The sequence below is a fragment of the Xenopus laevis genome, chromosome 5S (genome assembly GCF_017654675.1).
Source record: "Xenopus laevis strain J_2021 chromosome 5S, Xenopus_laevis_v10.1, whole genome shotgun sequence".
NCBI lineage: Eukaryota > Metazoa > Chordata > Amphibia > Anura > Pipidae > Xenopus > Xenopus laevis.
This window is the reverse complement of record NC_054380.1, coordinates 12,365,546-12,509,724: the sequence shown is the minus strand read 5'-3', so window position 1 is coordinate 12,509,724 and position 144,179 is coordinate 12,365,546. Positions and strand designations below refer to the sequence as shown.

The following is a 144,179-nucleotide window of genomic DNA, read 5'->3' as shown; positions in this document are numbered from 1 at the left end:
TTCATCTTTAAGTTAACTTTTAGTATGTTATAGAAAGGCCAATCCTAAGCAACTTTTCAATTGATCTTCATCATTTGTTTTCTATAGTTTTTTACTTATTTGCTTTCTTCTTCTGACTCTCTCCAGCTTTCAAATAGGGGTCACTAACCCCTTCTAAAAACAAATGCTCTGTAAGGCTACAGATTTATTGCTAATTTGTATTACTCATCTTTCTGTTCAGGCCCCTCCTATTCATATTCCAGTCTCTTGTATGAATCAATGCATGGTTGCTAGGGTAATTAGGACCCTAGCCACCAGATAGCTGAAACTGCAAACAGGAGAGCTGCTGAATAAAAAGCTAAACAACTCAAAAACCACAAATAATAAAAAGTGAAAACCAATTGCAAATTGTTTCAGACTATCACTCTCTACTTCATACTTAAAGGTGAACAACCCCTTTAAACGTGGACCACCCCTTTAATATGCAAATGAGGGTTTGGGTTTGAATCCTATTTCAGATTTTGTGGCTAGATAAACTATTAAAAATTATAAAATGATCAAAACCATTTCCCAGTTTTCTCATTTGCTTTGTAAAAAATTTTTCTCCAATTTTTTTTTTAAAACAGAAAAGGATCAAACAACAAAATTACCAACACCTAAAACTATTGCTTGTATTTAAACCTTTACTGTACCTTTCCAAGTGGAAGCAGGTACAAGATCACTTGTAGCAACGTCCACAAAACAAAGAACCCAAAAACTTGAATGTCTAAAAGTTCCACAAATGGATAGCCTGATGTGTATTGCTGCCCACATACCACCAGGAGGTAGTAGAGAAGAGCAGGAACGCAGACCATAAATAGGAAGCAACCTGGAAGACACAAATAAAAGAAGTTAGCAATATGTCATTAAACAACTTAAGAAAACACTGTACCAGGCACCTGTTGCTGATTGCGGCACAAAACGTTAGTCTCTACAATCAAACACCTTGAAGTTTCAACTAAAGTCCTGAGCAGTTAGTAGTTTCCTAACATTTTTTTGTAAGATGATGTAAGTCGTATGATTTGTAATTATGGAATATTTCTGTTGGGATTCATGTTGGATATTTTATTAATAATCTATTGGGAAGAGATAAAACATCATGTACCGATTGCTCCTCCAAATGCCAGTTTTGGATTCTCAGCATTCTTCTCAGTCATTTCTGGCAAGGTTTCTGTCGGTACACTGTCTGCCAGCACAATCCCTGTTGGTATGCTGCTCTCCTGTCTCGGGCTGAGACTGTAATGCAAAACCTTTTCATTCCTTTCCAACTCTTCCTCCATCAGCTCTATTGCTTTAACCTATTAGAGAGTGGATTAAGAAAGATTAGGCCATGCAACACCCATAGTTTAGTTAAATGAAAAAACTTGTATTTTAAAGTTGTGAATTCGGCCCCTGGGTGAGGAAACCTATGGTGGAAAGATCTGACAGTTGCTTATGTTTTTGAGTGGGAGAGTCTTTTAAAGGGGTGGTTCACCTTTAAAGGAAAACTAAACCCTAAAAATTAATAGGGCTAAAAACGCCATGTTTTATATACTGAACTTATTGCACCAGCCTAAAGTTTCAGCTTGTCAATAGCAGCAATGATCCAGGGCTTCAAACTTGTCACAGGGGGTCACCATCTTGGAAAGTGTCTGTGACACTCACATGCTCAGTGGGCTCTGATTGGCTGTTGAGAAGCTAAGCTTAGGGCTCGTCACTAATTATCCAGCAGAAAATGAGCTTCCCCTGTAATATAAGCTGATGCTACAGGGCTGATTATTAAATTATGATGTTAATTGCACTGGTTTCTGTGCTGCCATGTTGTAATTATCTGTGTTAATTACTAATCAGCCTTATATTGTGACATTTCTATTCTATGTGTACTATATATTGTGAGTGGGTCCCTAAGCTCAGTAAGTGACAGCAGCACAGAGCATGTGCAGTGAATCAGCAGAAAAGAAGACGGGGAGGTACTGGGGCATCTTTGGAGACACAGATCTTTCCTGCTAAAGGGCTGTGGTTGCCTTGGGCTGGTACAGAAGCTCAAAACATCATCATGTACAACATTTCTAGCTTACTTCTTTAGTTTAACTTTCCTTGTCCTTTAAAGGACCAATAACAACTTTTTTATGAAACAAATTAATTCCACGCCCCTCAAATAACACATCTATCTTCGACAAAGTTCTTTTTTTTTTATTGTTTTATGCATAAATATGCATAAATGCATAGATAAAATCCCTCTTCCGGTTTTGTGCTGCATCGAAAAGGCGATGGGGTGACAAAGTCTCTTATGGGTGCGCTCTTTCTTTAAAACCAGAAATAAGTGCTTCATATTCTCAGCCTCCTTTGTATCAAACAGTTTGTATGGGAAGAGAGTGTGTGGGAGCACTATGCTTAGCAATCTGCGCTGCTGCTGCGTTTCTGGTCTTCCTTGAAAGATTTAGGGCTGACCTGGCAGGCAAGAGTGATAAGAAGAATTCAAAAAAAAATAATGAAGACCAATGGAAAAATTGCTTGGAATTGGCCATTCTAAAAACATACTAAAAGTTAACTTGAAGGTGAACCACCCCTTTAAACCCAGGCTCCATTCTCATATGGACTGCTTTCCATCCTGCTAATGTTGGCATTTCACACACAAGCAGGGCAAGATATTCCCAGTGCAGGCTGCCCAAGGGAATCTTTTTTTAAAAAAAGATCATTTCTACATAACGGGAAAAAAAAAACCACCAAGACACTTAACTTTAAATTTGCAAAGTCTTTATTAAGAAATAACTGACCGATTCTTCGCTTGCTCTCCTCTTCAGAAACGGCGACAATCCATCGTGCAGCACTCGATTTCTCCTCCTGGCAATCTCCTATAGAAGGCAAGGAGGAAAAATCGAGCGCCGCACTATGGATCGTCGCCCTGCCGCTGTTTCTGAAGAGGAGTGCAAGCGGAGAATCAGCAAGTTATTTCTTAATGAAGACTTTGCGAATTTAAAGTTAAACGTGTCTTGTTGGTTTTTTTTCGTTATGTAGAAACAAATTTTTTTTTTTACATTTTTTTTATGTTATTTGTATTTTAAGCTTTTGTATAGCTGTACATAAAGCACAGGGCACACGTACAAAAGAATGAATTGCTTGGGGCTTCTAGCTGTGCCCTCAATTGTCTAGGTTGTTAGAATAAAGTGTGGAAACAATTAAGAAGGAAACAAAAGGCACAATCATATTACTGAGTAAGTGCTTTGTCATCACATCATGCATCCACAGAGTTCTACTGTTGCAAAATAAAACAGAATTCTAGTGTAATCAGTCAACAATACCAAAGGGGTTGTTCACCTTCAAACTAATGTTTAGTATGATGTAGACAGAGTGCTATCCTAAGACAATCTGTCATTCGTTTTAATTTTCCATTATTTGTGTTTTTTAATGAGTTATTTAGCTTTTTATTCAGCAGCTCTCCAATTTGCTGTTTCAGCAGTTTGGTTGCTAGGGTCCAAATCACCCTAGCAACCATGCACTGATATGAATAAGAGACTGGAATAGGAATAGGAGAGGCCTGAATAGAAAAAGGAGTAATTAAAATATCAATAACAATAAATGTATAGCCTTACAGAGCATTTGTTTTTAGATGGGGCCAGTGACCCCATTGGAAATCTGAAAAGAGTCAGAATAAAAAGGTACAAATTCAAAAGCTATAAAAATTAGGGATGCACCGAATCCAGGATTCGGTTTGTGATTCTGCCAGGATTCGGCCTTTTTCAGCAGGAAGGGAAACCGCGTGACCTTTTGTCACAAAACAAGGAAGTAAAATATGTTTTCCCCTTCCCACATCTAATTTGCATATGCAAATTCAGACAAATCTTTCACAAAAGATTTGGGGTGGCTGAATCCAAAATAGTGCATTCGGTGCATCCCTAATAAACATATATAATGAAGACCAGTTGGAAGATTTTTTAGAATTGGCCATTCGATAATGTACTAAAAGTAAACTTTTTTGAACCACCCCATTAAATTTGCAATTAATCTTTTTGTTGTGTTATATAACACCGAGATCTGCATTCTCAGAATCTCCCATACTCTAGCAACCAGGCCTTGTTTTGACTGACAGACTGAATTGTAAGAGAAGTACAGGTATTGGACCTTTTATCCAGAATGTTCGGGACTGGGGTTTTCCGGATAACAGATCTTTGATTAATTTGGATCTTCATACCTACTAGAAAACCATGTAAATATTAAATAAACCCACTAGGCTGGTTTTGATTCCAATAAGGATTAATTATGTCTTCGTTTGGATCAAGTACAAGCTACTGTTTTATTATTACAGAGAAAAAGGAAATCATTTTTAAAAATTTGGATTATTTGGATAAAATGGAGTCTATGAGAGACAGCCATTCCGTAATTCGGAGCATTCTGGATAAGGGGTTTCCAGATAACGGATCCCATACCTGTACTATAAAACTCTAGCCTGAGAGTTTATTAGGTGTTGGTGACCACAGAAATTACATCTTAAACTTCAGGTTGAAGAAAGAGAAATAATAAAACAAAAAAATAAAAAAAATAAAAAATAAAAAAAACAGAAAAAAGGAGATTTTTTGTGAAACAGAGGGAACAAGGAAATGTTACAAGTCTTTATAGGTAACTAGACCATATTTGGCTATTCAAAGACTTACTGGTGTTGCTCTGTGGCGTGTAGTTATTTTCTCAAAGCCTTCGGGTTCACCATTATGTTTGCCGGTACTGTAGTCCTGCAATTTCTGGGCGGAAAAAATAAAAAGTGTCACTCAAATTTTTTTTAAACTTGCACAACCTGCTTGTGTGGCTGCAGTCCCATTTTCGAGTATAACAATCACTTTATTATAATGCAAACCTCAACCATGTATAATGTTAGGCAGCACTGAGCTGCAGTTCCAGTCCAACAAAGCAGAAAAAAAACCCAAACAAACAAAAAAAAGATTTTAACTAAACTCCTTCCAGTCTCATGCTTAAACCACAAGTGGTACGGCGTCAGTATAACATTAGGAAGCAAAAAGTAGACAAGCAACATAAATGACAATAAAATTACCACGGGGGTTAGGTGCACTTGAAGTGTATCCCCTTTTTTGATATCTCGGATTAGAGATGACTGATGTCCATTCTTTGCAGGTCGTCCTGGAGAACTTGGACGCAGAGGGGAACGGCGACGTGCAGGAGAGCGAGAGCGCCCTGGAGATCGGGACCTGGATCGACTCCTGCGTCTTGAGGGAGAGGAGGATCTTTTCCGGTTGAAGATATTCTGTCTCTGTAACAACAAACATATATGTAAATGACATGGTCATACCACTCATTCTATAACCTCAGTATGGACTCTTGCCTGCATGGACTCTTGCCTGCATGGACTCTTGCCTGCATGGACTCTTGCCTGCATGGACTCTTGCCTGCATGGACTCTTGCCTGCATGGACTCTTGCCTTTACTTCTTTTCCCCCAAAAAGGCATAGGCCTCTCCTTTTTTATTAGAAAGTAGGACAGACTCACTGACACACCTGTAGTAGAGCTAATACATATAGGAACTGGTTTTCATCCTAAGTCATGTTACAATATCTAGTCCACAGTACCAACTGAATCAATTAGCAGAGGGCTTTATATTTGATCCTTCAGATGATGTGACCTACAACACCAAGCTTTTCTATGTATTTGTTTATATTGCACTACAAATGTACACAGTGCTTTACAGCAGGAAAACACTTATAGGAGTATAGCGATTATAGGTTACAGTTAAAATAGATAATCTATGCTTAAATGCTTGGGTGTTGCAATACACGGTTGGGATGGGTTCCTGCACCAAAGTGCTTACAATCTAATTATTCACCAGTTAGAAGTGGTAGTAGAATGATAGAAATTGTAAAGGACATAAACTGCAATTTAATACTTCTGAATGGGACTACTCAAAAATTTCCACTATCAAGAAACGGTTTATCTTTCTCCATGGCCCAGCAGCTTTTATTGGCCCGTGTAAGGGGGCCTTTACTCTTTCACCTTCAGCCTCAGTACATGTCCCCAGTGGTGTAACTAAAGTGCACCGGGCCCCCCCTGCAATAAAAACTTCAGAGGGGCACAGCGCACTCCGATCATTATCCTCCCGCCCACTTCCGGCCCCACTTCTTGCCCTGAATACACCCTGCCCATGTCCAATCCCGAGGAGAAGGGGGTTTTCTTAATAACTATAGAGGAGGCAGACCCAACTGGGGGGCCCGGGGCCCACTGGGACTTCTGTCTAGGGCCCCCCTTCCGAACTCCCTGGTGCGCCACTGAGCGCGTGGACCCCTCCCCCTGCTGAGCGTGTGTGCTTGTTCGCATATCATTTTTTCTGCAGTCGCGGCAGGAAGCCGCCTGATGATTGAAGATCTGGGTCGGCTGGGCCAACGAGTTTTATTCCCGGTATCCCAGTCCGACCCTGTACCCCACAGTCCGCCACCCCCCTGTTCCCAAGGCCCCCATGCAACTGCAGGGTCTGCTTCCTCTTTAGTAACACCACTGCATGCCCCTAATTTCATTCCAGAGTTGTCTCGTATTTGAGGATATTCCAAGTGGCAACCATGACAAGTAAGTCCTGGCAAGTAACCTATGAGTGTTGTTATGAGAGACTGTCATATGAATGGGGAGGGTGTGAACAGACAGATAAAGAATATAAAATAGCAATTAAATTGTAGCCTCAAAGGGCAGCATATATTTGGCTGTTGGGGTCAGTAAAAAATGTTGAATTGTTCAAAAACAATAAAACACAAAACCAGAAGCCAACTGAAAGCTGCTAAGAATAGGACAGTAGTTAAGATAATGGTGAACTAACGCTTTAACAGATTCACTACTTGAATGATAAGCCAATGTCCAACGTAGCAAAAATCTTGATTGGTGGATGTTTAGAATAAAAATTGGGGAACGTACCATTAACATGACTTAAAAGTTCTGAACCTATAAATAGATTTCTTACGCACATAAACCTATATGCAACGTGAGAAAATATATTCACATACCGTATATACTCGTGTATAAGCCGACCCGTGTATAAGCCGAGGTACCTAATTTACCTAAGAAAACTGGAAAAATGTATTGACTCGTGTATAAGCCTAGGGGCCCCATGTCAGATTTCAAAATGTGAATGTGACCCAGCCGCAACAATTGGGGGACACTGGGCAGGTACCTGTTACTGTCTGTGACTGACTGTGTCGCCGACCGGATTTCATGTTTGCTTCCCTCTGCCACCCCTATTTCATGTTTGCTTCCCTCTGCCACTTCCCCCCCCATCTGTCGCTCTCCCCACCCTGGCTGCTCTTCCCTCTGTCCTTCCCTCTGTCACCTCTGCGCTTCCCTCTGTCCTTCCCTCTGTCACCTCTGCTCTTCCCTCTGTCCTTCCCTCTGTCACCTCTGCCCCAGCCGGACTGCCTGTGACTGCCTGTGTCGCCGCCCGGAGCAGGTCCAGGAGCTCCGGGCGGCGCGTCCTTCCCTGCCGGCGTTCGCTTTCAAAATGGCGGCGCCCATGGCCGCCACGTGGGTAGCGGCCGGCGCCGCTACCCACGTGGCGGCCATGGGCGCCGCCATTTTGAAAGCGAACGCCGGCAGGGAAGGACGCGCCGCCCGGAGCTCCTGGACCTGCTCCGGGCGGCGACACAGGCAGTCACAGGCAGTCCGGCTGGGGCAGAGGTGACAGAGGGAAGGACAGAGGGAAGAGCAGAGGTATGACCCGCGTATAAGCCGAGTTTGAGTTTTTCAGCACATTTTGGGTGCTGAAAAACTCGGCTTATACGCGAGTATATACGGTATGTGAAACAAACAAATCACTTCTCACCTTAATGTCACCCTCCTTAAGATCCAGATCAGTTCCATCTTTATAAAGGACTTTATATTCCTGAGACTTGCTATTGAATCCCACCACTTGCACTTCATAGTAAAGGCTGCTTCCTGGCCACCGACCCATCACAGTCTCACCAATCTCATATTTTTGGCCTGGCATTTTCTTAATCATCTGTTTGAGGAGAAAATGAAGATAATTAGGCTAATTGCTTAACCATCCATACACACAAACTAGGATTTGATTTGGGATTCGGACAAATCCTTGTGGCTGGCAGAACCGAATTCTAATTTGCATATGTAAATTAGTGATGGGAAAGGAAATCACGTGACTTTTCGTCACAAAACAAGGAAGTACATTTTTTCCCTTTCCCTCCTCTAATTTACATATGCAAATTAGGATTCGGTTCGGTATTCAGCCAAATCTTTCACAAAGGATTCAGGGATTCGGTTGAATCTCAAATAGTGGATTTGGTGCATCCCTAAGGTTAATGACGGCAGATTGGTGAGATGAGTCGCCCAGGCGACAAATCGCCTCTTCTTCGGGGCGACAATCTCCCCAAACCTGCTATAATGAAAAATCTACAGTTGTATGGCACTCGCGGCGCTTCGAAGCGCCGCGAGTGCCATACTGCTGGCGATTTTTCATTATAGCCGGCGGGAAGGCAGTTCAGGGAGACTGTCGACCCGAAGAAGATGCGATTTGTCGCCAGGGCTACTAATCTCCCCGAATCTGCCCATGTGTCATTACCCGAACACAAACCAGTAAAATACATTTTACAGATAGTACATATTGAATTTTTCATGGGCCGGTGTCGTTACCCCCCACCCACACAGACAGCTTTATTATTCATATTATACATTTTGCATATCTTGGCATTTTAACCCTTTTCTTTGTTGTCAGAATGACCATGCTGTCCCAATACAGCAAAAGTCACTGGCATGTGACGAGTCCTCGTTACTACTGGATTTTGCTGTACCCTTGGTTATTCATTCAGCTCTGAAACCTCTATTTGCATTTTCTCCTGCAGAAGTCAGAATATGGCACCAAACAAACAAGATGGTACTGATTAATGGTAAAGAGATATTCTGGGGGGCTTTGCAAAGAGTTTCTGTGACAATTCTTCATTTACAGTCTGTTGAAGAATTCATTAAAGGGATGTGCTGTGGCTAATTATGGCCATAGAAAACAATGCATGCCTTGTCTTGCCCAGTAATACACTCTCTCCCATGTCTGAGGGCTGCTTTGTTTAAGTCACTGCCTGGTAACATCAGGCAATCATTCCAATATGATTATGATAATTCCCCATATAGGGGCGCACTCTTGCCAGAATGTTTATAATACATGTACAGTTACATAAGCAGAGTTAGCAAAATAGCAGCTCCCACATATTCTGCACAAACATAGTGATTGCAGCCCTCACGGGAACCTATAAGCGAGACTTTGTTTTAAAGGGATACTGTCATCGGAAAAAAACATGTGATGGGGGGATATCACTCCAACTTGCAGCACAAGTTAAACTTGCAGTTTATCAGAGCACAAGTCACATGACTTGGGGCAGCTGGGAAATTGACAATATGTCTAGCCCCATGTCAGATTTCAAAATTGAATATAAAAAAAAATCTGTTTGTTCTTTTGAGAAATGGATTTCAGTGCAGAATTCTGCTGGGAGCAGCGCTATTAACTGATTCATTTTGGAAAAATCTTTTTTCCCATGACAGTATCCTTTTAAGTATAATTAAGTAGGGATGCACTGAATCCGCTATTTGGGATTCAGCCGAATCCTTGAATCCTTTGTCTAAGATTTGGCCAAATACCAAACCTTAATTTGCATATGCAAACTAGGGGAGGGAAAGGAAAAACATTTTTTACTTTCTTGTTTTATGTCAAAAAGCCACGTGATTTCCCTTCCCATCCTAATTTACATATACAAATTAGGATTTGGTTCAGACAGGCATAAGCATACGGCGAATCCTGCTGAAAAAAGACAAATCCTGGCCAATCCCACACCGAATCCTAGATTTGGTGAATCCCTATTATTATTCATAATAACAACAACAGCATGGGATGGTTGTTACCAAGGAATCAATTATAAGGTGGTAAATTAACAGATACAAAATTAAAATGTAAAGAAAAGATCAGTTTATAGCAAAGTAAAATGCTCGGGTAGACTTTGAAGTAAAATTGATGTAATGATGCTGCATGCCAGACACAGCACGGCACCAGAGGTAGAAGAGAGAATGACTGTGGAATTCATTAATAGCTCTTTATTCCGGATTCTCATCTTCTGCTTTGCCCCCTGAGAGCTGCCATTTACATTACTGCCACTAATTATCTCTAAATACTACACAACCTCCCTCGGTACTCAGTTTAGCCATTAGACATTCTAGCCTAGGGATTCCACATTGGTGGGAACAATACAAACTTTAGTCATAAAGGAGAACTAAAGTTTAACTAAAGAATTATCTAGAAATGTTGTACATGATGTTTTATGCTTCTGTACCAGCCCAAGGCAACCACAGCCCTTTAGCAGTAAAGATCTGTGTCTCCAGATGCCCCAGTAGCTCCCCATCTTCTTTTCTGCTGATTCACTGCACATGCTCTGTGTTGCTGTCACTTACTGAGCTTAGGGAGCCACTCACAATATACAGTACACATAGAATAGAAATGTCACAATATAAGGCTGATTAGTAATTAATACAGATAATTACTACATGGCAGCACAGAAACCAGTGCAATTAGCATCAGAATTTAATAATCAGCAAACCTGTAGCATCAGCTTATATTACAGCCAGGGAAGCTCATTTTCTGCTGGATAATTAGTGACGAGCCCTAAGCTTAGCTTCTCAACAGCTGCTCAGAGCCCACTGAGCATGTGATTGTCACAGACACTTTCCAAGATGGTGACCCCCTGTGACAAGTTTGCACAGTCCTGGATCATTGCTGCTATTGACAAGCTAAAACTTCAGGCTGGTGCAATAAGTTCAGTATATAAAATATGGCATTTTTAGCCATTCATTTTTAGAGAGTTTAGTTCTCCTTTAAACATCTGGGATACATTGCAAGCAGCCATTCTAGCAGAAACTAAGAGCTTGTAAATGGTTAAACAATTTATTTAATCGACAAAGCAGCTGTTGCTATATTCACTAGAAGGGACATATGCTGAATGATTTATAGGCACTTGTGAAGGAAGCGACGACTATCACGTTAATCTCCTAACGCAGTCACATAGCTGAATAAGCACAGATGTAAGACCCCCCCCCAGTACTTAATTCAGTGTCTCACAGATCTTAGACCCCCCCGTACTAAATTCAGTGTCTCACAGATCTAAGACCCCCCCCCCAGTACTTAATTCAGCGTCTCACAGAACTGCAGCAGAACTAGATGATACTCTCCCTGCCACAGGAAAAGACATTTGCAAATAAATTAGCTTTAAGCAAATAAATTAGTTTTAAGACACTAGTGATCATTGCAGTCCTATGGGCACATACAGAGTGCGGCAAAGGTATAAATGTGTCACTAGCCACAGAGGATGAGTAAGCCCAGCACCAGCGAGTAACCAGGAAATACAAAGAAGCGGAGATAATAAACATAGCCAGGGGGTCCGCAGTCGACTGATATATCGCATCAGTGTGTGAACATTTTAAGAATTGCCAGATATAGGGACAGATGCACTAAACGGACATAAATCTGTTCATACATTCCATCCTGTTTATGCTCTGTGTTCCATTCCTCTAGGAGCTGGGGTAGGTGGGTGCATAGCTGAGGGGCCCTGGTGCATGAATGCAGAGCTGACAGCAAGTGAGCTAAATTCCAGTGGCCAGTTGTTGCTGGGCAGACATAACTAACCTAATGCAGCCTTAAGCTCCCCATAGACGCGACGTTTCTTCTTGCTGAACGACCGATTTTAGCGAAGTCCCACCAATCCTTCGAAATTATCGTGCGGTTAGTGCCAAGCAGGCAGCTCCCCTTTGTTTTCCTGGCAAATTGGTCTTTTTTAGTTGATGGTCAATTCGTACGATCGCACGATGGTTCCCAGAAAATCGTGATCTTGCGATGAGGATCGGATCTTTTAAAAATCTGTACATCTATGGCCAGCTTTACTCTTATACAGGGATCTCCACACCCATTTACCTGTGAGCCACATTCAAATGTAAAAAAGCTACAGAGCAACACAAGCATGAAAAAAATTCTTGGGGTGCAAAATATGGACTGTAATTGACTATTTTGTCATTTTATGTGGACTGCCAGCCTACAAGAGGCTCTCTTTGGCATCTGTTTTTTTTTTTTTATATAACAAAATCTTGCCTTCAAGCCAGGAATTCAAAAATACTCACCCACTTTAAGGCCACTGGGAGCAACATCCAAAGGGTCTAAGAGCAACAAGTTACTGCGTTGGGAATCACTGCTCAAATAACTACAGAGAACGTAGCCTGGTTAGGGTGAGACGGGCTAAAAGGAGCCAAAAAATCCTTCATGTGCAAGACATACACCTACCTTCCAACATTTTGGAAATAAAAAGAGGGACAAAAATGTTGGTGCACTGTAATTTTTTTGTGGCCACACCCCCTAATTACCATGTTCATTTTACAAAATTTGGCAGGTTATGAAAGTTTGAACATATTTCTGTGTTTTTTTTCTCAATTACAGTTTTACTAATGAAGTTGAATTACCCTTTAAGCTGTGAGTCTACTAACATTTCCCAAGGGACCTGTTATCTTATATTGTTACAATTACTTATTTACTTATCTCAAAATTGTTACAAAAGTATCTTATCTGAAGCTGTGGCTGTTCTGGGCTCTCTGCCAATTAAGTTAGAAACATTGTTTGTTTTTCTGGCTGTTCAGTGCAGAGAAAAACGGGACTTTCCAGTACAAATGAGGGACTGGTTGGGCTGTCAAAAGAAGGACTGTCCCTCTAAAAACAGGACAGTTGGGAGGTATGCATACAGTGTACATACATACCGTACATACATACAGCCTTAGGAAAACAGAAGGTATTTACTTGCCTTGAGCCATATACATAGCATTGTCTTCATACCAAAAATGAGATTTTAACTCTTACATGAGGCATTATGGGCGGAGTTCCTCTGGCCTTCCAGTACTGCTGGTTTTATAGTTCAGAGCCATATTTCCAAACTTGCAGACTGTTTTCATCTTGTTAGATCTCATTAGTCCAAGATATTGGAAGCCCAGGGAAGCGGCTAAACCAAGAATGTGTCCAACACAAGACAGCGACACCTCAACTTCTACTTTGTTTATTATGACAGGGAAGAGGTTGGGCAGGATTCCCATGACCCGGCCTCCTGTTCCCTTGGGCTAATGCCACACGTAGCTGGTGGGGATGATGCAGCTGTTTATATAAACTATAGTAGTACTTATCTGTTATCTACTGTGTATCCTGTGCTTGAATGGCTGTCCCCATGGCTACACAGCAGCTTGTTTATATAAACTATAGTAGTACTTATCTGTTATCTACTGTGTATCCTGTGCTTGAATGGCTGCCCCATGGCTACACAGCAGCTTGTTTATATAAACTATAGTAGTACTTATCTGTTATCTACTGTGTATCCTGTGCTTGAATGGCTGCCCCCATGGCTACACAGCAGCTTGTTTATATAAACTATAGTAGTACTTATCTGTTATCTACTGTGTAGCCTGTACTTGAATGGCTGCCCCCATGGCTACACAGCAGCTTGTTTATATAAACTATAGTAGTACTTATCTGTTATCTACTGTGTATCCTGTGCTTGAATGGCTGCCCCCATGGCTACACAGCAGCTTGTTTATATAAACTATAGTAGAGTTTCTGAAGCAAATACATCAGTTGTACCAGTGCAGGGCAACAATACATTATATTACTTTTCATTACTTTTGAGGATTTCCATTTTTGGCGTTACGGTTCCTTTAAGCTCCTCCCATCTGGTGATTAGCAGTGAGAGCCTGTCTGTGGGGGAGGAGCGTCTTTAATTGTACCCCCTTTCTCCTGTTTACAGTTTATGAGATTCTGAGGGACAGCAGGAATAGAGTATCAGCTGATTCACACCCCAACACTAGACAGCAGCAATAAAAGTGCCTGAACACTATGAACGATACAATACTAGGTTTATTGTTGATGTTTAGGGTTAGTGCCCTTTCCCCTTAGTGATTAGATTATGCAGAGGCAGAGATCAGCACCTTCTGGCAGCTCCCCCACTATAATCCCTGGCAGGTTGCTATGGGTTACTGCACTAATCCATATTTGCGCCTCCAGCTGTGCGTAAACAATGTTGGGTGTTATTGCCCCTCCTCCTTTCGCTCCCGGCCATCCCCTAACAACACGAGATAGCCCCGCCTCTCTGGAAAATAGCCCCACCCTCAGTACCAACATAGCCCCGCCTCCCCGGCTCAGTGAAAGCCCCTCCCTGCACCTGACGTCCGCCTCTCCGGGCTCCCAGCCAGTCCTCAACTCTACAAATAAGAACATTTGCACCTGCTTAGCGGACACAGTCCCAGATTATAAATTGCCCAACACAGGCCCCGCCCACAAGGGACGGCGCGTAAAGCTGGCGGAACTTGGGTATCTCTTTCTCCGAAACCCTGTCTCTCACTGATAAGCCCCAGCGGCTGCAGTTAAACACAACACTCTCTAGTCACCCTTACCCGATACTTTTCCGTCACACCGAGATATTACCGGCGCCACTGCGCTCCAGTCTCCGGAAACTTCCAACTACACGGCAGCCCTTAACCACTTGCTCTCCGGTCTCCAAGCTCTCCGAAACAGCGTTGTGAGCGCGAACCCTTGTGACTGGCGGAGAAAGAATGTTTCAAACGTGCCCCCAGTCGGTGATTGGCTGGTGGGTGTGAGGAGGGCGGGCGAGAGGAGTAGACACGCCCACTGTGGCGCTGATAGTGAGAGCTGAGGTAAAATGGAGGCGGGAGGACTGGCAATGAAGGGGCTTGGGTTATAGAGAAGCTACTACTCCCTGTCTGTGTCTGTCCTGATAAAAGTTGCTTCGTCATAGACTTTATCGCACTGGTTTGTAGCCTGCAAGTGCCCTGGCTGCTGAGGGAATCCTCTTGTTTACCTCACGGCTCCCAATATGTGTGACACAGTGTGTGGTTTATATTGGGGATGTTCAACCTACAGCTTCTCTTCAGCTGTCACATAAGTATCAAAGTCACACACAGTAGAGTCTCAGGGAGCCTAAAGGTGAGCGATAAGTTCCCTGTCTGGTTTATTCTCCCACAAAACTTGACTTCTATAATTGACACTCCCCTTGCCGGATCTAATTTTCAAAACCAGCCCAAAAATAAGTCTTTTTAAACGTTTTTCCATGAAGCAAAATGGGATTGATTTGCCGTCAAAGTTAACTACAGAGGGAGGTCTAGGGGCCCATAAAGCCCAAATACATCTACAATTTAAAAAATATTGGTTAAAACAGGTCAGTTTCTAGTCATTTTGGTGGCCAGCAGATTTTTGCCCCATAATTGTCTGAAATCGAGGAAAGTCACTGGAAAATGTGAGAATGCTTAAAGGAGAAGGAAAGGTTAAAACGAAGTAAGACTTATCAGAAAGGTCCAGCTCACTCAGGGGAGCCCAATCTGTTTGCAACGAGGGCCAGATTTGGTGAGGGGAAAATGTGTGGGGGCCGACCATTCAGCCCGACATTCTTTGAACCATTAACATTAAATTACAGGAATGGAGTAATCGTAGCAGTAATATTTGGGCACATTAGTGAAATGATCTGCCACTTGATCTATACTGCTGCCTGTGTGCTGAAGGTGTTAGCAATCAGGGCAGCCATCCGGGGGGAGAGTTGTAGGGGGCCCCCCCTGCTGACTTCTGGAAGGCATGGACGTTTAAGGGGCCCTGGCAGGCCCAGACTGGCAATCTGTGGGTTCTGGCAAATGCCATAAGGTGCCATAGAAAGTCAGTATTTAGTGGGCTGGTTGGTGCTGTTTGGGCCTCTTTGTGGGCTGATTGGGCTTCTATGTACCTGAAATGCCAGAGCCCAGGGTCGGACTGGGGGCCCGGGGCCCACCGGGACTAATGTCCAGGGCCCCCTCCGACCCCCCCTGCCTCCCTACTATGACGCGCCGAGCACGATTGCACGAAGGCGCTGCTCGGCGCGCCTGCGTGTAGGCGCCGTTCCTCAGTAAAAGGTGCCGCGCGCATGCGCAAATGGCGCTGCGCGGCACGTAAAAAAAACTTTTTTTCTTTTAAGGACGATCGGAACGGGGGACTGGCCCGGCGGGGGCCCATTAGGGGTCGGGGCCCACCGGGTTTTTTTCCCGGTATCCCGCCGGGCCAGTCCGACACTGCCAGAGCCTATTTTAATTCTCAGTCTGGACCTGGGCCGTGGCAACCAATTTTCCCATAATGTGGGGGGGGGGCCCTGGCCACCAATTTTGACCACCAATTTTTTTTCTCATGTGGGGTCCTAGCCATCAATATTTTTTAATGGGGGGGCCCTGGCCACAAATGTTTTTTTAATGGGAGCCCTGACCACCCATATATTTTTATTAACATGTGGGAACCCTAGCCACCAATATTTTTTTTAGTTTTTTTACTGTGTGGTGGGGGGGTGGACCTGTAGGTGGGGCTTGCGGTGGGTGCAGCCCAGGGGGCCCAGGAAATTGTCGTATGGGGCCCTGTGATTTCTGATGGCAGTCCTGTTAGCAATAGACACATATTGGCACATAGTGACGCGTCGCTCTCGCATACTTCTTTAGTTTACTGTACTGGCACCAGGTCCGGACTGGGAGTCAAACTATTGCAGCTAATCTATTGGCAATAAAATGCCTCCCTCTCCTTTAAGAGAACATGCATTTGAAGACACAGGCTTGGCCACATTAGGGCAAGAAAAAACTTTGGCTGGTTTCTAAATTACAAACCAGCCAAAGGCCCAAAAAGTAGCCCAAATCCGTTCCTTGGCTACTTTGTACCTTCAAAACCCCCCTGGGCTTTAAATTAATAGCCAAATATGGCCAGAAAACTGGCAAACTGGCAACCCTGCACCCCCTCCATTCCACCCTAAACAAAAAAAAGATAATTCCTATTCCAGAATATTGTAGCAGAAGTGCAGTTCTCCAGGGGCGCTGTGTTGTTAGGCAACAGAACCAGGAGTGAAAAAAATTAAACAACCAGACTTTTTTTTAAAGGTAACATTATTTTATTGATAAAAAGCAAAGCACACAGCATATTCCAAGACAGAACATTGTATAACCTATTTCACAGGGGCAATACACCGTACATAGCAAATGCACAGAATTCGTAGAGTAGCAAAGGAACATATTGAACCATTGTTACAATCCTTATTCCTTAGTCCAGACATGGGGTCCATATGCACTTGGATTTTTTACGTACCCCTGACCTCTAAGGTTAACTTAATGAGTTGTATTGCTTTGTTACCTAGTTGCTGCCAGGAGGGCATATTTGATAGAGTTACTCCCATCCAGTGCATATCAGTCTCTTTACTGGCATAGAATAGCAGGAACTAATACCTATTTTGAGTGTGGTTGGTGGGAATTACATTATCCAGAAAACCCAGAAGGCAAATTTTGGGGGACATAATGTGCGGGAAATACAGTGGCGTAACTAGTTGTTACTGGGCCCCATAGCAAATTCAATTTAGGGCCCCAGAATATTTATAAATTGGCCTATTTTACCAAGATATATTAAAATTGCTAATTAATTAGGGTCTCACTGGGCCCCCTACACTCCTGGGCCCCCCTGCAACCGCAGGGTCTGCTTCCTCTATAGTTACGCCCCTGGGGAAATACATTTAGATTGTTCACTGTAATGTTTATAATATGCTACCAAAGTTTTGCTATTAGTTGGCAGGACCAACGCATATAAGAAAAAGTTTGCGTTTGGTAGCCAACAACCAGGACACAAAGCAGCTGATTTTTTTTCCCACCTATTTTGAAAAGTTCCGACATTTTTCATTAGTGATTCAATTTCCCAAATAACATTAAAATATGTTGTTCACGTTCAAACACTTTTTTTCAGTGCAGTTTGTTTCAGATAGTTCACCAGAAATAAATACTTTTTCCAGTTACTTTCTATTTGTGATTGTTTTTATAATTTTGAAGTGTAAAGTTTAATTTTTCACCTTCTAAAGCAGCTGGGGGGGCGGTCACCTGAACTTTTAAAACTGAAACATTTAGTTGATACATTTGTTATATTTGACCCTGCTGAGCAGAATCTGTGAGTTTCATTAAAGACAGCTGTTAGAATTGATACAATTGTTGCTAATATTCCAGCGATGCTGCTGAGAAATGTATCAACTAATGTAGCAAATTTTAACGGTTCAGAATCAGCACCTGAATTACTGAGCTGCCAGACTCAGACACTTAAGACAGGAACTTTAAACTTCAGTTTTGGGAAGACTTTAAAGGGATCCTGTCATCGGAAAACATGTTTTTTTCAAAACGCATCAGTTTATAGTGCTACTCCAGCAGAATTCTGCACTGAAATCCATTTCTCAAAAGAGCAAACAGATTTTTTTATATTCAGTTTTGAAATCTGACATGGGGCTAGACATATTGTCAATTTCCCAGCTGCCCCCAGTCATGTGACTTGTGCCTGCACTTTAGGAGAGAAATGCTTTCTGGCAGGCTGCTGTTTTTCCTTCTCAATGTAACTGAACGTGTCTCAGTGAGACATGGGTTTTTACTATTGAGTGCTGTTCTTAGATCTACCAGGCAGCTGTTATCTTGTGTTAGGGAGCTGCTATCTGGTTACCTTCCCATTGTTCTTTTGTTTGGCTGCTGGGGGGGGAAGGGAGGGGGGTGATATCACTCCAACTTGCAGTACAGCAGTAAAGAGTGATTGAAGTTTATCAGAGCACAAGTCACATGACTTGGGGCAGCTGGGAAATTGACAATATGTCTAGCCCCATGTCAGATTTCAAAATTGAATATAAAAAAATCTGTTTGCTCTTTTGAGAAATGGATTTCAGTGCAGAATTCTGCTGGAGCAGCACTATTAAGTGATTCATTTTGAGAAAAAAAAAATTTCCGATGACAGTGTCCCTTTAAACTTCAGTTCTGGGAGAACGATAAAAACTAAAAGATGGAAAGTGATTGAAAAAACTTTTTGTTCCTGGTGAACAACCTCAAAACAACTGAAATAAAAAAAAAAGTGTTTGGAAGGTGAACAACCCCTTTAACAGAAAACCAGCCAACATTTTCAGTGACTGCATTTTGGAAAGTTGCTTAGAATTACATTTTCAGCATTGAAAATCCAGTTTGTGGGAGGAAATTCCCTTGGGTAGTATTACTAGCATCACATTCAGATTTTGCTTGAGACCTGAAAATGTTTCTCTATTGATGTTTGAGTCCGCATGGTAGCTCTAGAAAATATTAACGGGATCTTGAATGCACAAACATAAAGAAACCATGTGGCTGCTTCCTAAACTCTCCTCCCCATCCTATTCAGATCCTTGAAACTGTCAGACAGCCTTAGCAGGATCCAGGGTAAAGGTCCCATAAGGGCAGCAACAGTTAAGGAAGCAAAACAATACCCTTCTACTCAGAAGAGTATTCATTCACTCCATTTTTAAAGGGTAACTAACTTAAAATATGTTAAAGGTCGTAGCAGCTGATATCATATATCTTACAGTTATTTACTGTATGAGCTGCATCTGTGTTAGAGCCATAACCACATTGAACCCTGACAAATGCAGATGCATCAGAAGCCTACAGCCATATTTACATTGAGTGGACAATTATTAACTCTATGGGGGGAATTCACTAACGAGCAAAATTTTGCCACACTTTGCGCCACTTCGCCAGGTGTAAATTAGTTACCACTACGCTAATTCACTGAAATGTAAAGTTGTGTCTCTGGCGAAGTTTCGCTAGCGTTAATTCTTCAGTGCAAGCATTTCATAGCAATCATTCCCTAGCATTTATTTCTGCCTAATAAAACGTCGTTAGTACTCTTATGCTTAGATCAATTTGAATAGGGTGGGTACATATAAATCGTATAGACGTCTTTACTAGTGATGTTGGTGCAAATGCTTGAAGTGGCCACTTATTATTACACATGTACAAAGAAGCAAAATAAACACAAAAGAGATCCTCTAATGTTCTAGCCCATTCATGTAGTAACCAAAAGCACCCAGGAATAGTTAAACACAAAATGATTGACATGTTGGTAGTAGGCAGCCATGATACCAGATCTAAATCCCTTTAGGGCTCTTACTCACGAGCGTTTTTACCTGCGCTCCCCTGCGTTCGGTTTTTCGGCGTTCAGCCGCAGGGGAGCGCAGGAATAGACGCATTTCATTTTTTCAAATGGGGCTGTAATCACACAGGCGCATGTAGGCTCCGAACACAGGAAAAATGCAGCATGTTGCGTCTCAACCTGCGTTCGGCACCTACATGCGCCTGTGTGAGTACAGCCCCATTTGAAAAAATGAAATGCATCTATTCCTGTGCTCCGTTGAACGCCGAAAAACGCTGAACGCCGAAAAACGGAACGCAGGGGAGCGCAGGTAAAAAACGCTCGTGAGTAAGAGCCCTTGAACCCTACGGGAGCGACCTGCAAAATTGCGACCATTAGGGCTCAACACTTAGCACTTGTGTCTGAGGCAAAGGTGTGCTCTGCACCTCACTTTGGACTGATGCACAAGTTAAAGGCGAACTAAAGCTTAAATAAATACGTAGGCTAGAAATGTTGTACATTATGTTTTGTGCTTTTATACCAGCCCAAGGCAACCACATCCATTTAGCAGTAAAGATCTGTGTCTCCAAAGATGCCCCAGTAGCTCCCCATCTTTTTTTCTGCTGATTCACTGCACATGCTCTGTGCTGCTGTCACTTACTGAGCTTAGGGACTTAGCCACTCACAATATACAGTACACATAGAATAGAAATGTCACAATATAAGGCTGATTAGTAATTAATACAGATAATTACTACATGGCAGCACAGAAACCAGTACAATTAGCATCAGAATTTAATAATCAGCCCTGTAGCATCAGCTTATATTACAGACCAACCTCATTTTCTGCTGGATAATTAGTCACGACCCCTAAGCTTAGCTTCTCAACAGCTGCTCAGAGCCCACTGGGCAGACACTGAACGCAGGAAAAATGCAGCATGTTGCGTCTCAACCTGCGTTCGGGGCCTACATGCGCCTGTGTGAGTACAGCCCCATTTGAAATAATTAAATGCGTCTATTCCTGCGCTCCCCTGCGGCTGAACGCCGAAAAACGGAACGCAGGGGAGCGCAGGTAAAAACGCTCATGTGTAAGAGCCCTAAATAAGCAGTGGTAATGAGATGATGAAAAATATTTGCTCTAATGCCTGTTGTTTATAATGCAAAAAGACCTAGGACAGCTTCAGACATTTGTTGTCACTTTTTTAAAGAAACCTCATGGAAACAAACATGGATAAAGGTCCCATCTCTTTCAGTCCTTTGTTCCCTGCACTGCACTTTTCTTGCAAGTGGAAAGAATTAAACATAGCATGCACAAACTAAAAACATTCGATCAAATGTTGTGTTTTAAAATTTATCCAACTCTCCTGCAGCCAGGAAGGTCCGAAAGTGAAACAGTCTGAATTCTCACCTCAGCTCAGTGTTTTTTTTGCACTTGCAGGCATGTAGTTGACCTAGGTGCAGACACTTGCAGCAGATTTGCAGCTTGAAAATGTGTTTTTTTAGCATTTCTACTTCATGTGTCTTCATCCAGGCCAACTCCATGTCTGCAAGTGCAGCAGGCCCGGACTGGCAATCTGTGGGCTCTGGCAAATTCCAGAGGGGCTGCTATAAGGTACCATAGAAAGTCAGTATTTAGTGGGCTGATGGGGGCTGTTTGGGCCTCTGAGTGGGCTGATTGGGCCTCTGTGTACCTGAAATGCCAGGGCCTATTTTAATTCTCAGTCCGGACCTGAAGTGCAGAAACATCACAGAGCCGAGATGAGCCATTCAGGCCTGGACCTGGCCACTTCCGACTGTAGCTTAACTGTACTAAATTCCCAGTTTCATTTGAATAGATTTTGTTTTTCACAAAGCCAGATTTGTTTTTAAAATTGTGGTATGTTTAACTATGACATGCTCTCTGGAATAAAGATGTACTGTAATACTTAAGGTGTGGTTGCTGGCCTTGTAATAATAATGCGTAGGTTTCTTTAAAGGAGTGGCCTATGGGATACAGTTTGTGCAGTGTTAATTCAAAATTATAGTTCGTCAATTTAAGTAGACTCAGTCTATAATAACATGCTTCTCCTCCTATTAAAGGGGTGTTTCACTTTTAAGCTAACTTTTAGTATGTTGTAGATATAGAATGACCAATTCTAAGCAACTTTTCATTTGGTCTTCATTATTTATTTTGTATAGTTTTTTAATTAATAGCCTTTTTCATCCGACTTTCAAATGGGGGTCACTGACCCCATCTACAAACAAATGCTCTGTAAGGCTACAAATGTATTGTTATTGCTACTTTTTATTACTCATTTTTCCATACAGACCCTCCAGTCTCTTATTCAAATCAGTGCATGGTTGCTAGAACTAGCAACCAATCGCTTAAATTACAAACTGAAGAGCTGCAGAATAAAAAACGAAATAACTCAAACACAAATAATAAATATGAAAACGTATTGCAAATTGTCGCAGAATATCACTCCCTACATCATACTAAAAGTTCATTTAAAAGTGAACAGCCCCTACACTACAGCATGCCCATTTTTTTTGTAGCTTATAGTTTTTATTAAAGAATTTTCTGAAACATGACTTAATAAAGAGAAGTAACTGTAAAGAGGGAGAAAGAAGAAAGAGAGCAATAGAGAGGCATCAGCAGTTCTAATACAGCAGTGATTGCATATGATATATGACATAAATCCACTTTTTCCAACATTGAATGGAGGATTTTAATGTTCTCTTGTTTTCCAAATGAGGATAAAGTTGTTAACTATTTGGTGTTTTTTTTTTTTTCCTTTTTATTCTTATGTTGTTGCATATACCATTAATTCCCAGTTGGACCATACCTTTAGATATCTTTCCGAGTTATTTTGAATATAGGATATTCTTGATTTGAACTGTATGTTACCATTTAATCTCTTTATTGCTAGAGTAGGAGCAGTACAGGACTTCCATCTGGAAGTTATTGCTATATGAGTAGCTGTGAGTAGTTGGTTGATCAAAGCTTGTGGGTCCTGTAGAAAGGTTTACAAAAACAATCATAGGCTTAATCATAGTTCCAGTGCCCTGAACCTATCTTGATTTTGTATACAGATTGTCTGCTCCCCTGAGCTGAGGGCCTGGGGCAGGAGCACCTAGGCCACTATTCTACTTTGGTGAGTTATCTTACTCTGAGTGGATTCATTTTATGTTTAGATATATATATGTTTGGAGTCCTGTAGGAAGGTTGACATAGCAGAAAGCATGATATTTCTGTAGGGGCTTGGTATCCCACTAATCTGCTTAAAGGAGAAGGAAACCTAGTCGGCGCAAAAACCCTCCCCCCCTCCCGTGTGTTGCCCACTCTCCCTCCTCCCCCCTGGCCTACCCATCCCACTGGGCAAATGCCCCTAACTTGTTACTTACCCTTCTGCGCAGGTCCAGTCTACGGAGTTCACCGACGCCATCTTCTTCCATGCGATCTTCTTCCTGCTTTGACTGGCGCATGCGCAGTAGGAGCATTTCGCCGGTACGATCTACTGCGCATGTGCCAAAAGTCACTTCGTGACTTTTGGCGCATGCGCAATAGATCCGTACTGGCGAAATGCTCCTACTGCGCATGCGCCAAAACGCCGGTCAAAGGAGGAAGAAGATCGTGTGGAAGAAGTTGGTGCCTGTGAACTCTTATTCTTAAAGAGAAAAATAACATACATACAAGTACTACATGATGTAATATATGTATATAGAGAGCATGCCATATTAGCTATTCTCCCTATAGGGCAAATTCCCTAAGCGACACAAATTTGCTAGCGACTGCTTCGCCCACTTCGCAACACTTCACCAGGCATAAAATCGCCAGGACAACGCTAATTCCCTAAAATGCAGAGTTGAGTCCAGGGCGCTAAACGATGGTGAAGTTGCGCTAGCGTTTCTTCGCCAAGCAAATTGAAGTTGCACTAGCGTTGGCTAATTTGCATATGGTGGGAAGTGAAAGTACAATAGACGTATATGTTGCAGCAAATACATTACACTACACAAGCCCAGGGAACCTTAGTAAATAAAATAGAGTTGTTATATTGCCCTACACATGAGCTCAGTGTATAGTTTATGTTCCATATGTTAGGAAATGTAGGGGGGAACCCAGGTACCCAAAAAAAATGTTACGGTCTTTTGCAGGCTATCACCCTGAAAAAAGGAAAAGACGCCAGGGTTTTTTGGGACTTAGGGGCAAATTTACTAAAGGGCGAAGTGACTAACACTGGCAAAAATTCACCAGCGTCACAACATTTTGGTACTTCGCTGATTTACTAACGGGCGCAGGCATAACTTCGCTAGCGAAAGAGACTGACGCTGGCGCTCATTCACACTCAACCGCCAGGCGAAGTTGCGCTCTGGCGATCGGACATAACTACGCAAATTCACTAAGATTGTGGCGAAGGCAAGTCTGGCGCAAGAGGTAATGTTCAGTAAAATCCGCATTTTGCGGAGTTACATCTGTTCGCCAAAGCAAAAATCCACCTAGCATTAGAGTGTGAATCAATGCTAGCGTATATCTCCTTCGCTAGCAAAGTGACGCCTGCACCTGTTAGGGAATCGGCGTAGTTACAAAATGACGTCACGCTGGCTGAATTTTCGCTAGCGTAAGTCACTTCGCCCTTTAGGGAATCTACCCCTATGTCTGTGGAAACAAGCAAATGTTGACATTTGCCTGTACTGTTTGCAAAATAGTATAAGGGGCCATATTACAAAAAGATCCATTATCTGGAAAGCCCCAGGTCCTGAACAGGTTATATAAAATGATTGGGACCTGGGATGACAGATCTTTCAGTAATTTGGATCCTCATATCTTAATTCTACAAGAAAATCATGTAAACCTTAAAACGCAATAGACTGGTTCTTCTCCCAATCAGGATTAATTATATCTTAGATTAGATCATATACAAGGTACAGTTTTATTGTTACAGAGAAAAAAAGAAATCATTTTGAAGAATTTGGATTATTTGGATAAAATGGAGTCTATGAGAGACGGCCTTTCCGTAATTCAGAACTTTCTGAATTACGGATTTCTGAATAACAGATCCCACACCTGTATTACAATGGAAGCAATACTAATGATATAGTTGGGTCTGACTGGAATGTTTTTGTAGAATCCCTTGACACAAAAATGGGGCTCAATTATATACATTGGGCAAATTAGATTTTTTTTCAGCTAGCTGCAGGTTGAGCACTGAAAGTAATCATCTGATTGGTTGCCATAGGTTACTGCCCAGGTGCAAATTTGCCTAGTGTTTATAAATGACCCCCACTGATCTGTAAGACACCCCATTTATAAGCATTTAATAAGACCCTTCATGCTTTAAATCGACATTCATAAACATAAACTTAAAATGTGCCACATCTGATGAAGAATATTTCTATATAATACACAAAAGCCATGAATATCTTGTAAATGATATCCTTATAAACGGTGAGTTCTGATGTCATCAGTTATAAACGGTGAGTTCTGATGTCATTTCTGTCACATGACTCACTGAAACTTGCGTATTATAATAAATAAAGTACCCCCAGTTGCAAAATATAAGGATATTAGAAGTCACCTCGGAGTTCTATGACCTGTATGAAAACACTTGGCCTTCAGCCTCGTATATGGTCATGAAACTCCTCGGTAATTTATAATATCCTTATAATTTACAAGAGGGGGTACTTTATTCACTATATAATACACAAAAGCCATGAATATCTTGTAAATTATATCCTTATAAACAGTGAGTTCTGATGTCATCAGTTATAAACGGTGAGTTCTGATGTCATCACATGACTCACTGAAACTTGTGTATTATAATATATATATGTTAATGATATCCCAACCTGTAGAAGGTACAATCATTGCCCCAGCTAGGGCTACATTTCGAGATACAGTATAATTTAAAACTTTATAGACAGATTGGATTTAATGGTTATATATATTCTAGTTTCAGAGCAAGAACAAGGTTGGTTTATGCCCAGCAATCATTCCACTAAGTGATCTAGTTACAATATAAAAAACAGGCTTACGATCAATAGAATCCGCAATACAGTGTTGTTTCGCTGTAATACCTTCCTAGGGTAGGTAAAATAAGAGCATCTGATACATGCATTTCATAATCTGATCACAGCAGCAAATGCAGTTTTACTTCCCTGTGCTTAAAGGTGTGTGTAGCAAACAGTTTGTACAGGCAGAGCCAGTTTCCGTTTCTTGAACTATTTCCCTTTTCAAGACTTCATCGCTTGCTTGTGTTTCTGCAACACGGCTCTGAGCTTCTGCTTTCAAATCATGCAAACCGGCTTCTGGAATAGCTTCTGTGAGATGAACTGCAAATGATTGCTGCAAGGGTATCACATTCAGTGCACTAACCGCATGGAAACCGTTGTCATTTCCATGTCTATTTTCTTGTACTCACTGCTGTCACTATCATAAAAAACAAAAATGTAGGTGTACAGATGCAGGAGGTGCTACCAAACGTGGGTGTGAATTCTATAAAAGCAAACACTGCTATTGGACTGCACACAGTATACAGGCAGTCCCCGGGTTACATACGAGATAGGGTCTGTCGGTTTCTTCTTAAGTTGAATTTGTATGTAAGTTGAAACATATGCAGTTACTTATTAAATATGAAATGTTATAATGTAAATACTTCCTTTTTTGGTATGGCCTTCAGCAAACCTGATTTTTAGCTTGCTATGGTCATTTTGAGGTTGATTTCAGCATCACAGTGTTAAGAGATGGCTGGTGCTAGCTAGCTGTAGCTAGAAATGCAATGTTTTATACACTGAATTTAATGCATCAGCACAGATGTCCACAGGATCTGATTAGTCCATCTTTTGTGTGCCACTGACACTGCACATGCTCAGTGTGCTTTGCTGAGCTTAGTGGCCATCAAATGGAAAGTGCATCTGCCACAGGGCTGGTCATTAAATTGTGATTCAAAATGCACTGGTTTCTGAGCTGGCATGTAATGTTAAATTGAATTAGTTAGCATTGTATCATAAATTTTATTTATGTATACAAGTATAGGATCTATTATCCAGAATACCTTGGGTTTTCAGGAGAAGGGGTCTTTCTGTCATTTGGCTCACCATTCCTTAAGTCTGTAAACATTGAATAAACCCAACAGAATTGTTTTGCCACAAACAGGACCGCCATCAGAAATCACAGGGCCCCATACGACACAATTTCCTGGGCCCTCTGGGCTGCGCCCACTGCAAGCCCCACCTACAGGTCCGCCTCCACCACACAGGAAAAAAATTAAAAAATATTGGTGGCTAGGGCTCCCACATGTTAATAAAAAATAAAAAGATATTGGTGGTCAGCGCCCCCCATTAAAAAATATTGGTGGCTAGGACCCCACATGAGAAAAAAAATTGTGGCCAAAATTGGTGGCCAGTCCCCCCCCCCCCCACATTATAAGAAAATTGGTAGCCAGGGCCCCTTAAACGTCCATGCCTTCCCAAAGTCAGCAGCTCTCAGAAAGATGGGGGGCCCGGCTAATCAAGTAAGTGTGGCGTGGCCGGGCCCCCCTTACCCTTGGGGCCCCCTACAACTCTCCCCCCTGTCCCCCCCTGATGGTTGCCCTGGCCACAAATATGGATTTATGTGCAGCCAACCTCAAGCACAAGGCACTGTTTTCTTATAACAGGGAAAAAGGATAATTATTTTTAAATTTAGAATTATTCACTTAAAATGGACTCTGTGCGAGATGGCCTTCTTGTAATTTGTCGGTGAGTAGTGGCCGCACCTAACCCGCCCCCGACCTGAGCCCACGCCCGCCCGCATCCGACTTCCAGGTTGCTTTTATAGACCCGCGCCAGCACGCCAATGACGTCACAAAAGTGGCGGGGCGAGCAGGCGCAGCATCTATAAAAGATGAAGTCGGCAGCCGGTATTTGACGTTGGTGGTCGGGAAGAGCAGGAGAAGCGAAGAACAGTGCGAGGTTGGCTCGAACCCGCGAGTATCAGGCCGGCCCACACATCACTATCGGTGAGTTTGTCCCTAAGCTCAGATACGTGACAGCAGCCAAGATTATGTGCTGTGAAAAACCAAGATGGGGAGCTTCTGAGGAATCTTATGAGGCGCATATCTTCCTTGCTAAAGAGCTATGGGGGCCTTGGTCTGATACATCAGCACATAGGGACAAATTTACTACGGTTCGAATGGTAAATTCGAAAAAAAAATTTGGTCAAAACTCATAGATTCTAATTTAAAACCACCAACTTAGAATGTGAGATTTATCATACCATGACCACGGAAACAGTTCTAATTCGACTATTCTACACCTAAAACCTGCTGAATTCATTTAGAAGTCAATGGCAGAGGTCCGTTGAACTATTTGAAGATGTAAACAGTAGTGTTGAGCCAAATTTTTTCCATGTTTTGCAGCAAAAGTGATGGCCATAGAAAATTAGATGCGCAATATTCAATGTTTTTTTTGGAATTCAAATTCGATAGTCGTTGGTTGGGACTATTCGATCGAATTTTAGATGTTCACATTTTTTCATAAACAATATACCCTTTGAATTGCGAATGAAATCAAATTTATTAGAGTGTTAAAAGATTCACATTATTCTAAAATTTGACCTTTGATAAATAACCTCTATAGTGTGTAGTATTTATAGCCTAGCTTGCTGTTAAGCTTTAGTTCTACTTTATAATATAAATGTGCCACCTGTGGTGGTGGTTATTGATATATTGTTAAACTCGTTGATAACCTGACGATCGTTTCATCATTGTGCTGCTTGAACACTTTTATTTTACAGTTACAGGAAGTAAAGGAGTTACAAAACTACAAGTAAAAGGAAAAGCTGGGCACTGGAGTATATTATGTCATGTTGTCAAGTGTTACAGCAAAGGTAAGTGTTGTCTCACTATTCAGGACATTTCAGTTTCCAAAGTGTGTTTTGCAAAATGGTCACAAATACCTGTACAAGCAAAAGTCTAGTTGGTAATACTTTTCAAAAGCAGCCTCTGGGTACTCCAATTTCCCCCAACATCCCAAAAATCATAAAGGCCGCTTAACTGGCTCCTAATAAAATTGACTCTAGTGTGTGTGAATGTGATAGGGACGTTAGATTGTAAACTGCACTAGGACAGGGACTGATGGGAATGATGTATAATTGCTATAGAGTACTGTGGAATATGTTGGTGCTATATTAATAAAGGCTACTAATTTACAATAATAATATAATAATAAATATAATAATAACAATTAAGGTGTTACCCGACAACAGTGTTTTAGGAACTATGAGCAACAACAAGCATAAATACAAAAATCTGCTTTAAAAGAAAAGGAAAGTATTTTTTTTGCTTGGGGGCATGGCCGCCATCAGGGGGGCACAGGGGGTACTGTTGTACCGGGCTCGGGCCTTGCTGTGCTCCACTATTTGAAGTAGCCGGGCCCCCCTTGACAGCACTGAAGCTGCAAACTGAGCCAAAGCCACAAAAAGACCCAAAGTTGAAGTCATACACTTTTATGAGGGGCCCAGGCACCAATGTTTTTTTATGTTGTTTTATAGGGGTGCTCTGTTCACTAATTATTTTTTTTAAGCTGGGGTGGATGAGACCCAGAAAATGTTGTTGGCCTGGCTTGTCAGGTAAGTAAATACAACCACTTGGGGGTGCCTCGTTTTTGGCACCCCAAGTTAAAATGACTTTCCTTCTCTTTTAACTGGGTCCACCTGCTCCTACAGTCTTGCCATTTTAAGTTACTTGTAAAAGAAAGTTGTTGTTGGTTATCAAAAAAAAAAACTATCATTGAATGAGAGGTGCCAGAATGTTAGGAATACCCATGTGAATTTAACTTTTAACATCCTGTGCAAAGAAATGGAGGCAGATTTATTTATTTTTTTCACTCACTGACAATTTTTTAAAATTAAAGTAAACATTTTTTACGTTAATTTACAGAAAAAAACTTGATCACAATGAAAGTGGCATTGTTCCATTTATTTGTACAAATCTAAAATATATTTTTAGCACGTCTCGTTGATTTATATATAGGTGCTTCATTTTTTTGATTTGGGTTTTCAACTGATATCAATATCCAAAAACTGTTCCTCTCGTCTGTATTTTACCTGGTATACAGTGGTGTTCTTTTCTCACCCCTTTATATAAATACTTGTCTTAGTGCACCAAAGTTTTGCAGTTTCTATGGATTTTCTAAATACGGCTGGGGAATAAAAGGATATGGTTGGTGAAATTGTGATGATTTTCGACTCTTTTACTTTACGTCTTCATTCCTTTTCCATTTCCTAGCTTTATTTGTTCATGGAAATCTTCCAATGAAACTTTTTATGGCTAGACAACCGATTATTTTAAAGGCTCCTTCAGTGTTTGTAAAACCGGCTAAGCTTCCTTTTGGACGAGATTCTTGCTTTGTACTGCACATCTGCTTAGACAATTTCTGGAGCTTGTCTGGAAAAAATAAAAAACAGAACAGTTCACATTTTTTGCCTTTAGGGGAAGAATGTATTTGTCTTTGTCATTTTGTAATCATGTGCTTTGATGAAAGGAAAATACTACCAGTTTTCACATATTTCCCTTTGTTTACATCAGCCTACACATATATCTATTTCAATACATTGCCTGGCTGAATTACTGAAGTACACGTCTTGATTTTTTAATGTAATGGCACACAGCACATATTCAGCCTCTAACATATGAATTATTCTGATCACGTGTTCACCATCAGAGTCAGAGCCATTCCCTCGTTGGTCTATGAAGTGGAAAATGTTAGCATTTTGCCACCTGTCCACCAAGAGGAATATTTTGCAGATGGCTATACACTTGAATATGCATTTTGTTCCGTAACCCCAAAGCTGCAAGGAAATTATCAGAAGACTAATACTGTTCTGAAATAGTTGCCCGCAGAGACGTATAAGCTCTGTATTATAATGTCCACGTTCTGGTAAGCCATGGGGTTCATTTTCAGGACATTTCTGTCTAAATTAGGACCATTGGGACTTGTAAGGATACTTAGATGCAGAATAAAATAGTACTTACTTTGGGGTTCCATCAACAGCATGGAATGCCTTTAAAGATGAACTCCATGGGCTTCTGCACTACCCTAGGTTTTTTTTACTACACTGGTGAAACAGGTCAAGAGTAAAAAAATGTTTTCAAAATAAATCAGTTAATAGGGCTGCTCCAGCAGAATTCTGCACTGAAATCCATTTCTCAAAAGAGCAAACAGATTTATTTATATTCAATTTTGAAATCTGACATGGGGCTAGACATTTTGTCAATTTCCCAGCTGCCCCTGGTCATGTGACTTGTGCCTGCACTTTAGGAGAGAAATGCTTTCTGGCAGGCTGCTGTTTTTCCTTCTCAATGTAACTGAATGTGTCTCAGTGGGACATGGTTTTTTACTTTTGAGTGTTGTTCTTAGATCTACCAGGCAGCTGTTATCTTGTGTTAGGGAGCTGTTATCTGGTTACCATTGTTCTTTTGTTTGGCTGCTGGGGGGGGTGATATCACTCCAACTTGCAGTACAGCAGTAAAGAGTGGTTGAAGTTTAGCAGAGCACAAGTCACATGACTTGGGGCAGCTGGGAAATTGACAAAATGTCTAGCCCCATGTCAGATTTCAAAATTGAATATAAAAAAATCTGTTTGCTCTTTTGAGAAATGGATTTCAGTGCAGAATTCTGCTGGAGCAGCACTATTAACTGATTCATTTTGAAAAAAATGTTTTTTCCCATGACAGTATCCCTTTAAGAACCTGTTTTAATAGGTTTTGATTAGTAATTTGTTAAAGACAAAGACTTCAGTGATTTAAATCATGAAACGACCATCATTTTCAAACAGAATTGTCTTTATAATTATTATTATTTAGGGATGCACCAAATGCACAATTTTGGGATTCGGCCAATCCTGAATCCTTTATGAAAGATTTGGCCAAATCTCGAACTGAATCTAAACCCTAATTTGCATATTCAAATTAGGACTTGGATAAGGTTAAAAAGAGCCACATGGTTAAAACATTTTAAAAACTCACTTGGTTTTAAGGATTTGGACTTGGTTTGGCCAGACACTTGGATTTGGCTGAAATTGATTCCTGCTGAAAAAGGCCGAAGGTCGAATCCTGGATTCAGTGCACCCCTATTATTATTGTTGTTACTATTATTATTACTACCGAATACAACACATTTTTGGTACACTCACAGCTAATTAAGAACCTGCTTTTCCGCCATGATCTTTTCATGCAGTTTTCAGATTCTTTTCATGTTTCCTAAATAGTTTTACTAGTCTTGTATGCCTTAGGCTATTGCGTGGTCAGTAATTGTAGCCGACTGTTTGCAATTGACTACAAACAGTTTTATTGTTTCTATGGGAGTAAAACTATGCCTGATTTGGAGTACACAAAACACATTTTAAGGTTGTTACTGGTAACCAGCTATATATCTCTATGTGTGAATATTGCACTGAATATATATTAAATGGCATTCATTAGCTACCCGGCAGGTTTACATCATTTGTGCACAAGTTGCAGCTTGCTTGCATTTTCAGAGTAGCCGTTTGATTGGCACATGTCCGCAGGCGATGTTAATGCATCTCACTAATTGAAACTAATTGGAATTACTACATCCAGCCTGGTGATAAGTGGTTCTGCTCACCAGTCATCAAAGGAGGATGGCAGGTGCACTTATCACTCCTGTCAATACTCACAAGGAGCATGTTATGGTGTATTTACCTTTGAATGACGATAATGTGCAAGCAGTTTTGCACATACCAGACCAAATATAGTTGAGAACCAGGAGCCAAAAAGTTAACGTTTAAAAGGGTACAAGTTTATTTTCCATAACGATTAAAACAAAAAGCCTGGTGCATTTTATGTCACCAGGGGTCACTTATTCATAGTCAGAGGCGCTGATGCAACGGATCTATAGTTCAGGCAAGGTAAAGGCTGATTCAAGTGTAGCGGCTGATTCTCAGCCTTCACTTTTCAGCAGACCAAGTTGCTCAACGATGCAACAGAGAAAATTAAACCAGGACATGAGGGCTTGCCATGCTAGCTGTCATTTGATATCACCTAACCTCACCATGCAAATTTCTTAACCACAGGGTTTTTGTTTTGCTATTACACAGTTTTGAAACTGTCATTCACCACTTGCTATCTGAAAGCTGTGTATTTTCTCATCTTGATGAGTCCCATTTTCTCTTCTTCAGCTGTTCACTAACATTCCCCTGTTATCAGCTTCCAAACTCCATGAGAGTCTATGCTTTGGCACATTTGGACACTCTGTATTGAACTATTGTCATTCCCATAACGTGTATCAGGCAAACATTATGGGGCAAATTCACTAACCTAGCGTTAATTCAGCAAGCACAGCGAAGTTGCGCTAGCGTTGGCTAATTTGCATAAGGCGGGAAGTTAAATTTCAATGGACGTATATATGTTGCAGCAAATACATTACATTACACAAGCCCAGGGAACCTTAAAGGGATACTGTCATGGGAAAAATTTTTTTTTTCAAAATTAATCAGTTAATAGTGCTGCTCCAGCAGAATTCTGCACTGAAATCCATTTCTCAAAAGAGCAAACAGATTTTTTTTTATTCAATTTTAAAATCTGACATGGGGCTAGACATTTTGTCAATTTCCCAGCTGCCCCAGTCAGTGTATAGTTTATGTGCCAAATGTAAGGAAATGTAGGGGGGAAACCGGGTACCCTAAAAAAAATTCTGATCTTTTGCAACTGAAAAGGGGACTTAGAAACATTTTCAATTTTTTGAGTAACTCCTATCTACTCTATTGCACTTCGCCTGGTCTGAGGTGGCGAAGGCAAGTCTGGCGCAAGAGGTAACGTTAATTAGAATCCGCATCTTAGTGAATTTGAGTAGTTACGTTCACCAGAGCAAAGATTTGCCTGTCTTTAGAGTTCAAAGTAGCGCTACAGTCTATCTGCTTCGCTAGCGAATTTACGCCAGCGTTAAGTCACTTTGCCCTTTAGTGAATTTTAAGATTATACCTTGCTCTCATCTCTACAAATGAACAATTCACTTGGCTGTAACACTGGACTCTAATGCAAACCAGACAGTATATCATTCCCTTGTGACCTTGGCCAAGTAACATTATCTCAATATGTCTTGGGCATCAAACTACTGCCTGGAATGTGAAGTGAATTAATGTATTAGCACTACAGAAAAAGGAAAATAATACTGACTTTCCTCTTACTACTTAGAAGGCAGGTCGTTAATCTAAAGCTACATGCAGTGTTTTCAGTTGTGTTTGATGTGCAATGCCACAGAAGTTTGGCTTATTACAATATTCTTCCCCTCTCTTAAACACAGATTTCCCCTTAACTCAAAGGCATAAGTTTAATTTCTCTAAGTGGCCTACCTTTGCTGTTGTCCATTATTTATTCACACGGAGCGCAACTTTACTTTAGAGAAGATATGCCCTCCATTTTCAAGGAATACCTTCCCAATGTTTTGTATTCAATTGCATTTTTAGTTATGGACACATTTTCCAACTAACAGCACAATTGATTCACAACATTCCAACAACAGTCTTTTAACTTACCACATTTTCCTGCATCTGTGTTCTTCAGAGTGTTAGGGTAAGAGCTTTCTCTGGTGCCCTGCTTATATGTCATGCTCAGGACTAAAAGACACATGGTATTAGAGTCTGGGCATGGCAGTGTTCTGACTGTCAGAACTGTAGAGAGTTCACAAGAGAGAGCCCCTCTGAGACTGACACTTGCATGCAGCCTTTGTGTGCTATACATTGTGTCAAAAACAGGATTTCCTGTTCTGCGCTGCATAATGTTCAGCTCTGATAGAGTGACAGTTAGAAACTAAACAAATGGGGGTTCCTGTGTACTAGAACTTGCACTTCTAAAAGTGCACAAACTGTTAAAGGTGTCAGTATCCTTTAAAACACTGGAAAGAACAACCCATCAAACTAAACGGGTACAATAGCTTACATTTTTGCACTGGTGCTACATAAGAAAATGTTTTCCAGGCTGCCATACTTCCTTCAATCTTTTTTTTCATACGCTAACTGCAAAAATTCCTTTATGGGTCAGGTGATGCCCTTGAGTGAGCCACAAATCCCCATCATATGGTTGGTGTGCCTTAGAGAGCATTAACTGCAGTCATGTGTCAGACTCAACTGGCTCAGCTCTCAGCTCATTTCCTCTCAAATCTGATTATTCACTGCCAATTTATTGTTCTTTTTCTAACTGTTTAAGGGAATATTTTATATAGTGAATAAAGTACCCCCTCTTGTAAAATATAAGGATATTATGGGGCAGATTTACCTAGGGTCGAATATCGAGGGTTAATTAACCCTCGATATTCGACCATCGAAGTTAAATCCTTCGACTTCGAATATCGAAGTCGAAGGATTTAGCGCAAATAGTTAGATCGAACAGTTAAATCCTTCGAATCGTAGAAATTCGAAGTTTTTTTCCTCTAATCCTTCACTCGAGCTAAGTAAATGGGCCCCATTAAAGTTACCTCTGAGTTTCATGACCATATAAAAACACGAGGCCAAAGGCCGAGTGTTTTTATACAGGTCATGGAACTTAGAGGTAACTTCTAATCTCATATTTTACAACTGGGGGTACTTTATTTATTGTAATACACAAATTTCAGTGAGTCATGTGACATAAATGACATCACTACTCACCGTTTATAACTGATTACATCACTACTCACTGTTTATAAGGATATAATTCACAAGATATTCATGGCTTTTGCGTATTATAAAGATATATAAAACAGGATAAGACCAGTGCATGGAGTAAACATGCCAAAATACATAGTAAGTTCCTCCTTTTAGCAAGCATTCCAAACTCAGGCAGGCTAGATTGGCTCCTGATAATACAGGTATGGGACCTGTTATCCAGAATTCTCAGGACCTGGAGTTTTTTGGATAACGGATTTTTCTGTAATTTGGCTCTTCATACCTAAAGTCTACTAGAAAATCATTTAAACAAATCAACCCTATACTGTAAGTTGTATTTGCTTCAAATCAGGATTAATTATATCTCAGTTTGGATCAAGTACAAGGTACTGTTTTATAATGAGAGAAAAAGAACAAAAAACATTGTAACGTTTACATTTTTAAATTTTTAAAAATTTGGATTGTTTGAATAAAATGGGAGTCTATGGGCAGGGTCGGACTGGGCCCAGACCCGCTCCCCGATCAGGCAAAACTAAAAAAAAATGTGTGACGGTGTGGAGGATTTCGCACTTGCGCAGAGGATTTTGCATCACACCGTATTTTTGCACACGGCACGCCAGCATTTGGTATTCACTCAGGGCCCCCAAGGTTTGGAACCCAGTTGGCCCCAAATGTGGCGGAACTACCGGGGGAGCAGGGGGTGCGAGCGGGCCAGGGCCTGTACCCCCTCAAGGCCCCCCCGGCAGTCCATGCGCCACTGAAAATGCGGCCGTACGGAGGGGGCCGGGCTGCGCGTCACGCACCAGGGCCCGTCCCCTTCTAGGATCGCTACTGGCCAAATGCGACAGTCCGACCCTGTCTATGGGAGGCAAACTTTTAATAATTTGCAGCTTTCTGGATAACGGGTTTCTGGGTAACGGATCCCATGCCTGTACTGACCCGTGTGGGCGTGTGATGGTGATAGATTGTAAGCTCCACTGGGCCAAGCACTGATAGGAATGAGAGACCATCAATGACATATGCACTCCCTTTTCTGTTTATTTATAGCATGTATAATGTCCCCAATAATCCTTTCAGAATAAATTGTGTTCTATTCATGTATATGCTCCCATAAAACCTTGCAGTAAAACAGTGCCCAGTTCATGTATTTGTCTCGAAAAGATGGCAGAATAAATATCTTCTGGCTCTCTGCCAGGGTCAATGGATCTCCCACAATCCTCTGCAAAACAATTCAGTATTCAAACTCCAGCGCTTCAAGCTAAGAGAGAACAATAAGACTATATATGGTGCAGTGTTTTAGAGATATTCACACGCCTTATGCTTTTTTTGCCGTCCTGCTAACTCGTGGGCCGCATATGTGCCAACAAAAATGGAGAGAAATGATGTGCAAATAGAGAAAAGCTAGAAGACCTGTTTTTTTGATAAAAAAAATCAAATAAATGAAAATGAAATAAGAAGATGCCATCCCTATTTTCCACAAAAGAAAGATATTCTGTAACTGCGATACAGAATATCTTTCTTTTGTGGAAAAGAGGGATGGCATCTTATTATTTCATTTAGATTTTTTTTAAATCAAAAAACAGGTCTACTAGCTTCTCTCTATTTGCACATCATTTCTCTCCATTTTTGTTGGCATTTTCGTTGTGAGGTTTCAGCATTTAGTAACCATTTCTCAATCTGGAGTGGGGCAATGGGGGAGTGGCCAATGTTGTAAAAAAAACTTACTTTTGGCAATGCAGGTGTTTCTAGCTGATGATTAATGCTACAGTGTGGGTTAGACTGATTTCTATCTTTTTTTGTTTACAAATTGTAGGTGATATTGCTTTTAGCTGCCATTCAGCCTTTAGAACAAGTAACGTTCATAACAAGGAAGTCTGTACAGGTGTGTAATTATTAGCTGGGACTTAAAGGGCATGTAAAGTCTAAAATAGAATAAGGCTAGAAATGCTGTATTTTGTAAACTAAATATAAACATGAACTTACTGCACCACAAGCCTAATCAAACAAATAATTTACGCTTTTGAAGTTGGCTACAGGGGTCACCATCTTGTAACTTTGTTAAACATCTTTGCAAGACTAAGACTGTGCACATGCTCAGTGTGGTCTGGGCTGCTTAGGGATCGTCATAAAAAAAGCTGCTTGAGTTCTGCATGGCTGGGAAGTAAGGCGGGGGCTCCCCCTGCTGTTCATAAGTATGATTGTTTCCCTGCTCAGCAGTTAGGGACCATTTGACAATTCCTATCCACAGCAGTAAATGAAGGGAGAATTTCACTGCATACAGTCAGGTTTCTTATAAAAACGGTACATATTTTTTTTCAAAGTATATTGGAGACAGGTGTCTTTTTCATTAAAGAAAGTAAAAATTGGATTTTATTTTTTTGCCTTTACATGCCCTTTAAAAGCTCCCTGCCTTCTTACTAGAGAGAATATTAATAGGCAGTGTACGACTCATGTACAGTAAGGGGCCTTGATGTGGCACATGAGCTTACATACTCTGGTCAAAGTGTCTTATTCTTCATTTTTCAATAACATTTATAAAGGATGTGTATCCTCATTTGAATGCAAATAATGGCTTTTTATTGTGTCTAGCAGCTGGCCAACACTACAGTGTGAGTTAGAGTGATTTTAGTTTCTTTCTTTGTTTTGGTACAAAAGGATAAAGAGCACTACTTGTACCACAGGCATGCCATTGGGATAACTTCTGAGAATAGATTCAGAGCACTCAATTAACACCAGACTTGCCAGTAAGGTTACTGAAGAAAATGGATTCAGAGCATTGCATTAACCCCATACTTGCATAGAATTGATTCAAGGCTCCTCCTTACTTACGACTTTCCATTAAAATGACAGCAGAAAATGGTTAAAGACCTTATAGCAGCCCCTTATAGCAGGGGCTGCTATAAGGTCAGTATTTAGTGGGCTGTTGGGGGGCTGATTGGGCTTCTGTGTACCTGAAATGCCTATTTTAATTCTCAGTCCAGACCTGCTCTGCTTAGCTGAAGACTGAACTAACCGCATTAAGTATTATAATTATAGCAATCTAAGGGCTCTTACACACGGCCGTTCCGACCTGCGCTCCCCTGCGTTCCGTTTGTTGGCGTTCAGCCGCAGGGGAGCGCAGGAATAGACGCAAGTAATGATTTGAAATGGGGCTGTACTCACTCAGGCGCGTGTAGGCGCCGAACGCAGGAAAAATGCAGCATGTTGCGTCTGAACCTGCGTTCGGCGCCTACACGCGCCTGAGTGAGTACAGCCCCATTTCAAATCATTACTTGCGTCTATTCCTGCGCTCCCCTGCGGCTGAACGCCAACAAACGGAACGCAGGGGAGCGCAGGTCGGAACTGCCGTGTGTAAGAGCCCTAACAGTAATTAGACTTCACTGAACTAATACTAAATAGTTTGTTAGTAGCTACTGAAACAAATCGACTGTTGGTTGCCATGTTACTACACCATGTTACTACAGGACCACAGAGTAAAACACTTAGACATATTCCTGCTTCAGGTGTCTGTATTATGCTAAATGCAGAGCCTCCCAAAACATCTCTGTCTCCCATCACACAGGCGATTATTGCAACTGCGGTTACTGTGCAAGGCTTTAAAATGTGCTCGGTACATGGAACACCATGCACCGATTACAGAGATCCACCCTCAAACTCAGGAAATGTTTTGCCAATTGTCTTAAGCCAGCATCCTGAACTGTTTAATAAAGGAAATGTTTCCATGCCAAAAACACAGGATCTGTGGGACAATTTTCAGATTTGTGCAGAGATTGGGATATAAAGAAACACACAACCGATGATGTGGTGTAGAAGGGTCAAGCTAAATCCAGTGGCAAGAAAATGATAAATTGCTGTGGTGCTCGCACTTAAGGGCAGAGATAGATAAGAAGATTCAAGGAGATTTAGTCACCCGGCGACATATTGCTTCTTCTTCGGGCGACTAATCTCCCTGAACTGCCTACCCACCGGCTAGAATCTAAATCGCCCGCGGGATGGCACTCGGATGCTTAGTTTTCTGAAGTTGCCTCACAAAGAAACTTCAGGCGACTTCGGAAAACGAAGCACATAAGCACACAGAGTGCCATCCAGCCGCCATTGTTCCACAACCCTGGACCACCTACTAGACACACCTGATTTCTGACCCTTCTAAGCCATTGCCTTCTTTTCAGAAGACTACATTTTCAATGGCATTTGAAACTGCCTCTATGTGCAAAGCGTACAAGCTATCAAATAGCTTACAAAACCCACATTTGCTGGTTATAGTTCATTTCTCTGTGAGTAAAATGGCTCATTCCAGACATTGTTCAGTAAAACAGCGTATTTTGAAGAAAAAGGTGATTGGAGAGGGGAAAACATATAAAGAAGTGCAGAAAATGAGGCTGCTCAGCTACAATTACCTCAAAAGCTTTAAAAAGGCAACCAAAAACTGAGAGACGTGGAAGAAAACAAAAAACTACCACTGGAATGGGGAGAAGAATAGCCAAAATGGCAAAGACTCAGCCAATGATCAGCTCCAGGAAGATGAAAGGAGTAGAGTTACCTGTGATATTGTTACAATTAGAAAATGCAGATTTGAAGCCAAGCTATCGGCAAGAAGCCCCACAAAGTCCCATTGTTGGAGAAAAGACGTGCTGAAGAGCTTACAATTTGCCAAAGAACACTTTGACTGGCCTAAAGAGGAATGGCACAACATTTTATGGACTGATGAAAGCAAGATTGTTCTTTTTGGGTCTAGGGGCCTCAGACCGTTTGTCAGACGACCCCCAAACACTGAATTCAAGTCACATTACAGAGTGAAGCCGGTGACACAAGTATCATGATATGGAGATGTTTCTCATACTATGGTGTTGGGCCTATTTATCACATACCAGGGATCATGGATCAGTTTCAGTACATCAAACTACTTGAAGAGCTCATGTTGCCTTATGCCCAAGAGGAAATGCCCTTGAAATGGGGGTTTCAACAAGACAACGACCCCAAACACACCAGTAAATGAACAACATCTTGGTTCCAGATCAATCAGATTGATCAGTTATGGAGTGGCCCAATCCTCAAACCTTAATCCAGGGATCCCTAACCTTTTGAACCCGTGAGCAACATTCAGTAGTAAAAGGAGTTGGAGAGCAACACAAGCATGACATTTTTTTAGGGTGCCAATTAAGTGTTGTGAATGGCCATTTGGTAGGCCCTATGTCAATTGTCAACCTACATTGAGGCTCTGTTTGGCAGTGCACCTAGTTTTTATGCAACCAAAACTTGCCTCCAAGCCTGGAATTAAAAAATAATCACTTGCTTTGAGGCCACTGGGAGCAACATCCAAGGGGTTGGAGAGCAACATGTTAATGAGCTACTGGTTGGGGATCACTGCAATCCAATAGTAAACTTGTGGGGTGACATCAAAAATGGTGTTTCTGGGGCAAAAGCAAGAAATGCAGAAGAATTGTGGAATGTAACAGGTGCCAGAAGTTGGTGGACTCCATGTAACACAGATGTGTAGCAGTTCTCAGAAACACTGATTATACAACTAAATATTAGTTCAGTGATTCAAAGGAAAGCAAAATCTTAAAACATGTTTCAGTTTATACAGTGAATGTTTGAGTTTGTAAAGAAGAATGCAGACACTTCTATTTATTGCAGCCTAATATTCCATCTCCTTCACTTTCCGTAATGGAATAACACAAATTTGATCCATTTTTCTTCATGTTTTGATTTGAAATAGAATGTGTAGTGTTCCCAATGCATTTGTGTGTATGGAAATAAAAGCTATTATAAGGATTTTGAGCTTTATTCATTTTTAAAGACACTGATATTTTTAAAAATACAATTGTACATTTTCAGCTCTGCCATAACCTATTATTCCTCATGGAAATTGAGTCTATTTTTGGCTCCTCTAATGAAAGGCCCAGCATGCAGGTGGTACACAAAGGGGCATATTTATCAAGGGTCGAATTTAGAGTTCATGGGAGTTTATTAAAACTCCCATAAAGTCGAAATTCGAAGAAAAAAAATGGAAATCTATTTAAAAAAAATGTAATTTTTTTTAATTCGGTGAATAGAATCAACCCGCAAACTCATATCGAATTCGATTTGCGTTTTTTGACCAAAAAATAATTTTTTTTGTTTCAAAAGTCCACCAAACAACTCCAAATTGATTGTAGGAGGTCCCCCATAGGCTAAAATACCAATTTGTTAGGTTTTAGATGGCCAATCGGCAAATTCTAAATTTTAAAGGGAGAGTACACAATACATTTTGAAATTTAAATTTTTTAAACTTGAATCGAATTTGGACTATTCCCTAATCGAACTGCACTAAATCTCAAAATTCGAATTTAAAAATTCAAATTTTCAATTCGACCTTTGATAAATCTGCCCCTAAAACATATGCCACAGACCAGTCATAATGCAGAACAACAGGACCCATCTCACCAACTGATATTCAGGTTGCTCACAATTCACCAACACACATTCCCTTTGCTTCACCATAAAACTCTCCTCAGTATTAGAATCTGGCTGCTAAGTAACTGCTCATAAAATTTTAAAGCAATACTTAAGATTTTTATTAATTAACCTTACAATTTGCTGTAGTGTAGCCTTACAAAATAAGTTTTCATATTCTGTGTTTATTTACAAAGAGTGTTAGTCATGTAAAATAGTGTTAAGCATTTACATGTATTTCATTAAACATTGCATGGGCGCCTGCACCATATTTTATATCGGTATGAAATAAATGGCACTTTTCATGCATCTGTTTTTTTTGCACACTGCCTTCTTGTGTTGCACAATTGCCGTAGTTCTTGGCGCTCTCACACTCCTTACTGCTCTTGCAATTTGTAATCGATCACTATAGAGACCTTCTTCAGGCCTAAGGGTGGCAGCATATTGGCATTTTGATTGTAAGACATTTCCATGGCTTTAACCACCAGCTGCCTCTTGTTCTCGTTCAACTTAAAGGAGAAGGAAATTCCCTGGGTGCAAAAATCCCTCCCCCCTGGCCTACCCGTCCTGCCGGGCAAATGCCCCTAACTTGTTACTCACCCCTCTGCGCAGGTCCAGTCCACGGAGTTCACAGACGCCATCTTCTCCCAAGCCGTCTTCTTCCTGCTTTGACCGGCATTTTTGGCGCATGCGCAGTAGGAGCATTTCACCAGTACGTATCTACTGCGCATGCGCCAAAAGTCACAAAGTGAAATCGGAAAACTTTGTGACTTTTGGCGCATGCGCAGTAGATGCGTACTGGTGAAATGCTCCTACTGCTAATGTGCCAAAAACAGGAAGAAGATGGCTTGGGAGAAGATGGCGCCTGTGAACTCCGTGGACTGGACCTGCGCAGAGGGGTGAGTAACAAGTTAGGGGCATTTGCCCCGCGGGACAGGTAGGCCAGGGGGGAGGAGGGGCAACACAGGGGAGGGGGGAGGGATTTTTGCGCCCAGGGGGATTCCTTCTCCTTTAAGTGCTGAAGTAGTGACTTGAAGTACTAGCCTATTACATTAATGGATGGCCTGTTTGAAATCTTTATTTAACTGCCACTGTGCTTGTTGAAAATTGAATGGTAAGGCCGCAGCATCCTCTTAATCACTTAGGATTCCTTCTCCTCCTCTTACCCACTTAAGCCCCCTCCTTGGGAATTTACATTGGCTTTTGAGCATGCTCAGTTCTTCTCTGCCAAACTTCAGTCTAGCAGTCAATGAGGAGATGGCATTGCTGGTTCCCACAGAAACTGTGCTTCAGCTGTCTGCTCCAATTTTTCTCCTAACCTCCTCAGTTTAGCTTAAAGGGGATGTAAAGCAAAAAAAAAAAAAATTAAAACCCCATTTTTACTTTCTTTTGAAAAAGAAACCTATGTCCAATATACTTTAATCACAAAAGTGTTACTGTTTTGTAAAATTCACCCTTCATTTTACTCGTTCTGACTACTGCGGATGAGAAACTTTAGACAGTCCCTAGCTGCTCTGCATGGAAACAATGGTACTTTCAATGGCAGGGAAGCAATGTACAGGGTTATTTTATATTTTGTTTGCATAACCTGGCTAGCCTTAGCTTATATTTATGTCAATCACCCCACCTTCCTTCCTTCCTTCCCAGCCGTGCAAAACTCGGTACTGTGTTTCCCTATACAGCAGCCAGCTACCATGTAGAGATTCGTATCCGCAGCAGAGCAAGTCAAGCTAATGGGGAATTTCACTGCAGACAATCCTGTTTTTTAAAGGAGAATTCAACCCTAAAGTTAAAAAACCCCTACCCTACATAGACCCCCTCCCTCCAGCCTAAGTGTTTTACTTATCCCTCGGTGCAGATTCAGGCATCCGAGTTCACGGGCGCCATCTTCAGCTGATTCGGCAAACTTCGGAACGAGACCGGCACTTCTGCAATTTTCGCGAGTTTCGGCGCAAGTGCGGTTGTCGCCAAACAAAAAACTGCTCAAACTGTGCATGCGCCGCTATGCTGGTCTCATTCTGAAGAGAAGATGGTGACCATGAACTCCGATGCCTGAATCTGCACGGAGGGGTAAGTAAAACGTTAGGGGCATTTGCCCGAAGGGAGGGGGGTATATGTAGTTAGGGGTTTTTTAAACTTTGGGTTGAATTCTCCTTTAATTGAAGTATATGGAGGATAGGTTTCTTTTTCAGGTAAGAAAGTAAAAATGGGATTTTATTATTGCCTTTACATCCCCTGTAACCATTACAGAGCTAAATCCAAGCAGGACTTTTTTATTAAAATAAGTTGTGCCTGAGTAACTCTGAATTCTTCATTGCATGAACTGAACAGCGCACATGTGCCCTATGCAGTCACTGATGATGTGTCAGAGTGAAAATGGCTGCCTGGTGAAAATGGCGATTTTTTCAGGGAAAAAGAGGTTACCTGTGTAGATTTGTGACTATTAGGGGGTATGAAGTAGTGCAAATTTCCAGCCCTAATGCGCAAGTTATCAACTCTGCCACAACCCAGCCTGACCGAGGCTTCATGAAGTTCCACTGTCCCATCAATGGTTTGGGGGCCCAAGGGTCAGGCCAAGCTGACCAGGCGCCCGCGGCAACCCGTTGGCCACCAAACGCCCCTGCATATGCCGTGGCAGAGGGTAGGGTGAAAGAGAGGAGGTAAGGGAGATTGAGAGACACAGATGGGAGGGGTTGGCAAAGGGAAGCAAACACAGACTAGGGGTAGGCAGAAGACACTTTAAAGGAGAACTAATGTTTTACTAAAGAAGTAGGAAGAAATGTTGTACAGTATGTTTTGTGCTTCTGTACCAGCCCAAGGCAACCATAGCCCTTTAGCAGTAAAGATCTGTGTCTCCAAAGATGCCCCAGTAGCTCCCCATCTCCTTTTCTGCTGATTCACTGCACATGCTCTGTGCTGCTGTCACTTACTGAGCTTAGGGACCCACTCACAATATACAGTACACATAGAATAGAAATGTCACAATATAAGGCTGATTAGTAATTAATACAGATAATTACTACATGGCAGCACAGAAACCAGTGCAATTAACATCAGAATTTAATAATCCGCAAACCTGTAGCATCAGCCAATATTACAGACAACATATCCAAAAACCATGAGGAGCATGAATCTGTTGGATTATAGAAAATGCTTACCGCTTTCCATGGTGGGTCCGGGTGCTCATGCCCCAAACCTTTAGCAAAGGGGAGTAATTCACAACAATTTGATTGTAGACAGGCACCACTCCGGAACACCAATTGCAGAAATAGTAGAATCCGGGAGTCAACTGGATTCTACTTATTCTGCAATTGGTGTTCCAGAGTGGTGCCGGTCTACAATCTAATTGTTGTATATTACAGACAAACCTCCTTTTCTGCTGGATAATTAGTGACGAGCCCTAAGCTTAGCTTCTCAACAGCTGCTCAGAGCCCACTGAGCATGTGAGTGTCACAGACACTTTCCAAGATGGTGACCCCTGTGACAAGTTTGAAGTCCTGGATCATTGCTGCTATTGACAAGCTGAAACTTTAGCCTCGTGCAATAAGGTCATTATATATATTATGGCATTTTTAGGCATTCATTTTCAAGGTTTAGTTCTCCTTTAAAGGATAAGTAAACCTTAAAAATAAGTGAATGTAAAATTGATGAGGGGGCTATTCTAAGCACTTCTGCAATGCACATTCATTATTTATTTTCTTTTAATTCCAAGATATTAAGGGATACATGTACTGTTAATATGAATGAATTTTGTTACAACAGCGCCACTTGCTGGTCAGTTTCCCACCAAGTAGTCAAGAGAAAGAAAGAGGCTGATGTTCTTCTGCTTAGGAAAGATGTGAGGTTTCTCATTTTGTTCCTAAGCAGAAGAACATCAGCCTCTTTATTTCTCCTGACAACTTCCTTGACTACTTGGCGGTCAGACTAATGGGAACATGTCCAGCAGGTGGCGCTGTTGTAACAAAATTCATTCATATTAACAGTACATGTATCCCTTAATATTTTGGAATTAAAAGAAAAATAATGACTGTACATTACAGAAGTGTTTAGAATAGCCCCCTCATCAATTTTACATTCACTTATTTTTACGGTTTACTTATCCTTTAACATGTACCTGCCCAGTAGTGATGTGCGGGTCAGGAAAAATCTGACCCTAAGCCGGCCTCCCTCAGCCCACGCCCGACTTCCAGGTTCCTTTTATAGACCCGACCCTTTGATGATGCCACAAAAGGGGCGGGATGAGCAGGTGTGTGTCTACAAAAACGGAAGTTGGAAGTGCAAGGTGGCCCGTCCGCCACCCGCAAATGGGGGTGCAAGGTCGGGCTGAACCCACCCATCGTTGCGCCCAAGGTAGGTGCCTCTTCTACCTAGCCTTAGTTCCGGCCCTGAGGAGCCCTGCCATAAAACAAACAAAAATGTGTGCGATGTAAGGGCTATTATAATCCATGCCTGACTCGGACCCGAGATGCAGTCCCAATTTTTGTCCCAACCCGTGGTCAGGCAGATTTCAGGCCAGCCCACACATCATTAGTATTAAGTACTTTCTCTTTAGACTGAACATGTGGCAATGTGGGTTAAGCTGGCTATAGATGTTGAGATTTTTAAAAGATCCGATCCTCATCGTTTGACCACGACTTTCTCGGAAAGATCGTACGCATTGACCATCAACTAAAAAGACCAATTTGCCAGGAAAACAAAGGGGAGCTGCCTGCTTGGCCCTGCAAACATAGAGAGATTGCACTGGGACCGACAAAGATTTTTTGACCTGGCCGATCAGATGTCGGCCTAAAAATCGTAAGCTGTTCGATCGTTCGAATCCCACTAACCACACGATAATTTCGAAGGATTGGTCGGACTTCGCTAAAATCGGTCGTTCGGCAAGAAGAATCGTCGCGTCTATGGGGAGCTTTACATCTGCACTGGTTTCACTTTCTAGGAAAACATCCATGTCGGATTGATTCAACCTTACAGGTAAAATAACCCTTATCCAGACAGATAAGATTTTACCATCAACTCCAGTTTATCAATTTTGTTACTTTAACAAATTCAGGCTCTCTCTTCTCGAAAACAAAAGGGCTTTGTCAGTAAACCACTGATTACGCGTCACATTTACCTGTATGAGATATACACCACAACTGTGTTCATATACATTATTCATTTATAAGTATTACATATATGCTTTTAACATTTGTCGGTGCTTAATTCTGGTAAAATGTGTCTTCAAAATTAGAAAAATAATGATAGCATTATGTAAATCTCCAAGGTTAATACCATGGCAACCAGGCATCCTATTATAAACATTCAATAAAACCAGTGGGAAATTCTTAGGGCGGTCCAAATATTGTACATTATTATTAGTATTCTTTAACAGACAAAATAGCGGCAACACATATATTGCAATTTTATTTAATTTGCGCAAACAAAACAGCATGTAGTAAATTTAAAATGAAACAATGGTAAAAAACAAAAGAAAAACAAAGCAGCAGAGATGAACTTGGAAAAAAAAAAACAAAGTGGAAAATCTATAGCATGAACAGGCAAGATTAGTGTTCCAAATAAACCAAAATGAGACACAAAAACGACCATGAAAGATCATGATAAAAATGGTTAGAGATTTCAGCACCAGCACTAAGATTTGTACATTCATTTTCATTGTCATTGATTTCGTAACCACGTGCGTATAAATTTATATCACAGCTCAGATCACAGTGTTGAGAAAGCAAAAGCTTCCTTGGATTGGGAGGAATCGCTCTACCCGTTTGCGGGTTAAAAGGATCCCGACACACAAGACAAGACCAGCAGAAACATGTTTTATTCTTTGGGGGGGGGACTTTCCTAGTTGGACATTAAAAGTAAATAAACCCTTAGCCTCCGTAGCTTGAATGACTGAAATCTCTATCGGCCGTAACTCGTGGCTAGAATTTTGCAATTCCGGAGATCAATTAAGGAGGGAGGGGGGAAAACAACGGAAATTGAAAAAGAAAAATCGGGAAAAATGGTGACGACAAAATGAAAACATTTGATTACTTTCAAATTGAAATCATGTTCATTTTAGACCAAGGCACGAAACGTTTAGTGCATAAACTGTTTTCATTCAAGGCTGATCGCCTACTTTCCTTTGGACTGCTTTTCCCCCAAGAAACCACTACATTTCAGAGAAAGAAACCTGAACACAATCTCTTTACACATGGCTAAATTCTCGAGGTGATTTTTGCATTTACAAACATGATAATGCTTCGGTTTCTACCTAAAGTAAGCAAGTACGTTACAAGCTTGCTGCTTTTTTCTACTTCCCTTTACTGCGTGCCATGCAGAACAAGTTTAGAAAAGAAAACCAACTAGTTTTTCATACTCTGATATGATTCTCTACAATCCTTTCCTACACCCATATTGTGGCCAGGAATATTGACGCTCAAAGCCTTGGGAGTGTTCCGCTTTGCTGACCATTACTTATTGGGGACGCTAAATAGGATATCTCTGAAGGGAATCGTCTGAAAGTCTATATGGCACTAATCCAATTAACATACATTTAAAATAAAACAAAACCCATTTGCTAAACCATGGCGAAGGTCTCTTAAGCTGGCCATAGACGCATAGATCCAGGACTTCCCCATCTCCCGACCTGCCGCTAACCTTCAGTTTAAATAAAGTAGTAAAAGAACAGATCAGTCGATGTTCTGCCCCTACAGCAATTGTACAAAAGTTTATGTCCGACAAAAGTCTCCCACTCAGATCGGCAATACATGCAGAGATATTATCGGCAGCCGATATCTTTCAACCTGGGCGATCGTCCAAACGGCCAATCTCCATGGGACGAAAAATGTCGAGGCTTCGTACGATCGGATCTTTGCGTCTATGGCCAGCTTTTAACAGCAACGCAGCGTTCAATAGCAATATAGGGCTTTATAATCTTCCATATGGAAGATCCTATGGCCGGTCAGAAAGAAAACCAAATTATTCAACTCTGAAACAAATGTCCGTGCCATCGAGTGGCCGGACATACAGAATTCCTGCATGTAACCAACCCTTTTCCGATAACGAACATGAAAGCAGTGGGATGGCGAATAGCAGAAATGGAAGGGAATGACTGCGTTCCACAAGTCTGGCTCATCAAGGTTTTACCTCTTGGATATTATTACTATACTCATTTCCTATAATTCCAAAGTGCAAGATTTGAGAGAAGCGTTGTTTCCACTGCCACGGAAAAAAAAACAAACAGTTCTTTGCTGTATTTCTCCTGACGAAGAGTCCAATAAAGATTTTTTGTTTTTGCATCAAGTCCTTGTGAGTGCCACATCCTACTTTATGTGTTCTATATATCCTTTATGCAGGCACCCGGGCAATAACCTAGTGAACAGTGTGCACCTTGGATTTGGGAAAATATATATATATATATATATATATATATATATATATATATATATATATATATATATATATATATATATATATATATATATATATATATATATATATATATATATATATATATATATATATATATATGTAGAGATGTGTGTATAGCTGAGCCTACACCTCTCTAAATGTATAGCCAATTTAAAAGGTAATGTGCCATGCAGTGCCTCTGTAATCGAAAACAGATCAGTATTATCGGATTATGAATCTAAATGTTCCCATGCAAAAAAAAAAAAAAAGAGAAAAAAAAAAAAAGATATATTTATATCTATATATGGGCACGATTCCAAAACATACCATCGGTGCACTGTATGAAAGATTACAGATCTCTATTATATAGCTGTGTTGGATTTGGTAAAGCATCATAGCGATTTGGAAAGGCATTTATATAATCAAACAGATCATTTTGATTTTTTTTTTTTTTTCAATTCTACAAAAGAAAAAAAAGGCATCCAGTCAGATCAAAGAAAAAAATAAAATATAAAGACTCCTAACAAATTCATCTTCTCCCATATATTGCCCCGTGTTCGCGCTTATCCTGCAGGTTAATGACCATGTTCCCAGTACAGTGACAGAATCCGCGACAGTTAATTATGGAAATATCAAATATAGGAAGACGAACCTGAGTTACACTTGCAGTACACAGCGGTATAACTTGCTAGATCAGTCTTTAAAATATCCCCCACACTCTTCTCATTTTAAAATTATGATTTTTTTTTTTTTTTTGTTGAAATATGTGCAATTTCTTGACTTCATGATTTTGTTTGTTTTTTTTCCCCCAATAAACGGCAAGCCTCTTTCGACGGGGGGAAAAAAAAATCGCTTCTGCATAATCGGGACAGTAACTTTTAAGACGGTTTCCCGCGGCTCTCAAAGCTCAGGAAAAGTAGCAGAAACCCCTAAGTGTAAAATCTCATAGATCCAAAGAGAAGTCTCTAAAGAGGTCTTGATACGCGGCTCCGCAGGTGCAGGACTTCTTTCAATCTCTGTAGAAAACGTGAGCATTTCCATTCAGGGCAAGTGAACAGATCTCCTCAGCCATTGGCTTCTCTATGCGCTGTTTGATTTTCCTAGTTCTTGTCTTATGGCTGTCAAACACAGAAACAAAAAGCAATGAGAAACCTTCACAATCACATAATAGAATATATACAGAACATCATTGGCTATACAGCAGGCTCTGCTATTTCTCATATATACCAAGTCCCTGGATTTTATTTCCAATGTTCCATACTGTGTAGGCAACAACAGTGCACCTAAAACATCAGATTTCAATTCATGAACATTTAACAGATTGAGCCAGGACTAAATACAAATACAGGTATAGGATCCCTTATCCGGAAACCCGATATCCAGAAAGCTCTGAATTACGGAATGCTTGTCTCCCATAGACTCAATTTTATCCAAATAATCCAATTTTTTTTAAAACGATTTCCTTTTTCTCTGTAATAATAAAAAAGTAGCTTGTACTTGATCCCAACCAAGATATAATAAATCCTTATTAGAAGCAAAACCTGCCTATTGGGTTTATTTAATGTTTAAATGAATTTCTTGTAGACTTAAGGCATGAAGACTCAAATTACAGAAAGATCCGTTATCCGGAAAACACCAGGTCCCGAGCATTCTGGATAACAGGTCCCATACCTGTATACAGTTGTGTTCGGAAAAATAGCAGTGTGTTTAAAAAAGTAAATAAAGCTCAAAATCCTTATAATAACTTTTATTTCCATACACACAAATGCATTGGGAACACTGCACATTCTATTCCAAATCAAAACGTGAAGAAAAATGTATCACGTTTGTGTTATTCCTTTACAGAAAGGGAATAAAATGGAATATTAGGCTGTTCCAATAAATAGAAGTGTCTGCATTCTTCTTTACAAACTCAAACATTCACTGTATAAACTGAAACATGTTTTAAGATTTTGCTTTCCTTTGAATCACTGAACTAATATTTAGTTGTATAATCAGTGTTTCTGAGAACTGCTGCACATCTGTGTTACATGGAGTCCACCAACTTCCAACAACCTCTTACATTCCACAATTCTTCTGCATTTCTTAATTTTGCCTCACAAACACCATTTTTATGTCACCCACAAATTTTCTATTGGATTAAGGTCTGGGGATTGGGCCACTCCATAACGTCAATCTTGTTGGTCTGGAACCAAGATGTTGCTCATTTACTGGTGTGTTTGGGGTCGTTGTCATTGAAACCCCCATTTCAAGGGCATTTCCGCTTCAGCATAAGGCAACATGAGCTCTTCAAGTATTTTGATGTATTGAAACTGATCCATGATCCCTGGTATGTGATAAATAGGCCCAACTCCATAGTATGAGAAACATCCCCATATCATGATACTTGTGTCCCCGGCTTCACTCTGTAATGTGACTTGAATTCAGTGTTTGGGGGTCGTCTGACAAACTGTCTGTGGCCCCTAAACACAAAAAGAACAATCTTGCTTTCATCATTATCTTTATGCCAGTCAATGTGTTCTTTGGCAAATTGTAAGCTCTTCAGCACGTCTTTTTTTCAACAATGGGACTTTGCGGGGGCTTCTTGTCGATAACTTGGCTTCACATGGGCACCTTCTAATTGTAACAGTATCACAGGTAACTTTACCCCTCTCATCTTCCTGGAGTCTTTGCCATTTTGACTATTGTTCTATCCATTCCAATGGTAGTTTTTTTTGTTTTCTTCCTTGTCTTTCAGGTTTTGGTTGCCATTTTAAAGCATTTCAGATCATTTTAGCTGAGCAGCCTATAATTTTCTGCACTTCTTCCCCAATCACCTTTTTAATCAAAGTACGCTGTTCTTCTGATCAATGCCTGGAATGAGCTGTTTTACTCAGATTTTCAGAGAGAAATACACTATAACCAGCAGCACAACATTTGCTCCTTCCTTCCTTAAATAAGGGCCAGAATTGACACCTGTTTTATAACAGAATGAAGGAGCTCACTAATTGAACTCCACACTGTTATTATTTGGAACAAGCTATTATGTGGAATACTGCTATTATTTGGAACAAGCCTCAATTAATGATTTAATGACACATAATCAGCAGCATGTCATGACTGTTGGGTTTCTATCACTCTACTACACCTACTAGTAAATTATTTGCCACATAGAAATATAATTTCTACCAAAAAAAAAGTGACTGATCAGGTTAGTGATGAACCGCTATTATTGTGAACACAACTGTATGTACATTGTAAAAGAAGTGAAAAAAATTTAAACATTCAGGAAAGGGAGCCCAAAATTAGATGCTTATGAAGTAATATGTTCCCACCAATACTACAGCTCTCAGCATGTACTCACTGGTACAATATACAGATTTAAATCTGATTTATCTGGTATTAAATAGATCATACTCACCATCAATAAGTTCGTCTTTAAGTTTTGTTAGTTCTTTTCTCATTTCTTCTAATATATCCTGAAATGCAAAGAAAATAATCAAAATTAAACAAAAAGGTCAAAATACATCACTTGTCCCACTGCATGATCTACTTCTTGGACGACATCAGACTACATAATATTTCTGACCAATATTAAAAAGCATTAAAAAAACTAATAAGTTTGCAAAATGAAAGCAAGCTCATAAGATCAGTTTACGCACAACCCTGTCCAATCTGTAAGCAATAGGACAATTGTGCATGATGTGACCAGTCCTCTAGAAATTGTATTATTCACTCTATGCTGCATAGGGCATTTGCAATGAAACAAATTAAATAAACTTTAATTCCCCCGGCCCCCGCCCCAAACACAGGCCAGGAAAACAGGTGCATTAAACATTTCAAAACGCTTATAGGGAACCCTAAAATATCTTACTCTGACTTTATATGTTCTCCCCATTGTCTGCTTGCATTTGCTCCAACACAACTTTAATTGAATCCTGAAGAAATAAACTGCCGTCTGTTGCGTATGATAGAGCCCTTAGGCTGTAAGCCCCACAGGGGCAGAGGCTGATATAGAATCTCTGTAATGCAGTACAGGTATGGGACCGGTTATCCAGAATGCTCTGGACCTGGGGTTTTCCAGATAACAGATCTTTCCGTAATTGGGATCTTCATACCTTAAGTCTACTAGAAAATCATCACCTTAAATAAACTCAATAGGCTGGTTTTGTTTCCAATAAGGATTAATTATATCTTAGTTTGGATCAAGTACAAGGTTCTATTTTATTATTACAGAGAAAATAGAAATCATTTTTAAAAATTTGGATTATTTGGATAAAATGAAGTCTATGGCAGATGGCCTTTTGCCGTAATTCGTACCTTTCTGGATACCGGGTTTCCAAATAACGGATCCCATACCTGTATATGTTGGCACTATATTATATATATATATATATATATATATATATATATATATATATATATATATATATATATATATATATATATTATTAATAATAATACTAATAACAATAGTAATGTGATAATAACAATAGTGTTCTTGCTAGATTAGTGTCCAGTAGTGATGTGCGGGTCAGGGTTTTCCTGATCCGCACCCGAACTAGCTCTGCTCCAGCCTGCACCCGCGCTTCCAGGGTCCTTTTATAGACCCGCGCCGGCGAGCAGACACGAGACTATAAAACCGGAACCCGGCATTTGAAGGTGGCTCCCGCGAGGAGCCACCGAACCCGTCCACCACCTTGGTATCGGGTCAGCCCGCACATCACTAGAGTCCAGCTGAATGCAGCTTTTTCATGATGTGAAAATACTGCCACCTAGTAGCTACACTATGCACTACATACAATTCAATTTCCTAGATATTCCCAATTATGGCAACTCTGTTTAACACCGCCAAACCCACCACAAGCCCATCAATGTGCTCTGTACCTGCTTCAATCTGTCATAGTCTAATGCTTCTGACTGTACTCCATTGGCACTTGGCTGCCCTGATGGTGTAGACTTTGGTCTAGAAAAATAAAAGACATGTATAACATGATGCAGATAAAACAGAGCCACAAGTGCTGTCAGGAGGCTCCATTCTAAATAAGTGCAATACCTAGAGATAACGGGCGATTTGCTGCCATTTATTGTGTTCGTCCTTTCCCAAGGCTTCCTAGTTGGTTCTGCACAGAAAGATAAACAGTGGCAAGATTACACTCACGGAATATTTGGTACATTATCAACAGCATTTTATAATTAAATTATAATTAGTGAGGAGTGAAGTTTTGCTGCAAAAATGATGCCCATAGACTCCAACGGGTGCAGAAAAAAAATTGTCGCCCATAGACTCTAACGGTTGCAGAAATATAATTGTCGCCCAATTGAGTGAGTGTGTGTATTTTAAAGGTCAATTGAGGGTAATGGGTATTAGAATCTGCCATGTATCATGCCATGTATTATGTGAATCAATGTATGGTAAGTTAAAGGAGAATGAATAGCATTTTACAATTGGGGTGCACCCCCAAGTGACTACTTTTACTTACCCGACACCCCAGGCCAGTGCTCTGATCAGCAGAAAATCTCACTGGCCCAGGGTTTTTCTAGCGAGCTCCTGCTTCATCCATTTTCAAATTTCCCGGGGCAGACGCATGCGCAGTAGAGCGAAATAGACGGCTTTTTCGTTAAAGTTCGCCTTTCCCCACTACTGCACAACTGCGAGAAGAACCGAAGAAGCAGGAAGAGGATCTCTCCATGGTGGTCACTAGAAGAGCCGGGGCGTTTTTCTGCTGATACAAGGGCCAGCCCAGGGTGTCAGGTAAGTAAAAGTAGTCACTTGGGGGTGCCTAACTTTTGGCACCCCCTAAGTGTAAAATGTTATTCCTTCTCCTTTAACAAAGTTTGCACCAGGTTAGGTTACCTGCAGGAGGTACCATTCACTGGTGACCTGAAGCTTCTGGTTATTAGCAGACATGTATTTGCCACACATTTAGTCTTGGGCCAGTGCCTACAGCAGTAGCTTCCGGGGGTAGTGCTCTCGGCAGCGGAACTAAAGGAGTAATAATGTTGGCACATATGGAAATTTAAAATTGTAGGCATGGGAAAATCCTGTATAAATGAACTCTGATGCTTATAAAAACCTTGAGATTGAGATGTTACCGCTGCGTGGGACAAGACTCCATCATTGGAGTAAACTAATCAGTGATTCCCAAGTGTTACTGATGTTACTCACCAGGTGTGCTGGCCGAGGGAGCCTTGGTAGGTAGAGGCTCTGATTCCTCCTGTTAATAACAACATGTATTTATATAGGCCTCATTTAGAGGAGTACAGCCATTTAATACAAGATCAAGTATCTATGGTTCATGCTTTTCACATCCTACATGTATAAACTTCAGTGATTTATAAACTGTGTTGTTAAGTCAGTGCTATTGTGTCATAAGGAAAATACGTTTTACCAGGTTGCAATGGGGACACATCCTTTGTATGAACAGAGCTTGTAGAGAAACAGACCTTAGTACTGTATTTATTTCAATAGTGATGATGAACTTACACCGCGTTTGTAATTTCTGCTCAAGATGTCCGTTTCTCAGCACTCCTACCATTGCTAAAGGGTGCAATGATGAGAATGCAGAGTGGCTGTCTTTGCCCATTCCCAAATGGATATATTATATTATATATATAGTATATTATTAGTAGGGTGATACTATTGTGTGTCCATAGTGTAACTGTTGGAGAAGCTATACTATTCTATATACCCATAGTATTGCTGAATCAAACATACAATGCTGACTGCATCTCCCTCACACCAGCAAAAATACTCATATGCATCCAATGTCAGACAAACCCTGCTCAAATACACCCCTTTAGTGGGAGGCCCTGCCCCTTTTTCCCAGTAGTCTGTACCCCCTGACAGCTGATTTTACCCTTGTTAATTATGGCCCCTGCCCTATTGTGGCAAGTTATTCTGGCTGCCATTTATACTTACAGCTTTATCTTCCTTTGGATCAGCTTCTACTGTTGGTGCTTTCTCAACTATTCGCCTCCTTTTGGAACAAAAACAAGGGGTTAAGCTATTACCCTCTCTGCGCGGCAATAAATGTGAGGCTGGCAATAAAACTGCAAAGCAAACAGCTCTATGGCAAGCATTATGCCTAACCTTCTGGCTAACAGAGCACTCATCTCCTCCATCAGTCCTCCGCCTCCCATTGGGAGAGGTCCATTCCCACGGCTCGGTTCTGTTTTAGCAGCAGCAGAGCTTGTTCCAGTGGCACTTGCCACCCCCTGAGTGGCGGAATCTTCATTCTGGATACAGGAGGAGGGGGATAAAAAAGTCAAATTATCATCCGTGCAGTAAAACTGTGAATCTGATTGAAGCAGAACAATGCCAGTTATAGGTAATTATTAGGGATGCACCGAATCCACCATTTTGGATTTGGCCGAATACTGAACTGAATCGGAATCCTAATTTGCATATGTAAATTAGGGGTGGGAACGGAAAAACATTTTTTACTTCCTTTTTTTAAGACAAAAATTCATGTGATCTCCCTCCCCGCTCCTAATTTGCAGATTTAGATTTGGTTCGGCCAGACAGAATCCGAATCCTGCTGAAAAAGGCAGAATCCTGGCCGAATCCCGAACCGATACCTGGATTCGGTGCATCCCTAGTAATTATAAATGACTGGTATCATAAAGGTGTTCTATACAATTTAGCCACTCACTGCAAGAGCATAGAATTCTATTTTGTCACACTCCCACCGGGGTAATTATGTTGTATAATAAACAGCATTTTCTTATTATGCCTCATATCATTGCAGCTTGTAAGAGAAGATGCTGTTCATAGCAACCAATCAGCGGCTGGCTTTTTTCAGCCAACTGCAAGTTGAACAATGAAAGCAAACCTTTGATTGGTTGCTATGGGTTACTGCCCAGGTGCAAATTTGCCCTGTGTTTATAAACGAGACCCAGTAGTGTCCCTTCCTCACTGAGAATGAACGCTGTGTAATACACAAACCATACACTACTATTGAGCAAATGCTTGTTTCATCCCATAAACAGTTATAGTCAGAGGGTTTATACTTTTATATGTAGTCTGATCTTTTGCTTTTGTTCTTAGGAAGTGTGTTAAACTGCACCTACTGAATTGTGTATATAGACATGCTCTATATAAAACTATGGCAGCATAGGTATTCCCCTGTACTAAGCACAATTCAGCAGGAGCAGCCTCCTAAGTTTGCTCATAGTCTGTACAGAGAGATCCCATAAAACTATGGCAGCATAGGTATTCCCCTGTACTAAGCACAATTCAGCAGGAACAGCCCCTTAGGTTTGCACATAGACTGTTCATTGTGATACTGTAAGTCTATAGGTGCTGTTGAGTACTTATCAGTTCTACAAGTATATTTAAGTACATTATGCACCTTTTACAGTTAAAAGAAACAAAGATCTATTTTGGTACATGGCCATGATAACCGTGCGCTATAATGGATATAAGAAACTACATATTAGGGTAAACTGTTGACCTGCTTTATTAGTGCACAAATAAAATGTGTGGATTACCCGGGACACTTTTCGAAGTTTAGCTCCTGCAAGAGCAGCAGCTAGTCCTGATAAAGGATGGTTCTCTTCTGATCCAAATGAAGCTGCAGAGGATGGAAGAGGAGGTGCCGGTGGAGGAGGAGGAGCCAGAGGAGGAGCTTGGCTATGTAGTGGAGGTGGAGGTCCAGGTGGAGGTGGAGGCCCAGGAGGTGGAGGTGGAGCTGGGCCTGAAGGAGGAAGAGGAGGGGGTAGAGGTGGAGCTGGGGGGGTAGTTGCTGAAGACAAACTTGAACCAGGTGGAAGAGGTGGCGGGGGAGGAGGTGTGGGTGGTCCAGGTATAACACCTATCACAGAAGAATGGAAATAAGAACATTTTAACAAACAAAAAATTGACAGAATAAGCACATTGTGTTCAATAAAGGCAGTGACAAAGCCATACAAGGCATTTAGCATCAGTTTTATATCTGCTAAAGGTTATTGATGAAGCATACATAGAGACATACATAGAGACTGCCTGCATAGCAAAGCATCTCCGAGGCTTAAAGATAAGATCAGCTAAAGACTTAAACTGGCCATAGACGCAAAGATACGATCGTACTAATCGAGGATTTGTATGATTTTCGGACCGTGTGTGGAGAGTCCTGAATTTTTTGTCCAGCGGAGATCGGTCGTTTGGTCGATCGGAAAGGTTAGAAAATTTCTATTGGCTGCTGATAATATCGATAATATGCTTGTATTGCCGATCTGACTATCTTCAGTGGGAGACTGTCACTAGCTTTTGTCGGACATAAACTTTCGTACGATTGCTGTCAGGGGCAGAACATCGGCTGATCTGTTCTTTTCTACTTTATTTGATCTGAATGGTTAGTGGCAGGTTGGGAGATGGGGAAGTCAGATCGTTCGAGGATTCGTACGATCGGATCTTTGCGTCTATGGCCAGTTTTACAGTTCCAGGCTCTGCATACTATTTTATTCCATGCACTGCACTCACGGGACACTCCTTTGTTCATAAACAGAGATTAAATACATTCATACCTTGGAAATTTGTTCCTATAATCAGTGCTTAGTGATGTCATCGGGTCATAATCAGTGTTTAGTGATGTCACTTTAGTAAAATGGCATCTTGAAAATGCATTACAAGGAATAAATAAATGGGGCTTTAGAAATCCTGTGACCTTTGTGAAATTAGTTTACCCTCGGTCTGTAGAATATATTTATATTACCATGAAACACATTAGTGACTTGGTACATTGTTCTCTATAACAACACAATGAAACGACTTGTCTGTCTGATAAGTAATGGTCTAAATGCATTTAATGTTACGAGGGGGCGATTCTAAGCACTTTTGTAATTTACATTCATTTTTTTAATTCCAAGATATTAAGGGATACATGTACTATCAATATCATTTAATTTTGTTACAACAGCACCAGCTGCTACTCAGTTTCCGTTCACCAAATACAGGTATAGGATCCATTATCTGGAAACTCGTCTCCCCAGAAGCTCCAAATTACAGAAAGGCCATCTCCCATAGACTCCACTTTATCCAAATAATCCACATTTTAAAAATGATTACCTTTTCCACTGTAATAATAAAACAGTAGCTTGTATTTGATCCAAACTAAGGTATAATTAATCCTTATTGGAAGCAAAACCAGCCTATTGGGTTTATTTAAAGGGATCCTGTCATCGGAAAACATGTTTTTTTCAAAACACATCAGTTAATAGTGCTACTCCAGCAGAATTCTGCACTGAAATCCATTTCTCAAAAGAGCAAACAGATTTTTTTTATATTCAATTTTGAAATCTGACATGGGGCTAGACATTTTGTCAATTTCCCAGCTGCCCCTGGTCATGTGACTTGTGCCTGCACTTTAGGAGAGAAATGCTTTCTGGCAGGCTGCTGTTTTTCCTTCTCAATGTAACTGAATGTGTCTCAGTGGGACTTGGGTTTTTACTATTGAGTGTTGTTCTTAGATCTACCAGGCAGCTGTTATCTTGTGTTAGGGAGCTGTTATCTGGTTACCTTCCCACTGTTCTGTTTGGCTGCTGGGGGGAAAAGGGAGGGGGAAGATATCATTCCAACTTGCAGTACAGCAGTAAAGAGTGATTGAAGTTTATCAGAGCACAAGTCACATGACTTGGGGCAGCTGGGAAACTGACAATATGTCTAGCCCCATGTCAGATTTCAAAATTGAATATAAAAAAATCTGTTTGCTCTTTTGAGAAATGGATTTCAGTGCAGAATTCTGCTGGAGCAGCACTATTAACTGATTCATTTTGAAAAAAACATTTTTTTTTCCCCATGACAGTATCCCTTTAATGTTCACCTGATTTTCTAGTAGACATACGTAAAGATCCGTTAACCAGAAAACACCTGGTCCCAAGCATTTTGGATAACAGGTCTGATACCTGCAGAGGAAATTGTCAGGAGAAAGAAAGAGAGCTAGCCTGATGTTTTTCTAGTTAGGTAAGATGTGAAAGAAAAGTTATGAGTTTTCTAATGTTTTTCTAACCAAAAGAACATCCATCCCTCTTTCTTTCTCCTGACAATTTCCTTGACTACTTGGTGGTCAGAATGGTGGGAAACTTAACCAGCAGGTGGCGCTGTTGGAACAATATTCATTCATATTTCAGTAAGATCTTGGAATTTAAAAAATAAATATGAATTACAAAAGTTCATAGAATAGCACTCATCAATCTGACATTTACATCCAAACTGTTTGGATGTCAGATCTATTAACTGACATGGACATTGGTAAACCATTAAAGGGAATACCAATCTAAAATGTTGCTTAAAAAAAGAAAACAATTTTAAACAAATTCCCAATACACATTCATTTTACATTTTCACTGGTTTAAAAGTTATAAAAATAGAAAAGTAGCTCTGACTGAAACAATGTAACAGAATTAAAAGACCAATTTATTGCTGGAAGGGAATGGAGTTTTGAAACATTGTTTAAAAAAAAAAAAAAAAAAAATCAGAGCTAGGAAGAGGATAAAAACACACAGACTGCTTCCAATAGCAATTGAAAAATCAAAAAAAGACTTTATTTGTATAGGTTATGCAAGATATTCGATTCCAAACATAAAGCTAAAATATTTTAGTTAGCGGAGGCAGTAATCTAAACCAGGCACATCTTTGGATCCGCATCTGATGCAAAAATAAGAATTGCTTGGCAGGAGCAGTGAATGTTAATTCTGCAACAGATGTAGTTCAGGACATTGCCCAGCCTGGCCTAAGCACTCTTGCACCCTAACTAGGGATGCACTGAATCCACTATTTGGGATTCGGCCGACTCCCCGAATCCTTCGTGAAATATTTGCCGAATACTGAACCGAATCCTAATTTGCATATGCAAATTAGGAGCCTGTACGATGTAAATATGCCAAGAAACTGGTAATTATGGGTTTGGATGAGCAATAATCCCCCCACAGTAGCCCAATGGGTCAACCTAATTAACAAAGCTCTCCCATCCATTAAGATTACCTACCGAGCTAGAGGCTGCTCTGGGACCCAGGGCTAGACCTCAATCCACTTGTGCTCCCAGAATCCTAAGGTTTATCCTACCTAAACAGACCAACCAAACACTAAAGTCACGATACATTGACTATATGCAAGGTGATATGTAGGAGGGTAATTTGGTTTACCAAGTACTGATGACTATGTATTCTTTATTGAATATGCAAAGGAAACACCAAGGGTTAAGGCTTACCAATATATGTGAACTGAGTTGTTGTATGTACTCCCCTTCCCCTTGAAAATCAAAAATAAAAACTTGAAAAAAAAAGTAATCTGATTTACTTCCCAGTCCTAATTTGCATATGCAAATTTGAATTTGGTTCAGCCGAATTCTGCTGAAAAAGGCCAATCCCGAACCAAATCTTGGATTCGGTGCATCCCTAACCCTAACCGGCAAATAATCTGCTCATGTCAAACCATAGAGGCGATAAAAATCATAAGAAAGTTTTATTGCTGTACTAACGGATTGTGGAGTCAGACATCCGACATATTTCTTCTGCATGAGAAAATTAGACAAGGACAGCTTCCGAATATATTTTAGAAGTGAGACAGACATCTTACAGTGGAAAAACTCAAAAACGATGTGCAAAATATGGAGACTTCAGTGAGGCTGCGATACTCTAAAAAGGGTGATGGGTCCAGAACTAAAGGCGTAGGATAACTCAAAGCCGAGTTATTTGAACTACTGAGCTTGAATGGACATACACAAATAATTTGTTTGCACGGAAAAATGTGGAAACATCTCAGCATCACTGGTCGATATATACAATCAACTGGAACAAAACCATCAAATTCATCAGCCTTCTCGCCAGTGTGAGGTCACCTTTAGTTAACCTTCTGCCTGGTTATCCCACTAACTGTCATTTTCTTGAGGGCAAACTTAGTAACAATAGCTTTTCAATATGGAATGGCAGTTGTGAAATGAGGTCTTCTCAGCTGAACCTCTCAGTAAGCAGAGAGAAAATACTTTTGAAAGTAGACCACCTAATGCTGAAGCGTTTTAAGAAAACACTAGATAGGAGAAAACTCGAAAACAAGTAGCTTTGGAACATTTTTTAGAAACTGTGCGCAAAATGAACCATAATAGAAATTCCCCGGGTAGTATTGTAGGATAAAACCCAACAAATGACTCTTCTTATTTCAGACTCTGTTGCTCAGTGTTAAACAATACATATTGTAAATGAACATCAATGTTAGTGAGTTAGTTGCAGTGACCATAAGCCTTACCCGGATGGGCCGCAGGGTCAATCAGCTGAGAAGGTGTAGTCAAGTCTGGCTGAGAAGCAGAGAAGTCTCCCAGCACAGAACATAAAGAATTCTCAACAGAGGCAGGGGAAGCTGCAGAGGGAGAAGGGAGAACACTAGGCTGGGATGAAGGTGCTGAGACAACAGAGGTGCTTGGGGAAGGAGATGAGGACAATGAAAATGGTAGGAATGATGGCAATGGGGGTGGGGGAGGTGGAAAAGGATTTGCTGCTGGTGTAGAAGACACTTGGTAAATAGAGCTGTCTGTGTGCCCACTCGGTGCACAGGACATATGAACCATTTGAGCCAGTTGGTTGTGAGCAGAGACTAGATGGACAGGTCTAGGACCAGTTGCTTTTCCAGGAGGACTGCTAATCATCACAGGAGGAGAAGGAGGAAGGGGAGCAAAATTAGAAGCAGACCAGGATAAAGGCTTCACAGGAGGTGGAGGTGGTGGAGGAGGAGCAGCATTCACCGGAGAAGGAGGTCGGGCTATTTTATTAACAGGTCGGGGAACCGTGGCATAATGGGGTTGAACAGGATGAAAGGCAGAGCCCAAAGATGTTGCAAAACGTGACGCTGAGTGTCGTAGTGGAGGTGTTGGTGGAGTAGAGTTAATGGATGTAGAGGTTACTAATACATAGTCAGCAATGGACTCAGTACAAATAGAGGAGACTGGAACTGAAATGGCTTTAGCATAAGTTATGGGAGAGGGTGCATGAGGCAGGCAAGTGGAGAAATCAACATGTTGAGTGTTATACAGCGAGTTGTCGAAAGAGGAGTCTGGAGAGGTGTTGGATAGCAACAGACAGGACAAAAGAAACAGGAAAAAAAGAGAAAAAAGGGAGCTAATGAAGCAACCAAACCAGCACTCAAACAAATAGTATAAATAAATGAAAACTGTTAGTAATAGATTAGATTAAAGAAATATTGCAATGAATTCATTGAGTCATATGTGTAGAAATTCTGCCTAATGGGGAATTTCTAAGTAAAACTCTACAACAACTCCGGGCTCAGGCGGAATGCCGATATCATGAGCAAAATAGGTTTCAAATGGTCTAGATTCACATTGGGAGGCCAACTTACTTGCTTTTCATACAACCAACAGTCTAAAGGTGGCCATACACGGATAGATCCGCTCGTTTGGCGATGTCGCCAAACGAGCGGATCTCCCTCCGATATGCCCACCTTGAGGTGGGCAATATCGGGCTGATCCGATCGTGGGCCCTAGGGCCCAACGATCGGATCCTAGCGTTCGCCAAACGGGCGGTCGGATCGCGGGACCGCATCAACGAACAGATGCGGCCGCGATCCGACGGGATTTTTAACCCCATCCGATCGAGATCTGGCCGACTTTCGGCCAGATCTCGATCGGGGAAGCCCGTCGGGGGCCCCCATACACGGGCCAATAAGCTGCCGACTCGGTCTGTCGGCAGCTTTTATCGGCCCGTGTATGGACACCTTAACACTGCTGAACCTTCCCACAGTCCACTGCCAGGGAATGTAATCCTACCATTAGATATCCCAGCTCCCATTCCAATTCATGCTGTCCAATCCCAGCAATACTTATGTAGAGAGAATGACTTATTGGTTAGTGAGTGGAGGCCTGGATTTCTATGTACACTCATAGTTACTCTGCTCATTCTCCCTGTGCATACTCTGTCATTTGCTGAATATATTGTTCCTTTTAAATATAGTAAAAACTAAGATGTAAGTTGATCCCAGGCTTTGTCCAGCACTTCTATATCTAAATCCTTCTTTAAAGGAGTCCGTGTATGTTTATGTTTAATACATTGGTTTCAACTGTAGTCTGTTTTTTTATGCTGCAAACTAATTTGCATGAGTTTGGGCTTGAGGCATGTGAAATCACCATATTAGAGTAAAATGTTCAGGAAAAGTCCAAGGGGGGGGGGAATTCACAAAAGTGGCGATATTTAGACAAAATAAAAGTGGAGATAAGAATGTCGGATTTTTTTGTGAAATTTTCGGATTTTGTCTTTTGCACGACATTTTAACGACATTCTATTCTGAATTTTTCTTGAACTCAACCTGTCAGTCAGCGGGTTATTTTACCTAGGAAAATTATACTTCATTTTTTTCAGGATAACCTGAAGGCAATTTTTTTTAGTTTTGGCAGTAGTACTTATCTGTTATAACCTGGGCTTTTTAAATCTGCCTACATGTTTGGGCAATTTCACTTCTGTAACAAGGTACAAGGGTCCAAATACAAAAAATGCTATTTTACATAATATAGGGATTTGTATGAGAAATATGTTTTATTAACTTAGGTCAAGTGTCTAAGTGCTGCCAAAACTAAAAAAAATTGCCTGAGAAGTAAATTACCCATAACAGCGCCACCAAGTAAATGTCCAATATTATTTTTATTTTTAAGTAAAAAAAAAAAAAAGAAATATACTCACAGTTCACCCAGTCCATGGGTGTATGAACATATAACAAAACCAAAAAAGTTGTGGGTCTTTCTTCAAAAAATAATAACCAAAGATATAATAAAAGTTCAAACCATATATTAGGACATACAGGTGAATACCTGATGCGTTTCGTGCCTATTGGAGCACTTATAGGCTTATGGCGGGATGGCACCCGGAGTGCTTTGTTTTCCAAAGTCGCCTAAAGTTTCCTCGTGAGGCAATATCGGGCGACTTTGGAAAACGAAGTGCTCCGAGTGCCATCACGCCGACAATTTAGATTCTAGCAGGCGGGAAGGCAGTTTGGGGAGATTAGTTACCTGAAGAAGAAGAGATTTGTCGACGGGTGACTAAATCTTCCCCAATCTTTGCGTGTGTCTCTGCCCATAGGGTTAGACAGAAACATGTGCCCTGACTATAAAAGGCCGATCCCTATTAATTACGCTAATTCCCCAATGGGGCACCTACAAGAGTTGTGAAAAGAAGATTGGCTGAACCAAAGCAGAGTAGTTTATCTTCAAACTGTACTGACACATGGGGAAGTGTTATACTGAGCTTTACTCCATTTTTAAAATGTTGTTTTTGCACCATTTTTATGTTGTTTAAAAGACAAATTCATAAAAATGTCTGTAAACTTTCTTTCCCTAAAAAATGAAAAAGTGGCAGTTGAGTGGTGTCAGTCATTTTTCCTCATCTTATAAACAGTTAAGAGCAAATATAATGCCCATGACTGATCTGTTTGCAGCAGAAAAAAAATCAACTAAGGCAAATAGGGACATGATTAGCCCCACCTGGTACTGGAGTCCCTACGTTATCCATGTCGTGTGTCAGATATCTGGTGACAGCTCGTGTTCATAAGGGAGAGATTTAAAGTGAAAAGTGAAGGCAATGAGTGCCGGTTCATTTTTGAGAGTTATTGCAGGAGTCAGATGAATGGGGAGTGATCATTGGCTCATAGAAGAGTTCTGATTCATTATGAACAAAAGTGCCATGTGTGCTAAATGTCATGTGGGGTATTCAGTAAGGGTTTTCATTGTACCACAGTGCGACTATATGAATAAGAAGCCCCTCACCTTCTAGAAAAGACTTGGATAGGAAACCACTGAGAGACACCAAAGTGAACAGTTACCCGCTTAGCACTACAAGCTCTCCAATGACCCATAAGCCAAAGGGCTCATCATTAACTTAGCAATGAGGGGGTCCAACAGGAAATGGTTATTCTTACCAGCATTGGACACTCTCCGCTCTCTTTCCCATTCCAGCTGCTCCTTTTCCAGCTGTTCCTGGGCCTCTCTTTCTTGCCTCTCTTGTTCAAGTCTCTCTTGCTCTTGGAGCTCTTGCTCCAGCTGTTCTTGACGCTCTCTTTCCTGTAGTTCCAGCTCCAGTTGCTCTTGCTCTAAACGTTCTTGTTCTAGTCTCTCCCTTTCAAGTCTCTCCCTTTCGGATCTCTCCCTTTCCAGTCTTTCCCTTTCGAGTCTCTCTCGTTCCATCCGCTCGCACTCCAATCGCTCACGTTCCAGCCGTTCTCTTTCCTGCCTCTCACGTTCCAACTCCTTCTGTCGCTGCTGCTCTTGCAGTTGTCTGAAACAGAAACAGAGAGAAGTGACACGGGGGATAAAGGAAACCATGGCTACCTGCTAAACACTTGCCTCTACCACCATTAATATTTTAACGGCAGTTATCTTTGCTATTATGAAGGCCTTGAGACGCATGAGTGCCCTGTGCCGGTCACTAGTTCAGAACCCCTTATTCTCACTAAATAATAATGATTAATCCCAACTAGTATCACATTTTCACCTTTTCATTGTGAAACTATAACAAAGCCTTTTATTCCACCTCTCTAGGTTTTGGGCAGTGAATATACAGTCATATGAAAAAGTTTGGGAACCCCTCTTAATTCTTTGGAGTTTTTTTTATCATTGGCTGAGCTTTCAAAGTAGCAACTTCCTTTTAATATTTAACATGCCTTATGGAAACAGTAGTATTTCTGCAGTGACATAAAGTTTATTGGATTAACAGAAAAATTTCATTAATTTGGGCACCCCAACAGAGATATTACATCAATACTTAGTTGAGCCTTTTGCAAATGTAACAGTCTCTAGACGCCTCCTATAGTCTTTGATGAGTGTCTGGATTCTGGATGTGGGTATTTTTGACCATTCGTCTATACAAAATCTCTCCAGTTCAGTTAAATTTGATGCTGCCGAGCATGGACAGTCTGCTTCAAATCATCCCATAGATTTTCTATGATATTCAAGTTCGGGGGACTGTTAATATTGTACTTCTCCCTCTGCATAAAAATGTCTTTGTAGATTTCCAAGTGTGTTTAGAGTCGTTGTCTTGTTGGAATATCCAACCCCTGCAGCGTAACTTCAACTTTATGACTGATGCTTGAACATTATCCTGAAGAATTTGTTGATATTGAGTTGAATTCATCCGACCCGACTTTAACAAGGGCCCCCGTCCCTGAACTAGACTCACAGCCCCACTGCATGATGGGACCTCCACCAAATTTGACAGTAGGTAGCAGGGGTTTTTCTTGGAATGCCGCGTTCTTTATATAAACAAGCTGCTGTGTAGCCATGGGGCAGCCATTTAAGCACAGGATACACAGTAGATAACAAATAAGTACTACTATAGTTTATATAAACAAGCTGCTGTGTAGCCATGGGGGCAGCCATTCAAGCACAGGATACACAGTAGATAACAGAGAAGTACTACTATAGTTTATATTATCAAGCTGCTGTGTAGCCATGGGGGCAGCCATTCAAGCACAGGATACACAGTAGATAACAGATAAGTACTACTATAGTTTATATAAACAAGCTGCTGTGTAGCCATGGGGCAGCCATTTAAGCACAGGATACACAGTAGATAACAGATAAGTACTACTATAGTTTATATAAACAAGCTGCTGTGTAGCCATGGGGGCAGCCATTCAAGCACAGGATACACAGTAGATAACAGATAAGTACTACTATAGTTTATATAAACAAGCTACTGTGTAGCCATGGGGGCAGCCATTCAAGCACAGGATACACAGTAGATAACAGATAAGTACTACTATAGTTTATATAAACAAGCTGCTGTGTAGCCATGGGGGCAGCCATTTAAGCACAGGATACACAGTAGATAACAGATGGAAAAACATTCTAAAGAATAAATATAACATTCTAGCTTGCACTATTTCAGCTAATCTATTGGCAATAAACTGCCTTGGTAGCTTTCCTTCTTCTTTAAGACAAGATGGTGTGGGTAAGGCAGCAAAGATAGACCTAAAAGGTGATCAGTTGACATATATTCATATAAAGGGGCCCACGCCCCCAACTTGGGGAATGCTAGCCTGCTTACATACAATATATCAGATGCAGAATGTACCAAATAAGAAAAAAGCAAAGAATCACCTTCTCTGAATCTCCAGTTCCTCCTGGGAGGGGCCATTCTGTACTTGAGTAGGTATATGGGAGTTCTGCCGAGACAGTGTAGGACCTGTAAAGGAAATGGACCAAGTATTACTACAAACATGTTCTATATATGTTATATATATATCAGACTAGTAAAGGGTAACCTGCCATTATAAACAAACATGTGCTCACGATCTGGACCACTGAGTTTAGACTGTACCATTGGTGTCTCGCCCGTGGGGGAAGGTGGTCTGTGAAATACAAACATCTGAAAAAAAAAAATGGTCTACCTAATGTAAAGCTACAGATAATCTTCCCACTAACCTCATGGCAGCCACTGCACCCCATTTATGTTTGTACCTCTTGCCCCCCCAACCACCAATCGAAAGCTGGAGCCATTTTACCTGGCCAGAAATAAACAAAAGGGTCACCAGACAGCATTGGTACAATCCATATTGCTGTAGGGACCAGTGCCCAGATTAACAGGAGGCTTCCCTGAGACACAACTCATGTACAAAAGCAAAGCTAAAAGCAGACACAGTCACAACCAGGACAAGTCTATGATGAACACAATGAAACGGAGCACAAGCCAGCGGGTAACCAGGAGGAAACTCACCTAAAAACAACACTGATAATAAAGGGAAAATACACGAGTCTTGAACTAGCAAAGTATAATCCTTACAGATATATATATATATATATATATATATATATATATATATATATATATATATATATATATATATATATATATATATATATATATATATATATATATATATATATATAGAGATATATATAGATATATATAGATATATATATATAGATAGATATAGATAGATATAGATAGATATAGATAGATATAGATAGATATAGATAGATATAGATATATAGATAGATATATATATAGATAGATAGTCATTGTAGGGTTAACAAGGCATTGGCCCAGGGAGAATGCATCAGGGGTGCCAACCGCAATAATAATAATAATAATAATAGCAATAATGATATCAGCTATATAAATACTGACATGTAAACTACAGGTATGGGTTCCGTTATCCGGGAACCCTTTATTCAGAAAGTTCAGGATTACAGAAAGGCTGTCCTTATTCTCTGTAATAATAAAACAGTCGCTTGTACTTGATCCCAACTAAGATATAATTAATCCTTATTGGAAGCAAAACCAACCTATTGGATCAAATTGATTTTCGAATAGGAAAGGCCTATTTACTTGGGAGTTCCAAAAGTTAGGCACCCCCAAGTGATTGTATTGACTTACCTGAAACCCCGGGCCGGTGCTCCTATCAGCAGAAAACTGCACTGCCCCGGGATTCTTCCAGCGAGCACCACGGAGAGATCATTTTCCTTCTTCTTTCTTTAAAATTTCCCGGGGCAGAAACATGTGCAGTAGAATGAAATAGACGACTTCTTCGGTGCAGTTTTCTGCCGATAGTAGCACCGGCCCAGGGTGTGAGGTAAGTGAATACAATCACTTGGGGGTGCCTAATAGTGAAGTGCGGGTCGGCCCGATACCCGCGGAACCTGCGGGTCGGGAGGGGTTCAGGCCAGCCTCGCACCACCTTTCCAGGTCGCGAGTGGGTGTGGCTTGAGCTCTTCTGACTACTCTCCCCACCGGCGACCTTCCAAATGCTGGCTTCGACTTCCGGGTTGAACTTTTATAGACACGCCTCTCCCCCACCCCTTTTGTGACGCCATCGATAGGGCGGGTCTATAAAAGGAAACTGGAAGTCGGGCTTGGGTGGTGAAAGGGTGGGTGGAGGGCGGGTCACCAGTGCCTAACTTTTGGCACCCCCAATAAATACAGCCTTTCCTTCTCCTTTAAGGTATGAAGAGCCAAATTATGGAAAGATCTGTAACCCCAGGTCCCGAGCATTCTGGATAACGGATCTCCTTTATAGACTGTAAGTTTTGCTGAGCCCTCTTTACACTCTGAATCCCACTCACTTGCTGTAATTCCGATATATATAGCATTGCCTGTTGTACAGCGCTGCAGAATATGTATGTGTTATTCATACGATATCCCTAGGCCCCCGACTCACAATGCAATGGGAATTATAATCCATAAAATGAACGAGACACAGTGATTGCGGGAATTGCACACAAAGCTGTTACAGACCTACAACTCAGACTTGTATCCCTGCTGCCCTCTAGTGGCCCATCCAGGGATCAGGAACCTTGGCTCTCCAGCTGTTAAGGAACTACAAGTCCCACAATGCAATGAATGAGCCTTTTGAAGGAGTCTAAAGGCAAATGCATTGTGGGACTTGTAGTTCCTTAACAGCTGGAGAGCCAAGGTTCCTGATCCCTGAAAGCTCTAAAAAGTACAATGTCCCATGGTTTTAACTGAAACGATCATTTTGGCACTGTGGGATTGTACAAAAAATGATCACTTGCTGAAGTCAACGGACACTGCCTGACTAAACTGCTAAATAATTCATTAGATGTGTCATTAGCCACCAGACACCCTGCTGGATACACAGTCACTACATCAGACCTCTCAACAATCAAAAAATATAAAGTGGGACAAAAACATCAGCCGCACATAGTCCATTTTATACAATATGGCAGGTTATTAAACTTTGAATACATTTCTGGGAGTTTTTTGGGCTGAATTGCCCGCAACAAATCACAGTTCTCCCAAGAGACTTGCTTATGTTATTAGTTACAATTGTATCTTTGCCTATGTTAATAGTTACAATTGTATCTTATATTAAAATGTTACAAATGTATATAAGTGCAGCTGCAGTGTTCTGGGATTTCTGCCAAAAAAAACCTCTTAGGGCAGTGACACACTCACTAAGATTCGGGGAAAATGCCCGGCGACAAATCGTCTCTTTTTTGCCAGCGGGATGGCACTCGGATTGCTTCGTTTTCCGAAGTTGCCTCACGAGGAGACTTTGTGATTTCAAAAAACAAAGCGCTCTGAGTGCCATCCTGCCGGTGATTTAGATTCTAGCCACTGTGAAGGCTTTTCGGGGAGATTAGTCGCCTGAAGAAGAGGCGATTTGTCGCCAGGCGACTACATCTCCCTGAATTTTAGCGTTCTTTGGCAGTGGGGTGCGCCCCCTTCTGTGTGCTAAGAAAAAAACAAGAAGGTGCTGCTGATCTTAAAATACAAGAATGAAAGATAAGCATGGAGTAGCATCCAACTACATATAGTGATGACAAACTGTCTCCCGGTAATGTCATTTACGTGAAGTATCCAAATCACTTCATGTCCATTAGCCTACGCCTTAGATCCAATGATTGATGCAAGTTAAGCTGACAATAATTTGGGTGCCCCTCTGCCATGTTACACATCCGCCTGGGGATTTCCCAGCAAGTGACTCTTTCTGGAAATTCACAGCTAATTATGGAAGTGTCTCGGCTAACGACCAGTGTGCATTACCGCTCACACGCTGCCTCTGCCATCAACACGTCAATGTTGCCTTAGAGCTAATGCACCACACAATTTGTATTTACACAGCACCAAGCACTACTCAATAGCTTTAATGCATTCCAGCAGTTTTCATTTTAGGTTTTTAAAATCCTACAAGTAAGCGGAAGGGATCGTCATATCATACACAATCCCCACAGTTCTGTGACCATATAAAGACACAAGGTGCAGGCTGAGTTATACAGGGAACTCTGAGTATCACTCATGTATTATAAGGGATAATGTACCCCCTACTGTAAATGATAAGGATATTAGAAGTCACTGAGGGGTTGTTCTGTGACCATATAAAGGCACAAGACTGCAGGCTGAGTTATACAGGGAACTATGAGTATCACTCATGTATTATAAGGGATAATGTACCCCCTACTGTAAATGATAAGGATATTAGAAGTCACTGAGGGGTTGTTCAGTGACCATATAAAGGCACAAGGCTGCAGGCCGAGTTATACAGGGAACTCTGAGTATCACTCATGTATTATAAGGGATAATGTACCCCCTACTGTAAATGATAAGGATATTAGAAGTCACTGAGGGGTTGTTCTGTGACCATATAAAGACACAAGGCTGCAGGCTGAGTTATACAGGGAACTCTGAGTATCACTCATGTATTATAAGGGATAATGTATCCCCTACAGTAAATAAGGATATTAGAAGCCACAGAGGTGTTCTGTGACCATATAAAGGCACATGTACCCCCTTATCATGACGGAGTATTAGGTATAATCTCTGGAAAGTTCTGCATAACATGTTTGCGTCATATAAAGAATGATAATAATATATTGACAAATTCATGAGAAGTTTGAGATTTTCACCAAAACAATTGTGCCAAAGTGCAGATAATGATGGTATCCCATTCAGCAATCAAACACAGAAAATAATTAGTAATGATAATTTAAAAACCAGAGCACACACGGATTGGTTTCCCTTTGTTAGAAAAGCTCCAGCCTCACTAAAATGTGGCATCAGAACCAGGGGCTCACTCGCTGCTGGAACAAAAGTCCAACTGGGAACTGAAGGGGAGAATCATTGCAATGACAACATTGTGCGACTGTGTCAAGCTGACAAATATTCAAGTGCCAGCTCTGTAGCCTAGTGTGAGGAATACATTGAAAAAGAATAGCATGGGAAGGACACCAGGACATAACATAGTTCAGTATATGTGGGGAATGTGCAATTAGAGCAGAATTCTGCCTATTTCCATTCTGTGCAGTAAAATGTTTCTAGATTTCCATACAGGAGACTATTCACACTGCATTAGAACAGGTTCATAAAAGACAATTGTAAAGCTTTTCACACACTCACTATGCAGGTCCATGGCCACAAGTTCCCACATTTGATTGTTCAACAGATATGATCTGGGAACGTGTGGATACAATTCTGCTGTCGTCGACCGACCCAAACTAGTGATCTTATATCCCAGCACCCCTACCTGTTGCCTGGATGGGGACTTTGCTGCCACAGCTCCTCCTTTGCACCCTGCTCCTTTATCCCAATCAGGGTTGCCCACATTTTCTGGAACAAAATAACGGCCTTCCTATATTCTTGCCGTTTTTTCCTATTAATAACATTGGCATCAAGCATCATTTTTACCGGCCAGGCCTGTTAAGTATCGGCCAGATGGCAACCCTAATCCCCATTCCCCGGGTGGGGGCACTGGGATATAAGATTAGCAGTTTGGGTGGGTCGACAACAGCAGAATTAAAATCTGCATGTTCAGCCCAAATTGACCAGTGCTAATTGGGAATGTATATGCATGGCCACATCAATACCTACAGGCCAATCGCTTTTAAAGATCTAAAGTCATCCTCAACGTCCCAGGATAGAGGTTGTTCCGAAATTCCTGTATAGTGACTGGGGCACATGTGACCTTATAAGGTACACTGGCTTAAATGCTATAAAATATGAAATGTATGAAAATATATAAAATATGAAATGTATTGCATCAGGTAAACGGTACACTGTCACTATCCAATAGTTATGGTAGAGTCCTGCATGGAACCAATTTCTAAGACCCAGACCCGATCCGAACCCTCAACCCGAACCACAAACCCTCATATTTACCCACTTTGATCCGCTACGCGACCCGGACCCGCAACTGCCTTATCTGCAACCCGACCCGCAACCCACCGACCACCATCAAACCGGAAGTGACGTCATCAAAAGCCGGCGGGGACAGAAACAAGTTTTGTAAAACTTTAAAAGGAGTAAAATATAGATATTACATAAAATAAGCAATTTGGATGAGACCCAAAACCCGACCCTCGGCTATACCCGCACCTGAAAATACTCCCCTCATTCCGCAGGGTGCATGCTTTTTTTTTTCGGGTAATGGACCTTCTGCAGGACTCTAGTTTATGGATCACTGGGGTGGCAGCAGTTCTCATATCTCTGTCCCCCCTTCATATGCAAAATCTAAGCCCGATGCAGAATTCCTTGACCTTGTTAACTGCTTGCAAGCCATTTAAAAACCAATCACCAAGAAGAACTCTCCATGCAAAGTGACTCAGGACGCAAAGTGTAAAACTTACATGCAAATATATGGCCAGTGTCCCTTTTATGGCAGCACAGATACTTCCACATCCCATCGCCGCCATTGCAGTGTGAAGCCTCTTGTGGGCCGCCCTCCGCGTGCAGAATTAGGACCATTTCGAGACAAATTCCTGGATTTCCGAGACGCGACAATGCCCATTACCCAAAAAATAAAGTGTCCGACTACCGAGCGACGGCCGCTTCTCTGTTCATGTGCCGCTTACTCTATAGCGAGGCTGTCTGAAGCCAGTTTGCATTTCCTGAACATATTCAATTATTGATGCTTCTATATCTATAAGCCTGACAGCACTAGCTCACGCAGCAACCAGAATAAACAGAGGCAGAAAGCATCTCCGCTCATTACCCGCCATTACTTCAGCCCTGCCATATTGATTCATTAACCTTCAGCAAAGGAATTGTGCCCTCCAGACGCATCCATTAAGCACAAACATCTGAAGATATTGTCGTGGTGCATAAAGCAGAGAGCAAATTAAAATCCCTCTGATAAAGTCCTGCCTTTCTGCTTACTTCCTCTGTAGGAACCCGGATCAATAAAACATTACTAAAAATAAGGGATTATGGCCAGCGGAACCAACTGCTGCATCAATGCATTATGCTCCACTAAGAGAATACAGTCTTTAGCTATTACCAGCATTTACCCTGCTCACGTGCTCTGACTTAAATCAGGGTCAGGTGATATCAGGCACAAATACAAACTTTTGGATGATTTTTGCTGTTGTACAAGGTAACGTAATAATATGTTTATATATATTATATATCTTAATAACATGGCGTACTATCACAGTCACTGGTCCCCAGTTGTGTCCTGCTTTATGGCAGCTGAGATTCTAGCTATCTGTATAACAGAGCATTCTGTCCCAGTGGCTGCACAGATCCTATCTGATCCCCATTGTAAGCAGCAGTCCTGTCCTGCTTTATGGCAGCTGAGATTCTAGCTATCTGTATAACAGAACACTCTGTCCCAGTGGCTGCACAGATCCTATCTGATCCCTATTGTAAGCAGCAGTCCTGCCCTGCTTTATGGCTGAGATTCTAGCTATTTGTATAACAGAGCATTCTGCCCCAGTGGCTGCACAGATCCTACCTGATCCCCATTGTAAGCAGCAGTCCTGTCCTGCTTTATGGCTGAGATTCTAGCTATCTGTATAACAGAACATTCTGCCCCAGTGGCTGCACAGATCCTATCTGATCCCCATTGTAAGCAGCAGACCTGTCCTGCTTTATGGCTGAGATTCTAGCTATCTTTATAACAGAACATTCTGTCCCAGTGGCTGCACAGATCCTATCTGATCCCCATTGTAAGCAGCAGTCCTGTCCTGCTTTATGGCTGAGATTCTAGCTATCTGTATAACAGAGCATTCTGTCCCAGTGGCTGCACAGATCCTATCTGATCCCCATTGTAAGCAGCAGTCCTGCCCTGCTTTATGGCTGAGATTCTAGGTATCTGTATAACAGAGCATTCTGTCCCAGTGGCTGCACAGATCTGATCTGATCCCCACTGTAAGTAGCAGTCCTAATGAAGACTAAATGAAAAGCTGCTTAGATTCTATAACACACTAAAACCAAAACCCCAACTTGAAGATCATTTAGGATGAAGTTTGGGGTGTATATGTATTTGCTGCTGTAGATATTCCTGGATATATGGCTGAATAAACAACTGGTCTGTTTACTAGGTCATGAGCTAAAGGGGTCTTCCGAAACTTAGTGGGGTTGAGCAGAAAAAGTCTGGCAGCCATTGTTATAGCTCCACTGATTCTAAGCAACTTTTTGATTGTTCTTCATGATTTATTTTACATACTTTTTACATTTTCTTATTTTACCTATATTTAGTCTGCAGCTGAAAAAGCTATGTGGTTGTTAGGGTCACTGACCCAGGCAACAAACACAAAATGGCAATATTATCGTTATCCTTATTTTTTAATCCTTTTTTTCCTATTCATCTTCCAGTCTGACTTCCAAATGGCTGCCTGTTTGATAGAGAAGTAAAATAACTTTGCAAGACAATGCATTACTTCCATACATAAATGTATCGAGTCGTGATACCCAGGATTTATAGGCAAAATGTGTTTTTATTTATCCAGGTATCCTGTAACAAGAGGGGTCACATCTTGGCCTGAAGAATTGCAGTGATTGTAAAATGTCGTATTTACAACCCCCACTAGAGAGCAGTAAAGGACAAACAAATGTAGAATTATTTGGGTCTGTTGCACATGGGGATCTGCTGGGTGTTTGGGACTAGAAACTTAGCAGTCACATCCCCTTTATATTGAAGAGAAATAGCCAAGAAAGTATTAAAGGAACAGTAACATCAAAAAATCTGTCTTAAAATTATGAAAATATAATGTACTCTTGTGCATTGGTAAACTGGCGAGTTTGCTTCAGAAACACTACTATAGTTTATATAAATAAGCTGCTGTGTAGCCATGGGGGCAGCCATTCAAGCAGAGGATACACAGTAGATAACAGATAAGTACTACTATAGTTTATATAAACAAGCTGCTGTGTAGCCATGGGGGCAGCCATTCAAGCACAGGATACACAGTAGATAACAGATAAGTACTACTATAGTTTATATAAACAAGCTGCTGTGTAGCCATGGGGGCAGCCATTCAAGCAGAGGATACACAGTAGATAACAGATAAGTACTACTATAGTTTATATAAACAAGCTGCTGTGTAGCCATGGGGGCAGCCATTCAAGCACAGGATACACAGTAGATAACAGATAAGTACTACTATAGTTTATATAAACAAGCTGCTGTGTAGCCATGGGGGCAGCCATTCAAGCACAGGATACACAGTAGATAACAGATAAGTACTACTATAGTTTATATAAACACGCTGCTGTGTAGCCATGGGGGCAGCCATTCAAGCACAGGATACACAGTAGATAACAGATAAGTACTACTATAGTTTATATAAACAAGCTGCTGTGTAACCATGGGGGCAGCCATTCAAGCACAGGATACACAGTAGATAACAGATAAGTACTACTATAGTTTATATAAACAAGCTGCTGTGTAGCCATGGGGGCAGCCATTCAAGCAGAGGATACACAGTAGATAACAGATAAGTACTACTATAGTTTATATAAACAAGCTGCTTGTCTATATAAACTATAGTAGTGTTTCTGAAGCAGTACACCAGTTTTACCAGTGCAGGGCAACACTACATTATACAGGTATCAGGCCTCTTATCCAGAATGGACCTGGGGTTTTCCAGATAACAGATCTTTCCATAACTTGGTCCTTCATACCTTAAGTCTACTAGAAAATCATGTAAACATTAAATAAACCCAATAGGCTGGTTTTGCTTCCAATAAGGATTAATTATATCTCAGTTGGGATCAAGTACAAGCGACTGTTTTATTATTACAGAGAAAAAGTAAATACATTTTAAACATTTTAATTAGTTGGATAAAATGGAGTATGTGGGAAATGGCCTTCCTGTAATTGGGAACTTTCTGGATAATGGGTTTCCGGATAACAGGTCCCATACCTATATTGTCATTGCTTTAAAACACTTATTTTTTGGGGGGTTACAGTTCCTTTAAAGATCCCCTATAAATCACTTTACTTGTGTGAGCATTATCCACTATCCCTGGGATATAACAGGAATGGGCAACATTCAGGGCTCAATGTTCTGCTCATATTTACACCCGCACAAGCGTTGCCATATTGCTTGACTCAAATTCAACTGCATCTGGGCTAAGAATTCCATTAATGCAAACTAATATGTGACTACTGATATTATTGTGTGGTGCTTTGAGCTCTGGATTAAATCAAGCAACAGCTAAAATCATTGAATATAAAAAAAAAAAAGACAATGAAAAAAGGAGAAAAGAAGTAAAAGAAGCAGCTACATGTGAGCATTAGCTTTTCCTGGACACAAGGGGGCGCTGTTATGTCTGTGAATCAGGGATCTGTCTGCATCGCTGTGCTGGGAGCAATCACACAGTTTATTTTTCCTTTTCATCTTGTCCTCACATACCCTCTCTATCTAAACTACCACAAATTCAACCTTCTACACAAATGTGGGATAAAATAGTCAAAGCACCGGTAGATTTCAGGCTTGAACGAGAGACAGGCGACTTCCAAGTGGTTGAACTGTAACTCCCGGCATCCTACCTTGATTTATGAATACAATTTAGTTTAGTAACTGTGTGCAATTTAAACTGCTCATATTAAGATTATTCAGTTGGACGTCCTCACTCCTACTTCAAGGACAACAAGAATTGACCAGCACACACACAACATCCAATCTTCCCTACGTACGGGCGATCCCCACACTATGGGGCAGATTTATTAGGTCAGAGACACATGCTCAGATTCGGGGAGATGTCGCCCAGCAACAAATCTTCTCTTCTTCGGGCGACTAATCTCTCCGAACTGCCTCCCACTGGCTAGAATTTAAATCGCCAGCGGGTTGGCACTCGGGGCGCTTTGTTTCCGAAGTCGTCCAAAGTTTCCTCATGAGGCAACTTCGGGTGACTTCGGAAAACTAAGCGCTCCGAATGCCATCCCGCTGGCAATTTAGATTCTAGCCAGCGGGAGGCAGTTCGGAGAGATTAGTCGCCCGAAGAAGAGAAGATTTGTTGCTGGGCGACATCTCCCCGAATCTGAGCGTGTGTCTCTGCCCTCAAGGGTCGAATAGTAAATTCAATTTTTTTTTTAATGTAAAAATTCACACATTGGAATTTTAATCCCCCTATTCGAATGTAAATTGAGAGATTTATCACGCCTCGACCATGGAAACCGTTCAAATTCTAATATTCGCCACCTAAAACCTGCCGAGTTCATGTACAAGTCAATGGCAGAGGTCTGTTGAACCATTTGAATATGTTAATTGCCTTCCTGACATTCACGGGTCAGGATTTAAAATTCAATTAAAATTTTTGTGTGAATATTAGACATTCAATTTTTTTCTTAAATAACCTCCCATTCGAGTTGTGAGTATATTCGAATTTATTAGAGTAATAAAAAAAAAAAATTCCGAAATTCAACCTTTGATAAATCTGCCCGTGCATGCTGTGTGTGTGTGCTGGTCAACTCTTGTACTTTTATTGCAATTAGAATTGAGAATAAGCAGTAGGACTGCTCCATTAATGTGCTTTTGAAATGAGCTGAAACCTAGCAGCTCCTCTGTGAGATACCCCACAACAAAGCCCAAAATGAAACATTCCCAATCCTAGCTCTGGATTCCTCACTGGAACAATAAAAGCATCGCATGGAAAAAAAAAAATCACAGTTCTGAGTTCTCTGGGATCCAGAGAAGCAGGTTTGAAGTAGGGTCTAGAAGCCAGGGCAAAATTGGGGTCCTGATCTAATGCTCCGGGAGGCACAGGACTTTTTAGTGTTCTCATAAGAGAATTTATAATAAACAGCAAACATTATGGCTGTTCCTTCATATACAGATAAAAATACATATGCAAATACTGAACGGAATTGGGGTTTTAAACTCCTCAAAGCCCAACACCTCTAGGAGACACCAGTTTTCCAGTAGTTTCTTTCGGCACACAGGGCATGAGGCAAGGGCCGCCATCAGGGGGGCACAGGGGGTACTGTTGTACCGGGCCTAAAGGGGGGCCTCGATGTGCTGCACTTTTCCCTTGACAGCGCCGGAGCCATGCCACACCTGCCCAGGTCCAAAAGAGCCCAGGTCCCAAAGAGCCCAAGTCCCAAAGAGCCCAAGTCCCAAAGAGCCCAAGTACCAAAGAGCCGAGGTCCAATTGGCACCAATGTTTTTAAATGGGCCCTCACCATCAATGACTTTTTATAAATTGTGTGTGGGGGGTGTTATTTTTAGCACTCTGTGTGGTCTTTTAACTGTGGGGTGGGGCCTAGAAAATTTTTTTGTACAGGGCCCGTGATTGCTAATGGCAGCCCTGCATGAGACACTACTGGTAATGGCAAGTGGCACATTCTTTATACAGAGGGGAAATAAACAAGGCCAAAGGTCTAGACTAACAGCCCAAATCACAGAGAGGGGACTAACACATCTGGGAAGCTTCCAAGCCAGACTGCCAGAGTCTCACAACCTATACCCGCACACCAACTGGAACGGCACATTGAAATAAAACAATACACCTAACCCTGCAATTCAGTAAGATCACAACGATATCCAGTTACATGTTCCTTACCAGATTCCTGGGAGTTCAGCACCTCTAAGGCATGCATCATGGCACTTGCAAAGACATTGGCATCCTCCTTACTTCCAAAGTTGAGGCCATAGACTTGCCTGGCGTCTCTCCACTGGTGGAAGGTTTGAGTCGCTTGGTTATATTTCAGTCCTTTGGGAATGGCACAGTTTATCACCACCTAAAGTCACAAACACAACGTTATGCTAGAATCACTGGCATCAGCCTGGAAATATATACAGTACAGGTATGGGATCTAGTGTCTTTTGGCTGTCTATCGCTTGTTCAGACCAGAAATCTGGGCAGCACCAACGGGTACAAGCTACATTAGGGCCCAATATTTACTACTTGCCTGTGGCAGACATTTAATAAAGGTGTGGGCTGCACTTTGCACTGAATTCAGCACAAGGTGCAAAGCAGACTGCACAAATTCCATGAGTGCAAGTGATCAGTGAAAGGGTATAAAAGGAGAACTAAAGCTCATCTAAAGAAGTAGTAGAGATGTTGTACATGATGTTTTGTGCTTCTGTACCAGCCCAAGGCAACCAAAGCCCTTTAGCAGTAAAGATCTGTGTCTCCAAAGATGCCCCAGTAGCTCCTCGTCTTCTTTTCTGCTGATTCACTGCACATGCTCTGTGCTGCTGTCACTTACTGAGCTTAGGGACCCACTCACAATATACAGTACACATAGAATAGAAATGTCACAATATAAGGCTGATTAGTAATTAATACAGATAATTACTACATGGCAGCACAGAAACCAGTGCAATTAGCATCAGAATTTAATAATCAGCAAACCTGTAGCATCAGCTTATATTACAGGGGAAGCTGGATAATTAGTGACGAGCCCTAAGCTTAGCTTCTCAACAGCCAATCAGAGCCCACTGAGCATGAGAGTGTCACAGACACTTTCCAAGATGGTGGCCCCCTGTGACAAGTTTGAAGTCCTGGATCATTGCTGCGATTGACAAGCTGAAACTTTAGGCTGGTGCAATAAGTTCAGTATATAAAATATGGCATTTTTAGCACCAATCATCTTTAGGGTTTAGTTCTCCTTTAAGGGGTTACATTTTTGCATACCTTTGCAAGCTCCGGCATTTGTGCCCATGGAATTTGTAAATAAAGCCCCCAGAGTGTGTATTCTGAAGCATGGGAATGCATTGGCTTCTAGACAAGAGCTTTAACAGCTGCTGGCAGGGATACAATAACACAACACATTGTACACAAAGTGGCCAGTAATTGCCGACGACTACATGAGACAGGGTTGCTTATCCAGGTTAATAAAACGACACATGTTCTAGTCTGGATTCATGTGAAGAGATTAAACCATTTTTTTTTCACTACATCTACTATGTTGGATGTAGATTAAGCATTGTTATCAGTCTGCTGAATGCCAGAAACATAAACACCACCATGGCCAGTTGCCTAATCCAGTTTCTATTTAAGAACTAGAGCTACATGGATCCTGCACGGCCCTGCCAATGGCAACCAACAGTGTGAGCCAAACAGATATAGAGTGTTCTGGGTTATACCAACTTTGATTTATCATCTCAATGGTGACACCTGTAAACTCATCCAACGTCACTATTTAAAGGGCATATTAAGGCAAAAAATTAAAAAAAAAAACATTTTTACTTCCTTTAATAAAAAAGAAGCTTATCTCCAATATACTTGAATTAAAAAATGTGTAAGTTTTTATAAGAAACCTGACTGTATGCAGTGAAATTCCCTCTTCATTTACTGCTGTGGATAGGAATTGTCAGATGGTCCCTAACTGCTGAGCAGGGAAACAATCATACTTATGAACAGCAGGGGGAGCCCCCGCCTTACTTCCCAGCCATGCAGAACTCAAGCAGCTTTGTTTGTTTCCCTGTAGAGCAGTCGGCAACTGTGTAGAGATTTGTATTGGATTTTATTTTTGCTTTTACATCCCCTTTACTGTTTCCAACTCCAGCTGCAGGGACAAAGATCATGGAGCCAGATTTAAACAGAAACTGGGATTCTATTTGGAGGATTATTTTGCTGCAGCCACTGGTTCTGCAGAGTTGGAGAAAGTTTGTATTAAACAATACAAAAACTATAAAATCCACATTAGATTACATGACAACACAGGACCAGTGCAGTCTGTATATTCTGATTATTAATCAGTCTTGCTGTATCAGCTTTTGACAGATATTATTTGACTTGTGCTGTTTTGATCATTTATGATGATCCCCATGCTTGACAAAAGGGCGTGTCCCTGAAACGTTGCATTTACCGCATTAAACCTGCAAGGTGTTCCTTGCTTGCAGCAGTCTGTGTGCCTTCGAATTTCTTTGCCCGATATTGGAGTTGAGGTGGCCGAGCCTCTACCTTAGCGCACCAGACATCTCTAGTTTATATGAAGGGTTGTGCAATAGCAAACAGCATTGTCTACCCTAAGCAGCCCAGACCACACTGAGCATGTGCACAGTCTTGGTCTTGCAAAGATGTATAACAAAGTTACAAGATGGTGACCCCCTGAGGCCAACTTTGAAAGCATAAATTATTAGTTTTATTTGGCTTCTGGTGCAGTAAGTTCATGTTTATGTTTAGTATACAGCATTTCTAGCCTTATTCTATTTTAGACTTTACTTCCCCTTTAAATGAACAAACTGCACTTATATCCCAAGGTATTTCTAGGGAATCATGGGATAACAGTAATAATGGGTGCAGTCCAATATTTAGTAATGGGAACCTATACCAGACTGTTAATAAGACTGACTAAGTGAATTTGGGCAAGTATTCAGAAATGAAGCAATAAATGTGCCCCTGGTTGGGATGTGGGGGCATCCTAGATCGGGGCTTCTCAACCTTTTTTTACCCTTGAGCAACAATGAGATGTAAAAAGAGTTGGGGAGCAACACAAGCATGAAAAATGTTCCTGGGAATGCAAAATAAGGGCTGTGATTGGCTATTGGTAGCCCCTATGTGGACTGTAAGCTTACAGGAGACTGTTTGACAGTACATCTGGTTTTTATACAACTAAAACTTGCCTCACAGCCTGGAATTCAAAAATAAGCTCCTGCTTTGAGGCCACTGAGAGCAACATCCAAGGGATTGGCGAGTTGCTTGTGAGCCACTTGTTGGAGTTGCGTCCACAGCACCGAATGCTAAATTTTCTCTAGCGTTACTAGGCAATGCGAGTAAATCCTAAATGCAAAAAAATTCGAATTTCGAGCTATTTTTCTGAACCTTGACTAGGGAATAGTCCAAATTGATTTTTGAAAATTTTGTTGAAAATTAGAATATCTAAATTTATCATGTACTGTCTCTTTAAAAATTCGACTTCGACCATTCACCATCTCAAAACTGCCGAATTGCTGTTTTAGCCAACGGGGGACCTCCTAGAACCTATCTGGAGTCAATTGGTGGACTTTGAAAAATCAAAGTTTTTATTGGGAAAAACTTTGAATTGAATTCGATCGAATGCGATATTCCTTCGATTCGTACGATTCCAATTCAGCTGAATATGGACCTAATCGATCAAAAACGCACCAATTCGGCCAAAAAAAAAAAACTTAATTTTGGTTGGTCTTTTTGAATTTCGAAGTTTTTCAAATTCGAAATTTGACCCTTGATAAATATGCCTCTATGTGCTGGACATCTGAATGCAAAATAACAAGTGTTATTGAAGGCCGATCCAAATATCATAAACGTAGTGCTCAGATGTAATGCTGAAGAATAACACTCAGACACAACACTTTCACCCCGGAGAATGTTACAAAAATTGACTATTTTCGGTCAAAAAGATTCCTTAAAGCCAAAGATCACTCTTTAATTTTGTTTGGATTGTAAAAAAATAAATAAATAAATAAAAAATTAACGGTTTGGTCCTTGAACTTCATTCGACCCGAAACTGGGTTCCCATAATGCATTGCCACATTATACACGGTGATCATTTCTCTGCAGCCGTACAGTTAATCTGAAAGCAGCCTTATTTAAATGGAGATACATTATTAATTCTAAATTAAATCTGCCAAGACTCATTCTGAGTCCCATCCCAAAAAATAAAAAATGAAACACTGACTAATCTTAGGATATAATTATTATGGGCTTTGCTGGATGGAGACTCATGCGCCGTCTGTTTAATTAGAGACTTCAGGACCTTCCCAAAGGACAGAGACATGCGGCCGCTGCAGCAAGAAAGTGCAATAGATATTTGTAATACTGAAACACTTACTTCATTGGTCTGAGCCTCAGGTTATTACAAAGCTTAACAATATATAATTAATCCTAGAAACAGTCACCCTGCTATAGTTCCAGGGGTACCCAGGGCACAAATAAACACTCACCCCAAATCTCACCCTAATTGGCCTTCAGACTGGGCCCCCTTAGCTCATAACAAGGTTACAGATATATAGAAACATTGGGGTAACAGTCACCCTGCTATAGTTCCAGGGGTACCCAGGGCACAAATAATCACTCACCCCAAATCTCCCCCTAACTGACCTTCAGACTGGGCCCCCTTAGCTTATAACAAGGTTACGGATATATAGAAACATTGGGGTAACAGTCACCCTGCTATAATTCCAGGGGTGCCCAGGGCACAAATAAGCTCTCACCCCAAATCTCCCCCTAACTGGCCTTCAGACTGGGCCCCTTTAGCTCATAACAAGGTTACAGATATATAGAAACATTGGGGTAACAGTCACCCTGCTATAGTTCCAGGGGTACCCAGGGTACAAATAAGCATTTACCCCAAATCTCACCCTAACTGGCCTTCAGGCTGGGCCCCCTTAGCTCATAAAAAAAAATACCAGTATAACCAGTATAAATGACATGAATTTTGCCAGACAGGAGTATGTGTGTGCACCCATAAAACTGCACATTCTCGGAGCAGTTGATTTAAAGGCAATATATCATATACAATCACCGAGTGCTAATGAAGAATCTGCAGTCGGGCCCCTGACATTTCCCTAAACAAGTTGGCCGAGTGCCATGATATAAGGAGACTAATGCGACGTGACATCATTACTGCGCCCAAATGCAGCGCAGGACGTGACATGCAGGGAACAAGTGCTGAAGGATGAGCAATGAGTATAAACACAAGTGTTATGTTCTTGTCTCTTTAACAAGACGGCGCAAGTTACTGGGTGTGAGTAGAATCCACAGCAAGCGGGTGCACTGCTGCCTAAACAATAGCGACTGTTGCACAAACCCATACCTGGTGATCCTGAATCTTCCTTCCCACGACCCTGAAAGTGTTATTTCCCGTGTGATGATAAATATGAACTCTGCTGAACCCTGTTGATCCGCCCGCCGGTATCCACTTCTTATTGGCATCGTCGTAAACCATTACAGCCGCTCTGGCTTGGCATATGCTCTGTTCACTGCAAGAGGAAAGATCACGAATTTAGTACAAGCAGTTTAATGGGAATATAACCTAAAGGTCGCCCAGTTTCCTCCCAAACACAAGCGGCAGGTTCAATGGCTTCTGATAAAACAGATCCTAGTGTGTGTTACCATTATAGGGGCCTTAAAGGGATAACGTCATGGGAAAACATTTTTTTTCAAAACACATTAGTTAATAGTGCTGCTCCAGCTGAATTCTGCACTGAAATCCATTTTTCAAAAGAGCAAACAGATTTTTTTTTTAATTCAATTTTGAAATCTGACATGGGGCTAGACATATTGTCAGTATCCCAGCTGCCCCAGTCATGTGACTTGTGCCAGCACTTTAGAATGGAACTACTTTCTGGCAGGCTGTTATTTCTCCTACTCAATTTAACTGAATGTGTCTCAGTGGGACCTGGATTTTACTATTGAGTGCTGTTATCTTGTGTTAGGGAGCTGTTATCTGGTTACCTTTCCATTGTTATGTAGTTAGGCTGCTGGGGGGGAAAGGGAGGGAGTGATATCACTGCACCTTGCAGTACAGCAGTAAAGAGTGACTGAAGGTGTGGATCTTTAAAGCAACTTTTCACTGTGATTTGTACACACTTGAAAAAGGGCCTTTTGCTGCCCGAAACATGTCGTGTGGACGCACAATAAAGCACTGATTAGCATTTATTCTGCTGTTTGCCTTTGATTTCCATATCCCATGATTAAAGAGTGACTGAAGTTTATCAGAGCACAAGTCACATGACTGGGGCAGCTGGGAAACTGAGAATATGTCTAGCCCCATGTCAGATTTCAAAATTGAATATAAAAAAATCGGTTTGCTCTTTTGAAAAATGGATTTCAGTGCAGAATTCTGCTGGAGCAGCGCTATTAACTGATGGGTGTTGAAAAAAAACAACAAAAAACATTTTTCCCATGACAGTATCCCTTTAAGAGTGTAAGCTCAGCTGGCACTGGGGATGAGGAGAATGACATATGATGATCATGTATGATATGTTAAATATCTGTACAGTACTGAGTACTAGGGCAGCCCTATGTAAATGGAGGATAATAATATTATTATTATATTATTAACAGGCATGGTTTAAAGATGGATGCTCCATCTCTGGTGTTGGCTCAGATAAAGTCTAGGACAAGCCACTAGGCTTTCATTTCAGGGCCCGAGGCAGCAACACTAACTGCAACAGGTCTCTATAATACTGACAGTTTGATAACCAATAACAGCTCTCTGGCGGATTTTCCTTTATATTGACTGCAGGCTCAACAAGGCAACGAATCACTGTGCCTGAAATAGTTTGTCTTTGCCCTAGATAGGAACAAATATATACTGCATGGTCTGTTTATCCACATCTCAATGGCTTGTACCAACCAACTGATTACAGTTACACTTCAATATAGAGGGAGTGAAATAAAATCATATTCATTCTATGCTTACATGGAAAAAGCAGTCCTGCCCAGCTTTATGGCTGAGATTCTAGCTATCTGTATAACAGAGCATTCTGTCCCAGTGGCTGCACAGATCCTATCTGATCCCCATTGTAAGCAGCAGTCCTGCCCAGCTTTATGGCTGAGATTCTAGCTATCTGTATAACAGAGCATTCTGTCCCAGTGGCTGCACAGATCCTATCTGATCCCCATTGTAAGCAGCAGTCCTGCCCAGCTTTATGGCTGAGATTCTAGCTATCTGTATAACAGAGCATTCTTTCCCAGTAGCTGCACAGATCCTATCTGATCCCCATTGTAAGCAACAGTCCTGTCCTGCTTTATGGCTGCGATTCTAGCTATCTGTATAACAGAACATTCTGTCCCAGTGGCTGCACAGATCCTATCTGATCCCCATTGTAAGCAGCAGTCCTGTCCTGCTTTATGGCAGCTGAGATTCTAGCTATCTGTATAACCGAACATTCTGTCCCAGTGGCTGCATAGATCCTATCTGATCCCCACTGTAAGCAGCAGTCCTGTCCTGCTTTATGGCTGAGATTCTAGCTCTTTGAGCTCTATGCAGGACACTGTGATTAAGTTTTAAGCAGAAAAAAACAACTCCATAACAATTTTTAATCTTTTTAATTTAAATAATAGTAAACTGGTACAAAGCAATCAGAGGTAGAGTTAAAAATAAATATTTGAGTCTATCCCTTTAATACCATTCACAATTATAACTAATCACCACTAGAGGGAACCCTGACTCACATCCTGACCAAATGCTTTGAACATATGCCAACATGATTAGGTTATATATTTAGTGAAAAAACACATTTATCAGGAGTTCTATGTATAAACCTGGGGGGATGGCAGGAACTAAGAAGAGGCTGTATTAATATTAATTTCATCTTCTTGTTTTGGAAGGGAACAAAAACATCTGAACCAACCTGTAGGATTTGTGAGTCAGACGCTTGTGTGTGGGGAGTGAGTGGGATTCACCCACATACTGTCAGCTCACAATGTTGCCTATGTTTAGCACCATACATACAGCACATACAATACATACAGTACATACATCATATCTTCATCTACATGAACCCACAATGGAACCCAGCCAAGGCCAGGACCAAGGTTACAGGGGATTCAATCCCAAACTAACATAGTATATAATGAAACAAATTGTCATTCATGGCAAATTCCCAATATACATTCTCCATTCTCACTGGTTATAAACTTATAGGTAATTGCTATTGTGAGCAGCAGCTGTCTGTCCCTTAAGGGCAGAGACACGCTCGGATTCGGGGAGATTCAGTCACCCGCGATAAATCGCAGCCATTCAAGCACAGGATACACAGTAGATAACAGATAAGTACTACTATAGTTTATATAAACAAGCTGCTGTGTAGCCATGGGGGCAGCCATTCAAGCACAGGATACACCGTAGATAACAGATAAGTACTACTATAGTTTATATAAACAAGCTGCTGTGTAGCCATGGGGGCAGCCATTCAAGCACAGGATACACAGTAGATAACAGATAAGTACTACTATAGTTTATATAAACAAGCTGCTGTGTAGCCATGGGGGCAGCCATTCAAGCACAGGATACACAGTAGATAACAGATAAGTACTACTATAGTTTATATAAACAAGCTGCTGTGTAGCCATGGGGGCAGCCATTCAAGCACAGGATACACAGTAGATGACAGATAAGTACTACTATAGTTTATATAAACAAGCTGCTGTGTAGCCATGGGGGCAGCCATTCAAGCACAGGATACACAGTAGATGACAGATAAGTACTACTATAGTTTATATAAACAAGCTGCTGTGTAGCCATGGGGGCAGCCATTCAAGCACAGGATACACAGTAGATAACAGATAAGTACTACTATAGTTTATATAAACAAGCTGCTGTGTAGCCATGGGGGCAGCCATTCAAGCACAGGATACACAGTAGATGACAGATAAGTACTACTATAGTTTATATAAACAAGCTGCTGTGTAGCCATGGGGGCAGCCATTCAAGCACAGGATACACAGTAGATAACAGATAAGTACTACTATAGTTTATATAAACAAGCTGCTGTGTAGCCATGGGGGCAGCCATTCAAGCACAGGATACACAGAAGATAACAGATAAGTTCTGAAGAATTCCATTGTATACTACAGAGCTTATCTGTTATCTTCTGTGTATCATGTGCATTTTGACCCTTTTCAGCTTTGAATGGCTGCCCCCATGGCTACACAGCAGCTTGTTTATATAAACTTTAGTAGTACTTATCTGTTATCTACTGTGTATCCTGTGCTTGAATGGCTGCCCCCATGGCTACACAGCAGCTTGTTTATATAAACTTTAGTAGTACTTATCTGTTATCTACTGTGTATCCTGTGCTTGAATGGCTGCCCCCATGGCTACACAGCAGCTTGTTTATATAAACTTTAGTAGTACTTATCTGTTATCTACTGTGTATCCTGTGCTTGAATGGCTGCCCCCATGGCTACACAGGAGCTTGTTTTTATAAACTATAGTAGTACTTATCTGTTATCTACTGTGTATCCTGTGCTTGAATGGCTGCCCCCATGGCTACACAGGAGCTTGTTTATATAAACTATAGTAGTGTTTCTGAAGCAAATACACCAGTTTTACCAGTGCAGGGCAACACTACATTATATTTTCATTACTATAAAACACTTTCATTTGTTGGTGTTACTGTTCCTTTATCGTAAGAAGATCCAAATTACGGAAAGATCTGTTATGCAGAATGACCCAGGTCCTGAGCATTCAGACTAACAGGTCCCATACCTGTATAATGGATAGTAACAAAGGATTCAGAGTGGGCTTTAAATGGTTACTATAACTGTATTTCCCATTCCATGCACGTTTCCCCACTGGTGATTTGTATTTTAGCCAGTGGGAAGTAAACAAGGGATGTATTTTCACCTGCTGTAAAGAAGAGATCCCATAAAACTATGGCAGCATAGGTATTCCTCTGTACTAAGCACAATTCAGCAGGAACAGACCCCATAAGTTTGCTCATAGTCTGTACAGAGAGATCCCATAAAACTATGGCAGCATAGGTATTCCTCTGTACTAAGCACAATTCAGCAGGAACAGCCCCTAAGTTTGCTCATAGTACAGGGAATACCTATGCTGCCATAGTTTTATGGGATCTCTCTGTACAGACTGAGTACAATCAATTGTGCAAGTTTTCTCTAACCCTCCTTTCCCCTGCGTTTACATTCAGATCACGCGTGTAAGTAAATAAGACGTGTATTATGTTATTTTGTGTATTATGTATATTATGTATATTATTAAAGACACAATGGCTAACACATGTGCACGTGTGCATGACAAACAAAATGTAACTTTTATCCACAACTCCAAACACTGCAGATTCTCTGTAAATCAGAAAACTTCCAATAATCAACTTGCAAAATTTTCAGCAGCCGCCGGAGGGTCACTTCCCAGCACTCAAACTTCTGATGAAGGTTTAACAAAGTTTGTTACAATGGGAAACGGACAGAGCAATGACAAATTCGAGACACAGAAAACACACAGAAATGAGCTAAAATAACAATATAATGCTTCTAAAAACCAAGCTAGTAATATTTTTTTTTTTTCATGAAACTTTGGCCGCTGAGTGTCATGGTTTATTAAAGCATTTTCCTCATCACAAACCCTGGCTGCTCCCGCTGACATGAACATAAATATACAGACACAGAGGCCTCCCTGGGCAGAATAACTAACAGCAGTATGTTTTAGAAAACAATTACATTCATACACAGGCAATGCAAAATGCAGAAATTAGGTTTTCTGTACCAACCCAAGGCCCCCAGAGCCCTTAAGAAGGGAAGATCTGCACCTCTGAAGATGCCCCAGTAGCTCCCCTTCTCCTTTTCTCAGCACATTCTGGGCTGCTGTCACTTACTGAGCTAAGGGACCCACTCACAATATAAAGTAGATACAGATATGGGACCTATTATCCAAAAAGCTTGGACATAAGGCTTTCCAGATAACAGATTTTTCTGTAATTTGGATCTTTGTACCTTAAGTCTACTAGAAACTCATATAAACATTAAATAAACCCAAATAGGCTGATTTTGCTTCCAATAAGGATTAATTATATATTAGTTGGGATCAAGTACACGCTACTGTTTTATTATTACAAAGAAAAAGGAAATATTTTTTTTTTTAAATTGGCTTATTTGGATAAAATAAAGTCTAATTTGGAGCTTTCTGGATAATGGGTTTCCAGATCATTGGATTATTTTAGGGATGCACGGAATACACTATTTTGGATTCAGCCGAACCCCCCAATCCTTCACAAAAGATTCAGCCGAATACCGAAGCGAATCCGAATTTACATATGCATATTAGGGGTGGGAAGGGGAAACCATTTTTTATTTTCTTGTTTTGTGACAAAAATTTCCCTCCCCATCCCTAACTTGCATATGCAAATTAGGATTCGGAAACGGTTCGGCCGGGCAGAAGGATTCGGCCGAATCTGAAGCCTGCTGAAAAAGACCGAATCCTGGATTCAGTGCATCCCTAGTTTATTTCCACTGTAATTCACTGTATTTGTTTTTAGACAGATTTAGGTAACCATTAAACAAATCGGCAGATTCGGGGAGATTTAGTTGCCTGGCGACTAAATCGCCTCTTCTGCAGGGCGACAATCTCCCCGAACTGCCTTCCTCCTGCTATAATGAGAAAACGCCTGCGCCAATGCACTCGCGGCACTTCGATTTCCGAAGTCGCCCAAAGTTGCCTCACTAGGAAACTTCGGGCGACTTTGGAAATCGAATCGCCCGAGTGCATTGGCGCAGGCATTTTCTCATTATAGCAGGAGGAAGGCAGTTCGGGGAAATAGTCGACCCGCAGAAGAGGCGATTACTCGACAGGCAACTAGATTTCCCGAATCTGCCCGTGTGCCCCTGTCCTTAAACTAGAAAAAAACATATATTGCAGAATTGATCAGAAGAGCAGTTTTACATCCATTCCCTTTAATTCTGTTAATAAAGCTACACAGATAGTCTATTTAGAGATGCACCGAATCTAGGATTTGGCGTATTTCAGCAGGATTCGGCCGAATCCTTGTGCCTGGCCGAACCAAATCCAAATCCTAATTTGCATATGTAAATTAGGGACAGGAATGGAAATTAAGTGTCTTTTCATCAAAAACAAGGAAGTAGAATTTTTTTTCCCACTCCTAATTTGCAAATTAGGATTCGGTTCAGTATTTGGCCGAATTTTTCGGTGCATCCCTATATCTATTGTTTTGAAAATACACATTTAATCAATGCATGTCCCTTTAATAAGAGCACGTGAACCCCTATCTGGCTCCACTCGTTTATCTGCTTCTAACGACTCCTTCTCTGTAGGACCTGTACTTATGCCAACAGCTGCGGAGCATGTTCTCTGCACTGGATCCCTTTCTATAGTCAACATCTAAAAGGAAGACTGGAGTACTTAACCAACCCACTATTTGTCATGGGAAATATTCAAAATGAATCAGTTAATAGTGCTGCTCCAGCAGAATTCTGCACTGAAATCCATTTCTCAAAAGAGCAAACAGATTTTTTAATATTCAATTTTGAAATCTGACATGGGGCTAGACATTTTGTCAATTTCCCAGCTGCCCCTGGTCATGTGACTTGTGCCTGCACTTTAGGAGAGAAATGCTTTCTGGCGGGCTGCCGTTTTCCCTTCTCAATGTAACTGAATGTGCCTCAGTGAGACCTGGATTTTACTATTGAGTGTTGTTCTTAGATCTACCAGGCAGCTGTTATCTTGTGTTAGGGAGCTGATATCTGGTTACCTTCCCATTGCTCTTTTGTTTGGCTGCTGGGGGGGAAAGGGAGGGGGGTGATATCACTCCAACTTGCAGTACAGCAGTAAAAAGAGTGATTGAAGTTTATCAGAGCACAAGTCACATGACTTGGGGCAGCTGGGAAATTGACAATATGTCTAGCCCCATGTCAGATTTCAAAATTGAATATAAAAAAATCTATTTGCTCTTTTGAGAAATGGATTTCAGTGCAGAATTCTGCTGGAGCAGCACTATTAACTGATTCATTTTGGAAAAAAAATTTTTTTCCCATGACAGTATCCCTTTAATATTTAGTATTTAATATCACGCCAGGGTTTCTGTCAGTTACTACTACTGTGCAGTGTCATATCATCTTTTCCTTTTGTCAGCAGGTTTTGCCATTTGTTGCAATTAGCCTACAGGGGCCCCATCGGAGCTTTTGGCTCAGACATGCTTGGCCCATTCCTACGCCTGTTGATCTGTGTAGGAGCCAAAAATGAAGCCCCTTTCCTGTTTCAGCACAATAATGTCCCTTTGCACAAACCAGGCCCCTGTAGAATGGGTTTATGGAGATTGGAAGAATTAGACTGCACAAAGCCTTGTCCTCAACCCAATTGAATCCCTGTGCAATGAATCGGAACCCCGACAATGAGCCGGGCCTGAACCCCAACATCAATGCTGAATGCTCTCGTGGCTGAACTATGTTGCAACATCTAGTTGGAACCTTCTCAGAAGAGATTGGGCTGTTATAGTGGCAAATGTAGGAACCTTTAGATAATCCTTTAAAAAGTGTGATGTAGAGCGATATTCTGGGACCATTTGCAATTGGTTTTCATTATTTATTATGTGTAGTTTTTGAGTTATTTAGCTTTTAATTCAGTAGTTCTCCATTTTGCAATGTCAGTCATCTGGTTTCTAGGGTTCAAATTAGCCTGGCAACCATGCTTTGATTTGAATAAGAGACTGGAATATGAATAGGAGAGGCGACAATAGAAAGAGGAGTAATAAAATGTAACAATAAATGTGTAGCCTTATAGAGCATTTGTTTTTAGAAGGGGTCAGAGACCCCCATTTGAAAGCTGGAGAGAGTCAGAAGAAAAAGGCAAATACTTAAAAAAAAAAAACTATAAAAAATAAATAACGAAGGCGAATTGAAAAGCTACTTAGAATTGGACTTTTCTATAACATACTAAAAGTAAACGAGGTGAACCTCCCTTTAATCCCCTTTGTTTGGGAATGAATAGCGGAGGAACCTTTTCCATATAGTGTATGTGGGAGAAATCTGTTGGCCTTGGAAAGAAGCAATAGCACTCGCTTCCATAAAGCTCACACTAAGGACATGAAGACAAGGGGACAAGGCTGCTTCCAGCACAAGTGACATAATAAAAAACAAGTTTATCATTGGCTGTGGGGAAAGGGCTGTTTGCACTGGAGCTAAACACACAAATGAAGGGAAGGAGTTGGCGAAAGAATGAGCCGCAGGGGAAATGTATCTTGAGACAAGGTCAATATAGACAATATATAAACAATACAGTAACACCTGCTTTTCACTGGGGTATGTGCCTCTTGTCAGTACATAACTCACACCAATAATGAGAGCAAATGAGACTTTACAGTTAAAAATGCCAGTTTTGGGCTATTTTGTCGTCACCCTCCCAGATTCATGGCTCACCCGGCCCCTGTGTTCTGTCCTTTCTGAGACATTGGCCCTTGTATTTCTCAGGGTGAGTTTGGCAGTTGGGTAATTAGCTGCAGTTTTGTTGTAAAGAATACAAAGAGACAGCCACTGAACCCTGCAGCAGTGATTATTAGAGTGCAACATGTCTGGCTTTTCTGTGAAACAAAGAGTTACTACAGAAAGTTCTGCTTGCCATCTCCCCTGCCACGGGAATGATTTAGCCACTGCCTATTCCAAATACTTTTATTTCACCCTCACCAGTCACAACTATGTACCTGCCCAAATAAGGGGTAAAAAGAAAGATTTACAAATATTTATAAATAAATAAATAAATGAAAAAAAAAATAATAATATATACACACACACACACACACACACAAATACAAGAGATCCTCTGCACTCAACCCAATATCATTATATTAATTAAAAAATGTGTACTGTTTTTATAAGAAACCTGACTATGCAGTGAAATTCTCCCTTCATTTACTGCTGTGGATGGGAATTGTCAGACGGTCCCTAACTGCTGAGCAGGGAATCAATCATACTTATGAACAGCAGGGGGAGCCCCTGCCTTACTTCCCAGCCATGCAGAACTCAAGCAGCTTTGTTTATGATGATCCCTAAGCAGCCCAGACCCCACTGAGCATGTGCACAGTCTTAGTCTTGCAAAGATGTTTAACAAAGTTACAAGATGGTGACCCCCTGTGGCCAACTTTGAAAGCCTAAATTATTTGTTTGATTAGGCTTGTGGTGCAGTAAGTTCATGTTTATATTTAGTATACAAAATACAGCATTTCTAGCCTTGTTCTATTTTAGACTTTACATGCCCTTTAAGGTACTAAAAAATGCCTTACCTTTTAAACAAAACAGAATTGTTTGTCCATATATTGCAAAATATTTAATAGGGATGCACCGAATCCAGGATTCGGAATTCAGCCTTTTTCAGCAGGACTAGGATTTGGCTGAATCCTTCAGCCCCGGCAAACCAAATCCGATTCCTATTTTGTAAAAAATGTTTTCCCCTTCCCATCCCCAATTTGCAAATGTTAATTAGGATCCGGATTCAGTTCGGTATTCGGCCAAATCTTTCACTAAGGATTCAGGGATTCGGCCAAATCTTTCACTAAGGATTCGGGGATTCCGCCAAATCCAAAATAGTGGATTCGTTGCATCCCTAAATATTTCAGCTGGCCAACTACGTCAAAGTCATCCCCGGTATAGCCAGTCCTACATTCAACATTCATCTGATTCATTAAGAATTCTATATACAGTCATATGAAAAAGTTTAGGAACCCCTATAAGCCTGCATAATAATTTACTCCACTTTCAACAAAAAAAAAAGATAACAGTGGTATGTCTTTCATTTCCCAGGAACATCTGAGTACTGGGGTGTTTTCTGAACAAAGATTTTTAGTGAAGCAGTGTTCAGTTGTGTGAAATTAAATCAAATGTAAAAAACTGGCTGTGCAAAAACTTAGGTACTCTTGTAATTTTGCTAATGTGAATGCATGTAACTGTTCAATGCTGATTACTGGCAACACCAAATTGGTTGGATTATCTCTTTAAGCCTTGAACTTCATAGGCAGGTGTGTCCAATCATGAGAAAAGGTATTTAAGTTGACCAATTGCAAGTTGTGCTTCTGTTTGACTCTCCTCTTAAGAGTGACCACATGGGATCCTCAAGGCAACTCTCAAAAGATCTGAAAACAAAGATTGTTCAATATCATGGTTTAGGGGAAGGCTACAAAAAGCCATCTCAGAGGTTTCAACTGTCAGTTTCAACTGTAAGGAATGTAATCAGGAAATGGAAGGTCACAGGCACAGTTGCTGTAAAACACAGGTCTGGCAGGTCAAGAAAAATACAGGAGTGACATATGCGAAGGATTGTGAGAATGGTTACAGACAACCCAAAGATCACCTCCAAAGACCTGCAAGAACATCTTGCTGCAGATGGTGTATCTGTACATCGTTCTACAATTCAGTGCAATTTGCACAAAGAACATGTGTATGGCAGGGGGATGAGAAAGAAGCCCTTTCTGCACTCACGCCACAGAGTCACTTGTATGTAAAAGCTCATTTAGACAAGTCACAGTCATTTTGGAACAAAGTGCTTTGGACTGATGAGACAAAAATTGAGTTATTTGGTCATAACTAAAAGTGCCTTGCATGGCGGAAGAAGAACACGGCATTCCAAGAAAAACCCCTGCTACCTACTGTCAATCTGGTCACACAATAAATGATGGCCTCGCACCTTTATTCACACATTACTTTCCACTGGTGGAAGAAAAAAAGATGCTGAAAAAGCAAAAGATTGGGAGACTGACATAATCAAAGATGGGATCTCTTGGCCTCAATCAATATGGCCACATTGGCAAGTTCACTGGCGTGAGACAGTTCAGCAGGGATGGAGGGTGGTGCACCATTAATAAAAAGCGACTTTCCATGGGGGCCTTAATGAGCCATCACTACAGTCCAGTTAGCCACAACAGTGTAAGGAGCCTGATCAGATAGTTTGGCCCTTGGGCCAACAATTGGAACATTATTGGACCTATGAAGTTTATTTGGGCTTGTTGAACATCCCATCCCTTCCCTGTAAATTCAGTACCTTGTTTGAGTCAGACGCCAGTTCCACTTTCACAAACAATATCTAATTTTATAGAATATTCATTCTCTCCGGAATAAACCAGGCCCTGAAATCCAACCTGTCCTCGGAGATGCTTCCCCTTGATCCAAAATGGAGCAATATATATATATATATATATATCTGCAGATTGATTACAAAAAGATCCTCTAACGTTGAGAATAGACATTTATTCGGAGGCACTCGGCTCAGATGAACAGCGCTCTTCAGTTTAAATGCAAGGGGTAAGACCCTGTTAAAGGAGAACTACACCTCAACAATAGGTTGTCAGAAATGCTACACCTTATGGTTTGGGCTCCTGTTCCAGCTAGGGTTGCCACCGTTTCTGGGAAAAAATAACGGCCTTCCTATATATTTATCTTTTTTCCCTATTAATAACATTGGGATCAGCCATCATTTTCCCGGCCAGGCCGGTAAAATACCGGCCAGGTGGCATCCCTAGTTCCAGCCCAAGGACCCCACAGCCCTCTAGCAGGGAAGATCTGTGCCTCTGAACATGCCCCCAGTAGCTCCCTTTCTGGCAATACAGGCAAACAACAGAATGGGCACATCACTGCTTACACAGATTGAGGAGATAATTCTGGCTGGGATCATATCCTGGGGCAGCCTCCCAAATAATGAGGACAGATGGTGGCGTCCAATTGGCTAATGGCCAATCAGCAGAATTCCCAGCAGATTTGAATATCTGATTGACTTGTGCTCATTGGCCGGGACTGGACTAGAAATCAGTAACATCATATTTGCACCCCAGCCTATCCCCAAAAAGTATCTTAGGCTTAACAGTGGGATGCACAGACCACATACACTCTACAACCACTGCACATTACTACATCTCTATTTCTAGTGTTTCACGCAAAAATAACGTACTGCTACCTCCTGTACACTAGCTTCTCCTTCCTTGTACACTAACACCATGCAAACAAATGCAAGTCATTATAGGAGAAGGAAGGGTTAAAAAATAAGTAAGCTTCAGAAAGGTCTATATAAATACACCAGTAAATCTTCAAATTAGTGCGTCAGAAGAATACCGGGGAATACCTATACTGCCATAGTTTTATGGGATCTTTCTGTAGTCTATCAGCAAACTTAGGGGACTGTTCCTGCTGAATTGTGCTTAGTACAGGGGAATACCTATGCTGCCATAGTTTTATGGTATCTCTGTGTACAGACTATGAGCAAACTTAGGGACTGTTCCTGCTGAATTGTGTTTAGTACAGAGGAATACCTATGCTGCCATAGTTTTATGTTATCTCTCTGTACAGACAATGAGCAAACTTAGGGGGCTGTTCCTGCTGAATTGTGCTTAGTACAGAGGAATACCTATGCTGCCATAGTTTTATGTTATCTCTCTGTACAGACAATGAGTAAACTTAGGAGGCTGCTCCTGCTGAATTGTGCTTAGTACAGGGGAATACCTATGCTGTCATAGTTTTATGGTGTCTCTCTGTACAGACAATGAGCAAACTTAGGGGGCTGTTCCTGCTGAATTGTGCTTAGTACAGAGGAATACCTATACTGCCATAGTTTTATGTTATCTCTCTGTACAGACTATTAGCAAACTTAGGAGGCTGTTCCTGCTGAATTGTGTTTAGTACAGGGGAATACCTATTCTGGTATACATTTCTGATGTCTCTCTATACAAGTACAAAGGAATCTTAGGGACTGTTCCTGCTGAACGGGCAGACTGTATCACATAGACAAAGCCAATCCACACTCAAGTCTACTACTAACTTCTCCTGTTTAGAAGCCAACACTAGTAATAAAGGGTTAAGCTATGGAAAAACCTTCTTTCCTTTTAAAATAAGCCTACGGTAAGTTAAAATGAAGGTTACTACAATAAGAACCAATTAAACCCACGGTGAGTCACTGTCAATTCCACTACGTATAACTGCCGTATGATTTATTCCAGAACCAAGTTAACGGAGTGACAGAGAGGAATGTTCTGGAATGACTTTTATCCTGGCCAGTTATTGGCCTCTAGTCTATAGGCCCAGAAAGCCTCTTCTTTGTGTAGTTGTGAATCGAATAGAGTTATGAGCTGCTAGTGGCAATAAGGCTTGTGTAAAACACATTGTGTACCCTAGAGATAAGTCAGACTGTAACACAAATCCCTTTAAATAAACAATGTCTTTATCTTTCACACGGAAGGAAGCGCTCGCACCTGAGCAATTCCACCAATAGAAACATTCAGCTGTGCGTTCTCCTGGCTAATAGACAAACACTGGGGAAAGACGAGATAAAGGTACAGTAAAACAACTCCTTGTGTTTTGTTAACAGATTTGCTAAACTGACACTGGCATTTCCTTACAGACCAAGGCGGAGTCTAAAAACGCCGGTTTTTAACAATGAGAGCTGTGAAGTTGTGGGATTCTCTCCCTTAATCTGCTGTACTGGCAGATACATTAGATCGCTTTGAAGGGATACTGTCATGGGAAAACATGTTTTTTTTCCAAAATGCATCAGTTAATAGTGCTGCTCCAGCAGAATTCTGCGCTGAAATCCATTTCTCAAAAGAGCAAACAGATTTTTTTATATTCAATTTTGAAATCTGACATGGGGGCTAGACATATTGTCAATTTCCCAGCTGCCCCAAGTCATGTGACTTGTGCCTGCACTTTAGGAGAGAAATGCTTTCTGGCAGGCTGCTGTTTTTCCTTCTCAATGTAACTGAATGTGTCTCAGTGGGACATGGGTTTTTACTATTGAGTGTTGTTCTTAGATCTACCAGGCAGCTGTTATCTTGTGTTAGGGGGGGTGTTATCTGGTTACCTTCCCAATTGTTTGGCTGCTGGGGGGGAAAAGGGAGGGGGTGATATCACTCCAACTTGCAGTACAGCAGTAAAGAGTGATTGAAGTTTATCAGAGCACAAGTCACATGACTTGGGGCAGCTGGGAAATTGACAATATGTCTAGCCCCATGTCAGATTTCCAAATTGAATATAAAAAAATCTGTTTGCTCTTTTGAGAAATGTGAGAATGGGAGGGAAGGGGTGATATCACAAATCCAAGATTTGGTTCGGGAATCGGGCGTTCTGCCATTTTCAGCAAGATTTGGCCGAATCCTTCTGCCTGGCCGAACCCAAATCCTAATTTGCATGTGCAAATTAGGGGCGGGGAGGGAAATTGCGTGACTTTTTGTTACAAAACAAGAAAGTAAAAAATGTTTTCCCCTTCCACCTCTAATTTACATATGTAAATTAGGATTCGGATTGGTATTCAGCCGAATCTTTTGCGAAGGATTCGGGGGTTCAGCTGAATCCAAAATAGTGAATTTGGTGCATCACTACTAAGAACATATTAATGATGTACATCCTTGCCGCTAAGTCCCCCCCCCCTGCAAAATTCCCCACACGTCAGGTCATTCTGCCAATATCCAAGAATGTAAAAATCTTTAAAAAAAAGGAAAAAAAGTGAGCTCTCATTCCAAAACACAGAGAATAAAGTTGCCACCTTTTTACTTTGGGGGAAACGGGCAGGAGGCGGCCAGTGACATCGGGAGCAGGCTGGGTGACATTGTGGGTGGGGCGGTGATGTCGGGTGGGTGGGCTGGATGACATGGGGGTGGGCTGGATGACATGGGGGTGGGACTGATGAAGTGACAATCAGCGATTGGCTGATTGCCAAGTCAATGTCCTATCCAGATTTCATAATTTGGAAATCAGGACAGGCACTTTTCACCCAGGCAGCCCTTCCAAAAACCGGGCTGTCCAGGTATGGTCGCCACCTGGCCAGTATTTTACCAGCCTGACCGGTAAAAATAATACTTGATCCCAATGTTAATAGGGAAAAAAATCGAAATATATAGGAAGGCCGGTATTTTTTTTTTCCAAAAAAGGTGGCAACCCTATGTCCAGGTGAAATCTAGCCAGATGGCAACCCTAAAAAGAGAACCATAAAGAAGATATTTTATTACACATGCACTAAAATAATAAAAGGTTCAAGGTGGTTAATTCCAAATATGTGGCAAACCTAAAGCAGTAAAATACAGAATTGACAAAGCACTGCACCAAGATTAAGAATAGGCTTTGCAAAACAAATTATCCAGAAAGCTCTGAATTACAGAAAGGCTGTCTCCTATAGACTCCCACAATGCAGTTCACTCGGCACATCTAGCGGGCACGTCTGGCAGTCATTAAAGGGTGAAATTCCGAGCTCCGGTCCCACAGTGTAGCTGCTGACAGGCCGGGGTATTTATCTGCTTGGGTCAGACTGCAGGAATCTCAAAGTAGCACTTTATAATCTATAGACAATTCACTAATCAGCACAGCAGCAAATGTCTCACTGGTTTCACACTGTACGGCCATGAAAGGCAGGTCTCATACTTGTGTTATGGGCTAAAGGGGAAGTCCACCCAAAAAAGAAAATGTCATTCTAAGCAACATTCCAATGTACATTATTTAAAATATCACTGGTAACTGCTACTGAAACCTGTATCTGCCTTAGGTCTCGCTGGGAGATTCTGGCGAGATTTAGTAGCCCGGCGACTAATCGCCTCTTCTTTGGGGCGATCTCACCGAACTGCTTACCCCTTGTCTTCTGCCTGCTGGAATGAAAAATCGCCTGCGGCATGGCACTTCATTTTTCGAAGTCGTCCGAAGTTTCCTTGGGAGGAAACTTTGGGCGACTTCGGAAATCGGAAAACAAAGCGCCCTGAGTGCCATGCCGCAGGCAATTTCTCAGTCTAGCAGGCGGAAGACGCTAGAAGCAGTTCGGGGAGATTAGTCGCCCCAACGCAGAGGCGATGCCCAAATCTCCCAGACCCTGAACTGCAGAGAAGCGCAGCGGAGCTCCAGATCTCCATCTTCCGGGTCTTCATGTAGTCTTCGAGTCTCTTCGCCATCACCAAGTCTGCCGGTCCATGGCTTCAGACTGAGACCCAAAGACTACATGAAGATCCGGAAGATGACGACTGGGAGCTCCAATGTTGCTTCCCTACATTTAAGGGTCAGAATTTGTTAAAAGTTTTTTTTTTGTTTTTTTTTTTACATGAAATCACAGGGAGGGACAGGGGAGGGGGGCAATGCCTGCAAGATTGGGGGGGGGGGGGGGGGTTGGTAGGGGAGGCTTTTGTTCTCCTTTAATCATCTCACATTTTCTGTGTAACTTAGCAATCATATGGAACATTTGTAGAGAAGCACTCTGTATTTACTGGATTTAAAGGGGCAGTATACCTTTTGTGCAATGAATAAGGCTTATGATGAACATACATTTTGCCTGTTTAATATGCAACAGGTCTATGGTTTTCTTGAGCTAAATAGAGCAAACAAGAAAACTTACCTTACTCCATGTCTGGTCCTTTTCGGGCAGATTATTAGATTGTCACAACAAAGGGGAAGGGGGGAAGCTGTACACTGGAAGATTCCCAGTGCAGTGATAAAACAAATGACCTTAACTCGCAAGGACCAAACATGGAGACGCTTCCGTTTCCTTGTTTTCCCTGTTTAGCTCAAGAAATAGCCAAAACTATAGATTTAGACAATAGGCAAAATGTTCAGCACAAGCCCTATTCATTGTACTCACGTTGAACAAAGGGTGTACTGCCCCTTTAACAAAAAACCCCCACAAAAGATAGAGGAAGATGAAATGTGTTGCATATTATTATATTGGAGAGAATACAGTAAGGAGAGATACACTGTTACATTTCTAACTTAGTGGAGTCCCAATTGGAATCAGGCGCAGGCACTAGACTTGGGTGAATTTGAGCCGTTTCGTTAAAAATTCACCACTGGTGAAATGTCAGCGACGTATGGCCATCAAAAATTTTTTGATGCGCACCGAAACTTATATATTTTTTTTATGAGTGACTGGCGTTTAAACCAATTGGTTTCGATTTCTGATCTTCTGATCAATTTTTGGACACCTGTTGCCAAAATACATTATCACCAACCAAAGGTCAACACTCCGGTCGGGAGTAAAAAAGTGTTTTTTTTCTTTTTTAAAATGCCCCCCCAGCCAGCGCTTGGCCACCCGCACCAGAAGGGTGCCCCCGGTTTGAGCCATGTTGGGGCACACGTATGTGCATAATGAGTGAGGGCTGCACATTATGTGTATGACCATGATATCAATAGCGTGTTATACGCATGTACTCTGACCAACATGGCTGCTATTAGCCCACACGTTTGGTTGGGGAGAATATATTTTGGCAACAGATGTCCTTTAAGGGAATAAAAATTAAGATTGAATTCATTTTGGTGTACAGCTATTTTGTTGTCCCAAAAAATATTTGTTTACCCTCTAATTCAAAATCTTTTTTTTACTTTATTCCTACTATAAGGGAAAAGCAAACCATTCTACCCTAGGGCCAAAGTTTGCCGGCATTCTCAAAAAGTCATTACATTGGTTTTCTTTTCCCGATTTGCCGCTGTATACACAAACTAGCTATACACACAACAGAAGTAAAATAAACAGTGTCACTTTGATATGTACATGTACGTCACACTGGAACTGATCCTGCAGGACAGACACAAGCAAAGCAAATACAGAACAACATGCAGCACTCCTGCCCTGGTACTGGTCACAATTAGAAGCACCAAGACAGAGAAAGAAAATGGGTGGAAATCAAGTTTAAACCATCACACAGAAATAAATACCAGCTTTAGGGTATTTAGCCTTCTAGGGATACCCATATGCCCACTAAGTGGATTAATAAATGAGGAAAGGAGGGGATGACCGTTAAAGGAACAGTAACCTCAAAAAAAGTGTTTTAAAGTAATACAAATATTATGTACTGTTGCCCTGTTCTAGTAAAACTGGTGTGTTTGCTTCAGAAACACTACTATAGTTTTTATAAACAAGCTGCTGTGCAGCCATGGGGGCAGCCATTCAAGCACAGGATACACAGTAGATAACAGATAAGTACTACTATAGTTTATATAAACAAGCTGTTGTGCAGCCATGGGGGCAGCCATTCAAGCACAGGATACACAGTAGATAACAGATAAGTACTACTATAGTTTATATAAACAAGCTGTTGTGCAGCCATGGGGGCAGCCATTCAAGCACAGGATACACAGTAGATAACAGATAAGTACTACTATAGTTTATATAAACAAGCTGTTGTGCAGCCATGGGGGCAGCCATTCAAGCACAGGATACACAGTAGATAACAGATAAGTACTACTATAGTTTATATAAACAAGCTGCTGTGTAGCCATGGGGGCAGCCATTCAAGCACAGGATACACAGTAGATAACAGATAAGTACTACTATAGTTTATATAAACAAGCTGCTGTGTAGCCATGGGGGCAGCCATTCAAGCACAGGATACACAGTAGATAACAGATAAGTACTACTATAGTTTATATAAACAAGTTGTTGTGCAGCCATGGGGGCAGCCATTCAAGCACAGGATACACAGTAGATAACAGATAAGTACTACTATAGTTTATATAAACAAGCTGCTGTGTAGCCATGGGGGCAGCCATTCAAGCACAGGATACACAGTAGATAACAGATAAGTACTACTATAGTTTATATAAACAAGTTGTTGTGCAGCCATGGGGGCAGCCATTCAAGCACAGGATACACAGTAGATAACAGATAAGTACTACTATAGTTTATATAAACAAGTTGTTGTGCAGCCATGGGGGCAGCCATTCAAGCACAGGATACACAGTAGATAACAGATAAGTACTACTATAGTTTATATAAACAAGTTGTTGTGCAGCCATGGGGGCAGCCATTCAAGCACAGGATACACAGTAGATAACAGATAAGTACTACTATAGTAGTATTTCAATGCAGAATTCTGCTGGAGTAGCACTATGTGTTTTGAAAAAAAAAAAAGAACATGTTTTCCAATGACAGGATCCCTTTAAGTTTGATAGTTATGAGCTCTTCTTGCCTTACTCTTCACCGTATTCACACAGTTCTGTATGAAACACCAAACATACTCCAATTCCACAACTTCAGCTCCCAGAAGTCCATGGCAGCCAAGGGCAATAGCCAACATATTGCTCATTTCTACTATAAAACACCAGCTAGACATACATAGACACCCTACATCACTTACTAAGAAAGTAAAACAGGTAATGGGACCTGTTATCCTAAATGTTCGAGACCTGGAGTTTTCCAGATAACGGATCTTTCCATAATTTGGATCTTCATACCTCAATTCTAGTAGAAAACCATTTAAAAATTAAATAAACCCAATAGGCTGGTTTTGCTTCCAATAAAGGATTAATTACATCTTAGTTGGGATCAAGTACAAGCTACTGTTTTATTATCACAGAGAAAAAGGAAATCATTTTTAAAAATTTGGATATTTAGATAAAATGGAGATTATGGGAGACGGCCTTTCCATAATTCGGAGCTTTCTGGATAGTTAGTTACCAGATAACAGATCCCAACCCTGTATAATGAATATATAATGAAAATGATATTCTGGGTCTGATTGACACCAGGGAGAACCTTCAGGAGAGGAAGACATCAAGGCAGCCATGCAGTCCTCATATGATGTGATTTTCTAACCTGCCCAATAAATATCTGCCCTGGCTTTACTCCAGCAAACAACTCAGCCATGTTGTTACAGTCTATTTAAGGGAAACGCACAGGCTGCATTAAGCAGCCCTGGCAACATCACTAGATTTAATTAAAAAGTAGCAGCATCACACATTTTCCTATCAACCATTAGAGAAATAAATCTGGAGCCCCAAATTCATAGCAGAACCGAGTCTCTCTGTCTTTTCCCAATTTGGGCAGGATTATCTCCGAGCAGCTACTGAAATATACCACCAGATATATCAGGCTTGCTTTCCAATTTATAAAAACACAGGAGCTAATTCCAGATTGGTGTAATCCTGTAGCTCTGCAATGTGTTCAGCAGTCACATGGAAAGGAAATACGGTTCACTCGCTGGAAAACAGTTACCTATTCTTTTAGCCATACCGAAGCACTGGGGTAACAGTCACCCTGCTATAGTTCCGGGGGTACCCAGGGTACAAATAAGCACTCACCCCAAATCTCCCCATAACTGGCCTTCAGGCTGGGCCCCCTTAGCTCATAACAAGGTTACAGATATATAGAAACATTGGGGTAACAGTCACACTGCTATAGTTCCAGGGGTACCCAGGGTACAAATAAACACTCACCCCAAATCTCCCCATAACTGGCCTTCAGGCTGGGCCCCCTTAGCTCATAACAAGGTTACAGATATATAGAAACATTGGGGTAACAGTCACACTGCTATAGTTCCAGGGGTACCCAGGGTACAAATAAACACTCACCCCAAATCTGCCCCTAACTGGCCTTCAGGCTGGGCCCCCTTAGCTCATAACAAGGTTACAGATATATAGAAACATTGGGGTAACAGTCACCCTGCCATAGTTCCAGGGGTACCCAGGAATGCAGTTTTCAACGGACAAGGTTGGTAGTATCTGCCTGTGTACGGCCTCAACCACAGAACCCTTCCTTTCGTGATGGTGAAATCTCCTCTCATCTAATTTAAAGGAATACTGTCATTGGAAAACATGTTTTTTTCAAAACGCATCAGGTGATAGTGCTGCTCCAGCAGAATTCTGCACTGAAATCCATTTTTCAAAAGAGCAAACAGATTTTTTTTGTATTCAATTTTTAAATCTGACTTTGGATAGGCATATTGTCAGTTTCCCAGCTGCCCCCAGTCATGTGACTTGTGCTCTGATAAACTTTAGTCACTCTTTACTGCAAGTTGGAATGATATCACCCCTCCCTTTCTACCGCCCAGTTGCAAAAACAAAACAATAGGAAGGTAACCAGATAGCACAAGAAAACAGCTGCCTGGTAGATCTAAGAACAGCACTCAATAGTAAAAGCCAAGTCCCACGGAGACTGATTCAGTTACACTTAGGAGGAGAAATAACAGCCTGCCAGAAAGTAGATCCATCCAAAAGTGCAGGCACAAGTCACATGACTGGGGCAGCTGGGAAACTGACAATATGTCTAGCCCCATGTCAGATTTCAAAATTGAATTTAAAAAAAATCTGTTTGCTCTTTTGAAAAATGGATTTCAGTGCAGAATTCTGCTGGAGCAGCACTATTAACTGATGCGTTTTGAAAAAAAAACATGTTTTCCCATGACAGTATCCCTTTAAAGTAATATGCTTATCTTTATACAATGTCTTTAAGACAAAGCCTGTAGGAGGAGATGCATCACAGCCTTTCTATTCACAGACATGGGAATTGTGAGTGTAAAACAAGCATGTCTCTCCCTGAACAAGAACATCTTCACATTCCATCAACTTGCTCTGCGGCAGCCCATTTGCCAACAACAAAACACTATCATAACAACTTTAATAACCCATTTTACTTGAAATATTAGTTCCACTTCAGCCAGCAGTTGATTGGCTGGTGTAGGGAAAGCAGTAGGATCTACCTAGTAAACAGACACATTCCTATCAATCACCTGTGTTACACAAAGGTATCACCAACAAATAAGAGAAGAGACAGACGCGAGGATTCCGGCAGATTTAGTCGCCCGGCGACAAATCGCTTCTTCTTCGGGTGATTAATCTCCCAGAAAAACCTTCCGGCCGTCTAGAATCTAAATTGCCAGCGGGATGGCACTCTGAGCGTTTCGTTTTCCGAAGCTGCCTCACGAGGAACCCGAAGTTGCTCCAACCGTCACCCCGTCGGTGATTTAGATTGTAGTCGGCAGGAAGGCTTTTTGGGGAGATTAGTCGCCTGAAGAAAAGGCTGATTTGTCGCCTTCGCGTGTGTCTCTGCCCTAAGCCACCAGGCACAATCCCCTTTATGAAATAACTTCCCAAAACTCTGTTTGAGCTCCTCTTCAGAAAAGGCGATCCATCAAGCGGTGCTCGATTTCTCCTCCCTGCCTTCCTTATAGGAGATAGCCAGGGAGGGGAAATCGAATGCAGCACGATGGATCGTCGCCCTGTTGCCTTTTCTGAAGAGGAGCGCAAGTGGAGTTTCGGTAAGTTATTTCTTAATAAAGACTTAAGAGATTTCAAAGTTTAATTTGTCTGTGGTTGTCTGTGGTTTTTTTTTCGTTGTATACCAACAAATTTTAAAAACAAATAAATAAATTGATGTTACTGGTCCTTTAACAACGCAATGCTTAAAGTGGACCTGTCATCCAGACACAAAAATCTGTATAATAAAAGTCCTTTTCAAATTAAACATGAAATCCAATTTCTATTTTTTATTAAAGCATTCATAGCTGCTGTAAGCTCATTTAAAAATCTCAGCTGTCAATCAAATATTGTCTGCCCCTCCTCTATGCCAGTGGCCTAGAGGCGGGGCAGACAATTACTTTCACTTTCCATTCTGCACTTCCTAGATGTCACTGCTCTCCCCACATTCCCCCATTCTCTTTACCGTTTAATTGTGTAGCCAGGACATGGGGATGGACATCAGGTCCCCCATTCTGGTGCACAAACAAGATTCTGAGATGATACAAGGCTTGCCTTAATAACAGTGTCGACAAAATGGCTGCTGCCTGCTTGTTATAATTATGAATTCCCAGACTGAAGGAAACAAGATTCAAATAATTTACATAGTGTAATTAAAGTTCATTTTGCTTGACTAACGTGATAAAATAGGATTTGGAATGGTTTTTTTTTGGGTGACAGGTCCCCTTTAACCCTGGTTATTAACACAGTAAATGTTGTATCTCAAAGTAAAACGGACTCCTGTGCTTATATCCTTTCAGTACTTGAAACACATTTCCCTGATTTGACATTTTCCCAGATTTTACAAATTTTTTCCTGGTCCTCTGAAAAACATAAAAGTAAGGGTTCTACTGTACATAATTTTGCAGGAACTGCAATGCTATTGAGGCCTATACACATTGCACAATCATCAAGGACACATCAGCCTTGACCAACACAAGGGAATGGCAAGTAATTAAGCACATTATACAGTCAGAACAGTAGTTACTGCCTACTCCCCAGCATGATTTACAATCAGAATATTTAATAGCTAAATGGTATAGTAAAACAAGGCAATAAGGGGGGAAAAGAATTCCAGCAGAAATACCAATGACAATAAATATATAGCCCCACAATGTACCATGACTCTTTGGGCAAATCCAGCCATCACAGCTCCAGCCTCATGACACACAACCAGGATAAAGTCACATTAGAGCATCTTTATGGAAATGTAAAAAACAAAGGCGCATTGACACACAAGGAGCAGAAATTAATAGACAAAAAGGTCCCCGCCGTTAATTTCCTGTTGAGCACAAAAAAGTGTCACGCGTTGCTTGGGACCTGCAGTTGTCGCCCAAAATACACAAACATATGGCTAATTCAATTGACTTTTACACAGCACAAAACATAGTCTGTTATTTTCCTCTGCCAAACAGGACTTTCATATGCCACAAATATGTAAAATATTTACAGTATTGACAATAAATGACACACATTCCTTACAAATACAATCTAATAGTTTTGTGCTCTCGCCTACCCTTCTTCATCTAGTAGCTTTATCCTTACTCACCTACTCAACTTAGCAGCTTTGTGCTTACTCACCAAACCTTCTTCATCATCTAGTAGCTTTATCCTTACTCACCTACTCAACTTAGCAGCTTTGTGCTTACTCACCTACCTTTCCTCATCTTGTATCTTTATGTTTATTCACCTACCCAACTCCATATACAGCTATAGGACTTGTTATTCAGAATGCTCAGGAACTGAGCTTTTCCAAATTCCGGATTTTTCCATAATTCGGAGCCTCAGACCTTACGTCTACTAGAAAATCATGCAGGGCCGCCATCAAGGGGGGGGGGACTAGGGGGGGACTAGTTGTCCCGGGCCCCGTGATTTTTGGGTCTTAGGGGGGCCCCGGCCGCAGTACTCGCACTGTAGCCAGGCCCCCACTGCTGTCAGGAAACTGAAGAATCATGTGGGGAGGGCGGAGCTTCTTCTACACGTCTTTCCCCTCCCCAGCTTCTAAACAATTGGTAGTTTCCCTAGAGCTGCATGGTGATTGGATAAGCCTATCCAATACCTGGGTAGATCTACCGGGACTACTAAGCACTATAGCTCCGCCCACCCTACCCGATTCTGAGAGCGGGGGGAGGACTTAATTTTTTTTTTGTTTTTTTTAGTTTATTGAACCCCTAGCCACCAATATTTTTTTTTTATTATATTCTACGGGGCCCCTGACCACCAATGTTTTAGTAAAACTTTTATGGGGGCTCTCTGTCATCACTGTTTTTTTTTAATTTATAGGGGGGCCCCGACCACTAATGAATTTTTTTTTAACTTATAGGGGGGCCCTGACACCAATGATTTTTTTTTAACTTATAGGGGGCCCTAGCCACAAATGTTTTTTTTGGGGGTGGGCTTGGGGGCAGGATCTGGGTGGGGAGGGGACCATGGGGCCCAGAAAATGTTGCTGTACGGGGCCCCGTGATTTCTGATGGCAGCCCTGAAATCATGTAAACATTAAATAAACCCAATAGGCTGGTGATGCTTCCAATAAGGATTAAAAAAATAAGTTAGTTTGGATCAAGTACAAGCTACAGTTTTATTATTACAGAGAAAAAACTAATAATTTTTAAAATTTGGATTATTTGGATAAAATGCAGTCTATGGGGGACAACCTTTTCATTATTCAGAGCTTTCTGGATATTGTATCCTATACCTATAGTAGCGTTGTCCTTGCTCACCTAACCTTCTTCATCTTTTAGCTTTCTGCTTCTCACCTACCCAACTCAATCTAATAGCATTATCCATACTCACCTACCCTTCTTTATTTAGCCACCTTGTTTTAACTCAACTATTCTTCTTTATCTAGTAGCTTTGTACTTGCTCCCCTTCATCTATATCCAATGCTAACATTTTCAAATCTGTCCTCAGACCTCACTGGCAGTACATGTGCTTTAGATTTCAGCAAAAATGTACAACTAAATCATTTAGTAGAATTGGTTAAAGCTGTTATTTTACTATCCACCAACTGATCAATCTGCTTTTTCATCTGGATAGGTATCAAGTATGCGCTGCTGCTGAGGCTGGAGGAGAAATGGGCACTTGCTTGTTGTTCAACCTGTTAAGCTGGCCATAGACGCAAAGATCCGATCATAAGAACTGAGGATTCGTATGATTTTTGGACCGTGTGTGGAGAGTCCGACATTTTTAGTCCGGCGGAGATCGGTCATTTGGACAATCGGACAGGTTAGAAGATTTCTGACAGCTGCAGATAATATCTCTGCATGTATTGCCGATCGTACGATTTTCAGCTTTTGTCGGACATAACTTACGTACGATTGCTGTCAGGGGCAGAACATCGGCTGATCTGTTCTTACTACTTTATTTGATCTGAATTGTTAGTGGCGGGTCGGGAGATGGGGAAGTCCGATCGTTTGAGGATTCGAACGATCGGATCTTTGCATCTATGGCCAGCTTTACAAATAGGGTTGCTAGCTGCCTTCTTTGAAACCAGATCCCTATATTATACCCATATCCTACAGCTAATGTAGCACAAAGGAGGTCCTTGGCCCCTGCCGTCACCACCCAGGTCAACTGATTGTTTGGGAAAAGGTCCACATGACTGACAACATTGGTATCCCTGCAGGATTATGAGCCCCTAATGGGATTAATTAGTGGAGTCATTGAGATAGGAAAGTTTAGCAAGTCTAAAGCTGGCCATATATGCAAAGATCTGAACGTTCGTATCCTCAAACAATCGGACTTCCCCATCTCCCGACCTGCCACTAACCATTCAGATCAAATAAAGTAGAAAAGAACAGATCAGCCGATGTTCTGCCCCTGACAGCAATCGAACAAAAGTTATGTCCGACAAAGTCTCCCTGAAAATCGTATGATGGGCAATACACGCAGAGATATTATCGGCAGCCGTCAGAAATCTTTTAACCTGTCCGATCGACCAATCTCTGCCCGACGAAAAATGTTGGGACTCTCCACACATGGTCTTTGCGTCTATGGCCAGCTTTAGCAATCAAAGCCACAGCAATCACATTTTGAAATTAGTAATACATACAAAAATAAGATGAAAAAAAAATGTAAAGGGGAAATTTGAGGACAATAGCTTCAATTAAACAAAATTACTGGTACACCACGTCCTCCTGATACAGCTCCTGCGCAAACCAGTTTATACTGCAGGCTTTAAAACACTGAAGATTTATATCATTAATATGGAATCTTTCACCCCAGCAAGCTCCAAAATATGACATTTCTCCCCCCATTTTATAATACCCTGTATGGTAACTAGGTCTTAAGGCAGTGATCCCCAACCAGTGGCTCACAAGCAACATGTCGCTGACTAACCCCTTGTATGTTGCTCCCAGTGGTAACAAAGCAGGTGCTTATTTTTGAATTCCAGGCTTGGAGGCAAGTTCGAGTTGCATTAAAAAAAAAAAAAACAGATTTACAGCCAAACAGAACCTGCTGTAGGCTGCCAGTGCACATAGGGACTAACAAATAGCCAATCACAGCCCTTGTTCAAGAACTTTTTTGATGCCTGTGTTGCTGCCAAACTCCTTTTACAGTTAAAAAGACCACTTATCCTGAAAACCCCAGGTAATCTAGACAATAGATGCCTTTACCGTGCATCATTTGATGGCTATACAGGAAACAATATGCATAGTCCATTCACAGAAACCATTGCTAGGATCAAAGGGAGAGTTTCTGCCATCCCATCAGATCTAGATCCATTCCTCCTCTGCCTCCCATGCGCACACAAGGGACACCAACAGCTGACCCAACAGTGAGTGGTGTCACTTTCCTTGACAACTGGTCCTATTGTTTAATTCCAGAGGACCCAGGACTGAAAGAGAAGGGGCCAGACATGGAGGCCTCCAACCCCATTTCCAACAATCACAGATGGGAACACAGGAGGAAAAGCTTGCCTGACAAATCCCCAATCTGCCATTACCATTAATGAATTTCAGTCACACAATTTTAACCTATTTTTTTTTATCATCCTGTTTATATATTTTAAAAGTTCAATGGTTTGTTTGCTCTTCTTACCATATAGCCATCTCACAGGTAAAGCTGGCCATAGACGCAAAGATCTGATCGTACAAATCAAGGATTCGTACGATTTTCGGGCCGTGTGTGGAGAGTCCCGACATTTTTCTTTCGGTGGAGATCGGTTGTTTGGTCGATCGGACAGGTTAAAAGATTTCTGCCGGCTGCCGATATCTCTGCATGTATTGCTGATCGTACAATTTTCAGAGGGAGACCGTCACTAGCTTTGGTCGGACATAACTATCGTACGATTGCTGTCAGGGGCAGAACATCGTCTGATCTGTTCTTTTCTACTTTATTTGATCTGAATGGTTAGTGGCAGGTCGGGAGATGGGGAAGTCCGATCGTACGTTGATTCGTACGATCGGATCTCGTCATCTGTGGCCAGCCTTAGGGTAGGGACACACTGGACGATTTGTCGCCAACGTTTTTAAAAAGCAAATCGCGGCGACATATCGCTCGTTTTGTCTCTGAACAAAAACAAATGAAAGACGCCAGCTCCTGTGCCCACAGCGCGTTTGTGAATCGCCTGTAGCTCCAAAACTCACTGAGACCCTTTTCCGAGCGATTTATCAGAAATAGCATGTACTTAGAAAAGCACTGAAATCTCCTAAACACGCACACACATACAGATAAGTAGCAGCAATTGTATTCAAATTACAATGCGAACGCAATGACACAAGAACGTAAAGACGCCAGGTTACAGCGGGAAGCACAAACCGTTTCCGGTTTGGGTGGAGCACGTACCGCACAGAGTGATGGGATACAAATCGCTCTGTGCCAATAGTCGCTGTGAATCGTCTGTTCAAAAAAGATGATCGTCTTGTCGCCGCGATTTACTTTTTTAAAACGTTGGCGACAAATCGTCCAGTGTGTCCCTACCCTTAGGGAAAACCTCCCCAGGCAGCAGTAAATATAAACCAGCCTTTCAGATAAAGAGAAATTGATCCTGCTGTGTGTGTCTTGTGAGTGAAGTGCAACATTCCTTTCCGACTGCTAAACGGGAGTCACACCAGTCCCTGGATCAACACTATATTAAGAATATATCAGTATCAGTAGAATTATAGTTTCTCACTCACTAAAAACCTACACGGCTAATTCTTTCAACAAATGTATCTGCCAGTACAACAAATAATGGGGGAGAACTTCACAACTCTTGTTTAGGAAGAAAAAACACCAAAAAAAAGCCCTTCCAATGTACTGGGTATAGAGCAGTAGGAGAAGGCAAGTTGGGGCAAAAACAAGGAATTAGGAGCAGTGTCAGTCTTGGATATCTGGGTCCCCCAGAAAGTTACTGCAAGGACTCACCACCCTGCCCCACCCCTGTTATGAAACCCACCACCAACACTCCACCACATATCTGCCGAGAAACCACAGCCCACAAATCCTAGGGAGGCAAAGGGCCTGGTGCAGATGGGCTCACCGGGCAAGACTGGTCCAATGCCCTATACTATACATCGGCTTGAGTTGTACCTACTTTGCAATGTGTAATGATACCTCTATAGAGTATTTGGGCAGTGGGAAAGTAGGTACAACTCCAGTAGCTTGCATGTGGAAGAATGTGGAAGCCAAAATGGGCCCAACATGTTGACCTCTCATCAATAATTTACTGGGACTTGGAAATCTATTGATCATGAGGCCAAGGGGTCTGCAGGAGATCTAATTAGCAGATCAAGTCCCAAATAAATGCATTGGATCTATTTGGTTTGCCTTTTCCTGCCTTTTCAGCATATTGGGGAAAACTTGCTTCGTGCACAGGACCAAACAATCCCCTTTCCAGAGTTATATCTTATAGCAGTCATTCACATATTATTTGGGCTTTTGGAAATCTGGTTGGGTCTCATGCCATTCAGTTAAATGATGGCACCCATAAACAAACATGCACTGGCCAAAGACAAAGCCTCCCTTGACCAAGTCAGAAGCTGGACCCAAAGCATTTCCCTCCCCAACAGACTGCTAACAAGGATTTGCTCCAACATGGAACAGGCAAGTGGAAAATCCCATCAGCCAACAGTGTGGCTCTATGTGGGCCTACATGTGATCAACAAGTATGTGTATGTGTGATTAAATTAAGAAGCCATTGGGTCCAATAACTGGTTTACTCCAAATGTATGGTGCCTTTAGGGCAGAGACAAACGCTCAGATACGGGGAGATTTGTCGCCCAGCAACAAATCTCCTCTTCTTTGGGGTGACTAATCTCTCCGAACTGCCTCCCCACCGGCTAGAATGTAAATCACGGCGGGATGCCACTCTGAGCGATTCGTTTTCCGAAGTTGCCTCACGAGGAAACTTCGGGCGACTTCGGAAAACGATGCGATCCGAGTGTCTTCCTGCAGGGGATTCTCATTCTAGCCAGCGGAAGGCAGTTTGGGGAGATTAGTCGCCCCTAAGAAGAGGAGATTTGTCACCGGGCGACTAATCTCCCCGAATCTGAGCGTGTCTCTCTGCCCTTAGTCCAATGTTACAATGAGCAGCTTCTCGAATACAAACATGAAAGATTATGGGGTTCATTTACTAATATTACTAAATTACACCAGTGCTGTTTCCAATGGCAACCAGCTGGCACTTTGTTTTGATCAGCCTACCACAAGTTTAGAAATAGTAAAGCGAAGCTCAAACTGGTTGCTATCAACACCCGCACTCGTGTAATTTAGCACCCTTGTTAGTAAATCAGCCCCTAAGTGTCAAATGTTAAGCTGCAGGGGAAGTAGCAGGGCCATGTCCTAGGCTTACAGTACTGGTGCTGGAGAATAAATGTAAAGGTGGCCATACATGGGCCGATAAAAGCTGCCGACAGACCGAGTCGGCAGCTTATTGGCCCGTGTATGGGGGCCCCCCGACGGGCTTCCCCGATCGAGATCTGGCCGAAAGTCGGCCAGATCTCGATCGGATGGGACTAAAAATCCCGTCTGATCGCTGCCGCATCTGTTCGTTGATGCGGCCCCGCGATCTGACCGCCCGTTCGCTAGGATCTGATCGTGGGGCCCTAGGGCCCCACGATCCGATCAGCCCGATATTGCCCACCTCAAGGTGGGCATATCGGAGGGAGATCCGTTCATTTGGCGACATTGCCAAACGAGCGGATCTCTCCATGTATGGCCACGGCTTTCAAATTGGGGTTGGAATTGGCTTATAAATGCAACCCAAACCCCACAATTTCACTTAAACCGGATACTTGCATGAAAGAATATGAAGCAGAACTCCGCGAACTGATGTTTGCCAAGTGCCTGGTGTTTTTATTTTTTGTGGATCTCAAATGTAGTCTGGTTTCCACTGAGCACGGCACTGGTGTTATTAAGCACCTTTATTGGTAAATGAACCACAAGTTGATATGGGCAAGTAGGGACCCACTACCACAGAACTGATAGACCCAGGGCAGCCACTTGGTAAGTCTTCTATCTGAAAACAATGAACGGGCACAGACTCCCAATTGTGTTGATGTCGGACTCATACATGAACAGCTGCGCTTTGTTAATGGCACTTAATCCCAATTGGCCAAGTTTTAACATCTATGTGCCTTGTCTGATGGAAGCATGGGGAATTCTCATCAAGCGCTTACATGCTAAAAAGACGCATAACTCAGAACATACACAGTTCCCCGCAATACGCAGACTAAATAACCGTCCGACACCATATTAACCACGTCCTGGCACAGACCCATCTCCAAATAAGACTGTACTTTTTTTTTTTAAGACAAACTCCCTGACGTGACGGGTCTCAAAGGGACGGTGTTTTATTTCAAGTGTATCTTCCAGGGTTTCATTATGGAGCCTCTAGCAACTGTTTGTCATTAATCTTTAACACAGGGCTGCACAGCAACTGCATGTAAAGCAATATCGCGGCCGAGGAACGCCGACTGAAGCAGTTTTGTTTTAGCCCAATTGTTTAACCTTAAAGGACAGGCGAGCAAGGAAGGAGATAGCGTTTCATTCGAATGGATCAGCATTCTAGTCTCATTCCTCAAGCCGTTGCACCAAAGCTGAGAGAAAAGCAACCACGGCTACTGCCTGTTCATAACAACTGCCCATTCCGGTGCCATTTAATGGCATTACCCCTTTTAGCACCAAGACACAATGACAAGTAGCCGTTTAAAAGGATTATCAGGCTCCGTCTGTGGTATTGATCAGACATAGGGTAACATCTGCTGCATTGCAACAAACAAGGCAGGGATTTTTTTTTAATGCATTCTATACACAGCCCTCGGCACAAACCGTGGTGGAGAATACGGCCTCCGTGGTCTCTGGGGTTAGGATTTACATCACTTGGAATAAGGAAATCTTGGACATAATAAGCAAATGATTATGGCTCAATAATTACAGGGGGTTTTAAAGAAACACTTTACTGGTACCAAGAAGCTTACAGCCGTGAGAAGAGGGGAAATGTCATTTAAAGTGGAAGAATCCCCTCAAGCTCCAAAGAATTCAGGGGCCCAGGTTACACATTAACTACATTATTACCCAGAAACTGCAATCCCTTGTGTTTAATAGCCCTCTGCAAACACAAGAAAGCGAAGACTATATATTCTTTACACTGTACCCACACTAGTTATAGAACTTGGAAACCCCCCCCAAAAAAAACACAAAAATACTGAGCCTGATGAATGAAAACATGATTCTGAGCAACTTCCCAATGTGCCTTTGAGTCAAAGGTTCAATGGTTTCCAATGTGAATGCAATTCCAATTGAAAGCAACATCTGTCTGCGCAACAATGTAGCAGAAGTCACTTCCATACAAGTCGGTTAATCAGCCGGCTACTGTTGCATTGTATCAAAAGTCAGAACTCCACAGGGCAGAGAATACAAAGGGATAGAAAGACATTATGTTCAATAGCAACTACATTACCATTTAGCAATAAATGTATATTGGAAATCTGCTTAGAATGACATTTCCATTTGCTAGGCAGAATTTGGAGGGGGTTAACGTCCCCTTTAAACATGGTGCAGAAATGCCTGACGTGTCTGAAATGAAAACAATGCCCCCTGTCTTAACATGGAGGAACATTCATATACACTTACTGCTTGTAAGGAACAAATGGACCAGTATTTGCGTGACAGAACAATGGGATATTTAACATTTAAATGAAGGATTGCAAAAAAGTTACTTATTGTTAGGGATGCACTGAATCCACAGTTTGGGATTCGTCCGAATCCCCGAATCCTTTGTGAAAGATTCTGCCGAATACCGAACCGAATTTACATATGCAAATTAGGGATGGGAAAGGAAAAAGTGTAAACATTTTTTTCACTTCCTTGTTTTGTGATGAAAGGTCACGTGATTTCCCTCCCTGCCCCTAATTTACTTATGTAAATTAGGATTCAAATTCAGTTTGTCCAGACACAAGGATTCTGCCGAACCTGAATCCTGCTGAAAAAGGCCTAATCCCGAACCGAATCCTGGATTCGGAGCACCCCTACTTATTGTATATTTCTGCTGTACTGAATGTATAATCAGAATTAAAGGAGAAATAAAACATGCTTATAACCCTTATCAGCTCCAAGCTTGGCAGAAGATAAAAGGCAAACCCTAATTTCCATAAACAGGACCCAAACTCCATATAACAACAATACTAACACTGTCCCACCACCACATATAACCTCTAAGGGCAGAGAGACACGTGGAGATTCAGGGAGATTAGTCGTTTTGTTTTCCTTGTGAGGCAACTTCAGAAAACAAAGCACTCCGAGTGCCATCCCGCTGGCGTTTAACATTCTAGCCGGTGGGGAGGCAGTTCGGGGAGATTAGTCGCCCGAAGAAGAGGCGATTTGTTGCCGGGCCACTAAATCTCGCTGAATCTTCTCAGCTGTCTCTGCCCTAAACCAACCATCTTGCGGATTAAGAGACACCAACAATAATTAATAGAAATTGCGTGTGCCCGATATAATCCAAAACTTGGCTCGCCCACGAGTAGCTGGGAACCAAAAGAGCTGACAGGTGCAGGTTTTTATTTTACTAAAGAACTGGGTCACAAGTGAGGCAAAATCAGCTAAGTGTGGGGCCCTCTAGAAATGAAATGAGGGCCGATCAGGAGAGTTCATGAAAGTGGAGTATTTCAATTTCCCGGGAACATTTGGTGGTTGCATTATAAGGAAGTGCATGTGCTGCTAAGGAACAGGTGGGGCTCAATGAATCAGATGCATGGGGAGCTACATGGGGCAGGGCACCAGCTGTCATTGAACTATAACTCGCAGAAAGATGGCAGTTATAGTGAGACAACAGCTGGACAGAGTACGGTTAAAGTTCTGTTGTAATAACATTAACTTGAAAGGCTGATGCCAAAATAGGGTTCCCAGTGCCAATAGGGGGGCACCAAGCAGCTTACAGAATAACCCAAATCCAAAGGCAACTGTCATGTTGGGACTGGGAAGTGTCCATTATATCAGTGCCAGGCTGCTTGCCCCATTCATCACCCACATAAACCCTCTGCGGTGAGACGTGCGGAACAGACAGAGTCAACTTCTGAATCCAGCGAGATGCCCATGATATAATACGGGTCCAGAATCCCACCCGGAACTAATGTACTGAATAGAACTCTGGGTTGTTCTGTGTATAAAGGGACGTGGGGCCCCAGCTTTAGTTTAATAACTAAAGGGCCCGGGTTATTGCCCTGCACATTCTTTTTTAGTGCTGGCAATGCCATTGAATATAATGGGTGTCAGTGTATTCCAGGCCAGATGATAGTAGCCACTTACTGAGCTAATCACATTTCTACAGGCCACTATTAGAGGCCAACAAATATCTTACAGAATGGCAAGTGCTGTAGAGCTGAAGAGCGAGTACACTGCAGGCACCTTGGCTTTCTTTCTGGGGAGTATAAGAACGCCAGGCCAAGAGTGACTTGTCAGCACCAGAAACTGGTAGCCCGGCTCTGTATAAGTTACAAGAACACTGACCTATCATGGGCACTGGCAACCAACAGTGTGTGCCGGGCTATGAACATATGAATGGTATAATACAAAACTCGGCTACTGAACAATGTCAAGCAGTTACCAGCCCACTAGGATCGGAGCGAGGCCCAGCACTATAGGGCCCATAGCAAACAGTATTTTTCAGCAGGGACTCCTACTAAAAAGTAATTTTGCTTCCTGGGGCCCCACAGAACAGCCTGTTACTGATCAGATCCAATCAATGGCTTATTTACAAAACACAAGGACTGCTTTTCAGGGGCCACTATCAAGCTCTGAGGGGCACAGCACATAAAGGTCTGTTGCCAGGCAGTTTTAAGCGATCATCATCAGAAAGAGATTGGGCTCTCAGGGGCCAAAACACATAAAGGCTCTTAGCCAATAACTGTAAGGAATTCATTTCCAGGGGCCGCTAATAGGAAGCCGCCAGACATACATACACATGGAGACAGTAAGAAGCTTTAGCAACGAGGGGCCACAGTCGCCAATGTCCCACCCAGAAGGCTCCTCACCTCATTGTGTCTCACTTTGCTCCTCCCCCGCGGAGTCTGTCCGTATAAATGGCCTTAGCGCCGCCGCTTCCTCCCCACAGACTCCCGGCACAGTTACCGGCACGGAGCCCCCTTTTGTGCCTTATCAGCCAGTGGCATCCGAGCCCCGCCGAGCAGCGAGTCGCACCTCCACATGTAACGGAGCTGAGGAAGAGATTCAATCCCAGCGCGGCAGAGACAAAATCCTCCCCGGGTGCAGCGCTGCCTCCTCCGCTGCGCACCGACCGACTCTCCCGCTGCCAACGGCCGCACACAGCGCATTCGCGCTCCAGTCTCTCTCACACACAGCTGCGCGCCCCCGCGGCACAGTGACGTAGCGCTAGAGGCTCAGCATCAAGTTGGGGCGGAGATTTATTCCGCGCGCTCGCGACAGGTTCTAAGTCACGCCCACATGAGCTTTAGGGATACGCCCACCAGCGAGGAGATTTCCTCGGCACTTCCAGAGAAAGGGAAAGTCGGAATGGACGGGGCGTGTTTATGACGTCTTCACGGACTCGGGCACGTGCTTTGGCTCCTACCTCGCCGGGCGCAGGGGGACTGGGAACAGCTGTGGCCTCTGCTCTCCCGGGGGGATTTTATTGTATTGTATTGTTTTGTATTGCTGGAGGGGAGGAGCCTGGCTTGTGATTGTCTGAGGGAACTTGTGTGGAGCCCCTACTCACCTGTAACTAAAGCTGACTCTGTCTTACTTTCCTCTCACTGCACAATCACCCGCCCCTGACTGACTGACTGGCACCTGCAATTTCACCCTCTCCACTTGATTTGCACCTGCAATTTCACCCTCTCCACCTGAGTGGCACCTGCAATTTCACCCTCTCCACCTGAGTGGCACCTGCAATTTCACCCTCTTAGACTGACTGGCACCTGCACTCTGGCCCCACTAAACTGTGGGAAAACTGACCCCACATTCCCCCAACAGTCACTCAACATCTAAACTGGAAGGTACATGTGAATAAGCAGGATTAAGGGAGAGCAGATACTGTTACATTTCCATTTTTTTATGAATGCACAGATAACCCAAGCTAATTATATAGTACAGAGACAAGCTATAACTTGGTTTCTTGCATAAAATTCCCCTTTCCATCACACTTGCCAACGTGCTGTTCCAGTAATGATTCAGGAAAGACCAGTGCAGGTAAAAACATCTTTAAGTTAACTTTTAATATGTTATAAAATGGCTAATTCTAAGCAGTTTTTAAATTGGCCTTTATTTTTTTTTTTATAGCGTTTATATTATTTTCCTTCTTCTGGCTCTATCCAGCTTTCAAATGGGGGGTCACTGGCCCCATCTACAAATCAAATGCTCTGTGAGGCTACAAATATATTGTTATTGCTACTTGTTGTTACTCATCTTCCTATTCAAGTCCTGTCCTATTCGTATTCCAGTCTCTTATTCAAATCAATGCATGGTTGCTAGGGTAATTTGAACCCTAGCAACCAGACTGCTGAAATTGCAAACTGTAGAGCTGCCGAATTAAAAACTAAATAACCCAAGGACCACAAATGATAAATGACTCACATATTGTATCAGAATATCATTATCTACATCAGCCTAAAACAGTGGTGTAACTAGATGTTACTGGGCCCCACAGCAAATTATTTTTCAGGCACCCAAAATGTCTAGAGATTGACATATTTTACCAACATTTATTGAAATTGTATACGAATTAGGGCCTCATGGGGCCCCTATACCTCCTGACCCCCCAGCAGCCGCAGGGTCTGCTTCCTCTATAGTTACACCCCTGGCCTAAAAGTTAATTTAAAGGTGAACAACCCCATTAAATGGAGACAGTAAAGACAAGGGCAACTATAGGATTAAGCTTATTTTAGAAGCTGTTCTTAGGTTCGACTGATATACGACTGCTATACGCTAAGGATACTTTCTTCAGTGATACTCAATACACCAACCAGAACTGTAGAACAGCATAACATATTTGACCTGGGAAGGAACTTTAGATCTGGTTAAGCCTTGAATGCATAGTTCTCAGTACTGATGGGTTCAGACAGTGGTTTTGAGAGTGGTTGGGCTCAAGCACACAAAGCAATGTTCAGTTACACTTTTGATTATCAATTTGTGATGTTCTGTGACCAAAGTTTAATATGAATTAATGAAAAAAATTTTTACTGAGCAGAAGATCTGCAAGTGTGCTCATATGAGGAATAATACACACATAGCCTTTTCCAAGGATCCACTGCTTCCCAGAAACTCAAGGCATAGCCTCCTTCAAGAACCCACAGTTTATCAGGAACTCAGAACATAGCCTCCTCCAGTGTTGGACTGGGACACCAGGGGCCCACCCAAAAACCTTAGACCAGGGGCCCACCAAAAAGCCTTAGACCTGAGGCTTACTCTCAGTACTATTATTCTTCCTCTACTCACTCAACCGCTAGTCTCCTTGTCTCATTTCTTTACATACTAAAATCTATTATTCCATATATTTAGCCTCTTTTTTCATAGAAATATGGAATGGCCATGAAATAGGCCAAATGTTTAACATCATGAGAGCCCACTGACACCTGGGCCCACCGGGTGTTTTCCTGGTATCCCAGTGGGCCAGTCCAACACTGGCCTCCTCCAAAACCCACAGCTTACCAGGAACTCAGAATATAGCCTCCTCCGAGACCCACAGCTTCCCAGGAACTCAGAACATAACCTCTTCCAAGAACTCCCTGTTTTCCAGGAGCCCAACACAAAGCCTCCTCCAAGGACCCAGTGTCTCCTCAAAACCCCCAGGAACTCAGAACATAGCCTCCTCCAAGGGCCCATAGCTTCTCAGGGACCAATTACATAGCCTCCCCTTGGTGCCTCGTAATGTATTACTTTTCATCCCCCATGCTATATCCTAGAACCCATTGCTGCAGAAAGAAACCCAAAATACATGCAAAATTCTGTTGTGTAGTTTTGGGGACTCAATAGGGGCTCACAATTTGATTTGCTTTAATGCAGAACTGGACAGCACTTCCTAAAACTGGACTTTCCAGATTGGGATCACACTGGAGGCAACCCTATACTTGAGAGAGTTTTATTTATACCTTATTTCTGCTATCAAATGCCATGTTTCTATGTTGGAAGGTGATGACTGGAAATCTGATGAATGTTTAGGACATGTCCTTCAGCTGTAGCTGAGCTAGAGTTATAAGGATTCTTGGAGTTGTCGTCAGGCCTGGTTTTGTGGGAACTCCACAAAGGCAGACATACCACATACTCTGGTGGCCCATAGTTGTCCCTGCAATGCTCATATTATACGTACTGGAAATAAGGGACTGGGATGGTAAATGACAGCTCAGATCTCACCTCCTCTGTGTCCCTAGTGCTGCTCTTTTGTTTACAATTGTAATGACAGATCGGCATCTTTGCTGGGGTGACTGACCTAAAACTGAACATGCATCTCTGCCCTCCTCCAACTTACTTATTATATACAGTCTAAAAATGTAGCAAACATCTCAAGACAAATTCAGGACATACTTTCCCTAGTTTTTCCATGGAGACCCCTCCAATCTAAGCAAATAAAAGTATACGGGGCTAGGAAAACACCCAAAAATGTATTGGGAAAACATCATAGCTGAGGCTACAGATGGGGGGCAGTGGCTCCTACACGTCTGACTACACTACCTGTCCTATCAGTTCTCATATTTACAACTGGTTCTGACCCACAGAATGCACATAATTATCCAGCAATTTTAGGCTATCCCAGTAAGAAGCTAATGGGAAAGTCTAGTGATCCTCAAGAACATGGATGGAGGGTCTTTAAGTTGGGTCTTAAAACCCCCTAATATTCCTTATGCCTTCCTCTTTGAATATCTTCCCCAATGTCAGTTGCCCCCTCATAGTTTAGTAAAGCTCATTCTCATGAAACTTACATAAGAAGCTAGAGGCAGCCCCCACACGACTTTAAGGGGTATATTTATCAAAGAGTGAAGTTAATAGTGAAGTTCCGCCACTAGAGTAAAATTCCGCCACTTTCCATTCATTTCTATGGGATTTTTAAAGGCGTATTTATCAAAGGGTGAACTTTCACTTTCACCCATTGATAAATATGCCTTTCAAAATCCCATAGAAATGAATTGTGAGCTGCGGAATTTCACTCTAGTGGCGGAACTTCACTCTTTGATAAATTTACCCCATAGACTATGGAAAACTTAGCTAGAAATCAGTCTACTTCAATCAGTATAACTATGACCTATGTACCATGTGGTTATTTTTGTTGATTGCACAGTCGATAATTATGGGAACTTAACTATATTAGACACGAATACCTTGCACCTGTCTCTCTCTGTTGATGTTTCTGATTATTGTTGGGGACATTTTAAAATATTTTAAGGAAAGTCAATAAGAATATTTTGCCTATAGTCAACAAAAGGTGGCATAGATGTGAGCCAACAATGAAAGAGCAGGAAAATAATAGGCTTAGGGAAATGGAAGAATTGAAATGAAATTCAACACTGTCCTTAGCCTAGTGCCCTGCTACATGCTAGCTAATACCTGTTATTATGATGGTTATTAAGCTTATACTGCTAATACTTAAGAACCAGGAAGTGACGCCCAAGAATGGAATTTAGAACCACATCATATAGTCCTGCTGCTGAGAATGAGAACAAAGGCAAAGCTCAATGTAACAACAAGGGGTAGAATTACTGTAAAAAAAATGTGAGATCCGGAGAGCTCCAGTTTTAGCCCAAATTCAATTTTGGCTCCATATATTATTATCATGGGATATGTGATGAGGGTGCTTTTTGGTGGGTGTGCCCCAAAACAGAGAGACTACTTAGCCCTTGATTTGCACTGCATTATTCCACTGATAAGGCTCAGGTGAATGCATGTACAGCTGGTTACCCTTCTTTTGCCTTGGCCTCTCATTTATGGGAAGGTACATACCAACTGTCGGCACTCACTGATGATATGGCACTTAGAGACAAATGGAAGGGCACCTGCAATGCCAGTGTATTTGCAGGCTCACCAAAGGTACATACAGTACTTAATCAACAAAAAGTAGGGCCTGTATTCACTAATTATTGTGCTGGTGGACCAGTGGGGTGGCGGGGACGCCTGCCACGTTGATCCTTTCCCTTCAAACGCCGGGCTCTGCTATGGTGCACGCTGCGCGAACTTCTGGGTTTAACATATCTCCGGTGTCATGATGTCATCGCGTTTTGGCACGAGATTTGAAGGTCTAACTCGTTAGTTCCTGGGAGTGATTCTGTCCTGTTTTGATTCCTGTTTTGACCCTTGCCTGCCTGACTATTCTGAACCATTGCCTCCCTGATTACTCTAAACTCTGATTATCCTGACCCTCGCCTGCCTGACTATCCTTGAACGCTGCCTGCACCGACACTGTCTGTCTGACCCTGCCTGAACTCTGCCCGCACCGAACACTGCCTGTCTGACTATGCCTTTGTCTTTTCCAAGTACTGTGCCTTCCATCCAAAGACTTAACAACCGTGCCCCTTTGCTCGTTCATAACTCTTTCTTGGCTCCTCTCCTATTAAGACCTGGCGGCATCCAATTAGCTGAGGGCTTCTCCCGGAGTGAAAGGCGGCTGTTACAGGCAGAAGTGGAGCTGAGACCAGGGAGCCTAGCACCTGTTCGGGATTTTTGGGAGCAGGTTGTGACAATCTGTCACCATCTTGCCCTACTACAGCCATCCTGCCTTATTGTCACCATGACCACCTTGTCCTCTTATCACCATCTTCCTCTGCATTACTTGCCATGTTTCCTGCCTTTTGATCCTACCAGTCGCATAATTAGAAGTTACTGGGCCGCCTCACTATGTCCAGGGTTTGACCTATTTTACCATTATACATTAAGCCCCCTATACCTTTTTGGTCCCTCCTGCAGCTGCAGGATCTGCTTCCTCTGTAGTTATGCCCCTGGCTCCTACTCTATACATAGTTACTATGCATGGATGCCTGAGGAGTCCCCTTTCTATGTACCCCTCAAAGAAGATTTGCCAGGTAACTGTGTATCTTGATAAATAGGCACCTATATAGGCACTGGTGAGTAAAGAAAATCACCATTCATGCCGCTGGCTGCATATTCAAGGCCACGTTAGCTCATGCAGGAGCTCAGTATAAACCCATTAGTGAGAGAGCTGAGAATATCCCAGCGCCATTCAGATAATATCACTTTTACAATAACATAACCTACTAACAAGTGCGCAGCTCAGCAACTGCACCTTTAGTGACTTATTCCACTTTAGCCAATAGCAAACCACTGTGCGTTTTTCGGCCCCCCTAGCAGCTGAGGTGTCTAACATCCACCAGCTCGGGAAAGTCTGAATGGTCCAAATCTTGTGATTCTGTATAATTTCTATGGAAAATGGTTCAGTGCGTTGGCAGGAGGTCTCTCTCAGTGAGTGGCCCCTTCTTATCCGATCTTAGGGGCCAAGGCCGATCAAGGTTTGCTTTAAAGCACAATTCTCTCTAAGGTTCCCTTAGCAAGCCATTTTATTATTCCTCCTGCCTTATTCAGCCACACACTGTAGTCAGGTCCTTACATATGTTATTGCTAGTATAACACTAATGCAAATCAGAACTAAAGTGTAAGCTCTTTGGGACAGTGTCATCTTTCCTATGTTTTTTCTAAATCCTAAGCATTTTGGAATTAGCTCTTCTTATAAGCTAGTTCTTCACATAATTATATATTATTAACACAGTGTCATTTATACCTTGATCTCTTCTATGGGAGACAGTATGGCACCTACATCCCATATGTATAAATACAAATATACAGGGAATGTTCTGGGCACATAATAAACTATACCCTCATACTGTACTGTCTGAGGGAAATAATACGCCAGCACCTACATCCCATATGTATAAATACAAATGTACAGGGAATGTTCTGGGCACACAATAAGCTAAACCCATTACTGTACTGCCTAAGGGAATTAATACGGCAGCAGTTACATCCCATATGTATAAATACAAATATACAGAGAAGGAATGTTCTGGGCACATAATAAGCTAAACCCTCTTACTGTACTGCCTAAGGGAAGTAATATAGCAGCACCTACATCCCAAATGTATAAATATACAGAGAATGAATGTTCTGGCCACACAATAAGCTATACCCTCTTACTGTACTGCCTAAGGAAAGTAATACGGCAGCACCTACATCCCATCTGTATAAATACAAATATACTGAGAAGGAATGTTCTGGGCACACAATAAGCTATACTGTCTTACTGTACTGCCTAAGGAAAGTAATATAGCAGCACCTACATCCCATATGTATAAATACAAATATACAGAGAATGAATGTTCTGGGCACATAAGCTATACCCTTGTACTGTACTGTCTAAGGGAAGGGAAGTAATACGGCAGCACTTACATCCCATATGTATAAATACAAATATACAGAGAAGGAATGTTCTGGGCATATAATAAGCTATACCCTCATACTGTACTGTCTAAGGGAAGTGATACGGCAGCACCTACCCATAAGTCTGTCTGTAAAGTGCTCTGGAACATATTGGCACCATATAAAGAATAATTGGAAGATTGCTTGTGTCTTGCTTATAATATTGAATCAAGCAGTCGCTCATTCAGAACTCGCTGCCCGCGTATTAGGAAAGTGCCCAATCATGCTTTCTCCTTTCCTTCCTAAGAGTCATTCTGTATTATGCTGACAGCCATAAATGGTGCAAGGAATGAAAGAGATCTCTGCAGGCAGCGTTTTTGGCTACATGGTTACCTCACCTCTGAGTCAAGAGAACTATTTCAATACTGATGCATTCCATATGGCACTCGGCTTCCAGGAATAGCAGCTCAGAATTAGAGCAAGTCTGACAGGCTGGAACTGAGAGAGACAGAGAGCTCCCTACCTATGTCAAGACAAAGGGAAAACTCATTTGGATTGTAGATTAGCAGCTCCTCCATCCCTATGGCTCGTCTGACGGGGGGATTAGTTTACAGGCAAGGCACATCTATATACTAAGGGAATAAAGTGCCTTTTTATTATGGGAAAACACTTTGGTTCAATGTGTCAGGATAGTCTGGATATATTGACATCTATCAGCAGCCGCTAAATGCAGCCTGACCTGTTTTGATTGCAGTTGTCAGCAGGGGCTTCCAAATCTTCTCCCATGAGGGATTACCCCTTACTCTAATGTAACGTTGTTTAGTTTTTATTTATTGTACTGTGTAATGCTGTCTCTAACAGGGACTCCTGGAATACCCTGAGCCCAGCTATAGGTAGAGTATTGCCTACACTCACCCTTTACATTGAGAACCATGTAGTATTACACATTCATTCATTTATCCTCTCATAAGCAGGAAAAAATTACCCGCTAACCTAAAGGAGCGATAGGGCTTGGTGATTTTTGACGTTCCTTCATTAAAGAAGAAATTGAAACCGCTTTCACTTTCCTTTCGTCTCACTTCCTGGTTCTGCCAAGTCACTGCTTCTTAAAGGGATACTGTCATGGGAAAAATGAATAAGTTAATAGCGCTGCTCCAGCAGAATTCTGCACTGAAATCCATTTCTCAAAAGAGCAAACTGATTTTTTTATATTCAATTTTGAAATCTGACATGGGGCTAGACATATTGTCAATTTCCCAGCTGCCCCAAGTCATGTGACTTGTGCTCTGATAAACTTCAATCAATCTTTACTGCTGTACTGCAAGTTGGAGTGATATCACCTCCCTCCCTTTCCCCCCCCCAGCAGCCAAACAAAAGAACAATGGGAAGGTAACCAGATAACAGCTCCCTAACACAAGATAACAGCTGCCTGGTAGATCTAAGAACAACACTCAATAGTAAAAACCCATGTCCCACTGAGACACATTCAGTTACACTGAGAAGGAAAAACAGCAGCCTGCCAGAAAGCATTTCTCTCCTAAAGTGAAGGCACAAGTCACATGACCTGGGGCAGCTGGGAAATTGACAAAATGTCTAGCCCCGTGTCAGATTTCAAATTTGAATATAAAAAAAGCTGTTTGCTCTTTTGAGAAATGGATTTCTTGCAGAATTCTGCTGGAGTAGCACTATTAACTGATGCGTTTTGAAAAAAACATGTTTTCCGATGACAGGATCCCTTTAACTCAATGCATAACAAAGACTGCAGCTTAGGAAAGGGAGGAATTTGTTTATTATGAACACAAATTATCCCATGAAGAAAGGAGAGAGTGAGGGGAGAAACTATTAGAAAGCACTTACTTTTCCGTCAGTGCTTTATAATACGAAAACATGGATTTTTTTGTAAAGCTAAGTATAGGCAGAATAAATTTGCAACCAAAGTCCTATCCTAAACAAAAGTGTTCTATAGCTTGATTTAGATGGGGTATTCTATAAAGACTTTGGTAGAACAGCACCCCTAGGGGTCATAAAGAGGTTGCATTTTCTTATGCTGACGGACAGTATATGAAGAGAATGTTTTAGGGCAGAGACACACGCTCAGATTCGGGGAGATTAGTCGCCCATTGACAAATCTCCTCTTGTCCCCAAACGGCCTCCCGCCAGCTAGAATGTGAATCGCCAACGCCAGGATGATATTCGGTGCACTTCGTTTTCCGAAGTTGCCAGTAGTTGCCTCTCGAGGAAACCTCGGATGATTTTGGAAAATAAAGCGCTCAGAGTGCCATCCCGCCGGCGATGCAACATTCTAGCCGGCAAGAGGTTTGGGGAGATTAGCCCTGAAGAAGAGGCGGTTTATCGCCGGGCGACTAAATTTCCCCGAATCTGAGTGTGTGTCTCTGTCCTTTAGGTGGCCATACACAGGGAGATCCGTTAGTTTGGTGATGTCGCCAAACGAGCGGATCTCTCCCCGATATGCCCACATTGCGGTGGGCGATATCGGGCTGATCTAATTGGAACGATCGGATCAGAATTGTGGTCAGATCACAGGACCGCATCAACGAAAAGATGCGGCCGCAATCCGACGGGATTTTTTAACCTGCCCAATCGGCAGCTTTTATCGGCCCATGTATGGGGGCCTTAAGTGAGCTTTTACTTTAGTTATGAGAAGCCATTTATGGCCTGTCAGGAAGAGAACAACGTGCAAATAATTTGTCCCTTGGTTTTACAAGGGGAACGTTTTTGGTTGAGGGAGATGTGTGATCTCTGCCAAAAAGCCTCTTATTTTAATTAAGTTTCAGGAACTTTGTATCTTTTTCTGTCCTCAGTGCAGGAGATCAAAGAGAAAGTTGGGACATTTCAGTAAGAAACCTGGGACTGCAGGCTGAGCTGTCAAAATTGGGACTGTCCCGCAGAAAACGGTTGGGAGGTATGCATTAACCCTTTAATTACTGGAGGTGGGCTATTACTTGTCAGCGCTGAATAAAAAAGGTGTGACCTAAGCAGGGACAGAACTACTGAGGAAGCAAAGCCTTGAACTACTGGAGACCCCTGAACATATGGGGGGTACCTAGACACTGATTGATATAAAGCCTAAATATATGCTTATGACAATGACTTATTCCCAAAATGTTTGGGGGGGCTAAATGATTTGGCTAAGCCACTAGACCAAATAGGAAACAGGTTGCACTCTTCTAGATGCCAAGATATGACTTGTATACAAGGTGGGGCTGGGGGAAAATGTTTCTCTTTGGAATAACAGTGAGATGCAATTTATAATTATAACTTTATTAGTGACTCATAAATCTCAATAGAAAACGGTCTTTGTTTTGGTGATAGAACCTCGAAAAATCGTGATTAGATAATCGCAGCCCTCCCACAGCCATTTTGTCATGTGACTCACACGGCAGTATGTTAGAGTTCCCAATGGGGCCCCCAGGGACTCAATGACAGATGAATGTGGCAGAACAACAATGTTTTATACTGAACAATACAGGAACGTCATTTGCCCCAGGGCCTGCCATAATCAACTGTGGCTGTAGCAGGAGCTCTCAAAATCTGTGAATAACAATAGAAATAATAATCACAGTAAGGGTGGAGATTCGGGGAGATTCAGTTGCCTCTTCTTTGACCGACTTATCTCCCTGAACTGCCTCACGAGGAAACTTCGGGCGACTTCAGAAAACAAAACGCTCTGAATGCCATCCCGCCGGCGATTTAGATTCTAGCCGACGGGAAAGCATTGCGGGGAGATTAGTTGCCCGAAGAAGAGGCGATTTGTCAATGGGCGACTAATCTCCCTGAATCTCTATGTGTGTCTCTGCTAGTGTTGCCACCCGGCCGGTATTTTACCGGCCTAGTCGGTAAAACACCAGCCAGGGCCGGTATTACAAATTTACCGGCAATGTAGCTGCCGGTAAATTTGTAATACACCTAAAAAAAGCCCGTGGCCTGCCCCCAGCCTGCCTCAAACGCACCTTTTTTCCTGGGCTTCTTGACAAATGTGTGTGTTTGGCTCCGCCCCTTTGATGTCACGACCCGGCCAGCCAATAGCGGGCCACGGCCCCGCCCCCTATAGCATCACAGCCCACCCTTTAACCCCTCCACCTGCTGGTGAATATTATTTTAAAAGGTGGCAACCCTAGTCACTGCCCTAAATGTGGCCATTTAAGCTGCCAATATCGGTCCTTTAGACCAATTCAGCAGCTTATCTGCATGTGTATGGGGGCTTCAGACGGGCCTTCCCAATCGATATTGTGGCCAAAGTTTTAATTTTTCAGGCGATCTGAGTGGCATACCTCCCAACTGTCCCATTTTTAGAGGAACAGTCCCTCTTTTGACAGCTCAACCCGCATTTTGTACTGCAAAGTCCTGTTTTTCTCTGCACTGAACAGCCAGAAAAAGAAACAAAATTTTTAACTTAATTGGCTTTTGGCAGAGAGCCCAGAACAGCCACAGCTGCAAATAAGGTACTTTTGTAACAATTTCAAGATAAGCAAATAAGTCATTGTAACAATATAAGATAACAGGTTGCTTGGGAAAAGTTAGACTCACAGCTTAAAGAGCAATTCACCTTCATTAGCAAAACTGTAGTAACTGAAAAAAAAACACAGAAATATGTTAAAACGTTTATAACCTGCGGAATTTTGTAAAATCAACATGGTAATTAGGGGGTGTGGCCACAAAACGGGCGTGGTAAAAAAAATACGCCATGTTACGCACGGCAACTTTTTTGTCCCTCTTTTTATTTCTAAATTGTTGGGAGTTCGAGCCTGTTGCTCCTTGTTGTAATCCAATCATTTGGCCCTAGGGCTGCATGTTCGGATGTAGCCCTGCCATTAGTGGTCATATCGGGGAAAGATCCACTCGTTAGGCGATGTAGCCAAACGAGCGGATCTTATATTGTATGGTCACTTTTAGATCTCAGCAAGGGCATGAAGAACTTGCCACATTGGGGCCTCGGATCCAGACCTGCCACAGTCATTAATGCCCCCCGGTGGGATCATCCAAACCAACCACAATAGGACAATGTTGGACTGAGATGCCAGGGGCCCACCAGAAACCTTAGACTCTGGGCCCACTTTCCAAATTGGAAACATAATTCCACATTAATAAAGGAAAAACAGCGTTTTGTCTTTTTTTATGACTTTTTACTGAGTACAGGATATGATGTCACTGACATAATAATGTTGAGGATGTAACTTCATTTTATCAATTCACCAGCCACAATCTGGCGAAATAGACTTTGGCAAAAAGGCTAACGTATAGAAAAAGTCACAATTTGCAGATTAACAATCCTTCGCCAGTGCAAAAATTGCAAAACCCCACAAAACTCTTGCACTGAACTTTTTTGCTAGTGAACTGTTGCCTTTTAGCAAATTGTGAATTGTCATTTTGGCAAGTTTTTGCTTAAAGAATGCACTATATTCTTTAGTATATTTGCCCCTTAATCTTTTTATTTATTTATTACTAAGCTTGGTACTTTTTTCGTTTATTAGTACAGGTATAGGATCCATTATCCAGCAACCCATTATCCGAAAGGCCGTCTCCCATAGACTCCATTTTATCCAAATAATCCAAATTTTTGTACTTGATCCAAACTAAGATATAATTAATCCTTATTGGAAGCAAAACCAGCCTATTGGGTTTATTTCATGTTTTCATGGTTTTCTGTTAGATTTAAGGTATGAAGATCCAAATTACAGAAAGATCCATTATCCACAAAACCCCATGTCCCGAGCATTCTGGTCCCATACCTGTATTAATATTTTGAGTATAACGTAATGTATTTTGTTTGCTCCTAGTGGTCCTATGGTGCTTTTGCTGTTGGGAATGGATTCAGTCTGGATAATAAGTACTGTAAGTAATATGGCAGCTTCCACTTCCCACAATGTTTTGCACACTCGGCGCAGACATCATTCATTGCTACTTGTGTTCAAAGTTGCTACTTGCACTTTCCTGTATTTGCACTTGGCATCAGTGTGCCCACCGTGCCTCCTCCTCTGCATTGCGTCAAATTCTAGGGTTCGCATCATTTTAACACAATCCCTGTTTTAATTTAACAACATGCACAATGCAATTGCGTTCACTTTGATGCAGCGGCTGCAACTGTGGCCAACACAATGCTTTGCTTGGCCTCAGCCATGCTGGAAAAATACTGTATTGTGGATAAAAAAACATAACGAGTGGGGTCAAAAAATTACACTGTAATAGTGTAAATACTGTAAATGTTGTGAAGGAAAAGGAGCCTCACTGTGCCTGGGGTGGGGGGTTGTAGTCGCACATTGTTCGCTCTCTTGTGAAATCTGCATTCTTTCTCCAAGCTTGTTTTCATATAAAGAACGCTCCCCTGCTTGGCTAAGTACACTGGGGAAACACAAATATGGGGCAAAACGACAACTTCGGCCTCCTGCAAAGAAATTTGAGTCTCCGGTTACAGAACTGTCACAGAATGTTTAGCAGAACATAAATTGTAGTGCAGAAGTTGGAATTAGCAGCGGCTGGGTTATTCTGCGTGCTGGCGGCACGGTGGGTCCACTAAACTGTACAGTCAGAAATAAAACTGCTCAACCTGGACCCCTAGTTTGTTTGCTAAAGGTCAAACAAAGAGTGGGGGCGCAGCATGAATTAGGGGAATAAGGGAACTGATACTAAATTGTATTCTTTGACTATATCCAGGGGCATTTCGCTGGTTCTTGCCTAGGCCTGGATTTGTGGAAAGGCCACAAAGGCCCGGGCCTAGGGCGGCAGAATTTTAGGGGGGCAGCAGCTCCCCAACCACACCTGCATTGGTCCTGAAGCACTGGGGATTTGCAGGAGATACAATAGTTTTTAAAATTTCCTGTGCACCAATCCCCTGTACACTGGACCCGATGCTGATAATTTGCAAATGTGCACAACAGAAGAGGAGGGGACGGGGGCTAGAGTCCTGCACGGAACCAATTTGTTAAACCCGACCTGCAACCCGCATTACTTTTCCGCTTGGACCCGCTACCCGACCTGCAAGTACCTTATCCGCAACCAGATCCGCGACCTGCTGACCATCAAGAAACAGGAAGTGCTGTCATTGTAAACCCGGAAGTGACATCATTAGAAGCAGGCGTGATCAGGAAAAAAGAAGTAAAACAGGAAGTGCTGTTGTTGTAAACCAGAAGTGACATCATGGACATCCTAAAAGTTTCCTTGCAGAGGCAATCCTCAGTACTGTCAATACTGAGAATTGCCTCTGCTAAAACTCTTTTTGTTTGTCACTGTGGTATAAAAAAAACTGCCGAACCCAAATCCCCTGAATTTACCAATAATTATTCTCGAAAAAATCGGAGCGAGAAAAAGTCGTGGCAAAATCATGCGGCAATTCGAATTGTGTGACTTTTTCGATGTGACGCTCGAATCTTACGACTTTTTCGAGTTGTCGCCGTGACAACTCAAATTTATCAGTTATGAAACAAAAAAAAGAGTTTCTTCTACATGATTTTGTCAGGTTTTAGCCGATATTTTACATTAGCTGTTCTTGCACCCAATGAGTGGGTTCAAACTGAGCTGTGGCTTCCTTTCACTTCCCATCCACACCCTTAAAAAGGATATCCGGAGAGAAAATATGCAGGTAGACCAACTGCAATCTGATTTCAGGATGGCTTATCATTAGTACCAAAGCCTCTCCCTTCCCCCACTCCCCAAGACACCATAGATGCCTGGGTTGCTTGGCTGCTTAGTAGAAATAAGCCAAACTACCTGGACACGAATGATCAATTTATGGGTTTGGGTGGTACCATATGAAAAGAATATGTGTGTGGGGTAACACTATTTATGCCCCAGGGTGCCACTGTTGAATCACCAGCTGTACCAAATGAATCACCTTAATGTACCAACTTCATTATACAGGTGCCAACTGGCATCTTTCTTTGTTAGTGTGAGACAAATGCTGATGGGCTGAACCGGCTGTGCCCAATAAAAGCATTAGAAGGGCCACAGTGTAGGCAGAGCTGTAACAAGTCAGGGATCAAGCTGCTGCCAACTGCCATAAAGTGCCAACAAACTATACATTATACTGTTTATAAGTAGTTTTACAGGGATAATGTCATCCTTTTCCCAGGATACTGATGATATTATAGACTCCCTGTAAAACTAATGTAGTGTTGTAACAAGATGCCCTTAAGGGAGAACTAATGCTTAACTTAGAAGTAGGCAGAAATGTTGTACATGATGTTTTGTGCTTCTGTACCAGCCCAAGGCAACCACAGCCCTTTAGCAGTAAAGATCTGTCTCCAAAGATGCCCCAGTAGCTCCCCATCTTCTTTTCTGCTGATTCACTGCACATGCTCTGTGCTGCTGTCACTTACTGAGCTTAGGGACCCACTCACAATATACAGTACACATAGAATAGAAATGTCACAATATAAGGCTGATTAGTAATTAATACAGATAATTACTACATGGCAGCACAGAAACCAATGCAACTTGCATCAGAATTTAATAATCAGCCCTGTAGCATCAGCTTATATTACAGGGAAGCTCATTTTCTGCTGGATAATTAGTGACGAGCCCTAAGCTTAGCTTCTCAACAGCCAATCAGAGCCCACTGAGCATGTGAGTGTCACAGACACTTTCCAAGATGGTGACCCCCTGTGACAAGTTTGAAGTCCTGGATCATTGCTGCTATTGACAAGCTGAAACTTTAGCCTCGTGCAATAAGTTCTGTATGTAAAACATGGCATTTTTAGCCATATTCATTTTAAAGGTTTAGTTCTCCTTTAAACTGGGTGAGGGAGACCAAACATCTGTCTGTGTGGGGGCCCAAAGTGTCCACCATTTCTATCTGGCTCTTCTCAGGACAACAGTTTTCATGTGGACATGTTGGCAAATCCTTAGTGTGCTTATGGCTAGGGAACCTATTCTAAAGGGTGGCTCCCCACGCAAGGTGCTGGGAGAATCAGGTATTCTTGACCTGGTGCCGGACCTTTCTGTACACTGGAGGCTTCTTTTTGGGTTTAAGTTTCCAGATTGCTCTGTATGACCTATGGCATGTGCAGGGCTAAATGGTGCAAGTTCATGCTTTTTCAGGCAACTCCAAAAGATATGAATGGGTTGAGTGCACTGTAGTTGTAAAATGAGCTCAGCAAACAGAATAGTCCCTGCTCCAGAGCAGAATAATTTGAAGATGATGAGCGCAAGATTGGCTTGTACTGGGCTGTAATATAATACGGTTTCTTCCCGTCGCCAAACCACATCTGCTGAATAGTAGGAAATATTTTCCAATTTTAGACAAAATAACCCTCCATGTTCGAGGCGGCTGGTTTGGGTCACTCAAGCTTTGTCTCTGTTAGAAGCTGCCTGGACTTTCAGCCCATTCATATTTGGTGTTTTACTGACCAGCCTCAATGGAAGCAAAACTGTAATCCTCTTAATCCAGAGGTTGGGGTAGGCAGCAGCATGCCTTGGTTGGGTGCCACTGGGCGATGCAATAAAGCAGGAGTAATTGTAGGGGGACAGGAGCCTGTTCAGGCTGAATAGTGGTGGGGTTTGGGGTGTTCAGTCCAAGCAGGAAGCAGGGCCAGAACTAGGGCTAGGCAAAGTAGGCGCTCTCCTAGGGCGCAATCATGGGGGGAGGGGGCGCTCTTTTAAGGGGGATGTTTATCTTTTTTTTTAAACCCTGGTTTGCTTGGCTTTTAATATGATGGATTTTCTGGTTGCTGCTGGCACAGGTACAGATTGGGGGCGATATGAGGGATTGGCTGCTGCTGGCTCAGGTACATGGGGCAATATGGTGGCTGCTGGCACAGATACATAGATGTTTAGGGCAATAATAGATTTTTGGCTCCTGCTGGCACAGGTACAAATTAGGGGCAATATGTTGGATTATTTTGGCTGCCGCTGGCATAGATACAAATTGGAGGTAACTATATGATGGATGTTTTTTCTTATTCTGGCACATGTACAGATTGGGGACTTGGGGGCAATCTGAGGGACTGACTGCCATTGGCACATGTACAGGGGGCAATATGTATGGTAAGGTGGGAAATGGTAATGCAGGACCAGGTGGGGGGCACTGATTGAAGCCCTTGCCTAGGGTGCCAAAATACCTTGGCCCGGCCCTGGCAGGGAGCAAGAAGCAGGGAACAAGAAACAAGGAGCAAGAAGCAAGGAGCAAGAAACAGGGAGCAAGAAACAGGGAGCAAGAAGCAGGGAGCAAGAAACAAGGAGCAAGAAACAAGGAGTAAGAAGCAAGAAGCAGGGAGCAAGAAGCAAGAAGCAGGGAGCAAGAAGCAGGGTGCCTGGCAAAGATCTGGTACATCCTGGTGACATGGAGACACCCACGTGTAATACAGTAACGTATAAAATAAGTACCCAGAAGAATTCATTATTAGTGTTTAATTCAATATATATTAATTGCGTGCTCATCAGAGAGGAGACAATGACCCAGTGACAGCCGTTAATATCCCCCACACACACACACACACACACACAGTTAAAGCTCTAGGAATCTCTGTACATTAAATGGAGATTTTATTACAGTGACCTTTGCACGGAAACAAGCGCCACCCGACTGTGCATTATATTTAGGGATTTGTTGTTGGAATGATAAAAGAACAAGCTGCCTGACATCCTCACGAGTCACAAATAACACGACTTTATCGCTCGCGGGGGGGGGGTAATTCTGTATTTTTAAACTTGGATGGGATGAATGGAATGTATGAGGCACTGGAACCGATTATATAAACATGGAAATATTTGGAATGGCACCACAATAGTCTGCAATGTGTAATCAGCACAAGACATTCCATGGTTGTGCATCATGTGATACCTTCTGAATATCCTAGTACCCTACTAATGGTGCAACTGCGCTCTCCCCTATGTGTCAGACATCACAGCAAACATCCCAGCTATCAGCTACGCTCACCAGTCTTCCAACACATTTCTTCCCAAATTTAGAAAACATTAGATCATCTGCTTTTTGACTCATAGGCTGCCCATCACTTATGTCCTGAGTGCAGCCTCTATTATATTCCAGTAACCCCCCCCCCCATTGCTCTCTGGGGCGTCTCCGCCAAATTAAAGGGTCACTATGGTTTCATAATTGTCTCATAAAACTTTTAAGGGGGAATGTGTACAGATATTGTTTTTGGCTTTCCCCTAGGCTGTACTAGCTTTGCTTGCAGTTTAAAGAGTGATCATGTGATGACACTGTTAAAGGAACAGTAACACCAAAAAATGGAAATTTTTTAAAATAATTAAAATATAATGTGCTATTGTCCTGCACTGGTACAACTGGTGTGTTTGCTTCAGTAACACTATTATAGTGTATACAAACAATCTGCTGTGTTGTAATGGATGTAATTGAAATACAGCTACATGGCACCATTTAAATAGTGTATAGCAGATAAAACTCTGTAGAACACCATTATATTCTACAGAGCTTATCTGCTATTTGATACTGTATGTAACCTGTTCCATTTCAACCTTGAATGGCTGCTTCATGGCTACACAGCAGCTTGTTTATATAAACCATAGTTTCTCAAGTAAACACACCAGCATTACCAGTGTAGGGCAACATTTAAAGGAGACATTTTGTGTAAAAAATAAGAATGTACCAGTGCATTATACTCATTTAGAAAAGTAGTGTTTCAGTTTTATTTATTAAATATTTCTGCAAAAACCCTAAAAATCCCTCCCCTCCACTTCCTGATCCCTGAATTCGCAGGCTGTGCAGGGGAGCCGGCAGGTCTCAGCTCACTGTACTGTAGGACAGGAACCAATCAGCAGCTAGCAGTACCTGATAGGGAACTGAAACCTGTCTGTGCTTGTGTGACTGCAGGGCTGTGATTGGCTGTGCCCCTCCTACTGTGCTTCTGGCAGGGACTGTTAGGACACGCCCCCCCCCCCCCTCATTTGAAACTCAGTCAGGGACCAGAGAACATCTATAGGGAGCTCCAATAAAGGGGCTATTTTTAAACATAATATTAATTTTTAGTACCATGTAAAAGCAACATCATATATTACTCATAATTGCCTACAAAATTAGTTTTTTTTTTTCATTTATCCTATATGTCGCCTTTAAAACACCTTATTTTTTTGGTGTTACTGTTCCTTTAAACAACATAAAAGTAATGTAAGCGGTTTGCCTTTATATGTGGGGTTCAGCGCTAAAACTGAGCCACAATAATTACCCACGAGTGGGGTGAAGGGACCATGTCACCGTTCCCCACCAAAATGAACCATTTGTTATTAATGTGCAGGTTTGTGTGTGGCAATAAGGATCATAGAATGAACTGCTAATTTAAAGGTGCGGTAGCGGACAAATACAGGACAACCATCAGGAATTTTGGGCCTCAATTCTAAGTTAGTGGGGCCCACCACCCCCCAATTATTAAACCATTGGTCACCTGGGCCCCTGGGCAGAAGGCCTTGCCAACAAGTAGAATGGGGCCACAATGAAATACAAATGGCTTATGGTGTATCCACAGCTACATTCCCGACTCCCCATTGCCATGCCCCATCATATTAAAGCCCCACCCACAATCCTCCAAAATCCTGCCCATTCCCAGCAAGGTAGGACCCCTTTGTGGCCTGATAATCACACTTTTACAGGCGAATTTTCACTCGGGCGAATGAACGTAACTCCGCAAATTCACTAAGATGCGGATTTTACTGAAAGTTACCTCATTCGCCAGACTTGCCTTCTCCAGCTCAGACCAGACGGAGGGCATAGGACTTCCTCATTTTTTAGTCCAAAAATTTTCTAAGTCCCAAAAAACACAGTTTTTTTCAGACTGATAGCCTGCAAAGGTCCATAATTTTTTTTTGGGTAACTGGGTTCCCCCTTAATTTTCTTACATATGGAACATAAACTATACAGTGGGCTCATGTGTAGGGAAATAATTTATTAATTAAGGTTCCCTGGACTTGTGTAATGTAATGTATTTGCTGCAACATATACGTCCATTCTACTTTATCATTTCCCACCGTATGCAAATTAGGCAACGCTAGCGCATCTTCGCTTTGATTGCTGAAGTAACGCTAGCAAAAATTCACGTTCTGCGCCCTGGACACAACTTCGCACCTTAGTGAATTAGCGTTGTCCCTGCAAATTTACTGCTGGCGAAGTGTTTTTGATGCCTGCAAAGCCGTCGCTAGAGAATTTTCGCCAGTTAGCGAATTTGCCCCCAAATGAGACAGATTCTTGGGGGTATATTTATCAAAAAGTAAAGTTAGAGATCACCACAGTCCTCTACAGTGAAATTCCGCCACTCTCCATTTCTATTGGACTTTTAAAAGAGTATTTATCAATGAGTGAAAGTTCATCCTTTGATAAATACGCCTTTAATTTAGCGATTTCTAACTTCACGTTTTGATAAATATTCCCCTGGGAGTTCAGCGAGAGCAGGAGGAGCGCACTTTGGGAGCTCTTGCCCTGATGAGGGATCAGAATGAATACAGATTGAATTGCAGGGGTAAAATGCTACTTTATATTAGAAATCTTCAGGACTGATATGTGTTATGTATAACCGGGGCAGGACAGGATAAAATGATTTAATGGCGTCTGGATTTAATTCCCTCACAGCAGATCACGTGTAAGTCCATTTCTGTGCCTCAGAGACCAATGAAATCAGCCACATCTGCTCTATTTTAAGGGGAATTAGCCTGAAATAAAATGCACTTACAGCTATAAATCATAAATCACTGAGCCAAAACACCATTAAAAATTATGTAATCTAGGATTGCAATAAAAGTGATTCTTTCTTTTTTTTTTTACAAACATTTTTTGCTGTTAATCACGTGACTTGTAGCCCCCCCCCACTGATCCAAAATAAGGCCTGCTCCTATTTCTCCCTTACTTATGAAATACTTTCCACTACTGGAATATTACATTGTTCAAGGAGAAGGAAAGCTACGGAGGCATTTTATTGCCAATAGATTAGCTGCAATAGTGCAAGCTAGAATGCTATATTTATTCTGTAGAATGTTTTACCATACCTGAGTAAAAAGCTCTAGAAGCTCTCTCTGTTCTTTTAGGATAGCAGCTGCCATATTAGCTTGGTGTGACACAGTAATGTAACTTGGTGGGGGCAGGCCCTAGTGCGGGCCATGCAGACGGGCCCGCCCCCACCCTCGTCTGCACGATTTTTCTCTGCGCCTGCAGCCGACTCCAGCCGGCTGCAGCGCGCACAATCTTCCGGGGGGGGCCCTGCGGGGGTGCGGGCCCTGGCCCATTTGCACCCCCTGCTCCCCTGGTAGTTACGCCCCTGGTGTGACATCACTTCCTGCCTGAGTCTCTCCCTGCTCACTCATAGCGCTGGGCTCACATTACAGCAGAGAAGGGAGGGGGTGTAAGAGGAGCAAACTGAGCATGCTCACACCCGGGGCAAGGAGGTTTAAAGGTGAAGGAAATTCCCTGTGCACAAAAACCCTCCCGTAGGTATTTTGGCCAATATACAGTACTATCAGAACCCACCTCCAATCCATACAACCCCCTAACCAATCACAAGTCCACTCACTTTAGTAGGCTTTACACAGCAAGACAAGGAGTCCACTCACTTTAAGTAGGCTTAAACCATTCATGAGTCCATTCACTTTAAATAGGCTTTACACAGCAAGACTTAGGAGTGTCAGAAGCTTAAAGCAACTCAAATTACTCTGTGTTCCACTGCCCTTATAATGTGCTCTGACTTATGGTATTTATTCCAGGGTCTCTAGGCTCAATTCCAAAAGAATTTTTTGTTTTTGAAGGGGTGTTTTTTAAGGGGTGAAAATCCCTACTGCTGCCATCAGGGAGGCATAGGAGGGAGTCCTGCAATGGGCCAGGTCAAAGTGGGGTGCCATACACATAGGGGGTGGGGCTATCAAATTTGATGGCTGCCACTTGTGCAGACCACAAACATATTTAAGCATAACTAGAATTGACCAGGGAAGATGTGGTCAGGCATGGTCTTCTTTTGTTCTTACCTGGAGCCCCTTTTACATGTTAGGACAGTGGGCCATTAACACAGGTTTCCTAGGGGGAAGGCCCTACTAAGTAAGGAAGCCCAGCCCCCGCAGAGCTAGGGTTGCCACCTTTTCTGGAAAAAAATACCGGCCTTCCTATATAGTTATCTTTTGCTCAAGCAAAATACTGGCCAGGTGTCAACCCTACGCGGAGCACATATAGCTTTTGAGCTGAATATCCTATTTTTTTTTACAGAAATTAATCATTTTATAGTGCAGAGGAACATAGAAGGATTCTGTGCAGGAGAAAGAGATTACACACCCCTCATTTTGGGCCTCAACAGGATTAATGGTGAGTAGGGGTGATGGAGTGTGCAAGGCAGACAAAAGGGCAAGTAAAGCAGCAGACTAGCACACAATGGTCCTGGATTAAGGGTTTTCCTTGTTTATGTGGTTTGTTATACTCCAGGAATAAATATAAGTTCAGCTCCAGGAATAAATATAAATTCAGCTCCACTGTAGCACATGCTGCTGAACCCCTTTTCTCAATCCCAAGGGTTACTTTGAAGCCCAGTCTGGTGGCAGAGAAGGATTACAGGTAACATATCTTTCCTGCAATGGAAACAATTCCACAGACTCTTTTAGTATCAGGTATTTCCACGTGTCACACAATGATTTAAGGCTTGAGAGAATTTTCCATTCTTGTGTCCTGGATCAGGGAAGGAAATGCATCATTTCTACTGCCTAAAAATAAAAGAAATTTAAAGCTAAAGCTGAAGCCGATAAGAGCGCGTTAAATCTTCCTACAAGGAATTCACCATCAAAAAGTCACTGTGTTGTGGCAGTATTTATCTCTCCCTTATAGTAATGGGTAATGGATATAGTAAAGGGGCAGTGTCTGTGCCATTATGTAACTGACATGTTTTACCAAGGGAGATTCACACTGGCTTCAAAGCAAAGGTACTTTTGGACGCTTTGTGCACTGGAGGATATTTAGCTCAGGCCTATAATGGAGAACCCCGGTGACATCACAACCCTGTATCTGGCGGCACCAGGGTACCCAAAGCAGGTCGCTTCAGTA

At 41.9% G+C, this 144,179-nt stretch overlaps 2 protein-coding genes and 1 long non-coding RNA gene across 7 annotated transcripts in view; all 3 read right to left on the bottom strand.

Moving 5' to 3' along the window:
• Positions 1 to 14,605, bottom strand: part of lbr.S (lamin B receptor S homeolog) — a 24,593-nt gene extending 9,988 nt beyond the window's left edge. Inside the window, exons 1-6 of one of the 2 annotated variants that reach the window (XM_041563891.1) lie at positions 14,476 to 14,605; positions 7,801 to 7,977; positions 5,042 to 5,257; positions 4,650 to 4,733; positions 1,124 to 1,316; positions 672 to 847 (exon numbers count right to left, since the gene is read on the bottom strand). In XM_041563891.1, the coding sequence (XP_041419825.1) occupies positions 672 to 847; positions 1,124 to 1,316; positions 4,650 to 4,733; positions 5,042 to 5,257; positions 7,801 to 7,977 (846 nt within the window). In that variant the 5' untranslated portion in view covers positions 14,476 to 14,605. 2 annotated transcript variants of the gene reach the window in all.
• A 15,271-nt stretch (positions 14,606 to 29,876) lies between these two features.
• LOC121394156 lies at positions 29,877 to 35,201 on the bottom strand. The gene is made up of 2 exons (XR_005961520.1): positions 34,469 to 35,201; positions 29,877 to 30,359 (listed from the first exon to the last, which is right to left on the bottom strand). It is a non-coding gene; the product is annotated as an uncharacterized LOC121394156 (long non-coding RNA).
• An 11,949-nt stretch (positions 35,202 to 47,150) lies between these two features.
• On the bottom strand, positions 47,151 to 121,259 carry enah.S (ENAH, actin regulator S homeolog). Of its 4 annotated transcripts, none has more exons than XM_018264435.2 (14): positions 120,847 to 121,259; positions 85,773 to 85,938; positions 80,591 to 80,768; positions 68,446 to 68,530; positions 66,267 to 66,622; positions 62,598 to 63,398; positions 57,869 to 58,191; positions 56,469 to 56,614; positions 56,298 to 56,355; positions 55,545 to 55,593; positions 54,432 to 54,498; positions 54,263 to 54,341; positions 52,797 to 52,854; positions 47,151 to 50,514 (listed from the first exon to the last, which is right to left on the bottom strand). In XM_018264435.2, the coding sequence occupies exons 1-14, from the start codon at positions 120,849 to 120,851 to the stop codon at positions 50,477 to 50,479; spliced, it is 2,409 nt and encodes an 802-aa protein (XP_018119924.1). In that variant the 5' UTR covers positions 120,852 to 121,259; the 3' UTR covers positions 47,151 to 50,476.
• Positions 121,260 to 144,179: the final 22,920 nt, after the last annotated feature.

What these genes read in the sequence shown, in the direction of transcription:
- enah.S (XM_018264435.2), bottom strand. An exon ending in ATCCAAAGGAAGATAAAGCT is followed by an intron (nt 55,594 to 56,297) that starts GTAAGTATAAAT and finishes TGTTATTAACAG; the next exon opens with GAGGAATCAGAGCCTCTACC. An exon ending in TAAAGACGAACTTATTGATG is followed by an intron (nt 50,515 to 52,796) that starts GTGAGTATGATC and finishes TGTGTTTGACAG; the next exon opens with CCATAAGACAAGAACTAGGA.